This window comes from Nothobranchius furzeri, chromosome 8 (genome assembly GCF_043380555.1).
Source record: "Nothobranchius furzeri strain GRZ-AD chromosome 8, NfurGRZ-RIMD1, whole genome shotgun sequence".
NCBI lineage: Eukaryota > Metazoa > Chordata > Actinopteri > Cyprinodontiformes > Nothobranchiidae > Nothobranchius > Nothobranchius furzeri.
The window spans coordinates 62,459,575-62,603,753 of NC_091748.1; positions in this window are offsets into that span (position 1 = coordinate 62,459,575).

Here is a 144,179-nt window from a genome sequence, read left to right on the forward strand (position 1 = left end):
ATCACTTTCTCCCTGACGCCCGGAACACGCCAAACGTGGAAGCGCGTTGATGTGCTGTGGAACGACGTGTGCTTCTAATCGGTGCCTTTGTTAACCTACATTCTCGGTCACATTAGTTGCGAAGCGCCATGAAGTCTCGTGCAGTGCAGCAATCGTTTTGGAGTGAGCTCTAATTTTTTCGTGAGTCGTGAGTGCCAGTCAATTCTGGCAGGAAATCAAACCAAAACAGAAGAGGCAGTCCGGTGAAGTTAACAAAATAAAGACATTTCTCAAAATAAAACACTGCGATTGATGAATGTCATCATTTCTGTGTATCTAAACAGACTAGAGAGATGAAAATGAACAAAGACACACACACACACACACACACACACACACACACACACACACACACACACACACACACACACAGCAAGGGCACGGTAGTGGAGTTGTTTGGAAAACAGTAGGCGTGAGCAAAAGCGCTTGTTGAAAATTTTCACCTGATGTGAACAGTGGAGCAACGGGCAGTGCACAAATGTTGTGAGTGATCCACTTTGTGGCGCTTCGCAGCTGGTGTGTTCTGGGTGTTAGAGCACATATCTACTCCTTCACACGGTGTACCAAACACCAAAATAAACTAAACCTTAGATCTGTTTTTTTATTTTGATTTTTTTCACATTTCGAGTGAGAAGTAGCGGAAAGTTTGTTGTATAAAGTGTATTTAACAGGTGTGTCATAGAACGAGTGAAACCGATACTGGTCATTTCGTTGTTGCACAACGAAAGAGAAATAGTTGTAATGGCAAAAGGTGGAACATATATTTTACCATCTGTCCCTAGAAAAGCTCCCAACCTGAATTTTGGTTTAGTGGAGCTATAATTGTATCTTAAACACTAATTAACATACCGGGAATTAAATTGCTGTGGTAATATTTGTACAATGAGAACTTTCGTAGCAACACATCCATCTTTGGTTTCAATCTACTTGTCCAATCAAACAAAAGATAATTGAGTTAGGTGAAGAACTTTAAATATGGCTGGTCCAAATAGTTAGATGTCTAATTACCTTCAGATGGTTATTCTAATGTCTAACAATATCCTGCTGTGCCAGTTCGACGTGTTACCTCTAAACCACATCCACCACAGAGGAAACGCCTCTTCCCGATACTTTTAGAAGAATTCAAGGCTGACTGTAAAACTGCCACACAAACTCTGTCCTTGAGAAGTGAATTTTAATATTTTATTTTTCCTCCTGAGACAAAGCCAACAGGCAGGCCTGAACCGATTCAACCACAAATTAGTCCATAAAGAAGAGATCATTTCAGAATTACGAGAAATTAGGGTTACGGGCACGTTTTGCACAGGGACTTGGGAGAGCACAATCCTGTCCTCAACCTCTTCAAAATTAAAGAAGTCATCCAGACTTTTTCTTTCCATTGTTCTTTCATGCCCAAGAGGGCTGACTCCATTCATTGCATTTCACTCAGCAGATTCCATCCCATTTTCCCACAATCTCCCCGAGCCAACGCCCTCCAATCTCAACTCAAAGCAGAAAACAGCAGCTTGGTACATGATGTAAAAGTTCCGCTGGAAGCATAGGGGAAAGGGAGGATGACTGTAGACCTCACCTCTTCAGTTTGGTTCTCAGCACAGTAATGAAATTAAACAAAACATAGTAATTTGGGTCAAAATGTTGGTAAGAAACAAGCATCGAGTGCATAAAGCAGGATACTAGACTTTTATAAAAACACTGGGAAATTGTGCTGAACTATTAAACCCTGAAGTCTTCACACATGGCGTGCCAACTTAAAGTTAAATACAAAAAGAACTATGCTCTTTCATTGTTGGATTTTGTATTTTTAAAAATGTGATTGTTACATTATTTCACTTCCCTTCATGCCCTCTCTGGGAGCTCTCAACTTATTTTCCAAAATTAATGAAAATCAGATTCTTTCAGTTTTGCAGCTGCCTAATAAGTTAAACAGATACGTTGGGGTTTTCTTGGTTGGGATGGTTAACTTGCTAAATAAAGCAGAAATGATGAGGAAACATTTCAGCAGATCTAATGCATCAACCCTGAACTCAGAATTAACCCAGACCGGGTTGAAGAATGTGTTTTAAGTTATGTAGAAATATTTGCTGCGCAACTGGACTTTCAAGTCAGGTATTTAAACACATCCTGCACTTATTACATCTTAAAAATGAATTAACAGTACGAGAGGGAGTGCACAATAAAATACATGTCTGTTTATTAGTTGCAGTAAGCACCACCTTCATTTTGCCCATGCAGGATGACTCAGCAGAATATTTGCATAAACAGTTACAAATTATTCCTAAAACTGATTAAGTCTTATTTTATGTTCCTGTAACTACAGTGTTGCAATGCTTAATCATGTCAAGCAGAATGCATGCTCATATGATAATTACAGTGTAATTATTACAGTTATGTTCATCCTCAGAATAGAACTTTTAGATCATGTCTTTCATTGCAGAAGCTCATTAAGCTGCTGAAACAGCTGGTTGGGTTTTTTCACCCATTAACTTGCAGGTCAGCTGCTCAGGCCCATTTTAGTCATTATAGGTAGCCTAAGGGTGTTTCTCAATGTCAAGGAACCTTGCCTTGATGTCTTGGCCCCGCCCCAGTTGCCTAGGAGATACGTCATCAGGAGCCGCCAAGACGTGTTCCAGTCGTTCCAGTGTTCATGTTCTACCGAAGCATGTGTTCTCCGTTTGTTAGCCGTTTAGCTAGCTCAGCAAGGACACACGGGAGGTGTTGTGTAGCCTATCCTTGGCCAAAAATCACCCAGAATACAACGCAATATTTTCAAAATGACGGCGGATCAGAAGCCGGCAGCTACTTCAGGGACAATTTTCAAGTTTAAAAGTAAGTCAGCTAATTTAAAAAAAATTTTTTTACAGCAGTGTTTAAGGAGCAAATAAAGGCGGCGGGGGACTAGGGGTCTTAGGACACGTCTGTTGTCGCTTGGCATCCTGGGGCTGGAGGCTAGGAGGGAGATCCAGCCGTCCAGTTGGGGTCTGGGGTGGTGGGTTGCTGTGCTCAGTGTTGGGCGGGGGAGCCTGCTCATCAGCACCCCAGCAGAAAGGGTTGAACTCTGGGAACCGGTAATGGTTGTACCCCATGTGCAGCAGTACCGGGACCAGAGTGAATAGGGTGTGTATGGGGAGCATGAGTGGGTGTCCGGCATGCATTCTTGTAAGTCTTTGGTTGTATGTGCATGTGTGAGCATGAGGGAGAGAGTGTGTGACTGTGTTTGTGTATGACTGTATATGTCAGGTGGGGCCTTTGACTCCTCTCTTCTCCTGGGACTTCTTTTGATGATATAGATCTTTGTCTCCCCTCTCCCTGCCACACCTGGTGTGGAGTGCGGTGCCTTGGTCTGCCTGGGTCGTGGCTCCCGGGTCAGGGAGTTTAAGATTTTTGGCATCTGCCTGATCAATCCCGGTGGCTGCCTGGTGGGGTCTGGGTGCCTGGGCTCTGCTGGGTCCCCGGCGGGGGTGGTCGCCCCGGGTCCCGGGCTTGGCCGGCTAAGGGGTGGGAGGCTGCGGGTGGGTCTGTGGGCTTGCCGCCGATATCTCCCGGGACTCTGCCGGCTGCTGGTTGTGGCCCCCCGGGGCGATCCTCTGCGCCTCTCGAAGGGAGCGGGGGCTTTTCTGGTCACAGTCGCCCTGGGGTTCCTGTGCCCTGGGGCAGCTCCTGGATCTCTGGGACTTGGAGCTCCCTCCGTCTCCTACACATCTTTAGGGGGCAGATCTGTGGCCCCTCACACTCTCTGTTGGATGCTTCTATAGAGAAACCTTACATAAACAAGCGTGTGTACACACACAGGTGCACACATGGTGCTCTCATAAGTATGGACTTGGGCACGTTCCACGCATGTCTTAAGGCTATGGTGGGCACTTAATGCACTGTGATTTGTTATCGTGCGATTGTTCAGTTAAACAATGTTGATTTTATAATTCTCCATCAAGTTGACGCAGTGATAGCTTGATCTTGTTGTATTGTTGTGTCCCATTTTTTTTGCTTGGTTTTTTTTTCTCTTTCTGCAGGTCTAGAAGAGATCAGATCATATAAACGTAGAGGAGACATGGGCTGGGGCTTTATACTGCTGATGGTGTAACTGCATCCCGCCTTGTTGGATGGGTCACCAGTTGTCCCCAGTGCTAGAAAAGTCAATAGTAATCCCACATAATCAGTTTTCAATAATATGCTGGTTGTTGGAACTGTAGACTGCACAAAAAAAAAGACATAGTTGCTCACTCAGCATATACCCCGATTAAGTTTTGGAGAGTCAGGGGCCCATCCAATGTGGTGGTGAAAAGGTTCCCACCTCTCATAGCCACTAGCTGTTTGTTTCATAAAAATAATACACTCATAGTGATTACAAAAGTGAACTTTCTTCTTCTAAAGTAGACCCGGTTTTTATTCTGATCACTGTTGGGGTGTAGGACTACTTTCTTTTGAGTTCAATCAGAAAGTAATAAAGTGGCTCTCATGTGATCGTTTTAGACCAATGCCATGCTCGCATTTAGTAAACAGGAAGCCAACATAGCGGTGTATTCGGAGTCAGAAAATAGCAGCGATTATGATTTAACTACCTTAGAAACTCAAAAATTGGAGACCAAAAACTATTTTTATGGAAATGTGTTTGATGTTATATGTCAGGGGACAAGTTTCTGTTCAAATATATTTAAATTTAAAATGCTCTAGCGTTTTCAAGTCTGTGTGCATTTGAAAGTTCCCACGCTTCAGCAGCTCTTCTCACCATTTAAATTATCCATGTTTTGGCTGTTCCCATCAACTCTTGCTGCTGGCTCAAAACCGTATGGCGCCAGAAAACTACAATCAGCATTGCATTCTCTCAATGTAATTAACTGAAGGACCATTAAAGTTTCAGGAGTCACGTCAAGGTCGCATGCTCTCTGCTCCACAGGTAACAACATTCACTGTAATGTTTTCTTTAAAACTAGCGACATGGCGATGTAGTGTAAAACTACCCTGAAATGTCTGTGCTACCCCTGTCACAACGCGGAGTGTGAAGCGGAGGCGAGGATCCATATGCGGGTGAGGAAGGCAGGCAGGCAGACAAACCAGAACGAGTAAAAGTCTTTAATTTAGAACACATTCTGGACAATGAAACAATGAACCAACGAGAGACACAGAACTGAAGGGGGTTTAAATACAAGAGGGCTGGGAGCTTGGGTGATTGGAAAACGAGAGGCAGGTGGGAGCAATTAACAGAGACACATGACAGAACACACAGATTGCCACTTGAACAATAGACACTAATGCAAAAAAAAAAAAAAAAAACAATGACATACACATCATAAATGGTAGCAGCAAAAGAGTCAACCTTTTATTGATGTAACTAAGCTTTTTAAATCTTCTAAAGGTAATTTAAGGTTTCCAAGTAAAAATACATTTTCTCACAAACTAATAAAATCAGATTTTTTGCAGGACAAAGACATAACAAGCCAATTAATCTTGATTTATTCCCCAAACTTCATGGCTCGACCAGTTGAATGCATAGACAGGACACATGTCCCTGTAAAGGGTTTCTGTACACATAGTCCCACTTTCATCAAATGTTTGGGTACCATAAAGTTGTTAACAGTGTGAAAACAAACAAGAAATACGATAAACTTAAAAACATATAAAAGTTCATTTTGTTTTCCATTTATATGTATGTCTGTCTTTAAAAGCCGCACACACACATACACACACACACACACACACACACACACACACAACAGAATGATTATATGGCAGGAAAACAGTACGCAGCATTATCTTTCTATCACTAAGGGTGGCGACCCCCCACCAGTGGTTATACATGTGTAGAATCTAAGTGTTCTACCTGCCCACCAGCAAACTGGAAAATGGCTGCTTAAATTGCCTCAGTAAGATAGGAGCTAACACAAAGACTAGCTACACACATGTCAGGGATGATTGAAGTGGTAATAAACCATTATGCCCATTAGGGGAGTGTTTTTTGCTATTAACTGAACCAGGGATGGTGTTCTGTCTTGTCAGGGCCTTCAGTGCTCCCATATTGCTTGAATGGATTGGTAGAATGCAGGATCTGTAGAGTTAAAAATACACAAGGGGACGATTTTCTGTTTAGTTTTGAGGTGACTCGTCCATCTCTCCCACTGACATATGGCATTGAAGGAGAGGGGGACAGGATGCTTACAAACGCTGTTGAATATCTTGTGTGTGTTTGTCCTCCACCCTCTTTCAGTGGTGATCCGTCTCCTTTATGTCAAACTAAGTTAAGATGACTCCCAGGCCATGTTGACCCACAGTGTTGCTTCCCCACAGAGCGCACACACACAGTCACAAAAAAACCCAAAGCTCTGGATAAAGACAATCAAACAACTCCACCCTCGGTTGTCATTCTTATCTTAGCTTGAATTTTGACCTTAACTCCCCAATGGGAGCACACACACACACACACACACACACACACACACACACACACACACACACACACGCACGCACGCACGCACACACACACACACACACACACACACACACACACGCACGCACACAAAAGGTCTCAGGGTGGCCGCTGGATCCTTACTCCCCCTCAGACACCCATTCATTGCTTTATACTCACTCAATCGTTTTCCGATTTTTTTTTCTCATTCCTGCCCGTTTCTCATTGCTGATAGTTCCTTAAATCAGTAACACATGGTACAATACAAAGCTGTCTAAACATCTCAATTTATTTGTGACAATTTTCCTCGATAAAACAATTGACTTCTTGGTCAAGAACAGTTAAATAATGATTACACTGAATAAAAGGACTCGAGCTCAAGGAGAGCCAGTGGCATGCCTGCAGAGAGCAGTGGAATGACACATTTTTGTATCATTTTCGTCCACTCTGACTACATAATTGTCAAGCGCCTGGCCCTGCTCTGCCCTCAGCCTGTTACAGCAGACACATCACACTTTGGGGTGCAGTGGTGAATCTATGAACGACGATGTGCAAATGGCTCAACACTTGACCGCCTTGGGTAAATAGGTATATTTCTTGGACAGCAATTTTCGCATTGCCCGGGAGTATAAATGTATGACAAACAAAACAAAAAGGCATTATCATGTATCACAGCCTTCCAGATAGCTTTGGGCCAAAAATTAATCGTGTGACTTGACTGTTGATATGTTTAGGCCTCTGTCTGCTCTCAAGGGAATGGCTTCATCACTCAGTCCCTGTTTCAAGAGCCATTGGAATGAATCATTGTGTTGTTATTGTGCATCAGTGAATGTCAAGCGACTTCAGCGTGGGTCAGGGGGCCTTGTTGTTTATGGTTTTATCTAAGTATTTTTAACAGCCATTTAGGATGCACTTTGTCCTTAATGTTTAAAACACATAGCTTGAAAGAGCACATAGAGGCTCAATGATTAGAATCAAAAACGTGCTTTGTTTATAGTCAGGATGTATCAGCAGTTCAATAGCACTTATATTTACTTATATACTAATATTTGTCCACTAAATTGCCATCTCCATCTTAAAAGTAGCGATCAGGTTCATAGGTAAACCATTTTTTACTGTCACTCTGAGTTTAACATGCATGCTGAACATAAAAATAGTGTTCCACCGCTATCTCCTGCATTAGCTTCTGATAGAAAATAGATGAAAAAATGCTCAGTTCAGAAAATCCTGAAAAATATATGTCACATTGTCACTAAACGTTCATGGACTCACCCATCTCAGCTCGCAACTGGGAGGCTGGTGTTGGTTTGGCGTCTAGAAAATGGCAGAGAACGTCTCGGCTAGCAGAAGCTAACCATTAGCATTAGCAACTCCACCACACAGCAAAACTCCTTCAGGCATGAGTTGTTTATGGAGATAAAACTTCAATGTTGTAGAGCAAACAGTCAGTGCCATCAGCCAAACAGGTGAGATGTCAAAATATCAGGACATACGTCTCCAAAACCTGCCGTCTGAAGCTATTTTCTCCTCTGGCTGACTTCTTCGGCCTCAAACAGGTGCACTAGAGATTTTTTATTACTGCTTTATACTTATATTCTTACTAAAAACCACAGCAAATGTATTAAAAAATATAAGTAAAGTTGAACTTTAAATGCTATTACTTGTAGGGGTGAGATGTCCGAATACCAGGAAATAAAGTGTCCAAGTGTTCAGCTCAACTCCGATCTGGCTCACTTTTAGTTCCTGAAACAGGTGCGCTGAAGCTCCCCAACAGTAAATCAACAAATCAGTAGTAAATACTGAACTACAGAGCGACAAGAGGTTAAATAATAAAAGCCAGAAACACGCTTTAACTGTCTTTTTCATCAAAGTACCAAAAATTGATGATAGTACAATGTGGTGTAAATAAAATGTAGATGTAATTAATTGAGTATCTATACATTGAGAAGGTGCTGACTGATGTACTGCAGTACCCCCATCTCATCCCATTTCCAAGCCCACCCCCCAGCCCCTTGCTGTGATTGAAAAGCCAGACACAAAGTAGTTGATTCTCACAACTGCCTATCAGTCAGAAACTGAGAACACATGCTTGACAAAACATGTAGCCATTGTTGAGAAGAAAAATCAAAATATCCTCCTGACAATTCGTCAGCCAAGACAATCTTCTGTTACCTCTGTTGGCAGATTTTTTTCAAAAGTAGTTTGCGAAGACAACCTATAACAAAATATAAGAAATAATATAAAAATTCCACTTGCTCTCGAAACACAAACCCCCCATAAAAGACAGCATCTGCTCGTCTCAGTCGGCTACATATATTCTGTTCCAGTTCCAGTCGGCCAAGCCAGACAGGAGTGTAAAGTTATCTAGAGGAATGTAATGATCTCTTCACCTCTGAAGAACAAAGGCTCTTATCTTCCTGTGCCTTCTGCCGTTTCCTTTACCTCCAGGCTGTGCGGACACCAAGACAAAAAAATAAAAATGTGTGAATCACTGCCTCAATATGTCTCGTCTCCTTGTCTTTTTTCCTTCCTTCTGACTGTCGGTAGCATGGTGCTACAGCATGGATCTGCCTGTAACCAAGGCCAGAAATCTCACACTGTTCGTTTGCTTTCTTTTCTTTTTACCTCCCTCAGTTTTTTTTTCACTACACACACTTTTTTATCAGAAGTGCAACCTTTCACTTTCCTTAATACGTTCAATTATTTTTTTTATCTGCCTTATTTTTCTCTCCAGCCCTCCTCCCTGCCTGCCTCCTATCTTCCTTACAGTAATGGTTTAATTGGAGCCTTTTAAGGTAGTCGTGGTAGATGCAGAGGATGGTGGGGGGTGGGTTGGGGTACTGTGGCTGTCTGCTGCTGCTGAGTTGTCTGTTGAAGCGTGGTATGGCCAGCTAGAGATAAAGCATCTCTGTGTGTTTGTGTGAGACACAAGCAATTAGGGCCTTGCTGGAATACAGAGACGAAAAGGAAGGGCCAACGTCAGCTACGGTTCCACCACAGTGGATCTGGAGCAATGGCAGGATGCACAGAGAAGAGGTGAACGACAGAGAGAGATGACAAGTAGAAGGGGGGAAATATAGATGAAGACGGCTTGGAAGCAGAAGGCTGACAGCACAGAAGGGAAGATGAAAAATCTTCATTTACAAAAGGATTATTATTTTAATTTAAGCCTGTGAAGCTCAAAAAACAAATCCACTGTAAAAATAAAATAACTTTCGGCTTCCAAAGCTAAAAAAAATCGGGTCTAATGAGCCAGAATGTCTGCGTTTACCTTCGAATAAGAAACTAACTATTTTTGTGTGTCGTTGGTTCACAAAGTGCGTCAGATGTTTGCTTAGTGTGTAATATTCTTACTTGTTTACTATCAAATTATATGTATGTGTTTACACACTTTTCCTTTTTCATTATTATTTCTCACCAACATCCATTCCAAATATTCCTATTAGCTTGAAATTTTACATGTTATATACTGTGGTCCACGCTCCATAGTGATGTGCCATCTTGAAATACCATCATCGCTGTTTAGAGACATACAAGATATAATTATCTGCATTTTACGTTTGCGCTTTGACATGAAAGTTGTCCTCCTCCCTCTAAATGTTGTGAAGGGGTGGCATAAGGTTCCCCCATGGCAGCCTTGCTGGTTTGGAGAAATTCTGCTCCTTCTCCTTGGGTTGCTTGCCATGCTCTAACTACAAGTGATCCCTGGATTCAATGATGGACATTTGTAACTGTGCACGCACAGTTGCGAAGGAGAGGGAGACAAATGACGCAGCAGAGGCAATGTGGCAGAAGTGGCAACTCTGAAGCACGAAGACAGCTTCTGCAAATGACTGATCAGACCTGTTCGACACATATTCACAGGACACAGACAGAGGGCTCCCTACTCTCTGAGAGAGGCACTGACAACAGGAAGCAGAAAAAACTAACAAGTCTTGCAGATGGTTGAAAGCTGGTTTGTGGTGTTTTCATTTTGCCTTTCTCATGCATATGGGCTATTGTGGCTGCAATACCTACTATGTATGTGGCGCTGAGGAGTTAAATATTTTTACACACTTGTCACGGTCTGCCCTGATCATCCCTAAAAATCATGCATGCTACAGTTTGTTCCAGGCTTGTGTTACAGGTGGGCATGTCGGAGAGCCACTGCTGATCGTGATCTCCCTAATCAGAGGGCCAGGGGATTTAAGGAGTGGTGTGACACAACTCCAGCGCCGGTTGATACTCTCACCAAGGGTAGCCTCCAGCCTTGTCTTAAGATACTTATCTCGCTGTGATTATCCCTAAAGATCCTGTTGTTTGTTCTCAGATACTCCCACCATTGGATCACCTACCTTCGCCTGGAGTTGTCTCCACGTCACGTCGTTCAGAAACCCCTGGCCTCCACTCTCCACCGTCCGCCTGTCTCCAACCTTCCTCCTGGACTCCTACTACCATCATCTGCCTGTCTCTGGTTCCATAGACTCAGCTACTTCTTCGCTTCCAGACCTGACCCAGTCCACCCTCACCCGCTCCTGGTCTCTGACCGTAAGAACTATTTTAAAACAGCAGTTTACTCTTGGTTCTCTGGTTCCGGGTTTTGTTCTCACGTGTGTTTATTTCTCGTTTTAGATTCCGGTTCCTCCCTGTTCCCGTTTGGAGCAGCGTCCTTAGTTTTCCCTCACCGTTCTTAAAAAAAAATAAAAGATTTATATTATGTTTACTTACCTTTGTTCTCAGTGTGTGATTCTTCATGTCTTGGGTCAAACAGCTTACCCATAACATGACAGAATCAACCAGCCAAACGACTGTTCCCCTTGAAGAATTACTTCCGCCCGCGATTGCTAACGCCTTGGCTAAACATGAGGTTTCCAACCAGGCTGTGCTCAAACAGTTGTCCACCACCAATCAACGCCTATTCCAGCTCAACACCACTTTACGCCAGATGAACGATGAGCTAAACGCTACACCGCCGCCTACCACTACTTCTGTAGCTCCGTCCCCGCCGTCCCTTCCGATCCCGCAGCTTGGGGTTAGTTTCCAGGTTGCTGAATCCCCACAACCTGATACATTCTCCAGCAAATCAGGTAAATGTCGCAGTTTTTATGTTACTCTGCCAGTTAGCTTTTGCAAGATCACCTGATACGTTTGTTAATGATTCAGCCAAGATCTCATTTATTGTCAAATTTGCTCCGGGGCAGGGCTTTGCAATGGGCTGAGGCTAAGAGCCGCCATGATAGCTTCCTGCGAGGTCCTCTGTCAACAGTCCTATCCGAATTTAGACAGTTATTCGACCATACTGAGTCTCCTGCGGAGCTGGCTAAACAAATATGGAACCTACAGCAAGGTAAGCAGTCCATTGCAGACTTTGCCATAGAGTTTCGGACCTTAGCTACTTTTTCAACGCTTGACGAGGCCTCTCTCAAAGCCGCCTTTTAACTAGCATTCTGCCAGGAACCCGAGAACCTCGAGGCCCTCATCGTCCTAGCCACTAGTATCGAGAGACGTCTAAAAGAGAGACAGAAAACCACATTGTTCAGACCCCCACCTGCTACAGTCTTGCACTTTACAGGCCAACGTGCCCACCAAACGCCTCAGCCAAGCCCCCTTCCTTCAGGATTCAACAAACCTATGCAGATAGGAAGGACACAACTGACTCCGGAGGAGAAACAGAGATGCCGTTCCTCCGGTCTTTGCCTCTTTCGTGGTCAGTCAGGCCAGTTTGTCCAGACCTGCCCTGTTCGGCCAAAAGCCACGGCCCACCGATAGATCCGGGATTACTGGTGGGTTGAAACTCAAGTGCCAACAAGTCCCGGTGTTCCCTAACCTGTACTATTTGTTTTAACCAAAGGACCTTTTCTACGGATGCATTGTTGGACTCAGGGTGTGAGGAATATCTTGGACCAGACTATGGAGCAGCAGCTCAACATCCCCACATTTCCCCTCTCTTGGCCCATAAAAGCCTCTTCGCTCGAGGGGAGCTCCCTCACAACTATAACCCACCGCACAGCTCCAGTTAACCTGTTGGTATCTGGTAACCACCATGAGGTACTAAGTTTCTACATATTTCCTTCCCCGCAGTCCCCAGTTGTCTTAGGTCACAAATGGCTGGTCTCCCTTAATCCCCACATTGAGTGGAGGACAGGACTGGTCGCTGTATGGAGCCCATTTTGTCTGTCCCACTGCCTTCTCTCATCTTCTCAGACAACATCGGGTTTTAAAAATAACATAAAATACACTCGTTTTCACTCTATTACAACTCAAAGTGTTACCTTCATCACCTTTCAGTATTATTCCCTGACTGTTATCTAGACGCACAAATCCAGCTAAATGCAGATGCACAATTAGACTAATTATCCGTTTGGAATTAAAAAAAAGAACACGTCTGTCTGTTCTGAAAAGTTTCGGCCTTAGTTGTTTTGTCCACACCCAGGTTACCCGTTTCCCCTAGAGTGTTGAAAACATTGACAAGTGACAGCAGAGACAGCTTGACACACAATCTATGAGATGCGGTGCCACTTGTGAGTGAGCAGGATACCACTGACCGCATTTCATTCCTGCCTGTCGCTCCCTCTTTCCATCTCTCTCCATTGTCATCCCACACCCATTAGCATGTTAATTACTGTGTAATGATAGCAGCAACACGGTGATTGCAATGACCCATATTTAACTGACTCCTCCTTAGACCATGAGCTCATTCGGAATGGTTCACAACTATTTGTTTCTCCACAAATACAGTTTTAAAAGTGATGTTTCAATGCATACTGCATTTTTATTTATATTTTTTACTGCTGCAGAAGTGTCAGCAATCCTGTACTGTAAAGAATTGGTTTTGATTTGAGGTTGAGGAGAAGAAGAAGCACTCTAGTAAACTGAGTTTGATCAGTCAGATTTTTCTGTGCAGAACTTTGACTCGATCTCTGTGTGAAACATGACTTATAAATCAAATCAATACTACATTTGAGTGTGTTAAAATTTCAGTTCACTGCCTACATTTTTGACTTTCTTTAAATATGTATTTATGACCTCAGCATAATGCTGATTTTGAGTTTTATATTTAAACATTTGAAATGTAAGAATAAACAATCAGACACACTCAACAGTGAGTCCTAAATAATTCTCTCTTGTTCAATGGCTTTCAATTTGTATTTATTTTATATGTATTAGAGCTGCTTAACCAAGGAGATAAATAGTAACTGTCAAGAATTTGGTCAATATTAAAATCAGTAATTTGAATCTTGTGCACTTTAACACTTTATTGCTATTTTAGCTAACTTTTTTTTCAATGAAAAACACAAAACATTAAATATTTTCCATGTATTAAAAGCTAACTGGAATTTTGAGGGTTATTATTGCACCCTTATCAAGAGTAACATGTATTTTGGGCGCACTGATGGCTTTTGAGCCGTTTTTAAAGGTTGCATGAGGGTTAAAACGATCATTCAATAAGAAGGAAAACACCATGAAGAGTTAAGTTTTTAAGGCAGCCAAAGCTGCTGGTTTACTCCCATGAGATTAGAACTCACCATAGTTTAATTATAAGATGAAAATCATTTTATCATACTAAAATCAGGTTAACCTCCCCACAAAAGGGCAGAGGCCAACTTAGTTTGAGCATCATGCTTTTTTTTTTCATTCAGACATTTAAGCAAATGTAGATATCCACTTTATCAATCAGTTGCTTGTGGGGGAAGAAAAGCTTGGACAGACACTGCTGCTATAAAAGCAGAGAAGAGCTGCTACTGGGAGCCTGGATGTCAAAGTGCACCAAATGTGTTTTATTAAGTGCATCAGAAACAGAAGTGTGGTTATGTTCAATTAAAAGAAAAGTGTGTTTGATAAACAACAATCACTGCTGGTGTGTTTTGCCTTCATTCTGCCATCTTCACTTAGTGTTTTAAAATGTCGCTTCAGGAAGCTGGTGAGTTTAGCCTTTGAAAGGGTTTGAGAGGGTTGAACGGTTTAGAAAGCATGCCAAAATAAAAGCATGTTTTTAAAGTAGAATGTGGCAAAATAATTTTTTAATGTTTTGATCATTTCTAATCTTTAGAAACATGTTAAGAAGAAATGAAATATAAAATGTTCTAATACACATTTCTAGTATTTTATTGTCACATCCATATTACGTGTGTACATTTGTTAGATTTGAAGTGTTAAACTTTGCCAAGGTTCCATATTAACAAATGGGATTAGATATAAAAGAAGCTGCTGGAAGGTTTATGATTAAAACTTTGTGGTTTTTACTCCTTTTGATACTTGCACGTACAGCTATGTTTTGCCCCGAGTGTGTCTATGTGGTTACCTTTGTTATGTCTGACTGTGGGTTGTACGTCATGACTCAGCGGCTCCTAATTATTCTGCTTCTATTGCTGTGAAAAGCAAAATAAAAACATTTGTCTGCCTCCTTGCACAGAAATAGCTTGGAGAAATCCTTTAAAGGTCATCGCTCAAGTTAGCCAAAACACACACACCTCAGTTTGTCGTGAGAATAATTACTCCACTTGCTTCAGAAGGCTGCTACTTGTAAAAGTGGTGGAGCTGCAGATGTAGCTACACGTGTATTTCAGACACTGAGCCTTTGCTCTCACGCATGTTTGCATTGGAGAAAAAAAATGCAAATTTTCTTGGTTATTCATGCTGAAACACAGGCAGCATGGCGCCCAGTCTGCAGTACACAAACGCTCATTCATGCTTTCCCATTTCAAACATATGACTTCATCATCCCAATCTATTTTTGTCCCCCTCCAAAATGCTCTTTGATTGGAAAACTCTTGCTTATAAAATTGCTAAATATTTCTATCTTTGCTTTGCACTTCCCTAACTAGTGAAACATCATTGATGGTGGTGAATTTTAAGAAAAATTTGTCTTTTTTTTCAGGCTGGATTAAACGCCACTGAGATTGTAGAGAGCCTTTGATGAATCGCATGGAGTTGAGCAAAGAGCAGAAACCCAAAACAAGGAAAGAGTGTCATGAGAAGTTGTTCATCAATTTGTGAAGCAGACCTGAAGCGCAGATCTAATGACGCTGAATAAATGTTCTCTTCATCACGGTTGACTTTCCACCCTGTTGGGAAGAAACAGATCAAACTAAATCTGACTTCTATGTTTTCCTTCTGCCTAAAGGCTCAGTAAAAAAAAAAGCACAAAGGGATTGTCCAGACATGTTAATAAGATCTTCATAATGTAAATTTAAAACTATAGAAATATCTCTTTTGAGAGTTAAACCTGATCTGAAAAGAGCTTAGGATAATTAGAAAAGTAGCTCTGACCTGCTTAAGAAAGGGCAATGCTAATTTATGTTAACTTAGTTTAGCTGCACTCCCTTTACCCCCACATAACAGGATCGTTGGTCACGTATTCACCTTCCCCAGAAGTAAACATCTGCTAAGTCCCCCGTAACACATAGGATGCCATCTGTCGTGTTTTCTGTTTTCCCTCCCTTCGTTGGCCTCTCATCCTTTTCTACATTCTGGCGGAAAGTGACAGCTTTTGGTTAGAACAAACAGGTAAGAAGGTTTTTACAGGTCTTGCCAATGTCACAGTACCTAATCAAATAAAGGAGTTAGGTCCATTGTGCTATAGTGTTACTTGGTTTTTGACAATTGTTCCATCCTGTACGTGATTAGAGGACCTTTTCCTGTGGAACTGTGGAAAGACAAAGACATCTTATCTAGGTGTAACCAAAGATTTCCAAGAAGGCATCTGGCAACCTGGACACGGCATAGATGATCTGGAAATGACAAATGCCAATAATGCACGCCTCCTTCAGGTCTCTTGGCAGGAGTGGGAGAATTTGATACGTTCCTTCCTCAGTTTTCATCCCCCCCACCTTTTTTTTTTCCCTTGGCTTTGTCACCCCGTCTTCCTGCTTGTCTGTCTTTCCTGCTTTCTTGTTTGGTCATCAGTCCCTCCACAGACTGGAAGAGGGTGAGGATACAGGATACGGCTGTTTGTCAGCCAGCAGTGGACATGCCTGACAAAGTTCCCGAGTCAGACGAGGTGTCAAACTAAGAGCCACTCAGTCCAGGAAATGCAGGACAACTTGTAAGTCGGTCTGGTCTCTGAGGTACACAGCCCTTGTCTGATAGGAGCTCTCTTTCTGCTTTTCTCCTTGTTGTTTTGCTGACCTGAATAGAAAAAAGGTACTAAGTGAAAACTGGCACAAACTACTCTTAACAAAGTGTTTTTGTGTATTTCTTCTCCACCTAACACTACATGTGTGCGCATGAGGATGTTAAAGGTTGAGGCTGAGGGGACACTCAGGGCAAACAGAAGTAGATTTCCTCCCAGACCCCATCTCATCATCTGTTGTTGCTACTGTCAGGCAGATGGTGTCTCCTGATTCCTCATTTCACGGAAACACATGTGCCCCGGCAAACACACAAGTACACACACTCCTGCACGCTCAGTAGCAGACCATAGATCATTTAATTGCACGTCTTCGGCTTGTACAATAACATCCGCCAGAGTAATAGCTGCATGCAATCCCAGAACATTTCATCGAGGATATCAACCCGTACAGCAGGGCACGCTGGCCAGGTCTGCTCTCTTTTTGTTGTAAAGCTATCCCTGCATTATCCCTTCAACACCTGCTCTACTTTCAGTCAAAATAATATCCGATACAGTTGATTAAATCTAATTCAACTTCAAATAAGTTGCTTGCACCAGTGGTGGAAAGTTGCCTGCAAACCAGACAAAGACTTACGTGCAAAAATGATCCGTCTGGAAAAGGATGAATGTTTTTGGAGTTTTTATTATAAGACCGACTCATGTTTTATGTAGGAAATCATGCTCTCACATGAGAAAACTCTCTTTGCCTACTGGATGACTTGTAAAGCCTTTTTTGTGTTTATACATCTTCAACCAATTTTAACCACCAGCAAAAAGACTGCAATAAAGCTGTAAAATAAAAACACTCTTACTTTAAACCCTTGTTAAAAACAGGTAACATGTCCTTTTGTTAAATAATATTCACTTATTATCAAATGAAAAATATATCAAAATTGCAAAAGATCTTTTGAACCAACATCATTATTAATGTGAACCAATTTACAAATGGAGGTAGTGCTTACTCTTTATAAACCTAATAGGATTACCATGTTCTGAATGACAGAAAACGTTTACTTCAAGGTGCTTTAATTTGTCTTCTGGACATCAGACATACTACAAATGGATGTTTTTTTTTCCTAAATTCAATTTGTTGCTTGAAAGAGCAACAAAATAAATTTAAAAATATGTTATTTTAAAGTTTGGTGGCTTAACTTTTTTTCATTTTATTCATTTTTTATGTTATTTTTTTAATTTTTGATAAATGATAAATGACCCACACTTGTATAGGGCCTTTCAGTGTCAGAGGACTCCAAAGCGCTTTACACTACAGTGTATCATTCACCCATTCACACACACATTCACACACTGATGGTGATGAGCTACAGTGTAGTCGCAGCTGCTCTGGGGCCATTCTTTAAAATTATTTTCTTTTTTCAAGTATTACCCACAGCGAAAGGAGTCACTGGAGATAAATTAGAGAATTCAAACATTTATATTAACATTTTTCAAAATGCTACTTTCTGTAATAAAGCAGAAATCTGGAGTTTTTTCTAAGAGGGCAAATCTGGAGGCTAAATAATGTATTACACCTTAAAGTGACAGTGTGCATTTTTAATGGCGATAGGCAGCAGTAGACACCTAAATTGTTGCAAGTAAGCTGTATTTTTGTGTTGGAGTTGTGTTGGAGACCTTACCAACAGATACCCATAAGGGTCAAAAAGCCCTCGAGAGTGTAAGCTTCAACAAGATGACAAGTAGCCTGGCAAGCCAGACTAAATAAATGTATTATTTAGTTTGGCCATGCTCCATTGACGGCTCTCGGTTGTGGGGCGGGTTCTACCGTTGTCTTTCAAATGATCTCCGCATTCCACTGGACAAAGAATGTGACATACTCTTGTTTCACTCTGTTGCATCATCCCACCCACCAGGCATATAGAGTGCCCTGATTGGCCCACAAAGCGGATAAAGCTCTGTGATTTGTTCACTAAGCAGATAGAGCACTATGATTGGCCCACCATTATGGACCAATCACAGCTCTTTATGTGTTTGAAACCCCTCTAGAGAGCTGTGATTGGCTAGCCAGAGTCCTGATAGGAGCTGCTGAGGTTCCAATGGAGCGTGCCTAGACCAAACTTTGCAAAGTAAGAATTTGGTCTAGTTCACTAGGCTAGATGACAAGCACATCAGACTCCTTTCATCAGTGGCAATAAGTGAAGAGGTAAATGTGTAAAACAACAAAGTTTATGAATGGTGAAAGTTTTGTAACTGTTTATTACAAATCAGTAAATGTATTGTCCTCAAGGGCTCCCGTAGAAGGAAACATGGCACCTAATATGGCATCACCCTGACAGTTAGAATCGCTTCCATGTATTTTAGACCTGATTTTTATCGATTATATGTTACAAAGCTGCTTTTTTTTTCAAAACTGGGCATCATTTCATTCATTTTCAACAATATTTTGATGGATGTTTCCAGAGATAATTGATTAAAAACTACACATTGTCTCTTTAAGTCCCTCTTCATGTGACTGGAAGCAACACGTCTCATTCATAAAACAGCTCCTCAAACCGGCCAACAGAATGTTTTACAATCATCATTGTCACTGAATCATTCATAAATTAATAAATACATAGATAAATGAGTAAATCATAAATACATTTAAAAGATTTACTTGTCCATATAAATCAGTCAGTGATCTTCTGCAAATGTGTGTGCATGCTCTATGACTGACATCTGTATGTAAGCAGATGTCTAATGCTAATGGCTAGAGTAGCATTTAACTCAAATTGCATGGGTCTCTATGGGATGGGGGCATAAAATGCCATATTTGCTACAATAAATCACAGTACAGGGTAAGACTTGCTTTTACAGACTTATAAAAAAATAAAGTCACACATAATTCCTGAATTTCTTCTTTGAACTGTCTTTTACCATCTTGGATCTGGTGTGTGTCCTTTAGTGTGTGGCATTGTCTTCACACCTCACTAAGCCAGACTGAACACCGTGACATGTGTGTCTGCATATGTGAGAGTAAATCCTCGGACGCCCCGCGTGAGCCTAATCCTTTACAAGATCTCCATGTTTACCACTCCACGCCGGCTTGGACAACAAGGCTGACACACACGGAAGCAGCTCTTCATCACTGTTACTTATCACCGTGACTCAACAACTGTAACTGTTGAGTGATTACAAAGCAGCAATGTGGAGATGTCAACCCTGAACCGGGTCATTGTGTCATTGCTGTTTGCAGACCCACCCGTGTACAGCTGCTGCCTTTAGAGTACCTTGTCATCGATACCACGTCCTACGCAGAAGCACAAGCCTGATGGTATGAGTGATTTCCTCCCACTTGATTATTTACATGCATTTATTAAATCCGCAATGGCTTCCTGTCATTAATCATCAATAAAAGATGTTTTTTTCTTTCTTTATTTTGGCTTTATTTGCATGAAAGGGCTGTAAAATACTGACTGACAACAGCAGTTCCCTCAGCTGTGTGTCCTCAGATTGCTGTGTGGAAAAATTTGAGCACAGAAGGCAAACTCCAACTTGGACAGGCAGTTCCTGCACAAGAAGTCATACCAACTTATAAAACAGGAGCCTCAGTTTTAAATCTAATCAATCTGATTAAAAGATGAAAATGATAAAAATTTGATTAGAGCCAACAGGGTTATTGTTGATTTACAAACGGAAAACACCATGAAATATAAATAATCACAAAAGCCCCAGGCAGCCCTGACAGACAATTCCCATCTTACTCAAAATGAACTTGAACAGTTCAGTAAAATGTTTCTGGAAATGCTTTTTGTTTTGTTTTTTTCTGTCTGCCCAATAACTGGCGGAAGCGCTTCATTTACTAATACAGACTGTTGTTTTTTAACTTATTATTTATGATTTTTCTATGAAATCCATCTGTGTAACGTGTGGCTCAAGGCAAACAGAGCAAACGTTAACTCTGCTTGGAAAATGATTAGATGCATTGTGAAACACCTTTTACTCAGTGCCTCACAAAGACCTTCCTCTTCTGACATTTTCACCTTTTCAATAATAAAATTTTCAATCATTAAAGTTGGGTAATTCGATCGACATAACGGACGTAGAAACAGCCTTGGAACCCACATATAAGCTCCATGAACGTATTATTAAAGCAATGCGAGCTAGAAAACTGAATAAAACATGTTGATCAGCAGGATATTTCATGATTGCTTAAAGTGCTTAGATGAGACAGATCTCCAGTGCTCTAATTGTAAATAAAATAAATATTTGTTTGTTTATTTGTTTGTTTTAAAACCAGTGTCAATAGAGTTGTTAATTATTGCCAGCTCTGTGTTATGGTTTGTGGACTTAGGTTGCTAAAACATCTTATTGTATGGGTCTGAATAGAATAATGAAAGAGGAATAAAAACCATAGGTACAGTATACTGTGTGTGTGTGTGTGTGTGTGTGTGTGTGTGTGTGTGTGTGTGTGTGTGTGTGTGTGTGTGTGTGTGTGTGTGTGTGTGTGTAGGTGTCAGCCAAGCTGAAACCACGCAGCAGATGGACGTTTTGAATAAATAAAGGTTGTGCACAACATGATTACTCTCTCACTTTCTGCTTCCCTTCCTCTTTTCTCTGAGCGTGGCTACATGAAGGCCAAGTCATGAGCTGACTCGATGCTTTCAGGAGCCTTTTGTCTGACTTGGCAACGGAACAGATCCAATCACGTCTGAAGGTCAAGATGTTAGAAAGCTCTGAGTTGCATCCCGATTCTCTCTTTGCAAGCTGGAGAGAACAAATACATGGTTTATTAACCCTCTCAGGCGCAAAATAAGTTTTGATTAAAGGACGAACAACTACGTCCTTCAGGCGTACTTCTGAGTTAAAAAATGCTCATGAAATACGTATGTGGAGTAACCAGGTAGGTAGGTTTTAACGTTGCAAATCTGCAACGCCTGCCTCCAGAGGGTTAAAAAGAAAAACGGTCAAAGACGATGAAAAATTCATGCATGTTTCTTATGTTTTCCACAACAGCAAATATCCAAATGGAAAACAGCAGCTCAAGGAAACAGTAAACTGAATACATTATAATACTTCTTTCAATTACAAGCCATATACTCTTATTCAGATAGACGCTTGTAATGCACTTTTAAATCTCTGCTGTCCCTTGCAGACTGTATGATGCTTTATTTCTAGTATTCACTCCCTGGTGCTCTGATCTTCATTCTTACTGCATTCACCTTTAAATATCGTCTTCACTAATTTACAGAAAATGATTTACAAAAGGAAATTTAAATAATCTAGAAAAAAAGTAACAATTTTGAGTTATGAGAAATACATGTTTTTAATGCAAGTAGCTGTGGGCAACCAAATCTGTCTCAAGAAAAGGGCTTGAGTATTGTGTGTGTGTGTGTGTGTATGTGTGTGTGTGTGTGTGTGTGTGTGTGTGTGCACGCGCGTGCGTGCGTGTGTGTGTGTGTGTGTGTGTGTGTGTGTGTGTGTGTGTGTGTGTGTGTGTGTGTGTAAGGGGACCCTGCCTAGATTAACATTCCAGGGGGAATTTTAACACTCTGGGCGACAAATTTGCAACACCGTTCCCCCTCGTGCTCCTACTGTGTGCTAAGCCCAGGACCCGAGTTTAGAGGAGGTCATCTGGAAGGAGCAGAAGAAAATCCCGTCTTCCCTGGAAGCTGTCGGACTTCACCACAGAGAAGGCGCAGGGTGTGTGTGTGTGTGTGTGTGTGTGTGTGTGTGTGTGTGTGCATGTGTGTGTGTGTGTTTGAGGCAGAGCCTGTGTGTAGTGGGGAGGAATTAAGCAGCAGTGGGAAGAGGAGATATGTTTTTCGTTCTCGCTGTCCCACAAACTGAAACAAAGCCTTTTACCGGAGGTCTCCGCTGCCTGCCATTGTTTCTGATGCTGGCAGCAGAGCCGTGAGGAATTGACATAAGAATTTAAATTAATTCAGGCTTAGACAGTCATGTCCAGCATCTGATCCTCTAAGCACTGGAAATGTCTCCGTTTAAAAATATTGTTGTGTTGATTGTTTTGCAATAAATGTTAAAGGAATCTGTGCAAATAATGCAGTGATACAATGCATAAAATAGGTATATCTTGGCTGCTTTGGTCCCATGTTAAATGTGCATTCATTTACTATAAATTAGTATTCACAAGCTGTGTAACCAGGAAGAGTCTGGAGAGAATCAATGTACAGGTGCAACTCCAAAAATGTGAATACAGTGAAAAGTGTATTCGTTTCAGTAATTTAGCTCAGACTGAGAAACCATCTAAAGGCTCAGGAACCCTTTGCAGGTGTTTTGCATTCATTAGCTGATCAAACGGTGACAGTTTGACTCTAGAATATTGAACCTTTTCACGACATTGTAATTATCTGAGATTTTGAATGTGGGGTTTTCGTCAGCTGTAAACCATAATCATCACAGTTATAACAAATAAAGGCTTGAAATATCTGTTTTTGCATGGAATGAGTCTATCGCATATATGAGTTTCATTTTTTATGTGAAATTACCGAAATGAATGAAAAATTGAACTATATTTAAATTTTTTGAATTTCACCTATGACAGATTGAGCTCTCTGATGTTTTCTGCTGTGTTGTGGAGTTGCTAATGCTAATTGTAAACCAGGGTTAAAAACTTGAGTTAATATAAAAATGATTTTAAAAAGATCAATAATAAAATAATTTAGAAACAGAGTTTAGCTGAAGCACTATGCAGCCAATCCTTGGGTGGTCTGATCCACAATCAGCCAATCGCGTTTATAGTCCTGCCCTCCTGCAGGCTGCAGCACAGCATGAGAAGTGCTGAGGAGGAGACGGTATCAGACGTTACGGGAGTGAGATCCATGCTGCTGGTTGTTCAGCTCAGTTACCCGGAAAACTCAATAAAAGAGCTCTAAAACATTGAGAATAGGTAAAAGAAACACCCATTAAATCGCCATAGACACTGTATAAAGCTAAATAGTAACTCTGTGTTTTTAAAAACTGTAGAGACCTTCGGTTGGGAGCCTGTCGGAACCCGAAAATCCCTTCGGTTGCCTCGTGGAGTTGGTGAGTTAGCATGCTAGAGTTAGCAGTGCTGTGGACTAGTGGAACCGTTTGGAACCGGTTTAACATTAAAATAAAGGGTAGTTTAAAGCCGCTGAACTCAATTGTCACTGCCAGTGTTACGTCCTCTATTGGTGGAAAAGGAGAAGGACAAGGCGTAACACAGAGGCATGTGTTTCAGGTGTTAAAATGGTAAACAATGATTTTATTAAAGGATTTTAAAATGACAAAAAGCTCCAAATCTAAAAGTACATCACATTGTTAAAATGGCCAAGGGTTTTCATTCAAAACTTACATCTGAATGCTCCCAAACACATACACAACCTGTGGGAGGATCAGACATCTTGCTTTAGGCCAACTCCAACTGTAATCCATAGTTTGGATTGTCTCAACTCCCAAGTCTGTCATTTCTCTTTGGGTTTTAGTTGAACTTTTTAGTGTTTTTGACCTTAACATCTAATGTTCTGAAAGAGAACAGAAGAGAAGATAAAAAGATATAATGAAAAATATATATATATATAAACAATAGAAAGAAACAAGCAATTTGTGCAAATCCAATTAAATTTACCTTGGATCATTATTAGCACACACACACACACACACACACACACACACACACACACACACACACACACACACACACAGACACACACACACACACACACACACACACACACACACACACACACACACACACACACGTGAACACCTGTCCAAACATGGGCTGTGTCAGAGCGTTGTGTGCACAGAACATGACTGATGGGTTATTTAATACCAGACCTGGACAGTAGAGAACAAAGAGGCAAACTGAGACCAAGTTATAGTTCAAAAGTTTAAAACCTTTCATTTTATATCAATTTTCTTCCAGACCAACACTTTTGTTGTCACATACTCTATATTGTACTGTCTATAAAGTTGTACTGTCAATACTTGTATACATGTACAATAAACAAGTACATAAAACCCCTGTTTTGATACTGACATAATTTGCATAAAGCCATGATTTGCTTTTTTTCCTTTTTTTAATTTGAAAGAGAGGCATTTACGTTGATTTCTGCTCTTGCAGGATCCTGCACAACAATTTCATGCTTTAGGTAAAGAAGATGGCTGGTGAGCCAGCTGAACTCAGGCTACAAATACTTAGCTTCTCGTGGCTTTCAAGGGAAATGAGAAAATGGTGAGGACAAAAACATGTCAGGGAGGAAAAAATTTATTTCTTATATTAAAAGCCAAGCAGAAGCAGCAGAATTACAGAAGCGTACTCCGTGCGACGGCAAAGTGAAATGAGTTTGGGAGCAAATAAATAAAATGCGAGTTTTCCATATTACCTGTCAACAAGTCAACATCTTTGGCAGAGAATAAAGTGTAATTTTACAAACCAGCAACTAATTATGAAACAGAGTTGCTGGCTGGAGCTCGGCCACCTTTGATTGAGTCATCAATAACACTTTAGTTCTCGCCACCATTATTATCATCTTAGTAATTCATTCGCCTTGTTTCAGATCATTCATCAAGTGAGGGGAGATAAATAAAGGTTTCCAGGGACTAACGCTCTGTAAATGTGAGGCAATGATGGATAACTTCCAGTGGAAGTGAGACCTAACAACAGGGCCAGGCAAGCTGTGATGAAAATGGAATCGCTCATATTTAATTTATTTTTCTATTCACATCACAAGTGTCGTAGACCATTTATTTTATTAATGCAGATAGGAAAAGCCAGTGTAGCTGTTAGCAGTAAATGGAGACAGTGCTTTTATGATTATTGCCCTATACATGTTGTATATGTGCTGCTTTCTTCATATTGTTTTATTGTTTCTATTTTAATTAGCCCAAGCATGTTATCAGTGCTGTGATGTTTGATCTGCACAGACACTCTAAATACCTCTTGTCTGTATGGGAAACCTTGACATTTGGTATTTTCCAAAGGTCTCTCTACTTATCCACGTCAAAGAAATCTGCTAAAGTGACTTCTGGGCCATCCTAGTTTAGGCCTTTGCTTTAATTTTCTATCTGCTTCTTCCTGCAGGTAGGATGTTTAAAACTTAACAACCACCCAAATGTCAACCACTCCCCTGACTGGCAGATCCAGACTTCCTCTTAAATTGTCAGAACACGTAGGTAACAGAAAACCTGACACAAAATAAAGGTTAACTATGAGACTGTGATGTGACAGAGTCCAGGGCCAGAGTGGGCCCCGGGGAACCATATATCTGTGATAAACTCAGTCAAGACCTTTAGAAACAGCCTTGGACCTACATGTGTGAAGGCCGGTTTATGTTAAACCAGTTTCAGTCTGGTTTGTACTCGCTTCATGAGTGTTTGTTGGATTTGACTTCTAGATCTGAATCTAAATGGCTGCATTCCTTCCTCTGTTTACATGGGGATTGTGCGGCCTGTGTTCAAAAATTGTTTTGGGATGTTCATCTCTGTGGTGGTTTCAATGTGATAACCACCACTAATGATTTAAATATTGGTGTCTGCATGTAATTAAGTAGTAAAATTGCTGTTTCAGAGATACTAAGCCTTGTTATTGGTGGTGACTTTGCTAAATTTTGATGAATGACCAGATCTCAATGTGCTGCCAATGATTAAACCTTTTAAAGGGGGACATATTGTGCAAAACTCAAGCTTTTTTCAACCTTTTGCTCTGCCATGTGGCTCTCTACTGCCCCTATAAACACTCCTACTGTTAAAAAACCCTGTTCATCCATTTTCTGTCTGTGTTTGATTTTAGGGATTATGTGTCTAAAAAATGCTGTTTCAAAAAGTTCTCGTTTGTGATGTCACAAATTGGGAAATTAGCATAAAGGCATTTCTCACCAGGAGGAATGCTGTTACTGTTGGAGGAGTGGTGACTCTGCTCGGAACCCCTCCTAGACTTATCAGCCCGATTATGGGATGGGTGGGCGTGGCCAGCTCCAGCTTGTTTTCTTAAAGGTAAACTTCCCTGAAAAAACATTTTTAAATTATTATTTTTGATCATAATCAGTCACTCTGGGTTTAACATGCAGACTGAACATTAAAATAGTCTCCTACACCTATCTCCTGCTTTAGCTTCTGACAGAAAATAGACAGTGAAACTCTAGGATTTGAAAATCCTGACAGATGTCAAACTGTTACTTAACATTCATGGACTCTTCCATCTTAACTTAAGTTGGTTTTGTGTCAAGAAAACATCAAACAATGTCTAGTAGAAGCTAACCATTAGCAATAGCTACTCCACCACACAGCAGAACTTCTTTAGACTTGTGTTATTAGTGGAGGTAAAACATCAACGTTGCTGAGCAAGTGGAGTCAGATAAAGTGCCATGAAGTAGAGGCACATTGCTGTGAGCCAGTCAGAGGTGATCCTGTTGTCTTCAGCTCAACTCTGATCTGGCTCACTTCTAGTTCCTGAAACAGGTTCATTGGAGCTGTTTTCCCCAGAGTACAAATTACAACCCATTCATTCCTACTGAGACCACTGCAAATGTCTTAAAAAGATGAGTAAAGTTGACCTTTAGATGACAAAGCCCTGAAATGGCTCGTTCTGGTAAGTACTGAAACTGTCCAGAATAAAACTGCTGAAATTGTTTGTTGCAAGAGAGCTTCTATAGAAAAAACTTCATATAAATGTTTGTATCAAATATAGAACTTTTATATTTCAAGAAAAAGTACTAATTCTCCTTTAAAACATGAAACATGTCTTTTCTCTTTCCCAACACCAAGTTGCATGCCCTAGATTCAGATGCCATCCTTTTGCACCTCCACCTCTGTTTTTTTTTTAACTTTACTGACGACTGAAGTTGGTTCATTATGCACAGAACTGTTTAATTTAAAGTCATCCATATGGTCAGTCTAGAGCAAATTAAGCAGCCATGCGTTGTGAAATGAATGCAGAAAAAAGCTCGGAACATGACTCTCGCAGAAATAAGCAAGTAATGAAAGTGTCAGAGTTCTGCGAACTGGTTTACATCCTGACTTATTTTTAACCACAGAGGTCTGCCACAGCTCGCTGTGGCTCAGAGAGATTTTTTTGAGCTTATAATTCAGAATATTGATACAATTCCAAAGTCATTTGCTGTGTAATAAGAAAAGTCCCAGGCTGATAGTTTCTCAGTGAACGTATCTATGTGAAACGGTGTTGCGTCATCACACGGGCCTGGTGTTCTGCTATTTTGTGCCGTAACCACAATCTCACGACCTACATGTAGATCATTAAAACTATGAGGCTGCTGAATCTGATACTCCACTCAGTCCATTACTCCCTAACCTCCACACCATTAAGAGCAGTTATTCAAATATGTTTATAGCCATTTAAGAACTCTGAGACAACATGCTTTCTTCTAGCAAAAAGCACAAAGCCCTTAAGGAAGGGTCCAGACATGCATTGACCTCCTCAGAGTTTTATGCTGTAATAAAACATGTTTACATGCTTTCAGCTTGCCTGAACCTCAAGGGCACACGGGTGGGAAGGTTATCATAAAGCCACCATTTGTTGCAACCTTCAAAGGTTTTCTTTTTTCTTCCTTCTTTTATTTCTTTGCTTAAGGCGCTTCTGATTTATTACATTTTCACTCTCTTTGATTTCTCACCCTCATCTTCTGCTGAAGTAATTGTTTTCAGACAAGCTCAAAATGAGAGGACTGACGAGGCACCAGGAGTCGTTTGTTTTGACCTTTTCCAAAAATGCTTTGAAGGATTTACAGTCAAGATCGATACTCAGATTTGGATGAGGCTCAAACACCCCTTGACCTCTTTTGACTTCTTTAAAGAAAAAAGTATTCTTTTGCAAAACAAACACACCTTGACCTCTTTTGACTTCTTTAAAGAAAAAAAGTATTATTTTGCTAAACTTGGATTACAATATATCTTGTGCCTAGTTCAAATATAATCTTTGAGAGTTTACGTGACTTTTTTTGGCTCTTCTTTTTCTCTTATTGTTACCCTTATTCTCCTCTGTGCCTTGATGCACATCGTCGTCATTAATAAATGGTTGGCTTATTACTTTTTCATGCCTCTGTTTGAGTCTGGCATCCTGAAGGGAGCACAAAGGTTCCTGTGCATAGCTGGGCCCATCTGTACTGTGGTTTAATGATGGTTTTCATGCTAAATTAAGTTATAGTTCTTTGGCCGGCAAACAGGACAAGACCCACGTTCAAAATGGACAAAGACACATAAAAGCAGATAAATTAGTACTGTTAACTTTAATCATATTTATTGTAATACTTTAGCATTGCTTGAAATCCTTAGTCAACTTTATTCAATATCTTTAATACAGTTGCAGTGGTTTCTAATAGGAATGAAAGGCTTGTAAGTTGTTCTCTGGAAAGCTCCGGTGCACCTGTTTGAGGACGTAGAATTCTTCAAGGTGAAAGTGACAAAAGGAAAAATTTGGAGACTTATTTCCTGATATTTGGACATCTTGTCTCTGAGTGGCTAACAGCTAGGGGTGGGAATCGATACGTCTTTATCAATATCAATGGCATTGATGATTCTGTCTATCGATCCAATTCCTTATCAATTACCTTATCAATTCCAGAGAAGTTAAACAGGTGGCAAAAAACTAACTGCGCACAACTCCTGCAATGTAACTGTCAGTTCATTTATGATTAATAATCGGTTGTGCCTGTATCGGTTGGAAATGTCTTTTCAAATGTTCTCCTTTCTGCTCCCTGTGAAGGCAGAGTCATCTTCTTGGTTGTTGCAGTGTTGCTGTAGCTTTTGTAGAGTGGGAATAATCTCACCACAGATCGGACTTTAGTCGCTGGAGTCTGCTAGTAGTGGAGGTGTGTATTATAGGATAAATGAGGCTAACATGATAAACAGTGTTAGTTAATTAGCTACCTGCTGTATTAGCAGGAGAGGACGTGCAAATGTCACCGCTGCTGCTGCGTTGATATTCATAAGTCTGGAGCGGGTCAAAACACGTCAATAACTTAAAGTTTTAGCGTATTTTGTGCACAAAGGCTTTTGTTTATTCAGAATGCTTCCTCCCTTGATGAAATATCTACTTTGCAATTATTGCAAGTTACCCTGTTGTCATGCTTTCTTGTAAAAAGTAACCAAACTTTCGAGCGTGTGTGCCACTTAGATACCATGTTTCCTGCTTTCTTAAGCTGTGCAACGTGCGCGGTGACGTCATTAGCATCGACCGGAGTTGATAAAGGGAATCGTTTAGAAAAGTAGTGAACGGTTCCTATGAATTGAACCAATGGGAACCCGTTCTCAATAAGAACCGTTTTTTCGATTCCCAACCCTACTAACAGCAATATGTTTATGTATTTAGCAGACGCTTTTTATCCAAAGCGACTTACAATTTCAAACCTATTGGGCATGTTGTGATCTGTGGGGGAAACCGGAGTACCCGGAGGAAACCCACGCATGCATGGGGATAACACGCAACTCCACGCAGAAAGGCCGCAGCCGAGCCGAGTTTCCAACCTGCAACCTTCGTGCTGCGAGGCAACAGTGCTAACCACTGCGCCACCATGCAGCCCAATGTGACTCTGTTTGCTCTGCAACAGTGTTTCATTCCAACAATTCACACAAGCCTTTAGGAGTTCTGCTGTGTGGTGAAGTTGCTAATGCTAACGGTTAGCTTCTACTAGCCAAGACATTCTCTGCTGTTTCCTAAAAACTAAATGAACAACATCCTCCCCATCGTGATTCAACAAGGGTGAGTCTATGCATGTTGATTGACAGTGTGACATAGACTTGTCAGGCTTTGGCCATTTTTACACATCACACCATGCCGGCAAATCAGCGTAATACTATTGCAACAGTGTGTCTTATACATGGGCGTCGCACCTGGGGGGGATGTGGGGGATGCAACACCCACACTTTTCCAGCTGTTTTGCTCACCTCCACACCAGTCTGGTTTCTTTACGTCGCACTCACTCTGTTTGCCTCATCTCCTTCTTCCCCTCCCTCTTCTGACAGCCGATGTCGGGTTTCCAGGAGAGCAGGAGAGGGAGGGACGGAAGAGCTCGACTGAATTCATAATTTTACATCTTGACATTAGCTGTACAAAGTCTGAATTTGATAAAGTGAAGAACAACAATTTGCAGAGGTTTATATCAGGCGCGGTGCCAGGTTTTCATTTTTAGGTGGGCCGTGGTAATTTTGGACGGACCTTAATAAGCAGTGACTTAAGTGAAGCAGGCAGGACGCGCTAGAAAATTTCATTTAAAAAGACGTCATAAATGTGTTCCCCCGTCATTTTTATTTCTAAAATATGAAGTAAAAACTCCCAATTTAATTTTAATTCATTTGTCATTAATATTTAGTCTACACCCGTGCGTTAAGTGGACCATCTTCCAGTAAAAGCAAAGCATCCAGCCCACCTCTCCAAATGCGTAAAATGTGCATCACAGCCGCTAGTTAGGCGAGCCGCGCGCACCATCAGCTACATCAGCCCAGACAAGAGCAGAGCAACTAGAGACAGAATAGAGGATAATTCTGTCTGGATGTGGATGGAGATTACATTTTACAGCATCCTGATCATCGTTTAAATACGTAAACTATCACCTGTCTTCTAGTCCACGCTATCAGCATTATTTTAATTGGTGTGTGTGTGTGTGTGTGTGTGTGTGTGTGTGTGTGTGTGTGTGTGTGTGTGTGTGTGTGTGTGTTTTCCACTTCAAACACTGGTCTAACCAACCAGACCAGCGTGTCCAGTAACACATTAATGTTACAATTAAACAGTTTCACTTCATGTAGGCTAGGAACATTTCACCTACCGTGGCCCGACCGCTTCTGCTCCACATAAACTTTGTGTGTGATCAAATGTCTCTACAGGTGCTTCCTGAGCTGAAGAGGCTATTCTGCCTCAGACTGGATGCGTCATGCGTCTCCATATTAGAGACGGGAACAAGCGCTATTCAGCCAAAGTTTCATAATCAGCGAACATTTTTCCAAGTGACATCCCTCAGAGAGACCGGGTTTCCAGACCGCTTCAGTGGGAGGAAATCTTATCGCATGCGTCGTGGTTCTGCGCTGCGCTGCGAACCCCTCTACAGATCTTCAGCTCACTGTCCACCGTGTTCGCTCCGAGCCGCGCTGAGCACAGTGTCCAGTATAAAGCTCTGACGTTCTGATGGGAATCATTTCTTGATTTATTTAGTTACCTCCGCGATGTGCGTTAACGATTAAAATGTCAGCTCATCTGTGTGTGCGTCAGTGTGCGTCGGGGTAATTCTTTCAAAACAACCAGCATCCTTGAGTTTATCCGTCAAAATAAACAGTCAAATGGAAATATCTGTAACCTGCCATTTAACTGTTTTGCCTTCTTGTGAAGATTGTTGCAAAGAGAAACAATTAAACTTGATTAACCCCAGAGCCATGCACACTGCACTGTACTGACTGTAAAATGAGGGGGAAACGATTTAATCGGATCCTTTTCTTTTCAACATGGTTTAATGTAAAGTTTCATTCAGTACAAACTTTAGTTACACCAATCTAACGAGGCAGAGCCTGGATTTGTATTCTGAACAGTTTAAACATGTTTAAAACTGAGACATGTGTGACGCATCTAAAATTCACACCTGCTCCGCTATTATGTAAATTAAACTAACAAGATGAATAACATCAAATTATTTTAGGCACAGACAACAACCCCCACACTTTTGAAAAGCTTGCAACGCGCCTGGTCTTATATTTGCCATTCTGGCATGGCAATGCGTAAATGTTGCGGCATTCATTTTGCCTTGCTTGGTAGTTAATTTGCAGTAACTGTCTGTTGTTACAAATGGCAGCCTGACCTCTCCAGCACCAGGAGCCGGCTCTGCCCTGCAGCACCAACCTGCAGCACCAACCTCTCCTCTCCTCCTCCCTGCTGAAGGCTGCTGAGTGGGAACAGCTGATCTCACGCCACCTGATTAACAAACCTGGATAAAAAGGAGAGTCTGCCAACAGTCGAGGAGAAAACAGGGAAGACATCCGAGTGACTGGCAGACAACAGATTTGGGTTTTGCTGTTGATCTTTAAGCTTTGATTAAGATAGAAACCGGTATTTGGACTTGAGTAAATGCTTTTGATTGTTAACCTTGTTTACTCGTGGATCCTTGGGTGATCCTTTAAAGATGCTCAGTTCCCTGTTGTTCTCCAGACCCTTAAGGTTTGATAAAAAAGAAAACGAACTACGTTTGGTTAAGTTTAAACCCTTTACCTTTTTGTTTACCAGCAATTGTTAACTGCAGCTGTTGATGACATTTTTCGTTGTGTGTTTTTTCTTCTTGAGTTAACTTGAAACTGCTGAAAGCTCTGCTCGTAGTAAAAATAGCCAGTGGTTACATTTTTCTTTTAAAAAGGTGTTTTTTTTTTAATTTAATTTAACTCTGCCCACTCGAGGCTGTTCGAAATAAAAATATAGTTATAGAATCTATTTTTCCTTGTGTTGATTAAAGAAAGTGCCTGATAAGATGCCCTTCATACTGAGGATTATCCTCAGTATCCTTTGTTAAAAAACTTGTAAGTTTTGGCACTTTGGTAATTTTAATTTAAGTAATTTTGGTTAATAATAGATGTCACTTAAAACGTGCTCCTTTGGTTAGTCATTTTGAGTGAGATGCCTTGGTTACCCTTTTAAACAACATAAATAAAATACTTTAATTACAACAACAAAATTTCCTGCAATATTTCTTATGTCAACCCTCCTTCACACACACCATCATCAGTCGGGGTTGTAACATAAGTGGGGGCTCGTCCGGGATTTATTTAATAATAGACAGTGAAGGAAAAATAATCCATTGTTTGGAAGATATTAAATTGTGTTTTGTTTGTTTTAAAGGCCACATAACAGCCATTGGCGTTGTTCGAGGTGCGGACATTCGTTCAAGCCCCATCCTGTGAGGCACTGAGAAGCTGCCGGAAAGCCGACCTGCTGGAGGTGGCCGTCCACTTCGGTATAGTTGTCCCCAAACAAATAAACAAGGAGGAATTTAAAGAATTAGTGACTGATTACCTGGTAGCCCAGTGAGTGCTCTCTTCTCCTTTGGAAACAGGTCCAGATGCTCCTCTGGAGATCGGCGGGGATGGCCCAGACCCCCCTAAAACGGTGATTGTGCCTTGATGCAAGAGAGGGAAGTGTCATGATCACGTAAGGATTTACTGCCGAGCTCCGGCTGGCAACTAAATTGAAAATGAAAGTAAACACAGGCCGAAGTTTTGCTTTTGTAATCAGAATCAGCTGAGGCGGCAAACTGGAGCAACGCAGCACTCCTGGAGCTTTTCTCTCTTTAAGTTGGATGTCAGACCACCAGAAACTGCACAGGGACTGTTGAGGACAGACACCTTTAGGAACGGCTTTTTTAAAAAAAACTTAATGAGCACGGCTTTGATCGCAGTTAAAAGCAGATTATGTCTTGAATTCACAGAAGTTTGTGGCAGTGCAGAGACCACCCCCATACCCCCTTTATGTCACCATCGCCTAATTTTTTTGTAAAAAGGACATGATTGCGCCACATTATGATCACATTCTCACCAATTATAAATGACCGAAGACTCCATGATGCCGCAACGGCGTTGTGACAAATTGATGGCATTGGTTTGTAAAAAAATGGCTTTTTATGAACTGGGGCTTTTCCATCTATTTTCTATTGATGGATAATGAAAGAAACAGGGGTAGAAGACTATTTTCACGTTCATATAGTTTCTCAGTAAATCTGCTCGTGAAACAAGCATTGGGCTTTTCTGTAGCAACAGCTTTCAGCTGCAGATATTTCATTTTGGAGATCAAAGATCAGTGTCAGAGCACAGGATGAACCAAGTTAACTATTGTGGTGCACAAAGCAGGGATGCAGGTCAATGCAGTCAAGCGTACCGACCACACAGATGCTCCTATCTGCAGAAAGAAGACTGGTGGGGATTAGTGGGTTAGTTGGTTGGTTAGTCAGTTTTAGTTTTCAAGTAAAAGTTCATCTAACAAAATTCTGTCAAACCGCTTTACCTTTTCCAAGTTGTTCCAGCCACTTATGTATGTACAGCTCTAACAGAACAGTTATCTTGACATGACTTGTCATATGTTGGTGGAAATCAAAGCTCTAAGCCTGACTGCTTTCAGAGATGCATTGGTATGACACGTTTTAATTTGCTTTGCTATCAGAAGGGAGGTTGTAGGACATGCTTCCACTAGAAAACCCTTGAGGTGCATCCATCTTCACAAAGTACCTGACATTCTGACTTCAGACAGTTAAACAGAAACTGACAACCACGAAAAGTGCTTCTTTTTTCTAAAAAGGCTCGTACTGAAGTGAAGTGAAGCTTCAGATTTACTAGCTTCTCTGCATTCCAGTCTTCACCTGCAGTCATAATTGAGAAGAGGTTGCGTGTGGAGGTAGCTTCTTTGTTATAGAAAAGGCCAACAAAGGTGATTTAGGATTGGTGCCTTGAGGGTTTCACCTGCAGGATTTCCAAACATCCTAATGATGAGAGAAACCGAATCAAACCCAGGAAATGTTAAATCGTATGCATATGATCCGGGTTGGAGGACAGAACGGTGCCCGTGTTTAACATAGCCCTCTGCTGTGCACATGGACGTAATTTTCACTTTAGAGGTGGGGGGACACAGGGGGGGGATCTTTACACTATGCTCTCATGGGAAACAGGCTTCAACACAAACGGTTGTTTTCCGCTTGGTCCTAGAGCTCAACCTGTGTCAATTTAATATAGCGTAATATTGTTTTTGGATGGTAAAGAGTGCAGGGGTCAAAACTTGACCCCTCCCCGAAATTACATCCATGGCTGTGCACGTGATACACAGACGTATACATATAACATTTTTCTCATATTTCTGAGGTGAGAGTTTTACAAAATATTATCAATGACATAGTCAACTTCTCGCATTGTGCTAATGATGATGCTACCTTGATACAATTAAAAAAAAGGCCCTTTTCTGATAAAACTGTGGAAATGTATGTTGCTAACTGAAATGGCTATGCAAACAGGGAAGAAGTATGAATTTCTGATATTTTCTGGCTAGTGGCAGTTTATTATTATTACTTTTAAAATGTTCAATCTTTTGTTTCTGGGTACAAATTTATAGGTCATTGGTGGGAACAAAACTTACCCAAATACTACCAAAACCATTAGGGTGTGTTCTGATGGCAATTAAGGATGTTACATCCTCTTTCCCTACAGTAGAATAATGCAAAAAAGAGAGGCACTCCAATCTGCTTGGATCAGCTCAGTGGCTTAGCGGTAGAGTGTCCGCCCTGGGACTAAATGTCCCGGTAGGGTCATACCAAAGACGTTAAAAATGGGACCCAATGCCTCCCTGCTTGACACTCAGCTTTAAGGGGTTGGACTGGGCGTTAAACCACCAAATAGTTCTCGAGCACAGCCACTGCTGCAGGTACCCCACCCCCTTCCCGGGCTGCTCCCTCAGGAGACGAAACTCGCATGTATTCAAAAAGAAGGAGAGTTAATGTATACTCATGCAAGGCAATGCCACCTTCTACATATTTTGAGCCATCTACCTTTCCTCTCTCTTTTCTTTGAGCCCAAATCATTCTTTCCCTGCACACCTTGTGTCCTCACTGGTTGATGGATGCGTCTCCCCTCGCAGAGCGTCTGAGTTTGGACCCTCTTAAATTACCCCAAGCTGTAGAGAGACGAATATAGAAGAATGCAAAAACAGCATTGGATCTTGTTTTGTTTAAGCTAATGGTTACCTCACTAACCCTGCTACAGCCTGATGTCCCCCTTCCTGAACCCTCATCCCACCCTTCCTTCGTCCATCCATCTATCCAGGCTTTACATGGGACAGAAAGAGGGGGGATTATTGATGGTAAATCTGCGGACCCTTGTTACTTCCACACACACTCACCGATTTCCCCAAAGGCTCCAAATCTTTTTTTTTTAATCTTTCTCCTTTTTTCTTCCTCTCCTTCAGCTTTCACTTGAATAATGTTGTGCCTAAGCCAGAATGAGGTCAGGAAAGTAACAGCAAGACATATCGCGCAGTTAAGGTTGTCTGCAAATGGCCCGTCAGTAATCAAAGGCCATGCATTAGGTGATGCAACATCATGTTTGGGCACATATTCTTTACAGGAGAGATGGTGCTATTTATCATCTTATGAGCGCTTTTGCTTTTAATGCAACAATTAATCGTTTTAGGTGTGGGTCCAAACGAGACAACATACACAAAAGGCATTAGTCGACCCTGAAAGGGCTCCAGACTGTTTTGTTAGTTTTTATTTTGGAAGACCTTGAGTTTGTCCATTTCTTTTGAGGCATTTTCATGCTAATCCGTTTCTGTTTGGAGAAAAAAGAAACTCAAAAGCACTTACTCCCCCAGGTTGTGGCTACATCTATTGTGGTGCCACATCAGGGCCCAACTTGACAAATTGTTGTTCATTCAGTTTAAGTGCTGAAGAGCACATTCAGGGACTGTTTGACCTCCTCTGCTGTCACATCAGGAATACAACTTGTCATCAAAGTTTGTTGCAGTCCGGCGGGCAGCAGTTAACCTTTGACCTTTCACCTCTGCTGCCCCTCTGTTAAGTGGCTGTTCTTAGCCTCAGAGACTGATGGCATTTATTTTTTTCTTATTTTGTGAGTCATTTTAAACATTTGGGTTTATTAGTGTGATCACGTTATATTGGAGATTAATTAACAGGGATGCACTAGTGTTTACTAATGGAACCAGTGAACTAAGCTCTGCTCTGACCCCCATCAGTCTGCTCAGTCTCTTTTATGGCTCCCCCAATTTAAATATTTACAGACAACAATCACGGGGCTTCCTGTTTGTCCAGTTGCTGCTTTATCTCTTTTTGTGTCATTTCAAAAGCCACTTAGAGCCAACCAGTTTCCTCAGCTGCCCTAACACTTTTCATAAAATTACAAAAGAAAAAACACATTTTTACACTTATTTGAATTAGCTTTTTTCAAGTAAGGAAAAAAAACTAAAGTCTTTGACTCTGATGGAAGCTGATCAGAGTTACTGATTTTCCAGATGAAGGAGAAATTAAAACATGCTTTTAGATATTAATAAGCGTGACATGCCAATACCAGCCAAGCAGGCTGAGGCAGCCAGAGAGACAGATAACCTCTAATTCTACTTTATTGCACTAAGCAACTTGAACAAATCAATACCTTTCATTTGAAGGCATTTCCCTGTGGATTTATCAGCTAGCACTGAGGAATGTTTTTACCATTGTGTGAGACTGTTTTACTTTATTGGCCCATTCATCTAAACAGATGCAGAAAAGCAGATTGTCAACATGCATCTGTCTGAAAAGATTTGCAAGGTTTATTCATACCACCTTTTATCAAAGGCTCCAGTAAGTAAAGTAGTTTAATTGCATTCTGATGAAATTTGGTTGAACAATATGTTGAAGGCTGCAGTGAAACTTCTGACCCTTGAACAGATGCACGATACTGAGCAGACTTTGTTTTATACTCATGTTTTTCTCAAGTTCATTTTACTTTAAAGCCTTTTTTTATTTTCTATGTGCATCAGTTACCTTAATTTATTTTCTTGTATAACTGTAAAACCTAGAGGGTTGTTTTGTTCTTGGCAAGACCCTTAAGACCTATTTTGTGCCTTAAAGTACCAATGTGTAGATTTTACCATTAATCTCTGGAAATATCCATTAAAATGTTGTTAAAAATTTATGAAATGATGCCCAGTTGTTGGAAAATATTGGTGAATTTGTAACATACAACCATAAATATTGGGTCTAAAATACGTGGGAGCAGGTCTAAGTCTCTGGGTCCATATTAGACGCAGTGTTTCCTTCTACGGGAGCCTGTGAGGCAAAATGCATTTATTGTAACAAATGGTTACAAAATATTCGCCATTCATAAACATTGTTGTTTTACACATTTACCTCTGCACTCATTGTAGTGAGGAAAGGGAGTCTGCAGTGTTTGTCATTTTTCTGGAGGTTGTGCTCCCAGGTGTTTTTTATCCCAATGGCCTTCTGTTGGTAAGGTCTTACTCAAACACTATACCGCTTGCTTGCATTGAGGTATCTACTGCCCCCTATAGGGAGCCTGAGTCACTCCCATCTACTACTGGCCCATGGGTCCCCAGAAGAAAGAGAAAAATGGATGCAAGTAAATGGGGCTAAAAACACCATTTTCTAATCCAGCTGGTTATGTGACATGGATTTCACATATGATGTGTAAAAATATGTCCAGGATTACAAATGCCCATCACCAAAGGGACGTCATCAAACCAGAAAAAACAGAGGAAGAATGGCGGTATGTTGAGCAAACTTCAAATCCGTCCCTCAGGAGGAAAATCCACCATAAATCTGGCCATGTGGTACATAGCAGCTACGTTAATGGAGAGGAGATTCTGTGGCGATGTCGTTTGCATCATAGGCAACATACCGACTGATTTGTAGTCATAGTAATTCCAAACTTCTACAAGCTGATAAATCTCAAAGTGGGTTGCGTGGTTGAAATACACACTATTACTTTCCATTTAAAATGATTAAAAATAGCTCTTTTAGCCCCGTTGACTTGCATTGATAAATGATAAATGACCTGCACTTGTATAGTACCTCTCAGAGTAAGGACTCCAAAGCGCTTTACACTACAGTGTATCATTCATCCACTCACACACATTCACACACTGATGGTGATGAGCTACCATAGGGCGCACTGATAGAGGCATTCCTTTGTTTGTTCTTCCGGGGACCCATGAGCCGACCGGAAATAGAGGAGGCTTAGGTTCCCTATCGCCAGGAGGAATACACATGTCACTTTAACCTCTCATGTACACCGAGTTCATAACAGGCATGGTCCAGTTATTGTATGGCTTTTGGACAGAAAGCAATTTACACCAAATGTGGATCATGTGCAGAGCGTCTCAGGAAATTTGATCCCCTAAGAACACCAAATTTTGGAGGTTAATGCAAGTTCACTTTATTTATTAGGACCACCTTTAGTTTCCACTGAAGTGGTGACTAATCTTCATGGGGTCTGATTAATAAACTGTACAGCACCATTATTGACATGATATATGGCATTTTGCAAACGGAAATCACACACTTCAGTTACATAGGAAAGCCGAATGTATTAAACGTATAGGTTCTCAACCAAATATTAAACCTATGTGTCATGGTCTGCGTCTCCCCTCGTGTGTCTCCTTGTGTTCTCCATCCCTCTCTAGGTTCTCCTTTTGTGTCTACTAGCGCCCTCACGTGTCCTTGTTCTGCCCCTTCCCTCATGTGTCTCCTTGTGTTCTCCATCCGTCTCTAGGTTGTCCTGTTGTGTATCCTAGTGCCCTCTTGTGTCATTGTCTACGTCTTCCTCATGTGTTCACAGAGCTGCAGCCCATCTAGTTTTCCTTCCCCCCTAGTTATCTCCCTCCAGGTCCTGTGCTCTCCGTGGTCCTCCTTAGTCACACCCCTGTAGTCTCTCTTTCTGTGTTCCCAGATCTGCAGTCCTTCTAGGTTTCCTTCCCCCCCCCCCCCCCCCCCCCCAGGTATTTCCCTCCAGGTCCTGTGCTCCCCGTGGTCCTCCTTATTCACGCCCCTGTAGTGTCTCTTTCTGTAGTGTTTTTCTTTAGTTTCAGCTGTTCACTTATTAGTCTCTTTTGGTGTGTTTCTCTCCCCAGATTATTTGTTAATTAATTAGCTTTTAGTGTGATTCTTTCCCCATATTGTTAGTTAGTTATTTGGCTCTTCTTGTTTTTAGGTTCTGTCTTAGGCCCTGTCCACACGTAGCCGGGGATCTGCCAAAACATAGATATTTTTCTACATTTTGGCCTGTCATCCACACGAAAACGGAGTTTTTTCACATGAAAACGGATCTTTTTAAAAACTCTGGCCAAAGTGAAGATCTGCGTTTTCTCCGTTTTGGGTGTCTGCGTGTGGACAGACAAAGCGGAAGTACTGCTCCTTGCAGAAGACCACAGACAAAGGATGAGGTTAAGAACGGGGGAAGTACTGCCGCCTACAGGTCTGGCATGTCCTTAACAACGTATTTATCCGGGTACGTGTGGACAGAGTTTTTTTTTAAACGAGGTGGTGTGGATGCAAGTTTTTGGAGGGGCGGATATTCGTTTTTTGAAAAACCCGGCTACGTGTGGACTAGGCCTTAGATAATGTTATTTTTCTTCCTCCTCAACTCACTGCCTTTTCCCTGATTAGTAATTGAGTTCACCTGTTCTCTCTCTCCCAAAACACCAGCAGTTCATCTCCCTCTCATCCTCCCAGTGTATGTAGCCCTGTCTGTGTCTCTATATGTTTGTCGGTCCATTGTTTTTCTGTCAGTCTCATCTCGTTTTGAATCTCTAGTGTTTCTAGTGTTTCTTGAGTCTCTAGTGTTTTTGGATCTCCAGTTCCGCATTTGGATATTTTTGTTTTTTGGCTCCCAGCCCTTTGGATTTATTTTTGTTTTGTTCATCCTAAATAAAAGAATTTTCTTTATCTCCACTCCTGCCTCGTGTCATCCTGAGTTCTGCATTTTGGGTCCTAACCTCCTCCTGGCTCGTATCGCGACACTATGCTGTAATAGTTTTACTGCTTTAAGGTTATTAAACGACTGGTAATACAGCAATGTTTAAAACATACTAATGTCAATACGTTGTTATCTCTGTCATTTTTACTAATTTTATATTCAGCAATTTTTGTTTTGGTTGGGTTAAAAAGTGAAATGCTGCTTAAAAAATGTTTTTATCCCCTTCTAGTCAATTACTATTGGATATAATCAATTAAAAATATTATCAGAATATTCTGAATTGTGATGACACAAAAATGAACATGCTGCTGTAGATTACTTGCAGTAAAGAAAAAAATAACTAAGTTCATTGTAATTTACTCCTGTGGGTTTGTAGTGGCTTTCTATTTGCCTGTATAGTTACAATTATTGACACAAAATATAGGATGAAGCATTTATTGCGAAATATTCTAAAATTCTAAGTTTTAGCTTGCTTTGCTGCAATTATGAGCGTAAGCATCAATTATGATGCATTACAGTATTTTTATCATGCTTTAAGCCAAAGAGCTAATGTGGTGTGTTAGTTCCACTGCTGTCTTCAGATTGCACTTAATACTGGATTTGATTTAAGTGGTACTTTACACATGTTTTTAATATTTTTGCAGTTGTCTCTAGTAGGAATGAATGACTTGTAAGTCGTTCTTGGGGAGAAAAATATTCTGGTGCACCTGTTTCAGGAACTAGAATTGAGCCAGATGAACACAGCAGGATTAGGAGTCTTACTTCCTGATAAATACATCTCACCTCTCATTGGATAACAGCAAAGCAACTCTACCACTGACCCTGCGCTGCGATATTGATGTTGTATCTCCACAAAAACACAAACCTGAAGGAGTTCTGCCATGTGGTGGAGTTACTAATGCTAACAGTTAGCTTCTGTTAGCCACATTGTTTTCTGTTGGTTCCTGCAAGCTAAACCAACAACAGCCTTCCCCGTCGTTATTAAAGATGGGTGAGTCCTTGAATGTTCAGTGACAGGGTGACGTAGATCTGTCAGGCTTTTCAAATCCCAGTGTTTCTCTATTTTCTATCAGAAGCTAACACAGAAGATAGGTGTAGGAGAATATTTTCATGTTCAGCCTGCATAAAAAAACTCAGAGTGACCCATTTAAATCATAAATAATCATTAAAAAAATGTTTTTGTGAAGTTGACCTCAAAAAAATAAGAAAACCAAACCAATAGCATACGTACATTTAGAAGATTTGCATCTTGCTGTTTAAAGCATCGTCAGTGTTTGATTAAATCTCTATTTTCTGTAAAAGGTGAAATGTTTCTGATGTTGTGGGGGTGAGTCTGTTTATTGTGTTGCTATCATGTTAGTTTGTGTCAGTTTGAAAACTTATTGGGTTTTATGAAAACTCTGCAGGGTGAGCACCTCGCTGTCTGAATATAACGAGACAGCACCGTAGCTCACCTGTCCAGCTGCCAGCGAGGAGTCAACCTGCGGCTGCTGAATGCTGCAGTCCTGCTTCTGACATCCACACAGGAACCTGCACAGAAAGATGCAAGCAGGGAGGCTAAAAACCAACACGATGTAGTAAAGCTTCTCTGACTAGAACAACCTATGCAATCTGAAAGTGCAAGTGCAAAGATTTGTCTCCCTTCAAAGTTTCTTTTTCTGATTTAATTAATTTCTGAATTTATTAATTTGCATCAGTGCATCTTTTTGTGATTAAAAAGGGGTTAGTCACAGAAAATGCTGCATTTAAATTAATCTTTTTCCTTTTTCTACCTTCTGTGTGTTGAAAATCCTTGCTGGGAACATCCATTTTGTGTTATTTGCAGAGGTGTTGACTTGAGTCACATGACTTGGACTTGAGTGAGACTCGAGTCATTATTTTAATGACTTCTGACTTGACCCTCAGCACAAAAGTGGCATGACATGGACAAAAATCAAAAATCATTCTTCATTCTGGGTTTGATCTTGTTCTGCTAAATGCAGCAGCACTTTGTTTAGAATCAGTTTCAGTTGCACTTTCTGCTTGTTTGAGCAAATAAATGAAGCTTTAAGAAGCTTTATTTCTGGAACTTATTTGTTATCATTGTCATTAAATTAAAGTTGGACAGATGACTTGATTATGACTTGAAAATTCAAAGTTAAGGACTTGGACTTGACTTGGACTTGACTCAAGACTTGACTGGAAAGACTTGTGACATACTTGTGACTTGCAAAGCAGTGACTTGATCACACCTCTGGTTATTTGTTTCTTTGAGCTGAACTTTGTTCGCAGTTTGATGCATCGATTTCTATGAAATGTGATAAGCTGCCAAATCGTATTGCTTTGGATTTCAATTATTAAATAACATTTAACTCCTCTTGAAATATTGAAGAGGTGGAGACAACTCCTGCGATCAAATTCACAACACAGTTTCACCCACTCAACCTACTGCGAAAAACATATTTACAAGTAAACTGTTTTGTGTTTATCTCATTTAATCCTCATCAAATAAGTTACTACTGAGATCAGATAACCGTTGAATTGTTTCAACGAAATGCACTAAGAGCGCCTGCCTCTCCACTAGAAATGGTTGGCCTTAAGGCCTTGGGGGAGTGCGACTGGTGTAAAAGGCTGACAACACAGGTCCCTGTGGAGCTAAATGCTAAAATGCCACAGTGCTAGTCCATTTAGCACAATGGGCCGTTGGTTCTTTGCACTGTTAATGGTGTTCACAGCACAACCCTCTTAATCCAACCCTTCCCTCACACAACTCAGGCACTTCTCTGCTGCTCACAGCCCATAGCCCAGCTGGGGACGAGGGGATGCAGCAGGGATGGAGTCTCACAGTCAATTACCAGTTGGAGGCAATCCCTCCAGAGCTTAGCAAGCGTGTTTGTGAAATCAAACCTGCTCTGATATTTTTTCATCAAGATGCAACCTGTCAGAAAAAGGATGGCATTTTCTTCTTCTTTGGTTTATATTTTATGTTTTAATGATCTCAGAGGAGGAGGATCATGGACCTCCCCCCCACCCCCGAAATGTTAAAGCTGACTTCAGTGTGGTGAAGTGTCACAAGCTTGATGGTAAAGTTTATCCCAGCATTGGGAAAAGGTCACTTTGAATGAAACTGCGCAGCCAAAAAAGAAAAAAAGAGGTAGCATTATTGAAATTTGTTTTGCATGGCTGGACTCTGAAACGACACAGCCTTTGTGTTTGTGCAGGAATGTGGCATTCTGGCCACGTGCCGGGCACTTTTCACCCAGACTGGATTTTTCAGCACAGTTTATTTGCTATTTAGCTTTTGGCGGAAAGCGGCACAGATGCAGTGCAACTCGATGCAAAACAAACAGTGACAGTCATCTGATCCGCACCTTTATGGACCTTGGGTTGTGGATGTAAAGTGAAATGCTATTTATCTGTTTCCTAACTTTTAGAAAAATAAAAAAAATAAATAAAAGAAATACATGTTTCTTTGGTTTATCTGTCATCAACATGTCTTTTGAGCTCCATGACAGACATGTCAAAAATAAGATTTCATCATATTTCCTTGAAAGTGTGGTTGGGTTTTATTAGGTGAACCAATTGCAGTTTCAATCATTTTACCAGTGTAAATGTAAGTTCTGCCTCCTGTTTGCATTCACATGTCATTCAGTTATTTAGCAAACAGTTATAAATCTAAAAAAAAATCACACTAATACTGACATTCTCCTCAGCTCCCCTGCTGAGATGCAAACGTCAAACTTCCATGCTTCCATATCATTAGACAGTCTTCTGCTTTTTGTCATAGGAAAGCATTTTTGACATCATTCTGAAGTTTTCTCCTGTGTGTCTGCAGCTGGCCAATTAAAACTGAGTCACATTTTTTGTGAAAATGTAAATAAATCCAGCTTCTCAGTCAGGGGGGTCAAAGCCTTCTCCATGTTGCATGTTCAGAAACAATCTGTTTCATGTTTTTCCAGCTCAACATTTGCTGTAATTAATTTTGATCCATTTGAATCTTGAATGCACATAACCAAACAAAGACAAAGATCCCCAGTTATCAAATGTTATCAAACCCAGTCTTGTGCCATCTTCCACAATAAAAACCAAAGGGCATAAATGCTAAAAATAGCCTCCAAGCAAATAAACCTCATAAAATGCTGCAGGCTTTTTATTGTATTTGAACACTGAATTTATAAATAATTCACAGATTATTAAAAACAAAAGCGTGTTTCAGATTTTCAGTGAGCAAATGATTGCCTAATAAAGGTCTGAATGAGTTGTTCTGTGTTTTGGGATGCCAGTTGTCTCCACGGTGCATGCAGAAATAACTCCTGATGCCGACATATCTGGTAATTTGTATCTGACATTTAGCTCATTCCCCAAATAATTAGCTGTCCCGAAGCTATCCTTCTCAAAAATGTTGATTTAATCCATCATATTTGAGTTATTTACATTTACACAATATAGCATGCTGGGTAAAATTGAGGTGAGACGTCAATCTCTTAGAGCACATTATGGCATTTTATTGGATTACCTGATACAACAAAGACTGACGGCTGGAGGGATGAAGGCCATGCTTTCCATGGAAGATGAGTTTAGAGCACGCATAAATCACGCCTCATTTGGATAATGCATGGCATGCTGCAGATACTTTTCTACTCCAAACATCATGTGTTGTTAAAAAATCTCTTTTTTGATTCAATTTCAGCTTGTTAGACGTAAAGCAATAAAGCAAAAGGACACGATACACATTTTCTTCCTCCTTTTGCAAAGACTTAATTTCTTTTCTAATAAATGTTTTCTATTACGATAAACCGTAAACAAAAGTTTAAGCATCACGAGGCAGTGAGCCGACGGTGCGTCTGCTGCCAAGGAAAGTGTTCATTTTCACAAGCGTTAGAGAAGCATAAACACAGGGGCTTGAACGTGGGAGAGGCTGTTTTGGTGCCAGGTTCTGCCAGGCTTTGAAGGCTGCATAAACCAGACAACCAGACAAGGTATTTCCTTTCAGCCAGGAAGGATTCACCCTATTTCTTGTCAACAGGGCACTTTAAGTTTAGAAGCATGGCAAAAAAAAAAAAAAAAAACTGTCATCGGAACTCAGGCTGACTAATCGTTGACAAACCTCTTCCCAAAGACAACAGCAAAAGAAAACGATGAGGCTCTAGTTGCAAAAATAAATCATCTGTGAGTGACGCTGAAACTAGTCCTGACACGCGATTGAGATTTTATCTACACGCTCTAAAAATAAAAATAAAACCATAGCGAATTGCTGCTATCGTCAGGGCCGGATGTAAGAACAGACGTGAGGCACAGATGCGTTGTTAGGGTTTTGTTTTCGTGGCATTCCTCACTTTGATGCCACTTTTCGGATGCAGGTGTTGTCTCAGTCAAACATGACTAACCAGCAGAGAAACTCTGTCACCTAATCATTTATCCACAACCCCTCCTTACTCATCACTCTTGGGCCTAAGGCTTCCTGGCTTAATCAATCACCTGTGAGGAGATGTTTAGGAGGGGGAGTGTGAGACAGGCAAAGCTGTGGGGTGGATGTCAGGGACAGGTGGCCAGGGTCAGTCTCTCTCACCTTGGCAGCTTCTCTCCAAGTTCCTCCTGACAGGCTAACACGCATCCACCCACCTGCACAAGAGGGGCTGAAGACACACACACACACACACACACACACACACACACACACACACACACACACACACACACACACACACACACACACACACAAGGTGCCTCCTTTACACACACACATACAGAAGTAAACTCACAAACATGAGAAATCAGAGAGAAGCCTACTCCTAAGGGAACGGTAAACTGTGCTAGCTCATGTTAGTTCATCAGTTTAGATCACAAACCCAACGAGCTCTCCGGACTGCCTTGACATGCATTTTTCTCAAAGTCAAAGTGTTATTAGGGACAAGATGGCCTCTTGTGTGTGAATGAATCTCCATATCACAAAAGGGAAATCAATAGCTGTAGCCAGTAATGCAGAAGATGAAGTTAAATGCAGCGACACACCTAATTCTTTCTAATTGACTGTCTGTTTTGCCGGGGGAGGGGGGTGGTTGTCGATCACAATGGGCCAGTGGCGTGATCGACACATCCAGACAACACCAGTCATGTTAGAAATTTTAGAAAATAGAGCTCCCACCCTCATCACACGTTCTCACACAGAAATGTCTCTGGCAACAAAAAATACAAAATAATAATGTTCCTGTACTCTCACAGGCACGCACACATACCAAACACACCCTCTTAATGCGAATCTGTCTACAAACAAGGGGGCGACTATCTCGAGGCAAAGCTATAGTCACAAGAAGCAATAGTATAAAAAACTTGTAAAAACAAGAAAACAATACGTTTGTGCAATATAATAAGCTGTAGTGTACCGACAGAGTAGGAGCTGTTTTCTAGGCATTGGCACAAACCCACAGTCGCTGCGATGCAACCTGAAACAGTCAGTAAACTGAAGAACAAAAACATTGTATTTGGCAGACATCACTTATTGATTAGGCTATGTCTCTTCACACAAAAACAGGAGGACTGTTTAGCTGACTCAGCTATTAATCTAAAAGCAGCTCCAGCAAAACACCCAATCTCTAATAGCTAGACATGACAGGACAACTAATCACTACAAGCATGTGTGTGTGTGTTAACCCCATAGTGTTAAGTCTATCCTGTTTGTACGACCCCCTACCTTTTTAACAGGATTAGTACTTTCCTCAAAGAGCTGCCATGTGGAAATGACTTCTATCCTCTGATGATGATCTAAGTCAGTGGTTCCCAAACTTATTTAGCTGCGCACCCCCTTCTATGTCCCGACCATGTCGACGCCCCCCCCCCCCCCCCCCCAGCCCCCACATCGGGGCATGGATCTCTCTCTCTCTCTCTCTCTCTCTCTCTCTCTCTCTCTCTCTCTCTCTCTCTCTCTCTCTCTCTCTCTCTCTCTCTCTCTCTATATATATATATATATATATATATATATATATATATATATCAGATGTCAAGCTAAACAGAGAGGGTTAAAAAAGATTCCCATCACTTTCATTTTTTAAATAGTAATTAATAAGCATTCGATACCATTACAATTTCCTTTGATTTCATTTTGAATAAATATTCTCCTCCTTGAACCGTCACCTTATCGTGGTGGAGGAGTTTGAGTGCCCTAATGATAGGAGCTATGTTGTCTGGGGCACTTAGTGCCCCTGGTAGGGTCTCCCATGACAAATTGGTCTTAGGTGAAGCGTGAGACAAAGAACGGTTCGAAGGATCTTTCATGGCGGTTAAAATGAAGAGTCGGAGTACCCGGCCCGGAGGGTTACCGGGGTCCCACCCTGGAGCCAGGCCTGGGGTTGGGGCCCGTGAGCGAGCGCCTGGTGGCCGGGCTTTCGCCCATGGGGCCCGGCCGGGCCCAGCCCGAACCGGATACATGGGCTCGTCCAACTGTGGACCCACCACCCGCAGGAGGAACATGAAGGGTCCGGTGCAATGCGAATCGGGTGGCAGACCAAGGCGGGAGCCTTGGCGGTCCAATCCCCGGACAAGAAAACTTGGGACATGGAACGTCACCTCGCTGGCGGGGAAGGAGCCGGAGCTTGTGGCAGAGGTTGAGCGGTACCGGCTAGATATAGTCGGACTCACCTCGACACATTGCATTGGCTCTGGAACCCGAGACCTGGAGAGGGGTTGGACACTCTACTTTGCTGGAGTTGCTCCGGGTGAGAGGCGGAGGGCTGGGGTTGGCTTTTTGTTAGCCCCGAGACTCTCTGCCTGTGTGTTGGGGTTTACCCCGGGGGACAAGAGGGTAGCTTCCTTGCGCCTTCGGGTCGGGGAACGGGTCCTGACTGTTGTTTGTGCTTATGGGCCAAATATCAGTTCAGAGTACCCACCCTTTTTGGAGTCCCTGGGACGAGTGCTAGATAGTGCTCCATCAGGGGACTCCATTGTCCTGCTGGGGGACTTCAATGCTCACGTGGGCAATGACAGCTTGACCTGGAGGGGTGTGATTGGGAGGAACGGCCCACCTAATCTGAACTCGAGCGGTGTTTTGTTATTGGACTTCTGTGCAAGCCGCAGTTTGGCCATAACGAACACCATGTTCGAACATAAGGATGCCCACAGGTACACTTGGTACCAGGGCAGCCTAGGTCACAGGTCGATGATAGATTTTGTAGTCGTATCATCTGACCTGCGGCCGTATGTTTTGGACACCCGAGTGAAGAGAGGGGCGGAGCTGTCAACTGATCACCACCTGGTGGTGAGTTGGATCAGATGGCAAGGGAACATGCCGCGTAGACCTGGCAGACCCAAACGCATAGTGAGGGTCTGCTGGGAACGCCTGGCAGAAGAACCTGTCAAGACGGTCTTCAACTCCCACCTCCGGCAGAGCTTTGACCACGTCCCGAGAGCAGTGGGGGACATTGAGTCCGAGTGGGCCTTGTTCCACTCTGCGATTGTCGAGGCGGCTGTTGCTAGCTGTGGCCGTAAGGTGGCCGGTGCCAGTCGTGGTGGCAACCCCCGTACCCGCTGGTGGACACCAGAGGTTCGGGGAGCCGTCAGGCTGAAGAAGGAGGCCTACAGGGCGTGGCTGGTCTGTGGGTCTCCGGAGGCAGCAGACAGGTACCGGATAGCCAAGCGGGGTGCAGCAGTGGCAGTTGCCGAGGCAAAATCTCGGGCGTGGGAGGAGTTTGGTGAGGCCATGGAGAAAGACTATCGATCGGCTCCAAAGAGGTTCTGGCAAACTGTCCGGCGCCTCAGGAGAGGAAGGCAGCAACTCGCTCACACTGTTTACAGTGGGGATGGGGAGCTGCTGACGTCAACTGAGGCTATAGTCGGACGGTGGAAGGAATACTTTGAGGAGCTCCTCAATCCCACCAATGCGCATTCCGAGGAGGAACCAGAGCTGGGAGGCCTGGGGATGGACTGTCCGATCTCGGGGGCAGAAGTTGCTGAGGTAGTCAAACAACTACACAGCGGTGGAGCCCCGGGGGCGGATGAGGTTCGTCCTGGGTATCTCAAGGCTATGGATGTTGTAGGGCTGTCATGGTTGACACGTCTCTACAACATTGCGTGGTCATCGGGGGCAGTTCCTAGGGAGTGGCAGACCGGGGTGGTGGTCCCCATCTTTAAGAAGGGTGACCTGAGGGTGTGTTCCAACTATAGGGGGATCACACTCCTCAGCCTCCCTGGAAAGGTCTACTCCAAGGTACTGGAGAGGAGGGTCCGATCGATAGTTGACTCTCAGATAGAGGAGGAGCAATGTGGTTTTCGTCCTGGCCGTGGAACTGTGGACCAGCTCTATACCCTTGCAAGGGTGATGGAGGGGGCATGGGAGTTTGCCCAACCAATCCACATGTGTTTTGTGGATTTGGAGAAGGCTTATGACCGTGTCCCCAGGGGCACCCTGTGGGGGACGCTCCAGGAGTATGGGGTGGGTGGCTTTCTGTTAAGGGCCATTCAGTCCCTTTACCAGAGGAGCGTGAGTTTGGTCCGCATAGCCGGTAGTAAGTCGGACCTGTTCCCAGTGAGGGTTGGACTCCGCCAGGGCTGCCCTTTGTCACCGGTTCTGTTCATCACTTTTATGGACAGAATTTCTAGACGCAGCCGTGGTGTGGAGTGTGTCGAGTTTGGTGGCAGGAGAATCTCGTCTCTGCTTTTTGCGGATGATGTGGTCCTCCTAGCTTCATCCAGCTCTGACCTTCAGCTCTTGCTGGGTAAGTTCGCGGCCGAATGTGAAGCGGCTGGGATGAGGATCAGCACCTCCAAATCTGAGACCATGGTTCTCGACCGGAAAAGGGTGGCTTGCCACCTCCGGGTCGGGGGAGAGGTCCTACCTCAAGTGGAGGAGTTTAAGTATCTCGGGGTCTTGTTCACGAGTGAGGGTAGGAGGGATCGGGAGATCGACAGGCGGATTGGTTCGGCGTCTGCAGTGATGCGGACGCTGAGCCGATCTGTCATGGGGAAGAGGGAGCTGAGCCAGAAAGCCAGGCTCTCGATTTACCGGTCGATCTACGTCCCAATCCTCACCTATGGTCATGAGCTTTGGGTAATGACCGAAAGAACGAGATCGCGGATACAAGCGGCCGAAATGAGTTTCCTCCGTAGGGTGGCCGGACTCAGCCTTAGAGATAGGGTGAGGAGCTCGGACATTCGGGAGGGACTCGGAGTAGAACCGCTGCTCCTCCGGATCGAAAGGAGCCAGTTGAGGTGGTTTGGGCAAGTGGTCAGGATGCCTCCTGGACGCCTCCCCCGGGGAGGTGTTTCGGGCATGTCCTGCCGGCAGAAGGTCCCCGGGTCGACCCAGGACACGTTGGAGAGGTTACATCTCCAATCTGGTCCGGGAACGCCTTGGGGTCCTGCCGGAGGAGCTGGTGGACAAGGCCGGGGAGAGGACGGCCTGGAGCTCCCTAGTTGGGATGCTGCCCCCGCGACCCGGACCCGGATAAGCGGAGGAAGACGAGACGAGATAAATATTTAGAGTGCCCAGGTAGCACATCAACAATGCAATTTAACGGTTTTCTTAAAGTAGGAACGTTTAACCTGTGCGGCCAGAGCGCTCTCCTTCCTTCTGCTCTGCGTAAACCTGAGCTGATCACCTACTTGTGCATAATCAAATGTCTGTAGGGGACAAGATATAGCCATGATGTTCACTTTTGCCTCAGACCGACTTATTGCTGTTTTATGGTGTGGCTGAATCTGCGATCCGCTGCCACGCGGACTGGAATAACAAATGCTGCAGTGGACTTGTGGTCAGGTTCGGAGTCACTGGCTGTAGCGGACCCGACTCATCCCAGAAGCTAATATCTTAATTTGACCTTGAATGAAAAATAACCTCTTAAAAGTTTTTATCACGGTGGAGGCAGCGTTCATTTCTGCCTTCAGTCTGACAGCGGGCCGGAGTTAAAGCAGCGTGTGCGCTTATTGAATCTGTGAGTGTGTGCGCGCGCGGCACAGCCGCTCAGATCACCGCGTCTCGCGCTATTTAAACCAATGTTGTAAAATTACTTCTGCCCAGCCCAGATGTGCTCACATGTGCACCCGTGAGCCGTGGTTCAGCCGGAACGCGTCTGATCTCTGACAGACGCACTCTGAACTTCAGATCGTCAGCGCGCTGTTAATAGCCTGAATGGGAAGAACACCTGCATGAGACAGGGTGTTAATTACAATCTGCCAGAATGACTCACCTCCTTCAGATTCCTCCAACACCGTTAAAAATGATCAAATACGGAACATATCAGCGGGCGCAGGCCAGAGCCCTGAAGCTCGGCGCATTGTTATTATGAAGCTAGGGCACATGTGGAGGACACACGCGCGCGCGACGGAACATATCGGCGTGCACAGGCCAGAGTGCTGAAGCTCGGCGCATTGTTATTATGAAGCTAGGGCACATGTGGAGGACATGCGCGCGCGCAAAAATATACTTGTTTTCAATTACATTTATTGTGCCCACTTACATTTTCTTTGGTCCACCCACAAATGAGTTTCTACGCTAATGGTGACATATGACAGACTTCTCTGAGCTCCGCAGCCATTACACTTTTCACCTCGCGCACCCCCTAGCGGCAGCTCGCGCACCCCCGGGGGTGCGCGCACCACACTTTGGGAATCCCTGATCTAAGTACTTCAGGCAGCAACCTGTTATCTTCCTTTAGATTCCAGTTGTACCGTATAAATCAGTGATTCCCAATGTCGCGGTTGAGACCCCACTGTGACCCCACAAGGGGTCTTGAGAAATAGAAATGAAATTGAAAAACAACTGCAAAAGTTTTACTTTATTTCTATAACTGTAATTTAAACTCAACTAAATGATCATAAATGGATGTAAGTGATCATGAGCTGAAGCGGTTTTCTTTATGTCCTGAATTATTCAGCTTTGTAAGCATGTTTGTTAAAGTTGAAGTCCCATCATCACACACTGGTGAAATGACATCTCTGCATTTGACCCATCCCTGTGGGGAGAGGTGAGCTGCAGCTGTGGCTGCTCTCTGGAACTATTTCATGGTTTGTATTGTTGAATCAGACATATCCGGAGGATGCATGTGATCCCATTCCCTTTTGTGGGTTTGAAACTGAAAAGTTTTGGGACCACTGCTTTAGAAAAACCATTTAAACTTAAATTAAATGATATAAAGTAAAAATGAGGACAAAAATACTGCCTTTCTTTGTAATGAGGTACAGTAAAGTACAAAGAAACCCTTAATTGATTCTTACGTGTGTTCAGAGCTTGACTGATGTCCTACCGGGGACGCATCCGGAAAATTTTTGATAGGGGTGGCCAGATGGGGCCAAACAATTTTTGTGGTACCACACCAAATTGGTCCTTGTGGTAACTCTGGGAGAGCTCAGCCTGTGGTGATGTATTGCATTGCTGTTTTATTTGTTTTTATTTAAAAAAATCAGTACATATCCAAAACATTGAACTTAAATTTTACAAACACAAACATTTCAGAAAGAAAATATTTCTGGCATTTCCTGGGGGGGGGGGGGGGGGGGGGGGGCACTCCTGGCCACCCCTTGAGGGCACCCTTGTGTCATAATTTTCATAGCATTTTTACTAAAAGTTACTAAAATGTAATAATAATTTAAAGATAAACAATAATGCATCACATGGCTGCTAGAACACATGTAAAGGGTTGGAATGTGTTTGCTTTTTTTTCTATTTGGGTTTCTGGGAGGATTGGCGCCATGCTACATGACTTGGTGGTGAATTTTGAAGAACATCAGTTGTACTTTTATCGTTATGTGTTATGTTCGTTGTTCAGTTTTATCAGCTCACATTTGAAAAATAAGTTTGAATCACAATGCGACTTTTATCTGCTTAGATACAGAGGTTAATTGGAGGGGACCTAAAAACATGAATTCAACCCAGATTAGCAAAGTGGAGATGCCTCAGTATTGCATGACCTGAAAAACCTAAGCAGGTTAGAACTGCACAGTTAGCACATGCAATAATAATGCAATGGTGTTTAGCACATCAATTATTGATCCAATTAGGAGCTACCCTCATTAAAGCAAAGCCTAGACTATATCCTAGAATGGAAAGGGTAATTAGATGTTACACACTATACACAACATTATATAATATAATGCTGCATACCAGAAGCTTAAATATTCTAATGAATGATAAAAGTTCACCCTCAAACTGCTTCTAATAACATTTGAATTCTGCAAGCATTTCTGTCAGCATTTTCTGACCTTATTTCTCAATGATCATAGCATTTTTGTGTCATTTTGCCCTTGAGGTGAAGCAATATTTTCAAAGCATTTTTTATTGCTCCAGCAGATCTTGCCTCTTTAAGGAGGCTGATTATTGCAATAAAAGAAGGGAAACAGACTGAATGAAAAGGCAGAAAAAGAAAAATAAATTTGCTCGGACTTATGGCCTTAGAAGAGTTCCTTGTTTCAGTGCTGCTTAAAAATAATGAGCAGCAAACCAGATGCATAATTTACAGAGTAGTTAGGGCATGCAAAAGCATGTCACTGGTTATTTCTATTTTTTATTTAGTGTGTAGGAATGGGCATTGGAGAGGATCTCACACATCTGCTTTAACTTGAACAAAATTACACTTTTCATTTTTAACTTTTATTGTTGTGGTACTGAAGGGAAAAAAAGAGTAAAAGCAAGCATGATCATATGTGACAGCCAACACACAGCTGATTGATCACTCACAATCTTAGCATGTGGCTTGTGATGAAGGAGAGAGACGAGAAGCAGACCTATGAGCCTTTAGTTCAGAGCAACCAACATGGGTCTATATTCAGTTCCCATGCACTACTCTTCAGAGAAATAACCCCCACGTCTTCCTGCTCCAACCCACAGCCCCCCGAGGCCAAGCGGGGAACAGCTGCTGTTGTAACTATTTAGATTTTCATCTGTTTTCTAACCAGGAGAGAAAAGCTGGTTGAGCACATAACAGCCATAGAGAGTCCCAATTCCCCATTAAACTGAGATCAAATGCAGTTTTTCTTTATTTTTTACTTTACAATTACAATACCTCAGCATAATAAAGTAACCCTGAGGAGTTTCCTGCTGCTCAGCCCTACTGGTTGAAAGTGGAATTACAACTGTCGTATCCAGCCCTGCTGTAGCTAGCGATAACAACGAGCAAGTGCAAACATGAACAAGGTCTTATCAAAGTAAACCAAAAGGTAAAAAGATCCACACTGTTGAACAAAAAATGTTTTACAAAAAAGTCTAGTAACAAAGCCAGGTCACCATCAGTCCGTGATTTTGTAGCCTCCTTTAGCTCCCTCAAACTAGTGTAGGCTGCGTCGATGTTCGCTCTGTCTTTGCTTTGCCTTCAAAGACATTTCTCTCTAACTTTTACTTACAGGCTCCAGGCTGATTAGTGAACTGAAAATGCTAACTGCTAGCATAACAGCTAACAGCCGTAAAGCAGGTAAAGAACGCCCCCTATAGGACACCTACCCGTTCCACAAAATTGTTAGGTACTGTATCTGGCCAGCAGGGGTCTGCTGAGTGTTGTCAAATATGGAACTGGTCAAGTTCCTAACTCAATGTCATTGAGATCACTATTAAAGCTCTAGCTTAAAGTCTAATAAACAATTTAGTGTTACTCTAATAAAATAAAAATTCTAGAGCTGCAAGGTGCTTTGCTTTGTCTTTAAAATTTGCTTGATTGATTAAAAATAGCTGAAATTGTCCAGTAAGCACCGTATCCATTAGCTTCAGAGAAAATGGCAGATGTGCTCAATTTATCAAAAAGACAGGTGAGAGGTGGGAGACCAGAGAACCCAACTGGGCCTCCCGTGTCTCCCAGTAGGATTTGTCTGCATGTCACACAGCAGAAGACAGAAAAGAAGAGGTGAGAGGGAACTTGGATTTAGTAACATAAGGTGTTTTTTTTCTATAAAAACAAAATACACTAAGTAAACGTCCTCCACTCACTCAGGAAATCCATGTCTGAGAATCAAATTCAGTGAATTAATTTAACTTCCTCAAGAAGGAAACTTTAATTGAACTGCAGTTTTAATAATTGTATTATGATAAAAAAAATACTATATTTGTCACATTAGTCAGCAAAACCAATAAAAAACTATTTTTGAACATGTATAAATGAAGATTATGTGTAGAAACTAACACAACAGTCACTCATTAAAAACTAAATAAAACGTTTTTGGCTTTAATTTAATTTTCTTTATCCCGCACCAACTTGCTGCTGACATGACATTTCTACGTGATCATGCACAGATCTGTTCCCAGCGAGACACGCCACTTCCGATAGACTTGGATCTGTCTGCTTCATCATATCCTGCAGCAAGGATTAACACTCTCAAACTGAAGCTGTCAAAATCTATTTGAGTCCAAGTTATAAGCATTAGCAATTTACGTTTAAATTTAGACATCCAACTAATCCAGCAATGTTTAAATATTTCAAGCAGTGATCTATAATTGTCGTATTCTTTTCATTTGGATAATTTTACCAAAAGCTTCACAATTTTTTTTAAATGATGGTTTTGTCTCAAACTGACTCATTAAGTTTACAACAAAGTCTCATTTATAATGCATCCACTGCATTAGCAACTCCAAGTTTTCACCATGAAAATCTAATTTGCTCTAATAGTTTTATTTTGTGATGGCTGATTGTCAGTTTGTGCTCACCATCCAACAAAAAGTCATCATAGTTTAACGTCGAGTTCATTTTCAAACTCTAACTTTTACAGTCAAAGCAACCGACAAACCATTTTCAAAGCCGGTTTTCAAGGGCAGATTTAAACCCTTCAAATTATTTTTAATGATCCACGAAAAAGAAAACTTTATGGAGATATGTGACCTAGTGATGATACTGTTAATCATCTGTTCCCATCACTTTATGTGCATGTTAAAGGTTGCCCAACACCACTTATACATTCTAATTACAGGGCGCACCAGCAATTATCCTTGTTTTCATATTTTTTGCCCTCCTACACTCAGAAGAGCTGTCAAGGTTTCTCAGCGTCATCCCGCTGGATGGGTATGCCACATTTTTTTGTTGGTGTTGGCAACACTCCCAGTAGTTGGGAGTTGCGTAAAAGGGAGATTGACAGTTTTCAACAAAGATAAAGGTTGTTCTATGTATTTGTTCAGCCAGTCATATCCAATAACTGGTATCAGGAAACCCAAGAGTGGCACAACAAATTCACAATACTGGGCCTGAGCTGCTTATAAAAGTAATATTATTACATTTCTATGATGTTTTTACTCTCTCTCTTTAATAATATTGTTCGACTCCATGTCATGTCCTCACCGCTACAATTGGGAATTTCATCACCACCAATTTTAATCAAGACGTTTTATAACCAAGAATGCACAGGATTTAGATTTTTGTCTTTTTAACCAACCCCATTTACCACAATTGAGACATTAGACTGTTTTGTGAGTACTTCATTGTAAAAGTCCTTTATATTGTGCCTTTAAACCCTGTATATGATGGGTTTTGAAGCGGAGTTGGATCAGGTTCATGAAATCTTTTTATTAACTCCTGGATGACAACATGATTTGTGACCCGACTGTTGACTGTTAAGATCACCCATCCGATTCTGAGAAGCTTTGCAGAACACGAGTCATCCCACGAGGCAAACGCAATGTGGGAGCCTTGCATTCTGATCAGGTTCAGGTTTGCTGGCAAGACAGCAGATCCAGCTCAGCCCTTCTCTAATCACTAGCCTTACTCATACAGTAGTATAAATATGAGATGGTACCATGTTTAGCATTTTCCCACCACGTTGCATTGTGGACTGTATGAGGTTTTCACGTCATTAATCAAAGACGCCGTAAACATGGAAGTCCTCCAGAGAGACATTAAAGAGTCATTAAGAGAACTTTAAACCAATCCAAATACATATGGAGAAACAATTATAAACATCTCACAGTGGGATGATTTATTTGACCTTTCAGAATGCTTAATAAAGCTGCCGCACACAAAGAACTGTAGGGAGGTCAGGTATTATGTAGACCTGTTACTGTGCACTAAGAAGTTCTGTTCTTCATCTTTGACATCTGGTGTGTTGTCAGAACTCAACTGCATCCTGAGAGTAGGTCAGACTGTGTGCAGAGAAATGGTGCAGACCAGCTAACACTTGTCCTCCAAGATATTTGGAATATTTCCCTGATTGAAGCCATTATACCTCACCTCCACTTTCAGTCTAGATAATTAACCAGCATCATCTTTCAGTGACCACATTAGTGAGTTTGGAACCGATAATTAGGATGTGCATTTATAACAGTCAGCATTATTATTTCACTTTAAGCAGCAATTATCGTGACAGACACATTACAAAATGCCCCAGGTGTGTAGAAAAAGGCTGGTCAGTTTATCACTTGACAGCAGTGCATGGGGCATTGTTGAAAGGTGTTTTGATCTTCTAGCTTTCTGAACATGAACTGTGCATGAACTGCCTACTGGTTGTGCAGCGCACCAGGCTAAAGACCAGGGGTGTCAAACTCAAACTCACACGGGGCCGAAATGAAACTCTGGGACGGAGTCGGGGGCCAAACTTAATATTTTTTGAAAAAGTGACGGCAAATTTGCACATTTTCTTTATCAACATATATGCAGTTTTGAACCTTTAAATTTGGAAACAAACTTATTTCTGCATTAACACTGAATGTGGAATAACCAAATGACACACGAGCAAGTCAGTTTTAAATAAAAGGCATCAGTGGTATTCATTACTTGTGGTATAATCAGCATTTTTAAAATCTATTCAGGATTTATGTTTTCTTGTTTATTCATTTTTCTTATGTTTTATTCACCTTTTTTTCTCCTGTAATAAGTGTCATCGCTGTGGTGACATCTAGCTTTCCCCACTGAGGAACAATAAAGGGATTTTCTATAGAGCTCCGGGAGTTGACGTCACTTCTCCCGGCATGCAACAGTTCAAATCGAAACGGCGCCATATTGGCATGCAGAAACTCAATCAAACGGGAACTATGGTAGATTCCTGTTGTGCCCCAGGATGCAGAACAGACGCGGACGACATAAGGAATGAGCCATCTACAGGATTCCCCAAGATCCGGAACGCCGCAAACGTTGGATCATTGTAATAAAACACGCTAGTGACCGGGCGAAAATGAAACTGTGGGATCCCGAGAGTAAAGGTTTTCGCTTATGCAGCGACCACTTCATATCAGGTACTTAAACCAACGTTTCCTCAACTGTGTATGGTATTTATTTTAAATGCTTTTATTACGATTCTTAGTGGGCTTCCTAAACTTATTTTGGCGTGGCTTTTTCTGTCTTATTACTCACAGCAGCAAGTAAACATCACGTAAAACGTTGCCTCGTGAGTTCTGCGTGCTGCCGTTTCCGTGTTTTATGATCACAGCAATTAACCGGCTAAGCTGTATTTAATTTTTAAGCAATGGTTGATCAATTGTCAGATCACACATAAAAAGCACTTTGGATTGCTATTATCTGTCTCACCGAGACTACTTACGTGTAAATCTGTTATTTGTCCGTCCATCCATCCATTTTCATCCGCGTATCCGGAGTCGGGTTGCGGGGGCAGTAGCGTGACTTCCCTCTCCCCAGCCACCGGAGCCAGCTCCTCCGGGTAAATCCCAAGGGGTTCCCCGGTTAGGTCCGGTGTTGTGCCAGTAAGAAGCCCGCTCCGACAGCTTCTGGCGTCGGAGCGGGCAGTAGAGTCGAGAGTCCCAGACCTCTCCCCAGCTCCTCCGGCCGGGGGAATCCCAAGGGGTTCCCCCGGCCAGGTCCGGTGTTGTGCCGGTAAGAAGCCCGCTCCGACAGCTTCTGGCGTTTTTAAAAAGTATCCCAGGGGCACGGTAAGGGTCGGAGATGTTTAGTCTATTTAATTTCTGACTATATAAAACGATTTCTTCTGTTTTAAAGTGTGAAGTAAACTCCGACGAAGTAAAATCCAAGCGGATCCCGTTCATGTTCATGGTTACATCCGTGTTTGTTTACCTTTTTTGCATGCCAAAATGGCGTCCACTAACTGAGAGTCACGTGGGGTCCGGAGCTCTATTCTATTCATCTATCTGCAGTCTTTCCACTTCCTGTTTTACTGTAGGTTAAATCTTTTCTCATGGGCCAACAACAAAATAAAAATATCATTTTATCTTAAATGAAAATGCAACATCTCACCTGTTAGCTTTCATGTTTTGGAACAGAAAAAGAGCATAAAACCAACATATTTAAAGCTCAGTTTGCTCCACTGGTTTACTGTGATGCTCACCTGTTCCAGCCAGATACCTGCATCATGGGGTTGATCTGAGCTGAGGAGGAGACTCCTGTTGTTTTGTTCATCTTCATCATAATAATGACAACATTAGATGACAACAGGTGCTCACATAGGTTTGTGCTGATGAACATGTCTGAGCAGCTTGACCACGCCGTTGTGTGTCGTGGAGGAAACACAACGACAGCAACCACAGAGCCGTGCTGGTTTGAGCGTGTCGCTGCTCGCTGGAGTTATATAAGGTCTGTCTGGAAGTTAGTTGGAAACCTTTCTCTTTCAGTCGTGAACACATTACTGAGCAGCTAGAATCTCCGTTTCTGGGCTTCAGCGTCAGAAAATAGCTGCGTGAACTCGGCGCTGAGTGAGAGGGGTGTAGTTTGTCCGAGACAGCGGAGCTGCACACACACCGGCAGCAGGCACTGGAAAAAACACAAAGGAGGGGGCGCGTCGCCTCCGCGCTGACGCCGCAAAGCATCATGGGAGTTGAAGTCTTTGCGGTAAAATCGGCCAGCGGGCCAGTTTTAATATATTTTTGATATTTATCTCGCGGGCCACATAAAAATGCTCTGCGGGCCGCGTCTGGCCTGCGGGCCTTGAGTCTGACATATGTGCTAAAGATCAAAGAACTCTCCTATTCAAATAACCCCACCCTGTGAGAATTCTAACGGAGCCAATCAGCGCTGAGTAGCATACGTCACACACCATAACTCTGAGTTTCTCATAAACATGGTGACTGATGAGGAGTTTGCTGCGGCTCTTTCCTCTGTTCTAAATGACTTGGAAATGTCTTTAAATCCCCAAGTAGAAGCACTAAAAGCCTTTCTTCTAAAGAAAGATATTTGCGCTATCACCAGACGCCATTTTTGACTACAGCTAAAAAAACTACAGTGTCGCGGATGTCACAAACAGTGACACTCAGTTTCTCATAAACAATGAAGACAGCGGCGGAGTCCGCTGTGGCTCTTTCCTCTGTTCAAAATGACTTGAATGGCACCACAATGAGTAAAAGCGCTAAAAGCATTTCTTCTAAAATAAAAGATGTTTATGCCGTTGCTAGACGCCTTTTTTGACTACAGCTAAAAAACTACAGCATCATGCGGTACAGTCAGCATTTCCGTCTTTTTTCTGATTGGTTATTTTTGAGCTGGCTAGTCCCGCGCCTCATGTGCACCTCTGCCTGTTAGTTACCAGACTCATTCTCTGTGCAGAATTAAACAGAGGACGAGTCTGGCAGGCCAGGCTAGTCATTTGCTGCTGTGACCCCCAGACTCTGGAACTCTCTCCCCCTGAACCTGAGATCAGTGGACTCAGTGGTCTCCTTTAAAAAGCAGCTGAAAACTCACCTGTACAAGCTGGTTTTGAATGACTTTCATCACCACCCTTTCCTTTTTCTGCTCTTTTTACCAATTCTGTCTTTCCTGGGATCCACAGATTTCCCTATTTCCTATTTATTTTCTGTTTTCCTTTCCTTACATTTTTTAATCACAATTTTTAATATAACCGGATAGCCAAGCGGGGTGCAGCAGTGGCAGTTGCCAAGGCAAAATCTCGGGCGTGGAAGGAGTTTGGTGAGGCCATGGAGAAAGACTATCGATCGGCTCCAAAGAGGTTCTGGCAAACTGTCCGGCGCCTCAGGAGAGGAAGGCAGCAACTCGCTCACACTGTTTACAGTGGGGATGGGGAGCTGCTGACGTCAACTGAGGCTATAGTCGGACGGTGGAAGGAATACTTTGAGGAGCTCCTCAATCCCACCAATGCGCATTCCGAGGAGGAACCAGAGCTGGGAGGCCTGGGGATGGACTGTCCGATCTCAGGGGCAGAAGTTGCTGAGGTAGTCAAACAACTACACAGCGGCGGAGCCCCGGGGGCGGATGAGGTTCGTCCTGGCTATCTTAAGGCTATGGATGTTGTAGGGCTGTCATGGTTGACACGTCTCTGCAACATTGCGTGGTCATCGGGGGCAGTTCCTAGGGAGTGGCAGACCGGGGTGGTGGTCCCCATCTTTAAGAAGGGTGACCTGAGGGTGTGTTCCAACTATAGGGGGATCACACTCCTCAGCCCCCCTGGAAAGGTCTACGCCAAGGTACTGGAGAGGAGGGTCCGATCGATAGTTGAATCTCAGATAGAGGAGGAGCAATGTGGTTTTCGTCCTGGCCGTGGAACTGTGGACCAGCTCTATACCCTTGCAAGGGTGATGGAGGGGGCATGGGAGTTTGCCCAACCAATCCACATGTGCTTTGTGGATTTGGAGAAGGCTTATGACCGTGTCCCCAGGGGCACCCTGTGGGGGACGCTCCAGGAGTATGGGGTGGGTGGCTTTCTGTTAAGGGCCATTCAGTCCCTTTACCAGAGGAGCGTGAGTTTGGTCCGCATAGCCGGTAGTAAGTCGGACCTGTTCCCAGTGAGGGTTGGACTCCGCCAGGGCTGCCCTTTGTCACCGGTTCTGTTCATCACTTTTATGGACAGAATTTCTAGACGCAGCCGTGGTGTGGAGTGTGTCGAGTTTGGTGGCAGGAGAATCTCGTCTCTGCTTTTTGCGGATGATGTGGTCCTCCTAGCTTCATCCAGCTCTGACCTTCAGCTCTTGCTGGGTAGGTTCGCGGCCGAATGTGAAGCGGCTGGGATGAGGATCAGCACCTCCAAATCTGAGACCATGGTTCTCGACCGGAAAAGGGTGGCTTGCCACCTCCGGGTCGGGGGAGAGGTCCTACCTCAAGTGGAGGAGTTTAAGTATCTCTGGGTCTTGTTCACGAGTGAGGGTAGGAGGGATCGGGAGATCGACAGGCGGATTGGTTCGGCGTCTGCAGTGATGCGGACGCTGAGCCGATCTGTCGTGGGGAAGAGGGAGCTGAGCCAGAAAGCCAGGCTCTCGATTTACCGGTCGATCTACGTCCCAATCCTCACCTATGGTCATGAGCTTTGGGTAATGACCGAAAGAACGAGATCGCGGATACAAGCGGCCGAAATGAGTTTCCTCCGTAGGGTGGCCGGGCTCAGCCTTAGAGATAGGGTGAGGAGCTCGGACATTCGGGAGGGACTCGGAGTAGAACCGCTGCTCCTCCGGATCGAAAGGAGCCAGTTGAGGTGGTTTGGGCATCTGGTCAGGATGCCTCCTGGACGCCTCCCCGGGGAGGTGTTTCGGGCATGTCCTGCCGGCAGAAGGCCCCCGGGTCGACCCAGGACACGTTGGAGAGGTTACATCTCCAATCTGGTCCGTGAACGCCTTGGGGTCCTGCCGGAGGAGCTGGTGGACAAGGCCGGGGAGAGGACGGCCTGGAGCTCCCTAGTTGGGATGCTGCCCCCGCGACCCGGACCCGGATAAGCGGAGGAAGACGACGACGACGACGACGACGAATTTTTAATAAAAATGTAAATGTAAATAAAATATATTTCTATATTTTAAACCTTTTTTATTTTTGTTCTTGTGATTTTGTCTTGAGAAGCGCTAAAAGATCAGTTTCTTTCTTTCATACATCCCTACTTCCAAAGCTTTCACCCTTTGTAGCCTGGAACATGAATAATCGGATTTTATTTTCAGTAGATCTATCTATTTCAAGGGTAATGTAAATTAAACAACTGCATTATTATTGAAAACATTTTATTTGGTAAATATAATTATGCAACAGTATTACCAAAAGGTAGTTAGGTGTATTTATGTCCTACCGTTCTCAGGTCTTCCACAAAGAGAAAGTGGATTTGTTTGAGGAATGTGCTAATCCTGTTAAAGAAGTGGAGGTTTTAGAAACTTAAGTGTATCCCATAACTGTATGTTCGGCTTTGAAGTGCACATCAGGTAAAAGTCATCCTATGTATTTAGGATGTGATATTTCATACATATCCTTTTACAAAATAAGACTTTCATGTTGTAGTTTGTTCGGTTTAGTTCTCTAATGTCTGGTAGTGGGGATAATTAAGGAGATGTGCAGATTTTCTCATCTCTTTCTTCAAATGTATGAATTCTTGCTCCAGCTAAACATTTAGAACACTTGAGACCTCAGTGAGAGCGGATACAGGCCTATGTATGTTGTCTTCCTGAGTGCTGGACACAAGAATAAAAAAAAAACATATTTCTCGTAAAATAGCTCCATGATTCTAGTTCTGTTGCATATGAAGTTGTTTTGTCATTCCTTGGTTAAAAACTAGAGATGTTTGACACACATATTCAATACCGATGTAGTCTAACCCTTGTCCCCCCAAAAAAAAGAAAATAAAAACTAACTCTTCTATCGATCTCACAAAATATGACAACTGCTTTCATTTAAGTTAGACCAGTTGTGCCAAACAAACAAAAAGATGATCAAAATCTTCCTCAGATCAGTCATATGTGTGTGAGTGAGGTATAGCTGAAGAGTTTTCTGTTTGTGTGCATGGTTGTAAAAGTTGTGTCATTAAAAGAATAAAAGCCGATACTGATAATTTCAAGTATCAATAATAATATCAGACGTGGAAAACAGCTTCAAAGCACAACTTAGACATCTTCAAATTCTACAACAAATAAGAATTTGTGTTAATTTGTCTCACACAAACGTTATTAAACTAAATACATTTAAACTGCACATTGTTCAAATCATGGTCTGAGAAATAAAACCTTGTCTTTGTGTCCTAAACTCAAACTAACAATAAATATGTGAGCATGAGTTCTCCTCTCCATGTTCATCAGCACTGTAAGTTTCCCTTGTGCACTGCAGGCATGATCTCTAGCACAGCCAGCCTTCTGCTGTGTCTGCTCTCACAAAACCAAAGACTCCCACACAGGCATTCCTATGCACACACACAGCATTCTTCAGTTGGACAATAAAACAAACAGCATGACATGATTGATAACTGTACTGTAAAACTTGTTAACTGTCAACAACTTCAACAGTATGAAGCACATTTTACCACAAATGAAAGTCAGCATCATGCTCCAGACAGTGGAAACTTCATAATGAAAGGTCTTGATTCATCATGTCAGCGCCACGTTCATTGACACATTTGACTGATCTAAATTTAAAGGGATACTTTGCGACTTTTTCATATTTTAAATCATTCTCTTGAGCAAGTATGTGCTAAAATTATTTTTACAGCAGGGGTACTTAAGTCTGGTGGTGGAGGGTCGGTATCAGCACATTTTAGTTTAAACCTTGTTTCCACACACCTGATTTCAGTCAGCAGGTGATTAACAGGCTTCTGCAGAGCCTGATCAACTGCTGCACAGGTGATTCAACCACTGAATCTAGTGTGGTGGAGCAAAGAAACCACTAAAACACTGAATATCAGCCCTCCAGGACCGGAATTGAATACCCCTGCTTTACAGGGGTAATGAAAGGCCACCCAGCCTCTATCGCACCCTGTGGCCAGAATATTCAACTTGCAACTTCAAAGTTGCCGGACCGGTCTGCTGGGACTTAGAAAAGAATGACATACCTGGTGCTGCAGTCTGCTTTCACCACATTTCCTGCATGTTTTAGAACATGAACACAGCTGATTTGTTTAATTTAGTGATGCATCACTCCTTTTATGGCAGTTTCCCAGCTGGGCAAGCACAGACCAGGCTGGGCTCCCGCACTGGTAGCAGTTGTTCAAATGCACTTCTCAGGAACGGGGAAGTCTCCGATCATGTGGGCGGAGAAAAGGGCACATTGGGAAAGTCCGTGGTTTCTCCCTTAAACAAAGGCAGCCATGTGTGTGTGTGTGTGTGTGTGTGTGTGTGTGTGTGTGTGCGCGCGCTCCTCACAGCAGTAAGAAAGACACTAAAAACTGCTACATTCAGAGGTGACGTTTACGTCTCAGCATCCAGAATGATAATGAATTGTGCATGCGGGAAACCCCCGCTGTTCGATTCTATCCACCAATCGGAGGCTCCCCCTAATGGTAGGTGTATATTTGAGTTAGCCAATCAGTCGTAGGTGCCTGTTGGCTTCGACCAACCCTGAGCAGACCACCAAAGGGTAAGGGCCAAAAAAATGCCCAGCAGGATAGGGAAAAGTACCATGCCACCCAGGTATGAAAACAATATATGCAATGCGGGCCGGACCGAGAGGTACCAGACGTGACGCCTCTATTAGGAAGGCTGAGGAGACATTTCAGCTGTTAGATTAATGTGTTAAAAAGATGAATGCACAGCAAGGAGATTGGTTTTGCTTTTGGTTCTACAAACTGATGCTAGGGGGCACTAAAACAAGCCAGAACTGCCTAGGCCCACTTCAACGTGGGTTTTCTTTCCAGAAAATGATTAAGACCATGTTTTACTACAAGAACGGTCACAAAACCCCTTTCTTCTGTCATGTTTTCTTTGTGGCTTCACTAAATACCACACCAGCTTTTGCAAATGTAATAAATGTTATTTGTAGCACCTTCTTAGGGTTCTACAACCCCCCAAGGCGCTTCACAACACAATCAGTCATTCACCCATCCACAGTTGCACTGGGGCACACTGACAGAGGCAAGGCCTGCTGAACAGAAATCTCGGTCCCTCCGATCACCATCAGCAGGCAAGGGGGACCCTTGTGCCCAGGGACACAACAGCAGCAATCTCTGGTCTGAGCCGGGATTGAACCTGCAACATTTCGATTACTGGACAACCTACTCTACCTCCTGAGCTACTGCTGTCCCTGTAGTAATAGCACAACTCTTTAGCCCTTTGACAAAATGGGATTTTGTGCCCATTTGGGGGAACAAAAAAAAAATCATAAAATGAAAGGCTTTTTGAGCCCCCCACCCCCCATGTCTTACTAGAGCCCCGTGCTTGAGTTAGCTTCATTACAAAGGACCCATTGAGTCTCAGATCTAAGAGCAGAAAAGTCTCTAAAAATGTCAAAAATCCCAAATAGCTGTCAGTCATCACAACAATATCAGGTCAGTAAAGCAGTGCTGAACTCATGCTAAATGCATACTTTGTGGTTTCTGCTAGAACAGCGAACAATAACAATTCTTGGTGTGGTGATGTTTTTGTTGGGTGTAGCATTACCTGGGTAATAATGTTTTTGCTATTGTTTCAATCCCATACTATTACTGAAGCATCAAGCATGTTTTCCCGTCTGTAATTGTGTTTTACCTCCTGGACTTCATCTTGATCTAGGATTTCGGAGGAACTTGTCACACCCAGTTGAACCTGCCACATCTCATTTTTTTTCCCTTTATTCTTGCTATGCGTGTTTGTTTGATTCTACAAGAAACTCTGTGATACAGGACCAAAACACATGATAAACAATGCAAACTTATTTTTCCATCTATAGGAGGATTTCCCAGTGACAGTAAATTCCTGATGTGCATTGTCATTTTCATATTCATACGTTTTACTTTAAGTCTTTGTATCTGCAACTCAGAGAAGCCACAAATAGGACAAGAATTTAGTTGCTTCCATGGTGCCTGTACTAAATCAATCCTGCCAACGCTATCTGATGGTCTGATGTGAATAACAGCAGGACAATCATCTCTAATCGATTTATCCACCTCAAGCATGCATTCATCCATCTGTCTGCTACCCACTTTTGCTTCTACTGCTTTTTGGGTTCTGTCTGTTTAATCAACAAACTTTCCTTTGTGGTTAAATAGATGGAAGCAGCTCCGTCTGTGCTCCATCTCTAAACACTTGTACCCACGCCAGCTTCCTTCAAGGCCGTAAATGGCACCAGCTCACAGATACATTGTCTGAAATCTGCCACTGGAGTTGGGATGCCAGCTTTAAGCATGTCAGGCCTTTGGGTATTGGGATTGGGTTTCCCTAGACCCTCATGTCAAAGGATTAGCTCACACTCTGATCATCGGGAATGCAGAACTGTTCCTCCTCTTTTCTCCAATGCCACTGCTGCTGCTCACATTCCTTTGTACAAATTTCATGCCTGGTGAAAGTTTGCTAATACATGGCAGCAGTCTTACTATATTCCCTGTTCCACTTCCTTTGATTTCTCCCCACCTCCTTCACCCTTTCCACTCCCTCCCAAGTCTGCCTCCTCTGTCTTTCTCCATCACTTCCTCCACTCTTCTTCAACTGTGTGCTGATGAGCTTGAGAACAGATTTTTTTCTCTACTTTTTTTTCTGAGGAAGGAAGAGGGATTATGCTAAGCCCTAACTCAGACCGACCAGTCTTATCTTGCCTGTAGCAGCTCCATGCACTAGAGAAAAACAGGCTGGAAGCGAGCAAAGCTACAGGCCAGGAGGTGGGCGGGGGATGCCAAAGATGAGCATACTACTAATAGAGAACATGTTCAAGTTTTACAAAACTGCTGGCTAATTTGTCTGTCTTAAGCATTTTTCCCCCAATATCCACGTGAGACAGCCCCTTGTCAAACTCAAATGGCTGCAGCTACACACAAACAAGAACATTATCTTGATTTATCTCTTATTTTTTTGAACTATGCAAATTGCCTTGGTCACATTTTAGATTTTGTCTTGAATTGGAAGATGATGTAGCCCTAAACCATGGTGATCCATTGTTCCAGACATAGCTGCAGTCCTACTTTGGGCTGAATCTTAAATAATGGCTGCATAATTTTCAATTACAGTGACTGCTGTTGGGTTTCTGCCCTCATGAGAAAATTACTACGCAGTATTTTCTCCAAAGGACTGTGCCATCTACGCCTTGAATGAATGAATGATCAATTTATTCAGTCATCTTAAGATAATGTGTACAATAACATGTCATACAAATAGATACAAATACCATTTCTCACTAACATATGCATTCATTTGGATATGGTGTCTATTTGGTATCTCATGACTGAATAGGTTTAGGCAGAAGCAACAGCTTATATAAATGCCTAACCTACTTACAAAACAATTTTTCAATTTCCCGCAATGAACCAACAGCCCAAATAAAAATAAAACACAAATCCATCCATCAACATCAAATTAATACTCTTCAGAAATATGTTTACTGATAAGTTTTTTATGAACTGAAAGAGAAGTTGCTAATTTTAATTCTATTTTAGCCTCATTCCAAAATTTTACTCCCATTACAGTGATACATCTCCTTTTCATGTCCTTTTTAGCTTTTTGTAGAACAAGCAGACATACACCTCTTAAATCATATTTACTTTCCCTCGTTGCAAAAAACATTAGTATATTTTCTGGCAGAGCCGTTAATTTTACTCTAAACATAAATTGCATTATTTTGTAATAGTATAGATCTTCTAATTTCATAATCTGTGATTTTGAAAACAATGGGTCAGTATGAGCATAATAATTGCTCTTGTTCATAACTCGAATAGATTTATTTTGTATAGTTTTTATTTCATGTATATGTGTTTTAAAAGTTGAACCCCACATTTCTATACAATATGCCATGTATGGTTGTATTAGTGAACAATATATTAGACGTAAGGCCTTATGGTTTAGTATGTCCTTCAGTTTATATAATAGACCCAAATATATGGCCATTTTTCCTTTTATATAATTTAAATGATGCTTCCAGGATAAGTTAGAGTGAATCACAACACCAAGAAATTTTATTTCAGACACTCTTTCAATTTCAGTATCTGAAATTGTTCATTTAAAGTCCCCATTTTTTACCTTCTTATTTCCAAAGATCATAAATTTAGTTTTTTTATATTCAGTGATAGTTTATTTACATCAAACCAAGATTTGAGGATATTTAACTCTTTTTCAGCCTTCTTTAAAAGCCTTCTTTTACATCTTTACCTGAACAAACTAAATTTGTATCATCTGCAAACATAAATTTGAAAAAATCTGTCACATTACATATGTCATTTATATATAAAGTAAATAATATAGGACCTATTACTGACCCTTGTGGAACTCCACAACTTATTTCTCTAAATCCAGACTTTACATCTTTAATTTTTACATACTTTTGTCTGTCTTTTAAGTAACTCTCTATCCAGGACTTCGCTATACCTTGTAGGCCATAATTTTCCTCTGCTGCCCGCAGATAAATGGAGAAGGAAGTGACACGGCACCATCTGCGTCAGCCTGAGGAAGTCTGCAGCAGCAGGCGAAACGTAGCGAAAAAACAGGTAACGAAACCGTGTGTGTTTTAAAAAAGAATGATAGCATGGAATTAGACTGTTTAGATATTTTATTTGCCTTTATGATTTATCTGTTGTGTTTATCTCTTGAGGTTTGTGAAGCGATTTGAAGTGTTTGATCAAGTTTACCGTGAACGTTGCTCACACCGCCAAATACGCGTCTGATCAGGGGTCTACGCCCACTGATTATACGTGTTTGGGAAGTCAGGCTAAATTCCACACACACCTAGTTTCGATCCTTTGTTCAACCAAACAAAGGATCCGCCATTTTGTTTTTCAAAACTCCCTCCAGTCTGGTAATCAGCCTATCTCTGTCTGATTACATCATCAAGCAACCCCACTATTGCTTGATTACATCACCATCTCACCCCACCGGTCTGATTAGATTGTTACTTCTCATTATCATTCCATTGTTTCCTTGCTTGTCGTTTGTTTGATAAAATCAGTTGGTTAACATGTTGATTGGTTAGCGCCTTGGAGGAGCTGAGGTGGTTATATTAGTTAATAAATGTTATTGCCAGTTAAGTTTTGTCTCAAGTGAATTTGTCTGTGTTGGATAGAATATGACTGCTGCTCGTTAAAATAATTTTACAAACTTTAGACAGATTGATAGAGGTTTGGATTCATTTTCCCCCTGTTAAAAGGGGTGGTGCCCTGAGGCATATCCTCAGATATCCTAATTAAGTAATAAATTTGTAAATATTTCCATATTTACGAATTTTATTGATGAATCCAAAGGGTAAGTAAAACTTACAAACTATTTGTTGGCTAATAACCACAACACTGTAATTAACGTCCCATCTACTGATTTAGTTCCTGAATGAAATTGTCCCTCTACCCTGGTAATAAGACAACGGACCATGCCACAGTAAGAAACAAGGCCCTACTGTAAGGTGGTTCCATGGCCTATTCACCTGGCCTAATTATCATAACTCAAAGGGGGAGGAGCTTTCCTTCTGGGAAAATCTTTGCTTTTGGAAGACTGCTGCAAACTCTGATTCCCTTCATAATGCAAACACCGGTGAAGTTTAGTCAGAATTCCAGGAAGCAAGTATAATTTCCTAGGAAGATGGTACAGTGTAGATAGCATTTGCAAGGTTGTACTCAAATCAAATGAATGAAACAAAAACTAAGATTATACCAAGACCTGAGTTGGGGGGTGGATAGCATCACTCTTTATCATTTGATATCTGGCGTAATTAAATTGGAGGCCATCAAAATGCTTTGCTAAGTTTTGCAAAGTGTTTTCATGTGGAGCAACAGTGTTAACAGGAAGGTAGCCTCAAGAAAGACATCCATACATAAGCAAAAAAGATAACTGATCCTCAAACAGCCCAGAGACACCACAGACCCATGCCTAATGCAACTAATTTGTGTTAATTTCCTCTTTCACTCAATAACACCACTGATGCTTAAAGTGAATGAAGATATATCAAAATGTTGCTTTAATTTTGTAGTTTTGGTGATTTTGTCTTACCATACCAGTTTATTTCTATAGCACATTTAAAATACAGCTTGGGCGCTGCCCAGAGTGCTGCACAAGCAGGTTCAATTAAAACCGAATAAAGGCAGAAACAATGAGGATTAAAAAATACTGAACAGTAACAACAGACAAAAACAATAAGAACAATAAAAAACTCATTAAAACAATAAAAAGAGTCACTGTCTAAAAAGCCAAGTCGTAAAAGTGAATCTTTAAACGAGATTTTAAAACAGCAGAAGAGGGAGCCTGCCGAACTGTAATGGGAAGTGAGTTCCACAGCTTCGTGGCAGCATCGACAAATGCTCATTCACCCCTAGATTTGTAGCACATCTGGGGAGTGCAGAGCAGCAGGAGATCAGCTGACCTCACTGAGTGCGTAGGCAGATAAGGGGTGAGCAGGTCGGGCAGATAAGGTGGTGCCAGGTCATGAAGCGCTTTAAAAACAAAAGTCAATAACTTAAACTGTACACGGAAGGTGACAGGGAACCAATGGAGACATTCCAGGAGAGGAGTGATATGACCATATCGGTTCGTGTTAGTCAGTAACCTAGCAGCAGCGTTCTGGACGACCTGCAGCCGGTTCAGGGCAGACACGAGTGCATTTGTAGGCATAGATGACTGATTCCAGGTGTCTCCGCTTCAGGATTAGTCTTAAACCTGAAACTTTGAAAGTTAGTTCTTATAAAAAGATTGATCTCAGAATAAAAACAACATTTTTTAGGGTTTAAAAATACCTTTATTTTTTATTGTCCAGTTGTAGCTGCTGCTTTGTTAGACTTCCAGAACAGAACGTTTTACAGTACGTCTTTTATGTCTTATCGTTTAAAATTTTTGTTATACCTGTGGACATAGCAGTGTAAGTCACAATATTGGGCTGACCTTAGTGGCCCCGGGGTTATTAGAAGGGCAGTGTGAAGTATCAGAGGGGGGAGCTAAAGGGCCACAAAGCCTCTTTCTTCACTCTTCCTCCAGATCCTATCACTCCATTCCTTGGCTGCGGAGATGAAAGCCTAGCCTGTAATTGGAGAGTCAGGAGCAAGTGGAAGTAATGAGAAAGTAAAAAAAAAGGGAATGGGGTAAAGAGTGCTTGAGGAGTAGGATGAAGAGAGCGAGAGAGAGAGAGAGAGAGAGAGAGAGAGAGAGAGAGAGAGAGAGAGAGAGAGAGAGAGAGAGAGAGAGAGAGGCAGAGGCAGAGAGGAAAAGTCTTTGATTTCCTCAAATTAAATGAAGAAAAATAGCCCAGCCCTGCTCGTCTATAATGCCTGGACTCTGAGTGACAGCGTGGCAACGTGAGGTTCCAAGCTGTAATAACTTGCCTTTGTAAAGCGATCTCAACGCTTTGTCTTCCTTTTTGCTGAGGCCTAGGTTCAGGGACCAGCCCTGACTTATTACGACTTGCTTTTGTCCTTCAGAAGCTGTGGGAGACTTGACTTTCCCACCTGTCTGTCATCAGAACAAGGATCCCATACTGGGACTGTTTCTCCAGCATGGAAATGATGGAATGACAGCAAGAACAAGCCAAAGCATGCAGACGGCTGTAACATGCAATCAGAAAGTCTCACAATGAAAATCTAGTTGGGTCTGCCTATTTTTTATTATGTAAATGTTCCCTCCATCAATTTAACAAATATTGGGCTATTTTTAGACGTATTGCCAGAGTGAGATAACACCTTTTCTTGTAAATGCAAAACACAAAAGCACATAAACATGATTATTGTGAAAAGAAGGTTATATCTGTGAGTTAGGAGCACATATTCACTAAATTCCTCACACATTTTTCACCCACTCAAGCACCTTTGGAGTATTTTCACAGGACAGATATTTTGAAGTGAACCCCCAAAACAAAACAATATCTGTGAATAATTAGTGTTACTTATGAGATTTGAGAAGTGTTACTTTTTCTTTTTCTTTTTGGTCAGCCAAAAAGGGGATTATTTTGCCTTGAAGATTTACTCTCATCTTCCTCTGGGGTTTTTCGGGCGTTTCTCTACAAAGGGGAATGTCTTCCATTATGCAGTTGGAATTTGAAAGGATGAACCTGGATGCTTATCGTGGGTTCAAATCTGAAAGGCTGAGGTCTCCTTCACCCTGTCTTCATAATGCAGCACAATAAAAGAGATGCTGACCCCGGTCAAAGTGGTACACCTGGCCGTAACAAGAGTTTTATCGCTGACAGGTAAGGACTCGGAGCGAAAAAAGGGACAGTCTTAATTCTGCTTTTTAAGAGGGGTTTCATAAAAGTAGTAAAGTAGTCTTCATCTTCAATCAGACAGAATTTCTGAGGGCCCTGGGGGATTTAGTGGCCCGTGTTTGTGTGAAGAAAATTAAAAGAAAATAAATTACTACTGACATCATCTGACAAACTAACTGAAATCAGATGACAAAATGTGATACATCTGCTTGGTCTGTGAGACCAGTGCAGATCTGACTGCATCAACATTTTTAGTGCACTCTTAAGTGTTGGAATCTTCTCTACCAACAGTGACGCTTCCACGACACTTGACATTTTTAACAAATAGGTCAGAAACACATTTCTTTTCCCTCCAGTTTAACTCTTTCCATCACAGCTTTCTTTGAATCTTGAAAATCTTTAAAGGTGTGGAAAACTTGTTTAATCAACACATTTGCAGTGCTCTCTGGTAAGAATGACTGCCTTGCAAACTGCATTTGGGACAAAAAACAAAAAAGCCAATAAATGCTTGGATCAGCAGTGGCAAATCTGCTGCAGAAGAGAGTGGCATAACTCGGCAGGATTTGGAGTCTTATTTTGTGATATCTGGACATCTTGCCTTGGATAACAGCAGTGAGACACTGAATTGCAACGTGGATGTTTCATCTCCACAAATAAGCCTGGAGGAGTACTGTTGTGTGGTGGTGTTGCTAATGCTAATGGTTAGCTTTTAATGGTCGGGATGTTCTCTGCTGTGTCATGAACACTAAAACAACTTTCCCTATTGTGAGCCAAGATGGAGGAGTTCATGAATGTTAAGTGACAGTGTGACACAGATCTGTTTCACCAACTATTTTCTATCAGAAGCTAATGCAACAGATAGGTGTAGGAGTCAATTGTCATGTTCAGCCAGCATTAAAAACTCAGAGTGGCCAATTATAATCAGGAGTAGTAACAAAAAAAAAGGTTTTTCAGAGTTTCACGCCGTTATGTAGGGAAGAGGATTAGGGCCACTGAAAAAATAAATAAATAAAAGAGAATTCTGACTTTAATCTCTGAATTCTGATTTTAATAACATTGAGAAGAAAACTAAGAAATCTGAGATTAAAGTCAAAATTATCTTTCTTTTCAAATTTTTTTTCTTTTTAGTGGCCCTAATCTTCTTCCATATTTAAGAAAACAGGAGTTTGCTGAAAGAAATAAAAGTCTTGAAAGTTTTTCTTCTTTGTCCACTATTATTGATCCTTCAAACCTAAAGAATTATTGAGAGGCAAACATTAACTTTTCAAACTACAAAGGATCAAATGTGAGAACAATGTTGTTTCAATAAACGTAGACCTACAGAATATTAGTTTTTGGCTCCTAAAATATTCTTAGCTCTCTCTGAATGAGTTTTGTCAACCAACTAACCTGTCATGTTGTGATGGTGGAGATGATGGACCATGTGTGGTGGAGCTGACCAGGAGGCAGGAATGCAGGCACGGATAAAGTAAAAATGGGTTTAATGACAGGATACGGCAGGACCGAGAACAACACGACAAACAACAATGATCTGACAAAGACTGGCACAAGGAGGGAGGTATAAATACACAGGGAAATCAGGAACACATTGGCAGGTTAACGAAGGGCAGGTGAGAACAATAAGGGCTAATCAGGGCAGGAGAGAGACACAGTCAGGAAGGCAGGGGCAACCCCAAAAAACTCACATTTATATGAGCTCAAACCACCAATAATCTGACAACGCCAAAGATTTTCTAAAAGTAATTGGTTCAACAGGTTACTTTACCCCAAACCTGCTTTTATGTTCTAAACATTGTGTGAGACGGATATTGATTAGATTGTTTCACTCCTGCACATTTCCTCTAAGTATTTCATTTAGTTGATCAGCTTTTTGTTATTTTAATAAAGATTGATTGATTGATTGATTGATTGATGATTGATTGATTGATTGATTGGTTTTCTCACAAACACTACTCCCCTTAGTCCAGCCTGTTGTTGTATTATTCTGAACACATGAACTGACTAATGCAGCCCACACAAGTGCACAGAAACATTTAAAATTGGCCCTTGACTTGACTTTGAAAGTGACATTACAAAATAAGAAAAGAAACTATTGCAACCAGCCTGACTGAAACAGACTGTTTTCCGCCTGGCCACATCTTCTCATTTCCACCATCTGTACAGTCTATCGAGTTAACATAAAGATGTAATTATCTCTAAACTGAAATATAGTTCAAGTAAGGGAATGGCAATAGTACAGCGACCCTTACAAGAAGAAAAAAGAAGGAAAACTTAAAGCAGCTCAGAGCCTTGACAGGTGTTTTCTCCGGGGCCCGTTGGAAATGAACATGAAAATGAATGTTTGAAATGCATTCTGCAGGGAAGAGGAGGAGAGGAAAGCAGGAATAGAGTGCGTTTGAGCAGTGGAAGTAATTATTCTGCAAGTCCTCTACCTGTGACAAGAGGCTTAGGTGGGTGAGGGTGTTTTGCAGGAAGTCAGTGAGGGATGGGGAGGCATCGGGTGGGTGTTCACCTTTACCCAGTGGGCTCAAAACCTCTTTGGCCGTTTCCTCCAACTTGTTAGTATAACTGGATTAGCCTTTTAATTACCTCCTGTTCATTTCCTCCTAAGTGATGCTGGAAGCTTCTTTTTTATTTTAGTTCATCAAACTGACCTCTGGGCTGTTTGCTCAATTGCACTTATATTTTGCAGTTTCACTTCACAAAAATAGAAACTAAACAAAGTTAAACCCTGCAGAACAAATGGTATAGAAGACATTTTGGAGTGGAGATTTTCCCCGATGCATCAACAGTTACCACAGACTGTGAAGTCTGCAATCTTATGGCCAAGTCAGGTGCAGATCCAATTGTTATGCAACCCCTCACTTCTTTTAACCAGTTCAGCAACCTTGGTCTCTCCTTACGTGCATGGGTGCACTTGAGCTGAATAAGATGGAAAGCGCGGTGAGAAAGTGAAGGGTAAGGTGAAAACAGAAAACACTGCTGAGCATTTGCTGGCTGAAGCAGAAATTCAGTTAAGAGGTGCATTTATTTTCCTGAAGTGTCTCCAATCAATAATGCTGGGTCAATTCGTGTTCATAAAATGATATCTCTGAGTAAAAAGAGCAGTGACAGTATTAGATAGCTGCAGAGACTTTAGGGTCAAACAGATAACTGTGGATTGAACTCCTGGCCTATGACTGGCGCTCCAAACAGTCTCATTCAATTATAGATTTAGACTCCAGTTTCAGTCCGAAACACAGAGGGAAAAGGGTCGCCTTCCACTGAACCTGAATTACACACTTATGTGACAGCTTGTGATGGCAGTTTTCTGTTCCGCTTAGATTTCAAAAGTATGCTGACAGGAAAAAAGTCCTCAAATGAGGACATACTTTTACAATTAAATGTTCTCCTATAAATTTAATCAAGAGTCATGTGAAAAATCTCTTCACAAAGATGCAAATCAAGAGTGTGTTTTTCTTGGAAATGCTGGTACTTACTGTAAGTCAAATGGATTCCTTTTACAGAAACTGTTACCAGTACGGACTTAATTATCTTTCTTTCCAGTCTCCACTCCATAATTTTTCTACTATGCGCCCGATTCCCGATTTTTCACTGAGTAGAGCTGCAAATGACGTCAAGATGCCATTTTCAGCCAATTACATTACGGGACGATTGCCTCTGATATATGGGCTATTCAAAACAATCACTGGCACTAACGGGGATCATTGGACACAGGCCATTATCCTCTCATGGAAAATAAATACAAATAATCACAGGCAGGTCTGGAATAGGTTTGGTGAATTTAGACTGGGGCCAATTATCAGTTGTTTTTAAATGGTGATGATCATCTTCAGTCACTTGTATGAAATCAGCTTGAAACATTACTTCTTCATTTCATTTTCTATTTGATTGATGATTGTGCGTGTTTACAGGGCGGGAAAATTGTTTTTCTGTACTTATTTATTTTAATTCCATATTCTAATGGGAAAAATGTGGCAGATGCAATCAACACACACACACACACACACACACACACACACACACACACACACACACACACACACACACACACACACACACACACACACACACACACACACACACCAGTTTTCAGTGTTTAGTTTACGAATTAAAAGCCTAAAACAATCCATTTCAAAAAGGTCAAGGTCAAGTTTCTTTCTTTACCACGTTTACAACAGCAAACGCTGCTCAGTGCTTTTTAATTTAGGACAATAAAATATGATGAAAACATGCAATAAAATCATATAAATGATAAAAATGGCTTAATATTTCAAGTGACATAACTAAATAACACTAAATTGATAAGAACGAAAGAATATACAGATAGAATGCTGATAAAAGCAAGTTGATGGAAGTAAGCCTTCAGCATTGTTAAACAGCAAACCCACTACAGAAAATGTTCTGTCCCCTTGGGTTGTTAGCTTCGTCCTATCCATAAAGCCAGCTGAGCTATTGTTTTTCAAGCTGGATTATGAGGGTTTGGAACTCCGCCATCTTGTCTTTGGGTGCAGGTCTGGGGCCCCTCACACTCACTACTGGACACTCCTATAGAAAAACCTTACATAAACAAGCGTATGTACACACACCTGGGGCTCACATGGTGCTCTCACAAGGATGGGCATTTTCAACACATCACCTGTGTGGTGGCTGTGGTTTGCACTAAATGCACTGTGAGTTATTACCGTGTGTTTCTCAGCAAGAATTGTTACTTTTATTTATCCTCGTGTTGTTGGTGCGGTGATATATTGGTCTTGTATTTTTGTGTGTCTCCTTTGCTCTCTCTCTCTCTCTCTCTCTCTTTTTTTTTTTTTTTAATTATTTTTTAACCGTGTCCTGTCTGGCTGTGAAGCAAGCAGAATTGATGTCTGAATGCTGGTGACAAGCCTTACAGATTTATTCTCAGGTGGAGCATCAAAGTGCTTGCTTTTAATGTCACGCCTGATACTTAAAACTTTATTGTTATTGTTGTTGAATGCTTTGCAATTCCGACCAGACACGGAGACAGAGGTGAAAGGTAAAGGAAAAGAAAAGGTGGGGAGAGAGAGAGGGGGGGGGGGTGGGGGGTTCCACAAAAATAAACAAAAATGAACAAGAGTCTGCTTCTAGACCTGCAGAAAAAGAGACAAAAAAAACAAAGGGACTTAAAAAAAGGGACACAACAACAATACAACAAGATCTACCTATCACTGCGTCAACTTGATGAAAAGAATATATATATATATATATATATATATATATATATATATATATATATATATATATATATATAATCAACAATGCTTAACTGAAGAATCACGATAATAAATCACAATGCACTAAGTGCCCACCATAGTCTTAAGACCTGTTTAACGTGCCCAAGCCCATACTTTTGAGAGCACCATGTGAGCACCTGTGTGTGTACACGCGCTTGTTTATGTAAGGATTCTCTATAGGAGCGTCCAACAGAGAGTGTGAGGGACCACTTATCCGCCCCCCAAAGATGCGCAGGAGACGGGGGGAGCTCCAAGTCCCAGAGATCCAGGCGCTGCCCCAGAACGCAGGAACCCCAAGGAGACTGCAACCAGGAAGGCCCCCGCCCCCCTCGAGAGGCACAGAGGATCGCCCCGGGGGGCCACAACCAGCAGCCGGCAGAGTCCCTGGAGACATCAGCGGCAAGCCCACAGGCCCGCCCGCAGCCTCCCACCCCCTAGCCGGCCGAGCCCGGGACCCAGCGACCCGGGACCCAGGGGTGACCACCCCCGCCGGGGACCCAGCAGAGCCCAGGGACCCAGACCCCACCAGGCAGCCACCGGGATCTAACAGGCAGATGCCAAAATCTTAAACCCCCAGACCCGGTTGCCAAGAACACTCAGGCAGACCAAGGCACAAGCCCCCACACCAGGTGTGGCAGGGGGAGGGGGGACAGAGATCTATATTATCAAGAGAAGTTCCAGGAGAGGGGAGGACCCAAAGGCCCCACCTGACATATACAGTCATACACAAACACAGTCACACGCTCCCTCCCTCATGCTCACACATGCACATACAACCCAAGACTTACAAAAATGCACGCCGGACACCCACTCATGCTCCCCATACACACCCTATTCACTCTGGTCCCGGTACTGCTGCACATTGGGTACAACCATCACCGGTAACCAGAGTTTGACGCTTTCTGCTGGGGTGCTGATGAGCAGGCTCCCCGCCCAACGCTGAGCACAGCAACCCACCACCCCAGACCCCAACCAGACGGCCAGATCTCCCTCCTAGCCTCCAGCCCCAGGAAGCCTAGCAACAATAGAGGTGGCTAAGACCCCTAGTCTCCCTCCGCCTGCTCCAATATAGTGTTGTGTGATCATGAGGTGTATTCCATGGCTGTGGTGAGTGGGCAGTGCGGGCATCATCCAGCATATGCCAGCTGATGCCACTGCACCACCCCACTTACACCCTCAGCCATCAGTGTCTAAGTGCGGTTTAAAATTGGAAGTGGGCACCGGCACTCGGGAGGAGGCTGAAATATCCCCCTGCCAAATGCCATTGAATGTGCTCACTCCCAAGGCCCTAAGTGTGTGTTTGTGTGGAATGTCGTCAGTGGAAGTGTATAAGGTGCAAATAAAATTGGGGGGCAGGTTTCCACAGGCATGCGGAAATGGGGTCCATACCCGCACTCCCTGACTTGCCTACCCCCCAAGGTCCTATGTGTATGTTTGTGTGATGATGTGAGGGAGCAGGAGGAGAGTAATATGCTGGGATGGGGAGGAATGGCTGGTTGGGCTTAGCCCTCCAGGGAGCCAGCTCCCCTACTGGCCCCAATAGGCACCTCTGTTGTCAAACTGCCACCCAGGGCATGGAGACCCCAGCCCATCCTGCCAGGGCCCAAAGCAGCAGCATTACAGAGCCTCACGGAGTCCGAGGGCACCAATCCAGCCCCATCCCAGCAGAATATCTATGCCCACCCCTGCATTTGCACAACTTCCAGAATATTTAAGACATGGGACATCCAGGTAAGGTTTGGAGGTGAGCATGCGAGGAGAGGTGAGCATGCGCATGCGCTGACGGCCCCATCACCGGACACACGGCGGCGTCTTGAAGCAGATGGCAGCTTGTTAATCAACTTCCACAAACAATTAAGACAGATTTTCGCCGAATTTACTCACTGACAACGCAAAAAAATTAATAAATCTGGTAAATATAACACACTCAATCTGGAGGTAAGTGGAGAAAATCTGGAAAATTTGCAAACATATATTGACGAGGTTTTTGAGTTTTTTGTCATGGGACCGAAGAAAGCAGCAGCAGCTGAGGCGGAAACGCCGTTGACCAAGAGGAGCCGTCCCCGGGACTCGCCCGAGGCCTCATCTCCCCACAAGGATGTTTTAGATCTACTACAGTCCATAGATAAATGGCTTCTGGGATTTGAGGGACGACTCCACCTGCTTGAGGTGCTTCACAAGGAGTTCCAGGACCTCCGAACATCTCTGGAGTTTAGCCAGGAGCAGGTGGAACGTCTCGCGGCTGAGAACGTGTCTCTGCGGGAATCGGTTTCCTCCTTAACTGCAGGATTAGATCGGATCTCCCAGGACAATAAAGCTCTAAAGGAGACGGTTCTGGATCTCCAATCACGCAGCATGAGAGATAACCTGGTGTTCGCAGGCCTCCCAGAGCAGACCGGAGGAGAAGCGGAGGATTGTGAACAAACCATCAAGAACTTTCTCCACACTCACATGAAGGTACCGGAGGAAACGGTGAGGAACATCACCTTTCATCGGGTACATCGCCTTGGAGCCAGGAGAACAGACAGCAGAAGACCTCGTCCCATCGTGGCTAAATTTGAGCACTTTAAGCAGAAAGATCTTGTTAAAAGCCGCAGGAGAGAGCTTAAAGGTAAAGATTACAGCGTAAACGATCAGTTTCCTAAGGAAATTCTGGATCGCCGCCGAATTCTCTTCCCGCTGCGCAAGAAGTTTATCCAAGATGGGAAGCGGGCTGTGATCTCCGTGGATAAACTGTTTGTTGACGGTAAGATCTACAAAGAACGAGGAGTAACAGACTGGCTTTATTAGACGAACTTCAGGTACAACTTTATTGTTATTAAAAGCACTCACTTGAACATGTCAGGATTAATAGCTGCTAGATCCGTTTAGAAATGTTCACCTATTCCCTCACCACCTCACAACCACAACACTTTTTCTTTTCTTTCTTCTTTTTTTCTCTTTTAAACCTTTATCATTCCTTTCTTTCCCTTTTTTATCTGCTTCTGGATTTTTACATCTGCATGGCACAATTTTTTTCCCTTTGTACACTGCAGCACACAACTTGCGCGCGCGCACACACACACACACACACACACACACACACACACACACACACACACGCACGCACACAAATACACGCACGCACACACACGCACACACACACACACACACACACACACACACACACAGACTCCATACGCAGTCACACACACACACACACACACACACACACACACACACACAGACTCCATACGCAGTCACACACACACACACACACACACACACACACACACACACACACACACACACACACACAGAGACTCCATACGCAGACGCACACACATAGATTCCATACGCAGTCACACAGATAAGTAGCCTAAGGCGTTTCATTGCACAATCAAAACACTGTTGGGCTTGTCTTGTTGTTGTTGTTGTTATTATTATTATTATTATTATTATTATTACTACTATTGTTTTTTATTATATATTTTACGTTATCATCATCAGCATTAATATTTTTATATTAAAGTTGTTTTTTTATTATTGTTTTTTTACTACTATTATTATTATATTTAATGTTGCAAATGATAATAATGATTATAACAACACCCTTATTATTATTATTTACTATAAGATTAATATATGCGTTTAATTACTTATCTTATCTCATACACATGAAGGCGTCATATTATAGCTACTCACACACACATCTATGGGTGCACTAAGGTTTGTCTCATGGAACGTACATGGGGCTGGCACTAGAGAGAAGAAATTAAAAATATTTGATCAGCTACAGAGAGTGCAAGCAGACGTAATATTGTTACAAGAGTCTCATAGATCTGCCACATCTGCAGATGAACTTAAAACACCTGAGTTTCCCAGCATGTTCTCTGCCTGCTATAACTCTAGGCAAAGAGGTGTAGCTATTTTAATACACAAAAACATAAATTTCACAGTATTGGACACAGTTTCTGATCCAGAGGGTAGATTTATAATGTTAAAAATATCTATACAGAACCAACGCTTATGTATCGTCAGCATATACTGTCCAAATATTGATGACCCTCCATTCTTTCATAATTTTTTCTCTGTACTCTCTGAACACTTGGACTGTCCACTTATACTTGGAGGTGATTTTAATTTTTGGATGAATTCCTTAACAGACTGGCTCAGTACAGCTGGGACTCAACGCAATTGGCAATCCACTAACATAGTTAAACAGTACATGAGTGATTATGGGCTTTGTGATGCATGGCGATCTCTTCATCCTAACCGTAGAGAATATACTTTTTTTTTCGCACGTCCATCACTCTCATTCACGTTTGGATTATTTTCTAGTCAGCAGCTCATTGTTGGCTGACATTTCAGACACTGAGATACACCCCATAGCTGTCAGCGACCATGCTCCGGTTTCTTTAACTCTGGTAAATAAAAAGACAATCCCACCAAGCAAAAACTGGAGGTTTAATACATCACTGCTTAAAGATGAAGGTTTTATAGAATTTTTTAAAAAGGAGTGGGCTTTATATTTAGAACATAATGACCTGCCTGGAACATCAGCATATATTCTTTGGGAGGCAGGAAAGGCAGTGATGAGAGGTAAAATAATCTCTTTCTCATCACATAAGAAAAAACGGAAAACAAACGTATTCAGGAGTTAGAAGAAATCATCAAGTCTTTAGAGGCGTCCACAGAAGAAGAGTCAATGAGCAAATTACGTAAAGCTAAATTAGAACTTCATGGAATTATTGACAAAAAGACCCAATTTTTAGCACAAAGACTACGAATAGAAAACTTTGAACATAGTAATAAATCAGGTAAATTCTTAGCTAGCCAATTAAAAATAAATAAAGAGAAAACTACCATATCTGCTGTTAAAGACTCAACCGGGAATATAGTATATGATCCTGAAAGAATAAACAACACCTTCAGAGACTTTTACCAAACTTTGTACTCACCACAGATAAACCCATCAGATAATGAGATCAATGAGTTCCTTGACAGGATAACACTTCCTAAATTATCAGACAGCCAAGTTACAGTCCTGGACTCGCCACTAACATCAGCGGAGCTCCAGGAAGCCCTTAAATCCATGACTAATAGGAAAGCTCCAGGTCCAGACGGGTTCCCAGTAGAATTCTACAAAGAATTCTGGATCATTCTGGCTCCAACATTTTTCAGAATGGTGAGGGAAATCGAAGAGAGCGGCAGATTACAGCCAAACATGAATTCAGCCAATATTAGTCTCTTGTTAAAACCAGGCAAAGACCCGGCATTTCCTACCAGCTATCGCCCAATTTCTCTTATTAATGTTGATCTCAAAATAATTTGTAAAGCCCTGGCCAAAAGATTAGAGAAGGTAACCCCCTTCATAATACACCCTGACCAAACTGGTTTCATTAAGGGTAGACAATCACTCACAAATTCACGCAGATTACTTAATTTGATAGATTTCTCTTACAGTAGAAACATAGAAACTAGTATATTATCTCTAGATGCAGAAAAAGCTTTTGATAGAGTTAACTGGAAGTTCTTATTTGCAACTTTACATAAATTTGGTTTTGGGAACTTCTTCATAAACTGGCTACAAACATTATACAGTTCACCAACAGCACGTGTCAGGACGAACGACCAAATATCAGCTAGCTTCTGTCTTCAGAGGGGGACCAGGCAGGGATGCCCACTCTCCCCCTCACTATTTGCTATCTTTATTGAACCACTAGCAGCAGCAATTAGGCAAACAACAGATATTAAAGGGATAAAGTGTAAGAAAATAGAACATGAGATCAGTCTTTATGCAGATGATGTTTTACTCTTTCTCCAGAATTCTCAATCCTCTCTCTCCCAAGCAATAGAACTGACAAACTCTTTTTCCAGAGTTTCAGATTACTCTATAAACTGGTTAAAATCCACAGTTCTACCAATTAATTTCTCATTTGTCAATTTGCTTAATACACAATTGGAGTCAGGGAATATCACATACCTGGGAATTAATATCTCTCCCAAGTTAGCAGATCTAACCAAACTAAATTACATCCCACTTTTAAGGAAAGTGGAAGATGATCTTGCAAAATGGAAATGCTTACCAATATCACTCATGGGGAGAGTTGCTACAATTAAAATGATGGTCTTACCTAGAATAAATTACTTATTCTCAATGATCCCAAACAAACCTCCAGCTGACTGGTTTAAATCTCTGGACTCCTCAATTACAAAATTCCTTTGGCAGGATAAACCTCCACGAATTAGCTTAAAAACGCTTCAGAAGACCAAAGACAGAGGAGGACTGGATTTACCCAACTTTTATTATTATTTCTTAGCCAACAGGCTGCAATATATACCAAGATGGTTGCAAGATAACCCATTAGACGAGTCCTGGTTAGATATAGAACAGACACTTTGCAATTCGATAGAGCTTTCAGACTTGCCATTTATTAGCTCAAGCATAAGAAAACATGTAAGCTTCAAAAGTATTAGTATCAGCACTTCTCTGACAGCATGGTGGGAGTATCTTAAAATGACAGAGTCTTCACTAGTACCATGCAGACGCACACCTATCTGGAACAATCCTGACATTTTGCAAAACAACAAAATGATGAACCTTCTGGACTGGAAAAATAAAGGAATCCTATACCTGGAACACATATATGAAGGATTGGACTTCATCCCATTTAATCAAATAGTCTACCAATTTGGAATGGATAAGAATAGCTTTTTAGAATATCACCAAATTAAATCTGTAGTCAAACAAAAATTTAAGCTCAATAAAATAGAATTACAAACACCGCCAAGGGTATTAGACTTTCATAATCTCAAACCCCCCAAACTACTGTCTAAAGTATATAAGACACTGTCCAAAATAGACGATAAAATTGCAATCCCCATTGAAAAATGGGAGGTGGATCTATCAGTTAGCTTTGACCAGGACTTCTGGTCCCAAACTTGTTTAAAAACTTTTAAAATGATCAGACACCCCAATTTACAATTAATTCAGTACAAAATTCTACACAGAGTACACTATACAAGTCATCGGATGTTCAGGATGGGGTTTGTGTCATCTGACACCTGTACACACTGCACAAACAACATTCCTGACAATTACATTCATGCACTGTGGTCCTGTCCATCTGTCCAGGAATTTTGGGGTAGAGTATGTGAGGATCTGTCAAAATGTCTGAAATGTCATATCCCAACTTCCCCCTCTCTTTGTGTACTGGGGAAGCTGGACGATGTCCCGATTGCAACATCTTTGGTTCACGTGGTTCTGACTGCCATATGCATCGCTAAGAAAACTATCCTCTTGAATTGGAAAAATAGAGAAAGTCTCTGCATTAACCAGTATAGAAATCTTTTGTTAGATCATATTGCACTTGATATAGCCTCTGCTTCCACTTCAGATGAATCTCTCTGGGCTCCTTTGATCGGTTCCATCACATAGCGAGGGTGGGGGGCCGTTGATGTTGTCCTGCGGGATGGTGTGGGTGGGGGGGTGGGGGTCTGAGTTTGGAGTATCCGGATGTTCCCTGGAGGTGGGTTCACTGGGGGTGTCTGGGACTGGGGGGCCGTTGCCCCCCTCTGGAGGTGCTTGGGTCGCCTCGGGGGGTGGACTGCTGGCGGTTGTGAGTGGGGCCCCTTGGGGATCGTGGCGGCGGCCATGGTTCACTGCCTGGCGGCTGCAATGCCCCTGGGCGGGTCTGGGTGGGGGCCTGGGGGCTCGGGGTTTGGGGGTGGCCGGCCCCGTGTGGGGATCTGGGCGGGGCCTTGGGGGTCGGGTCCTGACATGTATGCTGCCGGGAAGAAGGCAGGGACACCCAGCAGTGCCTGGCCCGGGTTCGGGGGCCTCAGGTAGACCTTGGCTCCTCTGCCGTTCCATCACAGGGGAGGGGGAGGTCCAGGAGGGGGAGGACCCAACCTTACCTGGATGTCCCATGTCTTATATATTCTGGAAGTTGTGCAAATGCAGGGGTGGGCATAGATATTCTGCTGGGGTGGGGCTGGGTTGGTGCCCTCGGACTCCGTGAGGCTCTGTAATGCTGCTGCTTTGGGCCCTGGCAGGATGGGCTGGGGTCTCCTGCCCTGGGTGGTAGTTTGACAACAGAGGTGCCTATTGGGGCCCGTAGGGGAACTGGCTCCCTCTCTCTCTCTCAATGCAGGTCTAGAAGTAGAGTCTTGTTCATCATCTTTTGTTTATTTTTGTGATCCCCCTTCCCCCACCTCTTCTTTCTCTCTCCCCCTTTCTCCTACACTGCTGTCTCCATGTCCGTTATTCATGCCCAGTATTTAAAACAACTGAAAATATTTCTAATAAAGTTTTGGTATCAGGAGTGGCATTATAGCAGAAGCTACAACACTCCACCTGTGAGAGTAAAACTGCAAGGCTTGTCCTCGGCATTCAGACATCAATTCTGATTGATTCAAAGCTGGACAGAACAGGGTAAAAAAAAATTAAAAAGTGGTTGTTAAGGAAATTTTATATTTCATTACTTTAGTCCTATTTACAAATCTATTTACTGAATGTCCTGAAAGCATTCACACACACACACACACACACACACACACACACACACACACACACACACACACACACACACACACACACACACACACACACACACACACACACATTCTTTTCCTCCCATACACACACACACACTCACTCTCTCTCACACATGATCCACTCCCATTCCTTTCTTATCTCTTTGTATAAATAGACTCTGTGACCAGATGTTCGGGGCATTTGCCCTGCGGACTTGCCACAAATCATGATTTGGTTGTACGTCTGCCTCATTGTCTCCTTTTCTCTTTGACTCCAGGAAATGGGTTTATTGATAAACATATGATAAAATCCCTAACAGTGGTGTCATAAAAAAGTAACAAGGTAAGTAAAAACCCCACACCTGTCGACACAAGAGGAGCAGCAGCTCTACTTAGAGCCCCTCCTAGATATCCAATCTTATCAAAGTCTACAGCAGCCCATCAACAGATGGGTGGTCGTGGTCAACTCCAGCTTGATTTCCTAAAGTGACAGAGTCCTGAAATTGCTCGTTTTGGAAGGTACTGAAACTGCCAGGAATAAAACTGTTGAGATTTCTTTATGTGACAGAGATTTTGAACATGTTTGCATCAACCATAGAACTTTTAGAACTCAGAGAAAAAGTCATGATGTGTCCCCTTTAAGGACAATTTAAGACAATAACTAAATAAATACATGAATATAATGTTTAGAACCTTCTGGGGGTAAACATGCCATACCATTTTAATTAAAATACCGTTTTATTCCCTTTTGTGGCTTTGTCCAAATGTGCAGCTCATTACAAACTCAAAGTTGAGATGACTCCAACAGCTTCCTGACACTCCCAAGGTCAAAAGCACATTGTGTTGCTGAGGTGACAGAACCATAGAAAATGGATGTGACTGAATGTCCTGAAACAACGAATTAAAGACAGACTGGTTTGAAACTCAAATCAACACCAAAGCAAAACCGTCCTGTTAGTCAGATGGGAAACTCGAAAGTAACACATCAAACAGGGCAAACATGCTGCAGATAGAACAACAGATTTGCTTCTTCTCTTTCAAATCCTTTTGTTTTTGACATCTTGGAAGGTTTAAAGAGTAAATATGTCATCTAAGGTTGTCCCTCTTAACAGAGAGAAACCTGACCTGTGTATATGACGAGTGCTAACATACCTCTGTACTTCCTGAGTGATATTCTGTTTGTACACGGGTGTTTATGCTGCATGGCCAAATAACTGAGCATCGGCCTAACTGCGACAAAGTGTCTGCTGTAAAGTGTGTGAGCTTGTTTAACAAGACTTCAGAGACAGAAAGGTTGTTTGACGTATGCGAATATTTGTCGGTGTTGCACACATCTGGAGATACTCGTTTCCTCTGACAAGTGTGTGGATAAAGTGGGTTGCAGCGATTGTGCAAGTACTGGAAATATGGTTCATGTCTGTGAATTCTCAGCAAGCTTGAGAACTGACAGTTTTTTTTATCTTGTTTATTGATTTAAAAATGGCAACACTCCATCTGTATGGTGTTGGTTGTCATTGTGTGTTTATTTGATGATATGGGAGGATGATCAGTTTGTTGATAGTTCAATATCGGCCTTTAGTTTAAGAGAAAAGCAAATAAATAATGAAATTAGAGCATTTGAGAATGTGCTTTTTTTTTTACTAGTGATGGACCGATGTGACATTTTTGGGCTGAAACCGATATCCAATATTATTATCACTGTTATGGCCGATAACCAATATTTGTGGGTAGCAATATACTGACATTAATACTTCTAAAATATGCAGATTTTGTATAAAATACAAATTATTAAAGCTGAATTTGTGTTATTGTGTACACACAACCCACATATTTACAGTTCTGAGATGATTAAATTCACTGTTCACATGGCTAAACAATTACACATCACCCTCCTCACCCTCTGAAACCGGCAAACAAATGGAGACAAGATGGAAAAAATATCGGTTGATAATATTAATCGGTTGACCGTTTTTTTTTACTGGACCGATACCGATATGTTAAAAAATGACTAACATCGGCCGATACCGATATTGATGCCGATATATTGTTCATCCCTATTTTTTGCATTTGTTTGGCTAGAAAATACAGTTAATTGATAAAGTTTAGACATTGCACCTTGTCACCTGTGGTCTCAAAAAGTCCCAAAAATTTCATTTTTAAAATTCAGGTTCATTGAACGACATATAGTACTTTTTCTTCTTGAAATATGATCAGTCACTCTGAGTTTAACATAAATGCTGAACATGAAAAAGTCTTCAACCCCCATCGCTTGCCTCAGCCACCAAAGGAAAATAGATGGGGAAACTTTTGGGTCAGAAAGAGCCACGCAGATCTACATTACACTGTAAAATTAGCATTAGTGGACTCATCCATCTTGGCTTATGGCCACACTAGTTTGTTCATTTGCGTGCTGCGAGGAGAGAGCAGACCATGTCTCGGCTAATAGAAGCTAAACATTCAGAACACAATCAGGCTTTAATTATTTGTGGATTTAACACATTAAAACTGGCATTTTTACCCAAGAAAAATGAGCGAACAGAGTAAGCAGAAGCGCTATGCTGCCATTCAGAATCAAGATGATTGGACATCATCAATATTAATGAGTAAGATGCCAAATCCTGTCCCTTTTCCACCCCCACTCCTCCAGCTACTTTCTACTTCCTGACACAGGAGCACCAGAGAGCAGTGAATAACTCACAAGGCATTTATTCACACTAGAGACCTCAGTAAATTTATTGAAATAAGTGTATGACATACTTTTTGGAGTCCTTGGACAGGGTGCTGGAGAGCACTCCTTCTGGTGACGCCGTCGTTCCCCTGGACATCAATGCTCACGTGGGTAATGACAGTGAGACCTGGATAGGTGTGGTTAGGAGGAAAGTCAACGTTTTTGTTTGGCATTGATTCAATAACAATAAAGATTTTGATTCAGACTCTGATGATGAAAATGAACTTGAGTATAAAGGTACACAATAATGGATTGAGATGATGACTAATAAAAAGTGTACCTCGTAGCTAATGCTGAACTAATGGTTAGGTAAAGGAAATTTTCTTCTGGAACAAATTTTGCCATGTGCTCTTCACATACCGATGGCAAATACATTAAATGTTTTGTCAAAAAAAAAAATATATATATAACCTCTGAAATGCACAATCCAGCACTGGCTCTCTACCATTATGATTGGCTCTGAACCCATCCAACAAACTGGATGTGATTCAGCCTTCAGCACAAACACCCTCAGCAGGGGCTCACAAAGCGAGTGTGAGGAGGTTCAGTTCAGAGTGAGTTCTGGTAACCGACTCTGACCTTAGCAGCTCAGCTAAGCTGTGTGACTGCTCCTGTGTGTCTCAAGCAGTGTTGTACCATCTTCTTAGCCTTACCAGCCATGCCAGTGCTTCTTTATGGGAACCAAAGGGCCAGGTAACGCTTCCATTTGAATAACCCCACCCCCTGAGAATTCTAACCAAACCAATCAGCGCTGAGCAGCGTGCGTCCCTCACCACGATGCTCAGTTTCTCATAGACAGTGAAGATGGCGTCTGAAGTGGAGTTTGCTGCGTCTCTTTCCTCTGTTCTAAATGACTTGGACACGTTTTTAAACCACAACAAGTAGAAGCGCTAAAAGTGTTTCTCCTAAAGAAACATGTTTGCGCTGTTGCCAGATGCCATCTTTGACTAGAAGCTGAAATACTACATCGTCACACAATACAGTTAGCAGTTACACCGATTTTCTGACTGGTTATTTTTGAGCTGGCTAGTCCCACCCCTCATGGTGCTCTCTGCCTCTGAGTAACCAGACTCGTCCTCTGTGTAGAATTGACAGAGGGCGGGTCTGGCAGGACTGGCTACCATTGTCTGCCGCCATCATATTGTGTGACTCTATGGGGGCGCCTGAAGAAAATGGTTAGACCTTTTAAACTGTAGCTTGCTTTTAACGGCTTTTTTCAAGAATGCAGATCACATATTTAATAGTGAATGCAATAGTGAACATAATGAACCCATGACAATGATAAGTTGTCATTCACTGCCAGCCGTTTACTGATCAGTGAAGCCCTTCGCTGCCAGGGTTTTTCAGCATTTTCACTGTTTTTTAAGAGTCACAGAACGTTGCGCTCTATGATGATGTCAACGCCAAAACTAAGAGGAGACTCGCCTCTTACATCAGGAAGAATCCACGCATTTCGAGCGTTATCCGTTCTTTCATAATCCGTTGTCGAATTGTGATCAGCAGAAGCTTTTCTGGTTTGCACCTCCCTTTTTTTACAGCAGCGGCCCAAAACAATCTCCTAACACATGGATTTTCTGCTTCCTGATCACGTGGCGTGTGACGTACGCAGATGAAGATCGACTTTCGAGCTGGGATGTTTGTTCTCACCTTGCGGGGGCTTGTTCCAACGCCCACACAGTAAAAATATGCAAATGGCCATTTTAGTCATCAATGGCAATTAATGGGTTAATTTGAAAGAGTTTTCTAACCTTTTCGGTTAGTATTGTCTCAATACATTTTCACAAAATTATATTTGACTTTGTTTAGACAATCTTAGTGACAGTGTTAATGGTTCTGGCAAAAATCTACAAATTACTTAAATGTATCAGGGTAAAAAAAGGTGATTTGAGAAATGTATCCTGAAAACAAAACCACCTCTCAGTTAGGCTTATGCAGCCTTAGTGAGCACATGTTCCAGTTGTCTCAGAAATAGACAGCTCTTTTCATTAAAAAAGGTTCCTTAATGAACCTCATGACACCCGCTGAAATCTCTAAACTGCCTTGAACTTCACAAAAGACCATTCCTCCTGTGCCAGCAATTCCACGCTGTGTTGCACAGACTGAGGGAGAGAGAAGAAAGAAATCAGGTGCAGCTACTGTTGAAAGGAAAAAAAATGTGGGCAGCGGAAGACAGCATAGTAAAAGAACGATGGAAGAAAGTGTGAGAGATGCAGTGAAGGCATGTAAAAAAAGGAAAGGAAGCTGTATAAAGGAGGAGAGAATGACAGGAACTGGGAGAAAAAGGAGAAGGTTGGTTTATTCTTGTTTCCCCACTCCTTGTCTCCCAAGAACAACACAAGCTCTGGTCCAGGCCAGAGCGAGGATGCTCTTAATCCTGCACCGCTCGTTTCTGCCATGGCCAACTCCACTGATTCACAGAGCTGGCTCAGACACACACATGGACTTGCAGTGAATGTTCACACATGAAAAAGACATTCACAAGATGCAACACACTTGAACTCCTACACACCTATGGAGCAAAACACACAGTCAAACTAAGACGTTTCAGACGTTCTCCAACTTTAACTTGAAAAGGAGAAAAGGACTGAATAAGTTTGCTGGCAGGTACAGTCACACATGGACACAGATGTTAGCATAGAGAATTTTTGGTAAAGATTGGCTGTCTTTCACCAAGCTAGATCGGTTAGCTTTAGTACAGAAAGTGACCCGAAACAAAGGTAAAAACAAAAAAGTCACTAACTTTTAATTTTACACTAATTAAACACATCCAGACTCACAAACAGACGCATAACATGAATGTCAGACTTTACAAGAGCATGTGCAGAAAGTTTAAAGGGTGTGCAGTTGCCAGGTAGGATGTTCAAAAACAGCCAGGTGTGTGAATTAAAACCCATCAAACTTTATTAGGCTGAGTGGTTCAACAGCACTCATTAAATCTGATTGGGTATCACAACTCTGGCAACGGGGAAGAATAACTACTTCCTCCAGACATAAACTGCCACTGACCATTCAATTGTAATTACATCAACCATTTTTGCAGATTAGCAGACAAGCTGACCCCAGCGTGGCGCACAGCCACGACAGAGCCAAGGGGAGTTACAAGGCAGGTGTTAGAACTCCCTCTCTGCACCCTCCACCCACACACTCTGCCTGGGCGGCTGGCTTACAGCTGCAGCAGTAGCACGCTGCGCATTAATTCATTAACAACACATGGCAGAGAGGCCCCCGGTTCCCCTAGAAGCTAATAGTGATGTGTGGTGACGGCGTGCTGTCATCTCTCACACACTCAACACTTAGTGTGTGTGCATGTAAACAAAAGCATGTGTGGAGAAAAAAAACGTATCGAGTCTCGTTGCATTCTAGGATTTATAACGTGCCAGTCGATGGTGATCCTGCTGGTGCACATTGTGCCTACAGAACATGTTGCTGCTCATAAATCACACACAGACACATTATGTCCCTAACCTTTCAAATGCAATTAGAGCTGGTGCAATTAAACATAAGTGCTGTTTGCTCAAGTGTTTCTCTCACTCATTTATTTATTTTCTGGAACCATCTTTCATGTTTTTGAACTTGTTAAAATGTAAACTCAATGACAAAAATACCTTTATCAGAACTGTTAAAGCTTCCATTACTGTTACCTCATCACCATGTTAAATGTCATATTTCATTTGGGTGTAAGGTACTAATTGTTAAATAGGCCTATCAGCTTGTAGGACGTAGATGGGCTTCGTACCTCAGTCTGAAAAGATTTCTGTTCACTACCTCGTTCTTCTTTCAACACCCCTCTGAGCTCATGTCTGGCTCATCTTCTCTGACCAATTTAGGGTCCAGCCAGGAATGTGAGACATGGTCAAATTGGCAGACATACAAGCTAGGTGGGTCTGCCTGTAATTGCCGCCCTGACAGGTGATGGGTGTTTCTAAACTGCATTTCTTTTTCTTTAACTTGCTTAAAGTTTTGAGTAACTTTGGTGTACTGAGACCAGTTATGAATTAATAAATAAATCCAGTTTTTTATTCGAGGTTTGATTTAAGTGGATGTTATGCTTAATAAGTACATATATATATACATAAGTATATATATATATATATATATATATATATATATATATATATATATATATATATATCCCTTTGATGCATGAATTATGAAATCTTCAACCATGTTTTTTTAAACAATTTTTTTCATTCATCTTTAGGTGTGAATGAAACAAATTTCAACAAATATTTTTTGTAACATTTTGTTACTTTACAAATAATTTATTACATGTTCATCTCAGTGGACAGCGTGCATTCTGAGCATGAAATATGTTGGCTTGACTTGCTGAAGTCCAAATGGAGGGGCTCACATGCAATAAAGTCTTCAACAGCTGTGCTTAATAGCAAAAATAAATAGATAACAATTTTGTGTACCTGTCCACTGTAGTGACCATTATGCATCAAAGGGATTTATATATATATATATATATATATATATATATATATGAATTTATTTTTTCTTTGTCTCTCCTCGTTAATTAAATTGAGTCTCCCCAGTCTCTTCAATCATTTCTATTGATTAAATAATAACCTGGCGTTTCTGACTATGGAGCTGCCAATGATCAGAGTCGGCTTGTCAGTGGGTGCGTCACTGACACTAGTAAATTAAAGTAATGTAATGGAAATATTACAATCATTCTGAAGGCCATCTCACACAGGCAACCGCAGCTTATACAGAACATTTTGTAAACAGGAACGCTCATCTCTTCATTGAGTATCAAACTTTTTCTGAATACGGAACGTTCTGGTCTGAATTTAAATTGATATTCCACCTTCATGTAGAATTTTATCTGTCATTATATTTCCCTGAGTTTGATAAGTCAGAAAAAAAACCCTGCCCTGTCATTCCCCTCATCTGGCAGCAGCCAGTTTGCTTTGGTTACACATGAAAACACTAAGTAAATGGGAACAACTAGCATTTATCTGGTTATATTCCCTTACATTGTTTTATGCTAAACTAGCGCAAACTGGCTGCTGCCAGATGGGAAGAATGACAGGGCAGGTTAGAAAATGTTTTTTTTCCTAACTTGTCAAACTCAGGGGAATATGACAAAAGAAAAAAAAAATCTAAATAAAGGTGGAATATCCATTTAACATTTATAGTTCTACCAGTGATGGGCAACTCTGCAAATTACAGAACTTTACACTAATATTCTTTAAGGAACAAGTTCAGCATTGAGGCTGGGATATACTCAAACTGGTGGAAATAAACAGTTTACCCCAATTTTCAGTGCATCAAGGTGTTTAAATGACAACAAAGAATAAATAAAATCAACCATACAATAAGGCCTATTACTAAGTGGCCTTATCAACAGCACATGCAAGTTCAAATAATGTCCATATCTAAGTAGTTGCTGGACAGGATATTGTCGAATTCTGAACGGAATTCTGGGTAAGAACTGTATGTGCGTGGTACATCAAGTGTAGCTCCACAGGTGTGAGCAACAGGCCTTCTGTTGAGGCCAGTTTCTGCATTAAAGCTAACCATAATTTTCTCAACACAAATAACTGAGGAACCTGTGCAGAAACGCAGGATTTTCTCAGCTTTGGCTTGATCAGCATTTTTTACATAACATTGGAGGTGGCAAAGGTTGCTTGTTCTCTCTGAGACGGCACCACCTTTGTTGTTTTAAGCAGTTGCATCATCTTTTGCTTGTGGGCTTCTTTAACTCATACAGATTTAACACACTGTCCTTAATTTCAGCTTTACATGTGACATGGGAGTGGAGAAGCAATCAACTATGTACTTCAGCTCTTGGAGAATGGCTTTGTGGCTCATCATTCTATGGCAGACTTCATGCCATTATGTGTAGGTAAGGAATGAGAACCCATCCGTGTGAAAAGGTCCATCAAGTCCTCTTGATCACTTTCTTCCAATGTGCCCTGGAGAGCCTTCTCAACAGCTGATTTTTCGATAGGAGGCAGGTAGTTGAGAAACTATGACATTAAGGTCTTTGTATAAACATTGTCAATTCCATTGATGCATGCTAAAATGAAAGCCAGGGAAAGCTTCACTGGCATTACACCATGATCGAAAAATCCTTTTACCCAAATGCGTCCAACCGCTTGCCATTCAGGATCAGAGAAATCTGGCCTCAGCCTTGGAACTCGCTCCATTTCCCCCTCACGCTGTTCAAGAACTTGCTCCCAGAAGGCTGTGTACATCTCCCTAGACACACCAGCATCATCACCAACTTTTTCGTTTACAAAATCCATCTTTAAAGTCACATTCATGACGCTGCTGTTGGCAAATACAGCCAAAAGATCATCAACAACCTTTATCCTGCAAATTGAAGCACGCCGCATGGTCTGTGGATTTCCTGCGATGCTGGACGGTGTTGTTGAGGAAATCTGGCTGCTTGAATCCGATGGCAAATTCAGCTCACTGTCCAGCCCGAAGAACAAAACAAATAAAATACAGAGCGAGTGACTAATGAGTAAAGCAGAGGCCAAAGTATCCTAGGCCTTAGCATGTTTGTGCCAAGGTTGACGTAGCTTTGAGTCCTATGTTTCACTTAAAAAGGAAACTCAAGCATATTTTTATATGGTGTCACAAACCCCCTCGTCAAACTGCTTTCTATTCAAAATGTGTGATCTCTTACCACAATACAAGATAACCTTGAGAACATCAAAGTTAAAATGGTGGGTCTTACCTGAGCAGTTTGCACTGCCTCCTCATGTCTGAATAGCTGCCCATCTAGTCCAGTTAGGCCATCGCCTGAAGGTACTGGAAGCTGTATAACCTGCGTAGGGGCTCCACTCACCTCAGCAATCTGAAAAATATAATACATCCCAGAAGACACATTAAACCATAAATCTATGATGTCATTGCTGACTTTTTTATAGGTCTTTCTAAATGACTCTTCTTCAGTGTAACTTATAGAAAAAAAAATCAGAAATTCTCCAGATACCATGTAAAAACTCACTTAGGTTTTGAGAAATGAAAAAAAAACTCCTACATTTTAGACACAGAACATTATGATAAATTCATAAATCAGAGTTACAATTTCTGCATAATCCCAGGAATTAGATCAAAAGGCCCTAACTGAATTCCACTTTCACGAAAGATAATTATTCGTTTTTAGTACAAGTTGATCATGACACACCAGCAAATATTTGAATTGAAAGTTCAAGAAAAATATTTTCAAACAGAAATTCTGAATACATTAATTCATTCATACCTGTATGACATCATCTCTCTCAACATGGTTAAAATTTACAACTGCCACACCATCGGAATCCCACACAAGTGTATCGGCCTCTTCAAACAGGGGCTCCGGTAAACTAAGCTCACTTCTGTTTTGTCTTTGTTTATGTTTATGTATTTAGCAGACGCTTTTGTCCAAAGCAACTTACAAGCGATAATCGGCATGTTGCCCTTGAGGCTAACAACAACAATAACAACAACTTGACATCAGTCATGAAGAGGAGGGAACAAAGGAGTGGACGGTAGAGAGGGGGGACGGGTTCTAGTTAAGAAGATGTTCTTTGAAGAGCAGGGCCTTCAGGAGTTTCTTGAACTTTGAACAAAACTTTGTCCAATGTTACTATTTGTAATGTTTGTTGGGGTTGACTGAAAGGGATGTGGTGGACCTGGACTTTGTGCTGTCTCCGTCTCAAGTATTGCCCTTCTCTTTTTTGATCTTGTTTGCATCTTAAAACACATCAAAGACGGTAGGTTTTAATGTAGTGTCCAGTAATATTAGAACATATTCCACATTTATTATAACATGCTGTGTAAGATTACATATTAAAACACAGTATATTAAATGTTATAATCCCTATTGACATATGAGTTTGACTTTTCTTTATTTTATCAGTGCCTGGTGCTTTTACACCCATGACAAAAAGACATGCAGCACAGTGAAAATGAAGGTAAATTAATGTGGTGTTCCTCAAAACTTTAGATATTTAAAATATATCATCCAACAACTCAAAAAGACTGAATGGAGAAGTTGTGACCTGTGCATTCCCCACACAATAAAATAATGAACATTACCCGAGTGTTTTTCATGCCAAAAATAAAGCTGGAACATCATTTCAGACATTGCACTGTAATGAGTGATTTCAAACAGTGCATGTTTAGTTCACCTCCATTGTGTTCACTGTGCAACACACACTAGCCTCGAGAAATTAACAGGCACTGATAATTAAATGGAATTTGCCTACGGTACTCATATGACTATGGGGATTACAGAAATAGGCTAATTTAACAAAATGCTGAACTATCCCTTAAGAATGACGCACATCTCGGCAATCATTTTTAGATTGTCCTGTATCTTGTCTCAGTCTCTGCATTGGCAGAAAAACGTACATTAATGATATAATTGTGAGAAAGGTGTGTACCACAGTCATACAACAATAATGCAACACATAAAGCCTTGTTAGTACACATGTAATCCCAAATGAAATGTGTATAGAGATGCAACATAAACAGACAAACACATCACAGGATTGCAGGTATATGTAGAAAGACAGCCATAATAAAGTTATTGACTGAAGAGTAATATTTTTAGCAAATAATTTACATCAGTCCTTGTTAGTATTCAATTCAGTTCAATTCAATTCAAAGATTATTAATCCCAGAGATAAATTAGAGTTTCAGTACACACAATTCTGAGATCAGACATACATACATAGGCAAAAACACATGACAAGAATTGGTGAGTGTGGTCATTCGCAACCCTGAGTCGTGCTACCTTAATAGAGATCAGAGGGTTGATTGGTTCAAGTGGAGGAAAAAAGGCACTTCAGAGTTACCCTCCACAGGGAGGGCAGCTTTGCTATGCAAAAAAAACCTCAGACAGAGATTCAACAGACTTCAGACATCACACAACGTAAGTGTCCAGTAGGTGGGGTGGTGGGTTTGGGACTCTCCACACATCAGTTCCTGCAGCCACGATAAGCATCGCACGTCACCTCAGTCTGGACAGGGGAAGGAGGTTGTTGAGTTTTGGAGGGCACAGTGACTCCTGGAACGATTCGGCGGCCTTCGCAGCCCGCAGTCCCGCCCAGGCTGGGATAGGAGACAGAGTTGCCATAGCAATGGCAGCATTCCACATTTCTTCTGAGGGGCGAGTATTCATTGCAGTCTTACAGGCTCAAGGGCACCAGATTCAGATTAGAAATTGTTTTGGGGCCAGACAGAGATAATTTCCTCTCTGTCTTAAAAGTTCCGTTGGTCCTCAACCTCTCAAAATCCCAATAATGGCGTAAATTAATCCATCCCAATTCGTGCTGATTTGTGCACACGCTCCTTGCTGGCATCCATCTTTTGTGCCAACGCATGAATCTCAGCCAAAGTTCCAAGCTTACGATTCATCTCGACAATTATGTGAGTCTGTGAATTCACAGCGCGGTGTAATCCATCCCTGAGCTCGGGGAGACTGTCAGTATTCCTCAACAGCTCATTAATTTTCCGGTCAGCCAGGAAGCCTCCTAGGCCAAAGAGCAGGAAACCGGACACCAACACCACGAATATCCAGACGTCTTCAGAATCCTCTACAGACAGTTGAGATAAGCAGATCAGGTTCCACTGTTTCCAGCAGTCCATGATATGACCATCTGGGTCTGTCCCAGAGGGGAACCCGGGAGCCCCTTCCCCCGTTCTCATTGTTGAAAAAATTTTATCAATCACGTTGAGAGACCAGCTGACCAGGTCCATTTTTAATGATTTCCAGTTTCCAGAAAAAACGCAGAAGCAGCCGTGCACCCAAAGACAGACAAAGAGCCTTGGCGATAAGATAAGGAGGAGAGGAGGAAAAAAAGTGTCTGCACTCTCCAAGAGCTGGAGAGTGCAACTTGTCACAAATGTATTTCAATATACCTGGGTGCCTCCATCACTATCAGATGAATTTGAAAGATCCTGCAAATCTGTGATGGAATCATCTGAGTGAGATCCATCTTCTTCATCTTCAAGAAGCCCCTTTTCCTCAGATGAGTGATCTGTTGAAGCTCCCCCTTTTGTACAAATGTAAAATCTGAGCAGCTTCAGTTCAGTTTGTTCATACATTTGGCCAATAGTGCTATCCAAGGGAATCTTGTTCTTTTTAAAATCACTGATGCCAAATGTGAAGTTTTCAGCTGGTCCTTTTGTTGAGCGCCCATCAGGGAAAAATAGCTCCTTTCCTAATTCCATGGTCTGAGCAACAGTTGTTGTTTTTGCCAATGTTGCATGTCTTGTGCCTCCACCACTATTGGTCCGTACTTGACTGTATCCATTACTGCCAAAATGAAGCCATCCAATTTCAACTTTCCTTGAAGTCTTCTCTGCTGCCATATATATATTTTTTGTCTGGCCATGGTACTTTGGGGTTCATCTGGTGTACCACTCACTGATCCTCTTGTCTTGGACTTCATCTTGTGTGCCCCATGGATGTAATTTTTTTTTTTTTTGGGGGGGGGGGGGGGGGGGGGGGGGACATGTCCCCCCCACTTTTTCCAAAACCAAGTTTTGACCCCTGCACTTTTTACCATCCAAAAACAATATTACGCTATATTAAATTGACTCTGGTTGAGCTCTAAGACAAAGCCGAAAACAGCCGTTTGTGTTGAAAACTGTTTCCCATTAGAGCATACTGTAAAGACCCCCCACCCACCCACCCCCACCCCCCCCCCGTGTCCCCCCCACTTCTAAAGTGAAAATTACGTCCATGTGTGCCCCTATTTTACACTTTAATCTCTGTAATAGTCTCTTTATTGGTGCTTTGACACTGTTTGTTCACAGAAAGATAGGACAGCTACTCGGTCACTATATGACGTTATGTATTTTGACATTTGCTCATCAGTCATGATGCGCAATACTACCTTGTCAACCTGCAGAGAGAGAGAGAGAGAGAGAGAGAGAGAGAGAGAGAGAGAGAGAGAGAGAGAGAGAGAGAGAGAGAGAGAGAGAGAGAGAGAGAGAGAGAGAGATAATAGTGTCAATGCAGTGTGTTTCAGTGGTAACCTGCATCTGTAAACAGATGGGCTCTTAGAGTAACTACGGTACAAGTTTCCACATATTACAAGACAGAATGCTAGCTTTCTGCACATAAATCCCATTTTGTCTATTTCTAGGAATAAGAAATCTGGTTTAGCCCTGCAATGGACACATTTATTTATTCAGATGCATTAACTTACCGGTACTGACTATTGTGACAGATTCCCTTTTAACAGTTTTAAAAGCCCCTTCCATGAAACAATTTTGACTGGCAATCTGACGCATGTGAACTTTTATTCATTAAATAATTCCAATACTCACTGATCTGCAGTTAATGTACAAATTATTTTGGCAGATGAGAATTCCAAGATTCAGCATCATAAAAAAATAAAAATACATACAAACATAAAAAAAACAGTATGCATCCAGGTAATCTCAACCTGAACAAAGCCAAAGGCTAACCTCAGGCTCCAGCCATGTGCTGCCTGACCTATATAATTAAAACTCTACCTATAACCAAGCATCTTATGGGCAGGCATGGAATAATCTAGGAATTAATGAAACCAACTTTTTTGTATCAAAATCAATACAGCATTTAAATGACATTGATTCTTGTGATTAATCATTTCAAATAAATATTTAATTTGCTGACTTAAAAATAAATTCTATAAAATTTTGAAAAGGCTTCTTGAATCATGTTATGTTTAAAAAAAAAGTCATTAATGCTAACTAAGCAAGAGTGTAGCGATCATATCCAATAACTGTTTAATCTGCTGTTTAAGAATATAATCTGCAAATGGATAATGGCTAATGTTAGGTTTCTTTGACCACTGGCAAGAAGAGCTGCTTTACCCACTGTATGCAAAGCTCAGTAGGAAAACCATAGCTTCTTAAGCCACCTGTACGTGTAGGCTTTATTAATTTCTCTATTGTTATACTATAAACATAGACTGGCTAATCTGATAATGTGATACTCTGTCGTTAAATTGGTAACGACGATACAGTTCTTATCAGTTTGCTGAGAATAGTCCGTGTGCACAACCAGCCATAGCGTCCACAGTTACCATGGCAACCACTTTTGCTTGTTGTTCAGATTTAATCGTACCATGCCATCACTGGTATTAGGCTATCAAAAGGACACGTAGTAAATCTACCATCTTGGTTTGAATGTAGTAAATTCCGTCCATTGATTTTCTTTAGCATTTATCAGTAAGCAGTAGGGCTGCATCCAAACTCCCTTTATCTAGCAGAGGTCACCGACGATTTCATACACTGTGATGTGTTAATGATGAGTGTGATTATGGCAGGGTTCATCCGTTCATAGAGATGTAACTAGATGTTGATGCTTCCCCTGTGTTTTATCAACTTTTGTTGGGAGCCTGTGAAGTCAAGTAATTAAGTAGTCTCCGATTAATTAGGCAACAATAAATTTCTGTTCTTCCCTGTAACATCACAACAACGTCTTGAAATTCCCCAAGTAAAACGCCTAATAAGGAAAATGACATAATGAATAGTTGCAATTTACAATGGGAGTATCGGCATGAAATTTCAGGGCAACACAGATTTCAATTGCTTTCTTCCCTATTAATATTCATTGCATTTTCATAAAAGAGTCTAATTAGCAGTTTTCTTTCTTTTAAATAAGGCTGCACACAACTCTCACAAACATGAACACACACACATGCACACACACACACACACACACACACACACACACACACACAAATACAATTACATTTACTCTACGATAAAGAGCTAAATCTTTGTATATACTGTTGTGTAGTGGTGTGTACTCACATTTTTCCTTCTTACCAAAATAAACTCTGAAGACCACAGCTGAGTGGAATGACATTACTTGCAGACGCTGTAGATCATCTTAGTGGTTAGGCCTGGAGTAAACTTGAAGGCCATACTTTTTTCTAAGCCTATGATTATTTCCACAAAGGTCACTTGGTTTTACAACAAAACTAAAAAAAAAAAACAAATAAACCTTCAATTTATATTACAACCCATCTCTCCTCCAGGACAAGCTGTCCCTGGTGAATGTGCCCGACCCCATCTGCAGTTGGATCACCGACTTCCTGAGAGATAGGAGACACCACATGAGGATGGGAAGAGATGTCTCAGACATTTGGACCATTAACATCAGCACAACCCAAGGCACAACCCAAGGCTGCCCCCCCCCCCCCCCCCCCAAATTAGCCCAACTACTGTCTCCAGCCTGTGGAGTTGCTCAGATTTGCAGATAACATTACTCTCATTGATCTCATCTCAGACAGAGACGGGTCTGCCTAAAAGAAGGGAGGAAAAATGCCCTGGTGCAGCAACAACAACCTAGAGCTGAATACCGGAAGGCAGTGGAGATGATCGTGGACTTCAGGTCGTGTCAGCACCACTGCCCCCCATGACCTTTACGGACACCCCCATCTCAACCATGGACTCTTTGCGCTTTGTTGGGACCACCATCTCCTATGACCTAAAGTGGGAGATGTCCATCAGCTCCCTCAAAAAGGCTGAGCGGAGGATGTTCTTCCTGCTGCCGCTGATAAGAAACATGATGATGGTCCAGTTCTCCACAACCACTGAGTCCATCACTGTGTGGTGTGCTGCAGCCACTGCGAGGGATAAACACAGACTGCAGTGTGTTGTGCATTCAGCAAAAAAGGTGATTGGCTGTAACCTTCCATCAATCCACATTGTGCACACCTCTAGGTCTCTGAGTCATACAGGTGGAGTCACAGCTGATCTCTGTCATCCTGGTCATTGACTGTTTAAACCACTCCCTTCAGGCACGAGGTTTAGGTCCATTCAAACCAGAACCTCACATCACAAAAATAACCATTCCACCAAATAACCGTTATTACCATACAGATCTGCAATAGCAACTTTATGTTTCTTATTTTTAATATTCATAATCTTTAGATGCATCTTCATTTTCACTTCTTCACTTGTACGTTTGCACCAATCCACCAAAGCTAATTATCAGTAACATGAGACTCTCGCTGGGCAATAAAACATGATTTTGATTGTTTTACATTTGACTTCAGGTTTTTAGAACCTTACAGGAGATCCATTTGAAAGGGTTACTCAGCTCTTTTCACAATTTTTTTCTTTCATTGCAAGATTCAGTTAAAATAGATGACAAACTATTACTAGCGCTGTGATGCAATGGTGATCATTCCTGGATGCATCACACCCCTCCTCCATGTGGTGATAGCACAGCCACCCCTGTGTCTCTGAATGCGTCACCTAATGGCCACAGAAAGTGAGTGGCTAAATTAGAGCATGGCCTCAAGGCAGAGTTTCATTTTTGATCCCAAAATGTGATACAGTCCAATTAAGAAAAGCACATGAGAGTAATAAAAAGCACGAGTGGTATTATTTTAAGATTCAATGAAACAGAAGTTGTACTCAACAGTGTGAATGCGATTGAGATAATTCCAACAATCAAATAAAACACTGTTGCAGGTGGAAAGTGTTTAAAACACATGATTTATATTTACTGTAATAAAAACTTTGACCCATGATCATCGATCATAATTCAATTCAAGTGCATTTATATAGCGCCAAATTATGACAAGAGTCATCCCAAGGCACTTCACATAATAAACATTCCAATACAGGTCAGTTCATTAAGCCACCAGAAAAAAGTTTCCTATATAAGGAACCCAGCAAATTGCATCTGACTGGTGTCAGTGACTTTACAGCAATCCTCATGAGGTAGTTAGTGTAAATATGACATACTTCAACACCCCCTGGTTCATCTCTTTTCGGTTGCTTATCCAGCGTCAGGTCGCAAGGGCAGTAGCCTAAGCACAGAAGCCCAGACTTCCCTCTCCCGTGCCACTTGGGCCAACTCATATAGTCCCTCCAGCATGTCCTGGGTCTTCCTTTAGGTCTTTTCCCAGTTGGATGTGCCTGTAGAACCTCACCATGGAGGTGTCCAGGAGCCATCCTGACCAGATGCCTGAGCCACCTCAACTGGCTTCACTCAATGTGGAGGAGCAGCGGATTTACTCGTTAAGCACGCGAGAGTAATCCAGCGCGTAATGAGGTGTCTATGTATACATGTCTGTGAGCTAGCCACGTTACTAATAAAAAACATAGTTTGTGGTAAACAATAATAATAACAATAATAATAATAATAGTAGTAAGTATTCTGGTATAAATATATATAGTAATTTCCTGAACAGCATGCCTGTTGCGTTCTCGACAGGAGATGTTAAAATGCGAAGGAGGGGGGTAACATAAGAAATGTGACAGTGAAATTTAAAATGGTTTTATTTGTAATAAAAGGTTCTAAAAACAAGCAAACAGATGGCTAGAATTATAAAGATAATGCAAAACTATCAAAAAAACTGAAAAAGGTTAACATCACAAGACGAATTATCAACATTTAAACCCCTGGTTAAAACTTATTGTAAAAGTTTTACTGAAACGAAGGTGTTTAAAAACCGGAGTCAATAAAATTGCAACAAGCAAAGTTAACCTTTAACACAAACATCACAAGATCCCACTGGATCATCCAAAAGCTCATCACTAAGAGTTAAAACTGTAAAGTTAAAACTCATCCAAACGAAGGGGTTAAACCAAACCAAGGAAATTCAAACCATCTCTTCCATCGATCATAATGGGCAATGTGAGATCACTGGCCAACAAGATGGATGAACTCCAAGCCCTTTCAAGGACTCAGCCAGAGTATCGGCAGTGCAGTGTTATGTGTTTCAGTGAGACGTGGCTGCAGGACCATATCCCCGATTCCAGCGTCTCTCTGCCAGGATTCCTGACTGTACGAGCAGACAGAGATCTGAAGAGGAGCGGGAAAAGAAAAGGAGGTGGAGTGGCAGTGTTCTGATTTTATTGAAACACTTGTTCTGAAATAGTTCCTTTACTATTGTGATCAAAAATATTTGATCTCAGTTCTGAGGTTGCTCTGTAAATAGTTTTCAAATAAACAATACACATAGCAACTTCTGATCATTCCATATCAATTTCAGACTTAAAATAATACATTGATGTAAACCACACCCACTTCCGGTTAAACCACGCCCACTTCCGGGTTATGCCACGCCTATTCCGAGTACAGATACAGATAATTTAGTTGGTTTAACAGATACAGATACAGATAGTGGTGTACTCGCTCATCCCTAATGCTTTCATGGAAATAAAATTAAATTGACATCAAGTAAAATACTTGGCATGGTACTGCATGTTTACACTTTGCACTAGTCTTTATGTTCATCTGATCCTTGCAATATCTTCTCAACCGTTTATTTAGCATCATGATCACGAGTTTCAGCCCAAAGGCTGCCTCATAAAGCTTTGTGGGTGAAACCTAGTTTTCTCTCATATCACTTACCTTCAGAACATCTTGTAGGGTGTCAATTTTTCACAGGTCTAGTCATTTTAAATGTTGTACTTGTACAAGGACAATAAAGATGTTCTATTCTAGTCAGTTCTTTATTTTATGACCCAGTAAAAAAATAACTGGTATTTTTATTTAACTGTTTCTTCTAGGATTAAGCTTGTAAAAATCTGGATATAATAATAATAATAATAATGCTGTTTTTCATTCTCACTTCAGTAAAATTAGATTATAATTGCAGAAAGCTTTTAAACTAGTACATAGGAAACTAATATCTGATACTACACAAAAGGACACTGATAATAATATCAAAAACACTCAAACTCAGGGCTAGGGCTTTATAATTATTCTATCACCCATCCCCAGAGGCTTCACTGTCTATACATTCAGCATCAGAAAAGCAATTTCTGAGCTGTTCGTTGCCCCCAAAAATATCATAACCACATATACCCTTTTGGATTAGAAATGAAAGTGGGTGCAGTGAAGCATTTCAGGGGTAGAAAGCCTTTGACTGGGCAAAACTCCCAGCCTGGATCTCCCAAAACCCGCTGGCCATGAAAGATGCCGGCTGCCTTTATAAATGTCCTTGCTGAGCTGACAGGGCTTGACATGAGGTTGGCTGCCAACCACAACTCAACCTACTCTGCTTTGTTTGCAGAGAACCTCTAACCCCGCTTTGAGCCAATATGGCCGACAAATAAAAGAAGTCAGATGCCTAAGCAGGAAGAACCATTGGGTCATTGAACTTGGCCCTCCCTGCTCCATCCTGCGATATCAACAGGCGGAGATCAATGAGGGCAGCCAAGATCCTAGGTGACAGGCAGTTGGGACAATGTCCCAGTGGTGAGTTCATAAAAGAAGATGGGTTGTTTTGTGATTGCTGCATACCCCAGGACATGAATGTAATTAGAACACAGCTGAAAGTTCGTGACTTTCTACTTTAAAGTGTCAGTGGACTTTGAAAAGGCCTAATGTACCATTGAGGGAAAGAGTAACTGGTGCCCCGTGCTCCCCTCTTGCCCCTCCCATCAGGGACACCAGCAGCTTTGCACAAGGCTTTGTTTGGCTGTCAGAACGCTGGTTGAGAAGAAAAAAAAAAACATGTTATGTACACATTCTGTGGGTTCTTTGTTTTTTTAATTTATTCTTTTATGCACGTTTTACTTTGGTTCATCCTTTGAACGATGAAATGCGCTATTGAAAGAAACTTGATGATGATGATGTTGCTGAGGAATTCTAAATAGGTTATTTAATAGAACATTATCTGTGATGTGGTTTTCAAGAACCATATTTTATGCAGACCTATTTTTCTGTAGACCCATTTACTTAATAAACTGTCAACCAAGGTAAATCTTTTCTTTAACCCTTTCTGACTCAATGGCTAAACTCGATTGTGCATCGTTCTTATTAATAAATGTGTGAACCATATGAGTCTGAGTCAGCTGGCACCCATCAATGTAAACAATGCACATTTATATTTTTGGATATTTCCCTGTCCTCACCACAGACGGTTGCTCGACCATGCCAGACAAGATGCTTGGTTCTTCTTCATCTGTAGAGCAACAGCTTTTTTCCTGTGCTGCCGATCCATCTGGACTGCAGAAATAGGCAGGGCTGTTTGGGTTTTAACTTCCTGGAGTTACAGCTCAGCAAGTGGTTGTTTAATTTTATTCACTTGAGAACCATATTGTCACTGAAGGAAATGAAGACTAGCTTTGCCACACAGCCCCACGTGTGTTGTTAAGCCACTCTGGTTCCTACAGTGTTTAGTTTGACCCTCGATCCCCAGCTGTGAATACACACGATTCTTTTTCAGGGGTATAAGCTCTTTGATTTACGTGTAGCTGGGTCTCTTCATGTGTGTATTTTCACCTTCCAACTTTTCCTGGGGCTATATTGAATTATGTCTCTGTCAGGTCCCAAAGCCCCCTATATTTCCTCTACTGTGCAGCAGCTCTAGATTCAGTATCAAATTCTACTCCTGCTGGCATTTTGTGCATCCCTGTGGCCCCTAAGATCTTTATCCCCAGCATCCTCGCCACAAGCCCTAGACAGTGTTGTGTTCATGAGTTGGGTTATTTATTTCATACACACTGAACTACAAAGATCTAGAATCCAAACTACATTAACCACTTTTTAAAAAAAACTGCAAGGGGTTAAATTTTCTCACTAAAGAATTTCATCTTCAAGTTCTGTTTATGATTAGAATGTCCAGTTAGGCCAATAAAGGCACATATTTTGTGCAGCTGTTAAAGTTTTTTAATGTTGTTTTGCATATTTTGATTGATTTGACTGGTGAATGAAGGCAGACAGAGAATCTGGAGATATTCATTTCTTGACATGCTCTGTGAACCCCTGTCTGGCGATTGAATGGTAAAGTAGCGGGTAAAAAGGTTTGATTGCTCCATTTTCTTAAATGAGGCAATTAGAAAGGCCGGCTGAATGGAGATCAGACTCAGTTTCATTGTGCCACAAGGAAAGAGTGAGACAGAAAGAATCAGGGAGAGTGAAAAGGCAGTTTGCATCTCCATTGATTCCTTTAGCCCAGACACATCAAGAGCTCCAGTGAAAATTGATCAGAGCAGGGAACCATCTTTGATATCGACAAAGATAATCTAGTAGACCCCTCAACAGCCAAAGTGCTCAGTATCGAGAGAAAAGGGAAAAAAAGTTAAGAGTTTCCAAGACACTCTGGCTGGCAATGTAGTCGTATATCCCAGTGAGGTTACAGTCTGGCAAGAAGGAAGGGTTTTAGAGCCGACTATGCAACTTTGGGTGGTTTAGTTTCATTGTGAATTCGATCTCCAAATTACTGCAGAAAATGTAATAAATCCTATATGTGCTAAACAGGAACAATTACGATGTTGGAAAAAAAAATCTTTCTATTGCCCACACCAATAAGACAGTTGATGAGACGTGTAGCTCACATTATTGCTGCTAATTAATTCAGAAACTATTTTTTAACGTGTTTGGAATTTCAAGTTGGTTGTCAGTAGCAGATATGATAATCATTTATGTTATGCAGTTTTTGAAAGAAATGTTTTAAAATGGTGTAATAAATGTTTGACGAAAACCCAACTGTGTTGAGACTTTGTTGTGGTTTTGATTGTGAACTTGCCCTCAAAGCAAGTGTTAACTAAGACACATTTTACTTGTTGATTCTGAAATATGATCACTCGGAGTTTCACATGCAGGCTAAACCTGTAATGGTTTTCTACCCCTATTGCATTAGATACTGATAGAAAATAGACTGGGAAACTACCAGATTAGAAAAGCCATCTTGCTCTGAAAATTTGCATTCATGAACTCATTAATGGACAATGCAGTGTAAAGAGCTTTGGAGTCCTCTGACTCTGAAAGCTGCTAAACAACTGTGGTTCATTTATCATTTATAACTCAAACATCTTGGCTCACAACTGGGAAGGCTGTTATTGATGTTGCATCCAGGAGAGCGCATCTTGGTATGTTGAAGCTAACCATTAGCATAAGCAATATTACAACATGGCAAAAGTCCTTCAGGCTTATGCAGTGTTTCCAACTGCCTTTGACAGAAAGTAGTTGAAAGTCACCCAGATGTTGCCAGATGTAAGCAACATGCAAATGTAATAATGGACTTTAGGTTTTCAAATGCATGGTTTCTCCATCATGCATACACATACAAACTTTATTGCTGGACTTCATTTTGAACTAGACACTGATTTAATCGTTTTAAACATACTTTCCTATTAAAAGTTCCACCTAAAGCCAACATAAGGTTGCGAAATGCTTCCATGCTGATTCTTTAAAAAATTATTTTTGCTCAACAAAATCCGCCACATGGTATAAATCCTTACACTTTGACACTGCATTATGCAAGAAATAAGGCAGTCTGTATTTCAACTCAGCTGAAAAAAAGGCTGCTAGCTTATTTTACGAAGGCAGAAAAAATATTGGCGTTGCTTTTGGGAATATGTGATGTTTTATACGTGCCAATGAAAAGAAGCTATTATAGTCACAAGGTGCAAAGAATTTATAAATGCGTATGGTTATTTTGGAATCTTAGTGTGACTCATGTGCTACTTTCAGAAGCGATGTGTTTTAACAGTTCTGTTTATCTCACCAGTCCACATTCTGCAAGACTTACACCACTGGATTTTGACACAGGACTGGAGGCAAATCACTCAAGCCCATTCCCTCAGATTTGACTGTTTAAAATGTATTGCTCCAAACATGAATGATAAATGACCCACACTTGTATAGCGCCTCTCAGAGTAAGGACTCCAAAGTACTTTACACTACAGTGTATCGTTCATCCATTCACACACACACACATTCACACACAGTCTGTCTGTGCATGTCGTCCTGTTTACTCATTAAACACATAAATCATGACATCTTTATTTCACAGATCATTCACTTGATTATTATTGATCAACATATGTTTTGCTTAATTTTTAATCACAAATAAAGTACTTTGATTAAGTAAAAGCGTTCTTCTTCCTTCTTCTGGAATGTAAACAGTCTGAGGATCAGACGACCTTGGCGTTTTCTACACGGGTGTAAATGTGTACAGGGGCAGCGTTTAGGAGCTGAAAATCATAACTTCATAACGTTACAGTGATGAGCTACATTGTAGCCACAGCTGCCCTAGGGCACACTGACAATAATACAATGGTTAGGCAGCTGAAACATTCAACACAAGAGTATCAAGAAAATCTATAACAGCAAAAAATAACTGGTTTCCCTCAAATAACTGATAAAAATTGTTCTCTCCCAACATTTGTAGAAACATCGTTAGCATGAAACATTATATTTGTTTGTATTTTAATGCAATAACATTGGATGGAAATTTTTATTGTAGTTCCGTCAGTTCGATTAACTTTCAATTTTACAGCCAACAACTTATTCTTCTCATCTCTAAAGGTGTGAAACACTTGTTTAATTAATACATTTTCAGTGGTCTTTTGTAGGAATTAATGCATACTCAGGGGAAAGAAAACACCACTTTCAGGAAGTAGAAATGAGCCACATCAAAGAGTCTTCTGGGAGTCTATGGTCTTTTCTGAAGTTATTTTCTAGGAAGTGGACAGTGAGGTGTCGAGTGCGTGGTACACAAGTGTGCAAATGATTGCCAAATTGGAAAAGAGAGCATTGCGTGATTGACCGCTGGGAAATGCCGGGATGCTGGTTGCTGTGCTACTTTTTTTATCGAAATCTTTATTAACAACTTTCAAACAACTAAATACATTTTTTGAAATACATTTACATTCATTGCTGCTTTGTCTAAAATATTCAGAGCATCAATTAATCATCCTAAAATTAACTACTTTCATTTGAAAACACATTTTCTCGGCTTCTGACCAAGTCCTCCAAACACACCCACATCACCCCGCTTCTCCTCCAGCTTCATTGACTGCCAGTCAACTTCAGGGTTCATTTCAAGATCCTGGTTCTGGTCTTTAGGGCCTTACATGGACAAGCACCATCTTACATTGGTGATCTTCTTAGTCCCTACACCCCCAGCAGGTCCCTGAGGTCAGTGACCAAAGCCTACTGGTTGTGCAGTGCACCAGGCTAAAGACCAAAGGTGACAGATCATTTGCTGCTGTGGGCTCCAGACTCTGGAACTCTCTCCCCCTGAGCCTGAGATCAGTGGACTCAGTGGTCTCCTTCAAAAAGCAGCTCAAAACTCACCTCTTCAAGCTGGCTTTGGTGTGATCTTTGTCAAACTCTGCTCTTTTTCCACCTTTTCTGGGATCCATTGATTTCCCTCTTTCCTGCTCATTTTCTCCCTCCCTTTCCTTACATTTTTTCTCATTTTAAACATGTTTTTAATCACTTTTGAAATATTTTTTTATACTTAGTTTTTTTTGTGAAGTGCCTCGTGATTTTTGTCTTGAGAGGCGCTATGTAAAAGATTGTTTTCTTTCTTTCTTTCTTTCTTTCTTTCTTTCTTTCTTTCTTTCAAGTACGCAGTGATGCAGACTTGGGCAAAGTGCAGATCAAGGAGGGAAAAGGGTCAACTTTGCACTTGAGAATCGGGACGCCCTAAGCACTCGCACCCCTGACCGGGGTCGCACAATTGAAGGGCGAAAGTGCGAAAGTGAGAGTACTGGGATTGGGCCAGAGGAGGGTTTCAGATAACAGGATTTGTACTCTTATTTCTTGTGTAGCGTGATGAAGGCTCTCTGATTTGTGCCAAAGGTCGCATTTGCCCAGCTGGGTCAAGCTGGGTCAAACAGTACTTTTTGAATCCACAGATTAACCCAAGGAGCCACGATGTCTGCTCGAGATCATAACACAATATCTGCTGTTCCGTCCCAAGAAGGACACTTCAAGCCACGATAATAATAATAATTAGATAATATTTAATAAACTCATTGATTTTATTGCTGTTTAATATAATCATCATAACAAGATCACTTTGCTCATTATAAAGGTATTTTAATAACATGAAATGGATTATTATGCTTTGGGTAATAATAATTAGTATTATTATAATGATTAAAGATGTGTTCAGCAAAGACGACCTTCACCTTATTCAGCTAACACAGAGTTCAGATAAACAATAACTGCATCACATGTTTTTGACGCATGTTCAAGCTTTCTTCCGGAGAGAGTGGGAGGGGTTCTGAGAGCTCTGGTAAAACTAACCATCACATACCTCAAGTCCAGTTCTTGAACCAACACCAGGAGGAAAGGGAATGCCCGTCCCTAAGCCTCCACCTGCTGTTTGGTCACGCCGACCAGAATAGCTAAGAATAAACAAAGACTCTACCAGAGTCATTGATTTCTGAAGTTAAGTTAAAGACGAGAACGTTCATCTGCCAAACGCTTCGTAAGCCGTGCACCCAGGACATCTCTAGACCGGACGATCGGACACTTTCGTCTCCTCTACCAGCTGAAGTGTCATCTTGGATGAAACCCATCCTCCTGATGTCCGGATCCAAAAGGGAGCCCTGTATGGGTGAGGTAGAACACGACAGATGACGTTTGATGCTGTTTCTCTCAAAATAACTCAGTTATCCGCAAAACATCATTTTCACCCAGAACGCTTTCATTCTCTCTGAAAGAAACCTTCTGAGAACTTCATTCACGTATCCAAAATTCATCATTCTCATTTTTAGCTCCTTTCAGTCACAGGTTTGTTTTTAAACAAGTAATATAGAAACTGTTAAACATTGTCATTAAAATTGCCATCCATGAGTTGTCATTTTATAATTGTTGTTTCAAATCTCTCGTTTAAAAATTGTTAGTAATAAATTTCTTCATTTTAAAACTTACCTCATTATTGAAACAAACACAGAAAAGGGTTGCATTTCCATTTATCGAATGAAAAGAATCTGACTGAATCTTCTGTTTAATAAATAAACTTTTGCAATTAATTTAAGTATCTTAAATTAAGTATTAATCCATAGATTAATCCTAGACCAAGCTTGTTGGTGTATAATCTTCTATCGCTTATATTAATATTTTATATTGATATACGATAGAAGCTTCATATATTAACTAGTTTGTGTCATCCTAGTTTTAGCATTGAGTAGCACAGTGTTAGAACTGTGTGTGCGAGGTTTTTACCCCATTACACTTGATATTTGAACATCTCTTCTATGATTGGCTAACAGCAATGCAACTCTACCAATGACTTTGTTTGCTTTGCAACGTTGATTTTTTTATCTCCACAAAACACACAAGCTTAGAGGAGTTCTACTGTGTGGTGGAGCTTCTACTAGCCTAGACATTTCTTCCATTCCTTTCAAATCCTAGAGTTTCACCGACTGTTTTCTATCAGAAGCTAATGCAGGAGATAGGTGTAGGAGACTATTTTCATGTTCAGGCTGCATGAAAGACTCAAAGTGACACAATATAATCAGAAATAATAATTGAAATTAGTGTTTTCATCATTCATCACCTTTAAAAATAAATATTATAGAATAAAATACAGTTTTAGACAATTTAACTTTTAAGCCCCACAATCCTGGCATTTAAAAAACTGAAATCAAGGAAACTTCTTTTACTAAACTTAAGGATCAACTCAAAGCTGCAGAGGGCACCAGAAGTCATACAACCCAGTGAGGGGAAGTTGCTGAAGTGAATCCAGTATGCCTCGACTGCAGATGGCCCAATTAGGAGATGATGAAAAGCTCTGGGGAGGAGGGCCTATTCCATGTCTTTGTATCTGGTCGGATTTTCACTTGGATATCCGAACACCTGGTATCCAATTTTACATAAAAATAAAAGCAGCGTATCTCCAGGGACAGTGAAACAGTGTTGGCAAACACAACTTTGTCAGGCATTCTGGAATAAAAATTAAAGCTGATATACAATATCCAATCAGGTCTGGGAAGTCAATTGAATCTGGGGAGACTTTCCAGTCTGTATTGAGGATATGTTAGTCTTTTCCTGAGTAATAAATTTGAGGCAAATTGGAGGACTGAATAGCCAAGGTTCTTGAGGGTACTGACAAAATGTCTGACTCATAAAGACCCATGAAAGAAGTTTGACAATGTTAATAGTTGGATGTGCTGCACTGGGAATGGTGCTTGGTTCCCTTTTCCCTGCTCTTGTCCATTTTTTTTTCCTTACTTTTGACAGCTGTGGGGTTCTTTTCTCTTCTATGTGGGTTTCTCTTTCTGTGTAGGCAGACTAATACCTGATCCCTGGGGACGCTCTTGGAAATGGTGTATCCTTTTCTATACTTCCCTTAACAGGTACAGCATGTGCACATTTAAAACATGGGATTAACTCATAGCCTTTAAATGTCATCAAAGGAATGCAAAATAAAGTCATTTTATAATAATTTCACTGTTAATTATCCAACTTTTGGCCATATTACAACATTTTAAGTTTCTTATTGTACCCAGACCTGCATTTTACAAGCCATCTGATACCTTCAGATGGTACTTTTATTATTTAGGTAGACACCGACATTGTGAGTAAATAGTTTCCAGACATATGTTAACAGATACAGTCAGTTATGCTGCAACATAACATTTCTCAAATCTGAACGTTCTCACTAAACCGGTCGTTTAGCACACACTGAAATCCTAAAAACAGGTATTCTGTGTTTTACATTTTGATGAACAAACCAGACGAAGCCTGTATTTTCATGTGATTTATTTATGGTTTAAGAACTTAGGTTGATAATTTATCTTACTAAAATATCTCTAGGAAAAAGGAAACCCCATTATGAAGGCTAATGAATGTGCTGTGGCCGTGCTCTTATAGTTAAATCATTTTCTGTTTGTCTTTGAAGTTACTAAAAAGGACAAGGAGGGTAAAGAAAATGTACTTTTGTTTTCCTCTGGACAAGCATTCATTAGCTAGTCAAATTTCTATTTCAATAAACCTCGAGTCCTAAGTGAGAACAACGTTTGGGGGCAGAGTCATGCTGATAGACAAATACATAAACGTTGAACACGTATACTAGTGAAATATCTTTTATCTGAAGTTGTTTGAAATCTATTTGACTCCTTGATGGAATTAAGGCTTGTATGTCAAAAAATAAAAATGTTAGAGTTTTAGTCCTGCTGACTGTGCCATGAAAATAAAAGCATGAGATGGTTTTGAAAAAAGAATTTATATGGTTTCTTTGACATTCAAGTTCATGTGCATCCCTTCCAAAGAGCAGCACAGCTGAACACAGTGGATCTAAAAAGTGCTCGTTCAGAAACATAAAATCTAATAATCTAATTATTGTTCATATATTGTGGATTGCTTTGCCAACATATTGCAAGGACAACTCTAACAAATTCAGTTGTCAGTTTTATCAACAGGGCACTAAAATATGAATAATTAAAGTTGCCATGACTAGACTCGAGAAAGGCTGCGCAAAGGTTTGATTGCAAAATGTTGCCCATTTGTCAGTTTCTACCGTAAATCCTAAATGAAATTCACACTGAAATGCCGATGAGCATAGTTGCATTGACAATCTGACCTAATAACTATTTTTTGGGTTCCTTTTTTTATGTTTGATTATCTTCACACCTTTTAGTATACTTGTGCATTAAAGGGATACTATGTAATTTATTTCATAGTTTTAAATCATTTTCTTGAGCCAGTATGTGCTTAAATGACTCTTTACAAGGTTATTGAAATGTCACTCAGACCCCCACCTCCCTCTGTGGTAAGAATATTGCACTTGCAACTTCAGAGTGCCTCTCCGGTTCCTGTTGGACTGCAGTCATGCTTCCAGCACATTTCCTGTATGTTTTAGGTCGTGAACACAACTGATTTGTTTGGTTTAGTGATGAACCACTTCTGTAGAAACTAATGAAAGCTGAGGAGACTATTCAGCCATTAAGCTCCATTAAGATGAACGCACAGTGAGGAGATACATTTAACTTCTGCTTGGACTAACGGCCAGTGGGGGGGGGGGGGGGGGGGGGGGCTAAAAGCAAGCCAAACCGCAAAGAATCCCTTTAATGACCTGTGTCTGGTTGTTTGTATTTATTTATTTTTAGCTGACGCTGTTATCCAAAGCAACGTACAATTTTTAACCTTTAGGGCATGTTGTGATTTGTGGGGGAAACAGGAGTACCTGGAGAAAATCCACACATGCATGGAGAGAACATGCAACTCCACGCAGAAAGGCTGCAGCTGGGTTTCGAACCTGCAACCTTCTTGCTGCAAGGCAACAGTGCTAACAACTGTGCCACCCTGCAGCCCTTTGTGTTTGTATCATCTTAAAGAAAGAAAGAAAGAAAGAAAGAAAGAAAGAAAGAAAGAAAGAAAGAAAGAAAACAATCTTTCCAGATAAAAATGACAAGATGCATAAAAAAACAATTATTAAAAAAATAAAGATTAAAAAATATGTTTAAAATGAGAAAAATATATAAAACTGATTAAATGAAAAATGTAAAAAAAAGAGAAAATGAACAGGAAAGAGGATCCCGAGAAAGGCCAAATAGAAAGAGCAGAATAAGGAGAGAGTGATGAAGAATGTCAAAAGCCAGCTTGAACAGGTGAGTTTTCAGCTGCTTTTTGAGAACACAACTTCTCAACCTTTCTCAATTTTGTTGTGTTCTCCATTAATGTATTTTATTAGATTTTTTGTCTTATTGTAGTAATGCTTTCTGCTCTTCCCACAAATGGCCCTGGTTTGCTGATTACATCACCTGCATTGTGTCAGCTGTTATTCTCTCTAGTATAAAAACTCCCTCTCTACCTTTTATTCACTGCCACACCATTGTGTGTATTTAAGTTTACATCAGTAAGCATTACCTTCAGGCACTTAGCCTGTTTGGTCCTTGGATTTTCTGCCATAGCAGCATCTTTGTTTTCAGTTATTAAATAAAGTCCCAGAGTTTCTCATTTGCTTGTCTCTTGGCCGTAAGCCTGTATTTGTGTCCTCCATCCACCTCAATCAAGTTAAAACTTGAATCTCACTGAATTGGAACAATAAGAACGATGCTACTGTATCTGTCAGTGGTCACATTGTTTTGGTTGATCAATATATGGATGCTCATATGGAAGAGCAAAAGCAGGACGGAGGAGCCAACCAACATAATGAGCCAACAAAGACAAAGCATGGAAGCAGTCTTGCAACATCTAACCCTTGTGTCTCATTCATATTCACAGTGATCTGTCCATGAGCAGCAGAATGTCTTTGGGAACAAATCTATTCAATACCCAGACGAAATAAAAATGTGAGGCCCAGACAGTGTATGAGTTTCCACTAGCATCACAAATCTCAAATGCTTTCAACATATAAATCAGGGGTAAACAGAAATTTCTCCTAGGGTCAAAGATTTTCTAAGCAGTTTGTTGGTCAGTTTTTGCTTGTTAAGGTTTCTGATCTATGTTATTTATTTAAATTTCAATTCATTATTTTCCAAATCAATTTGAAAAATAGAAAACTGTTGCTGATTTACTTTGATACAAAGATGAATATTATCAACCTCAAATTGGTAAAATTACTCCAGTAAGATTGCATTTTCCTTAAAAAAAGGAGTCCAAGTATCGATAAATCATGTGTAATGTTGAGATGGTGCAAGACGCTTCATCTGCAGTTTTGCAGTCATTGCTCCAGTATGTTGTGATGAAAAAACATCTAAGATGAATAAAACCTACAGTATATTGGTCTGCCTACATTCAGATCATCATCTGTGATCATCTTATTTGGAATATGACCACAAGATGACGTGCCAGGTTACTGAAATGAGCTTCTTCCAGAGGATGGTTGGATTCAGCCTTCGAGACTGGACGAGTAGCACCATCAGTCAGGGGAAGCTCTGATTAGAGGAACTGCTCTTCCACATGAAAATGGGTCATTTGATGTAGTTTGAGCATCTGATTAGTAAACCTGATGGTGCTCTCTAACTGGAGACCAAGGAGATCCTACTTGTAGCAGACCCAGAACACAGTGGCCGTTTCTCAATACCCAAGTACGCCAGTACGTTCTTGTGCACTTGCCAAGTATGCTCTTGGCAAGTACACAAGAAAGTGTGTTCTACAGAGTTTGGGAGGACGGGGAAGACACTTGGGACATAACTGTACTTCTTTACGTCATGGCAACAAGTATTGTTTCATTCTAAGGCTAAAAAACAACCTGAAATAAAAATAAGTCTAGTTTGTTCCTTAAATAACAAAATAATTATTTCATTATATGTGTATAATATTTGGTCTACTTTTTTATCAAAAGTTATAAAATACCCACATTTCCTGCTGTTAAATTAAGAAAAACACATTTATTTTTCACCAAGGCAACACTACTTTTATTTTCCTCATGGGTTAGCTAATTAGCATTTTTTGTGTATCGTGAAAGGTCAGAAAATTAAACACACAGTTAATTTTAACGGTTGCACACAAATAAATGCAATAACAAAAATTATATTATATTCATGTTTTTATTTAAACCTAATTAGTTGTATGCTTGATTAAATAACACTACAGTTATGAGGTTTCTCCTCTGCAATTTTCCATTTGGAGTATAGAGTTTGTGATGCAATGCATTATGGGATACCTTTCTGTGCTAAGTCTGCAGAAGGTTGCATTAATGCATCCTTGATGCAATGGGCGGAGCAAGAACACATCTGGGATTTTTGAGAGTACTTACCAGGAAGCATAGTACTTGAGCAACTGTTGATGATGTTTCACAACTACGTGAGTACACAAGTAGGTATATTGAGAAATAGCCATTTGGGATCCCCCAGAAGGAGCTTGAGCATTTCCTCCTAGGATGGATGAATGGGTAAATTCACTTGTATAGTGCCTTTCAGAGTCGGAGGACTCCAAAGCGCTTTACACTACACTGTAAGGATATAGGGATGTATAAGAATGATGCCTGGAAAAAAAAATCACACGAGTCAGACTAACCTTTTCACTCAAAATAAATAATTTGATCTAATGTTTTAATATTTCTGTCAACAAGGAGGCTAGCTAGCAACACTCATTCATGTCTCAGTCTTTTCAGACTCTCAAACAATCTTGATCTGATGCTGCTGTTGTGAAACAAAGAAAACATTCTTTTATATTTATATATCGCCACTCAAGATAAAAATCACGAGGCGCTTCACAAAAGCAAAAATCTGAAAAAAATAAAAGATATTTGAAAAGATTATTTAAAAAATGTTTAAAATGACAAAAAATAGTGATGAAATAAAGGAACAAAGTATATACATACATATATATATATATATATATATATATATATATATATACATATATATATATATATATATGTATATATATATATGTGTGTGTGTGTGTGTGTGTGTGTGTGTGTTTATACTTTTTTCATGACTTCTTTAAATTTTGTAGTACTCCCAACTGTCTTTGAACAAAAAAAAAAAAACATGTCTCATATATTTTTGCCAAGCTTGAAAATGATAAGTTGCAATAATTATTTTCAAAGCCTTTTAAGAAATCTTGGGATTATTTTTCTTAGTTTATTTTTATGAGATTTAGAAAAGCAGTATTCATAGGTTGCATGGAAATTTCAAAGAAAGCATAATATTGTGTTCTCATCTTTTCTCTTTTATTCTATTTTTAGAGTGTGTGCTAGGTAATGATTTCATCTCCTGTGGCATAACAGAATTGATTTGTTAAAGAACATTTAGGAGAACAGTTCTAAACCAATTAACATTTCGCATTGCAAATGCGAATGGACCTGTACAAACATGTCAATTGGGCATCTACTTTTGAAGTATCGGTTACTTTAACCACTTGTTGTTGGCTGATCAGCAACACACATCTAATTGTAACTGGTATGTTCAGAGATGTAATCAGTGGGTCCTAAATGGGACTCTGTTGGGTAACGAGAGAGATGTTGGTGCAGCAGTGCACGGCCTGATCTACAACCCTGATAGTCCACATTCCTAACTTCTCCTGTATCACGAGTTCAGCCAAAACATTAGTCACTTACCGCAGAAAACATACACAAAGATGATGACTTTTCACCATTATACAAGACAAAAAGTTCAAGGAGGAAAATCAGAAATAAAACTCAGAACAACTCCATTACAACTACCTACAATAATGTGGAAATTGTACTGAACAGATTACCCCAATCTCACCTAACAGACTTAATTTGTGAATTTGGTGAATCACACAGTGGAAGGAATTTTTTAGTTTTTGGTTTAAGCAGCAAAAGTACATTATGTTCATTTTATTTTAATTTATGTTTAAAATTACATAAATCATACTAGCATCAACATTCATCAAAATTGTATTTTACCAGTCATTTTCATTCTAAGTGTGTCAGCTATCTTTTAGCAGTTGTTCACTGATCAGTGCACCCACTAAACAGATTGTGTCTTAACTTAATCCAGTTTAGGCAACAGAGATTTTTGGTTTATTCCGTGAAAATTCCTAGGCCCTCTTTCATCAAACGTTCATAGAAATATTCCTATATTCCTTCATATGAATGAAATTTAGAATGTTTGAAAAAATGGTCAAAATCCTGATTTATGAAATATGTGGTGGCCTTTCACTGTCATTTGCATACATAAACATCCTCAACCATATTTGGTCATGCTCCCCCGGAAGAAAACGTTGGACATTTCATATTTGAAAGCATAAGTCTGGTGCATTTGGAGGAAAAAAGCTACAGGCTGGTAAGAACATATAATTAAGTACCTATACTTGTTCATGGTATTATAATGATATATTAATGATATATTATAGTTAACAATGTTTTCCCTTCCTTTCTTTAATCTATTTTGAACACTGACTACAGCGAAATCCTCTGATGCATTCATGCTGCTGAGTACCAGAACTGTACTGATGTCACTATTACCAAAAGAACCAATCAGCTGGCAGAGCTCGCTTTTGAACGTGTGAGCGTGTAGAACTTGCAAAACTACATGACTCAACTTTAGGAACAAAGTAGAATCCAGTTGCTGTTATTTATTTGTTGTTGGTGTTTATAGAAACTAAATAAATCTGCAAGGCTTTAGGGCCAAGGCAGAGTTTTATACCTCAGACCCGCTGTAGAGCCAGACCTGTCAATAATAATATCATTCTTTACACCAATCAGAATATTCTGTAATATTCACAGAATTAGAAATGAAATGATATCAATTAAATAATTCCGCCCACCGTCTCCGTTAGACAGGAGCTGCTCATCACATCATCTCTCAATGTGACACCAGAGCTCGGTTCCGTCTGCGCTCATTAGTGCGACTAGATTCTACAACGTTTTCATAAATCTACACACAACTTAGATCTGTGGCTCGTAGACAACCAAAACCAGCTCGCGGGAGCAAGCTTGTAAGGAGCGCTATTGCCACTTAGGTGGTGCGGAGCGGTGGGGAAACGTGTTTCAACAATGGAACTGACCGGAATAGTGACATAACACCGGTGCAGAAAGGTGCGGGGTTTCAATTACAAACAGAAGAGAGAGGGGGAGAGAGCAAACACAGCGAGAGAAACACAGAGAGACCGGACTTATAGTAACGTTTTTGAGCTAAACTGTGGGAAAAGTGTGGGTGTTTCCCCCCACGGATGTGACGCCCATGGGGACAGAGGAGAGACCTCTGTCGGGAAAAAAAAAAGATTCAACATAAAACTTCATTTAAAAAACGTGGAATAACAGACTGAATGCTCCACTGTTGTCATTTACAGTTTACATTTGAGGAGTTGTCTGATGATCGGATTTGTGCGGTTTTTCCGTCACTCCACAAACGGTTCCAAATCACAGCATAGCTCCAGAAGGATCTCCTTCGGGGAGGTCAGTGTGCTCATGGAGGTCGATTCCCCTCTGGAGTGCACGCTCCGCCAAATCCTCCAATAACAAGATCAGCCATTATACAATATCAGATTCCTTTTGTTCACATGTGTCTTTTATTGGTTTTAGCAAAAAAATTAAATATGCTTTTCTACTGAAAAATATATGTATTGAGTAAAATAATTTGTGGATGAGGAACATGTGTGGATGACAAAGACATGCTGTACTGCGGTTCCACCGTTCCACCACCAGATGCTGTATGGTGTGAGGTTTTGTTATATTTAAGACCATTTCCGTGCACAAGTACAAAATTTACACAGTGTGTAAATTAGTTCCTGTGCACGAAATATGCACAAATCTGTGCGTCAGTACGATTGATAGATGAAGGCCCTGTTGAGAAAATCTAAACAGTTTGGTCAGGTCCAAGAAACCCCTCAGAGTTTACTACACACCATTTATCAATCCAGAATGTTCAGAAAAATACAGAATTATTCAGAAATGTTGATATTTTCTATTTCTTTTATTGAATTACCTGCCATTGATGACTAAAGTCGTCATTTGCATCCTTTTACAGTGTGGGCGTCGGAACAAGCCCTCGCACCTTGAAAACAAACATCCCAGCTCTAAAGCTGATCTTCATCCGCGTATGTCATACGTCACATGACCAGCAAGCAGAAAATTCATGTGCTAGGAAATGGTTTTGGGCCGCTGCTGTAAAAGAAGTGAGGCGCAAACCGGAAAAGCCTCTGCCGATCACAATTCCACAAAGATTATGAACGAATGGATAATGCTCGAAACGCGCTAATTCTTCCTGATGTAAGAGGTGTCTCCTCTTTGTTTTGGTAGTTTTGGCATTGACATCATCATAGAGTGCAACGTTCTGTGTCTGATCAAATAAACAGCGAAAACGCTGAAAAATGCAGGCAGCGAAGGGCTTTTCTGATCAGGAAATGGCTGGCAGTGAATGAGTTTAACTTTGGGGACGTTTAAGCAAAATAAAAAGCTAGTTACTTCAAACAAGAGATGACCATGCTTTTATTCTCTAATCCAAACATTAAAATGTGGAAACATTCTCTAACTCATTGCTGGTGGCAGTGTGTGTTTGTTCACCGGGGCATTTTGCAAATATTTGACACTTGGCAGGTTGTGACATTGGACCTAGATGTCAGGAAGTGAAATCCATGAAATAGACGAGTTTATGGCCGATAGCCAGTTTACTTTGTGCTTATGAAAGCGGTTAGAATAATGTTTTTAATTAAAAAGCCTTTTATTCCTGCAGCCCAGTCAGTGTACATGTTTGAAAGCTGGGGCGATGGTGCACTGAGCTTGGAACTGTTCATCTTTAGCACCAGGGTATGGTGTCGCCACCACAGCAGGAAGGGGAGACGTTTTCATGTCCATCTGAACCGTGTCGATAGTTATCTCCAACGTTGTGTCAATTCTAGAGTCCAGATGGCATCAAACCGAGATGTCAACACTCATATTCCTCATTCCAGGGTTCTGGCTCAGCCTCCAAAGCAGACAGCAGAACTAACTGACCAAGCCAGCAACCAGCCAGGACAGAGAGCGCAAAATAATGGATAGAATCCACTTCCAGCTTCCCTCCTGAGTCTCCATCTCTATCATCGATCAACAAAATGAATCCACACTATAGGGTGCCTGAGCTGAATTTATGGCCCGTTCGGGTGTCTTGTATTTGGTAAACTTTATATTTGGTGAACTTAAATAAAGTAAAGTATGAAATGTAAGTATGAAGTACGAAAACAAAGTATGAAATTTGACCCACTTCCACATGCTCGATATATATATGTTTAAGAGACAGAAGACTATTTCCCTTTGCTTCATTTTTGGGGCCAGTAGTAGATGTGTGTAAAGCAATGTGCAAAAAAAAAAGGACTATGCTGTGTGAATTAATGAAATCAGAGGCAGCAAACTCTTCCAGCAGCTAGAGGATACTTGATGAAGAGGAAAGCCGGCTCATCCAGGGAAGGCTTTTAACCCCCTGACTTCTCTGCAACAAAGTAATTTGTTTAATGAGACCTTTCCTTTCCTTTCCTTTTTATTACGGTCACCCAACTTAAGATGAGTACAAGCCTCTAACACACAATTAGATTAGGAGCTAGAGGGGCTCAAAAATCTTCCTCGTGCATTATTTTACACTATCAAGCCTAATAGATTTATTAAAGAGCTGGTGTTGCATCCACCCTGGTAGAGTTGTCAAGGCAATTTTCTTGGTTATGTTTGCAATGTTAAAATGATAACTTCGAAGGTCATCCCTCTCCGTTTCATGCAGGATGTTTATGCTGCGATAAACTGAGGTTATTGTGATAATAAATTGGCCAGACAATCTCACTTTAAAGTTTCTGTGTGGAGCATTTGGCAATAACTCATATGATTAAAGCTGCAGTAGCAAATTTAAAAAACTAATCCGTTTAAAATATTTTTTTTACATCTTAACAACATTGTAACATAGTACAGCTATAAATATGTTATGTAGATTAAAATAATAAAGTGGTTCTCTCACATTTGTCTACAAAACCTTTGCTAATATCACGAGTCAGACCAAAAGCTACTATTGGATCATCTGGTCTTTGGTCTCGCCAAACCGCCACACTTCCCTGTGTCCTCCATTCATCACATAGCCTCCATTTTTTGTATGACCTTCTTCACCACTCTCTCTTTATTCTGCTCTCCCCACCTATTCCACCTTCCTCAGGATCCACTGATTTCCCTGTTTCCTGTTCACTCTCTCTGTTTCTTAACATTTTTTATCACAATTGTCCATTTTTGCTCACTTTAAATATATTTTAAACATTTTCTAAATGCTTTTTTTATATTTTTACATTTTTTGCTTTTGTGAAGCGTCATGTGAGTTTTATCTTGAGAGGCGCTATAGAAATGATACTTTCTTCTTCTTCTTCTTCTTCTTCTTCTTCTTCACACACTGGCGTAGGTAGCAACAGAACACCACTGGTGTAAGAGGTTCTCACCTCAGTAATATCAGAGAAGGAGAAACAGCCAGCTGCTACCACTTTAGGACAAACTACCAGAGTCCCAAAAAGAAAAACACTATTGGAAGTCACTGACAACAAAATATGTTTAGACATTAAAAAGGGTGACTGGTGTTTAACACAATCTCAATTACTCTGGCAACACTAGGGTGACCATATTTTCAGTTCCAACAAAGAGGCCAGGAGATCTGTGCCTACCGATGACGTCACACTAGGGCTGGGCGATATGGCCTAAAATCAATATCACGATATATTGAGGATTTCAACTAGATAACGATTAATGGACGATAACTACAGGTGTGCGCAGAAACAAAAGTTGTCCACTAGATGGGGCTGTCACATGTAGTACGTTGAGTCACATTTTTACGTGACTCAAGGTGATGCAGCTTCTTAAAGGAACATGAATGTTGCCAACCTACACACATTTTCATTTTGTATTATCAAATTTATGACATGGGGAAAATTATCTCGATAAGAGTCAGAAATTTCGATAACGATACATTTTTAATTTTTTTGCCCAGCCCTACGTCACACTATGGCAAAACCACACAAACCACGTTGGGACCCATTTTTTTCCCCCAGGTGAAGAGCTAAAATTAATATCAGATTTTGCAAACAAAATGCTGTTCAGTTTTGCCTTGGCCCTCAAAATGCCTTGAAACGGCCCTGTGTGTGTGACTGAGTTTTGAAGGTGATCTGAATTCTATCAAATGTTTAAATATTACATGTGTATAACTTATTGTTTTATAAAACGTGCAGTGGAGATAAATCTACCTACATTTTACTTTCAAACACAATGCTTTGTTTTCTTGTTTTTATGTGACTATTTTCCTGTCCTGTCTTCTCTCATCTTCCTGCATCTCCTCTAAATTCTCCAGAAAAACTGCTACTGCAACAATGAAAAAACACAACATAAGCACACCAACAAAACCATACACAACAGTTAGAAACAGACTAGTACACCCAAAAGACAAGATATCAGCTGGACATAAATGTGGAGTCGTTTACCAAATTCCATGCAAACTCTGCAATAAAACATACATAGGAGAAACCAGACACCAACTCAACACACGAACAATAGAACATAGAAAGGAGTGACAGAAAGAAACAAGTCGAAGACACACAAGGGCAGCAAAACAAGAAGCAGAAAGTACAATAAAGAAGTCAGCCGTAACAGATCACTGCACAAGAGAAAACCATATAATGGACTGGGACAACACAAGGATCATAAACACCGAACAACAAAAATATTAAAGATGGATAAAGAAAGCTATAGAGATAAGAAGACGTTGATGTCGGACCATGAACAGAAACGATGGAGTTTACTCATCGGATCGGGCATGGGACAGCATCATCGAAGAGGGGAGAGCGGGCAGCAGAGGGCGACAACATCCTCTGCTGCCCGCGGATAAACGGAGTAGGAAGTGACGCCACCATCAGCGTCAGCTCTGAGGAAGTTTGCAACCATACCATACCATACCAATTTTATTTATATAGCACATTTAAACACGGCATGAGAGCCGACCAAAGTGCTGAACAAAACACACAATAAAAACAATCAAAAATAAAAACTAAATCCATTAAAATCAAGTAATCCAACCCTAAAAGGAAAGGTAGAAAGGGAATAAGTTAGACAGAATTAAAAGCCAGAGAATAAAAGTGAGTTTTTAAACGAGACTTAAAAAGGGAAAGAGAGGAAGAGAGTCTGATCGGGAGGGGCAAGTGGTTCCAGAGCTTCGGTGCACAAACTGAAAAGGCGCGCTCCCCGCGGGACTTACAGCGAGAGCTAGGGACATGTAGGAGGTGTTGGTCAGCTGATCGGAGGGATCTTGTAGGGACATATGGGTGAATGAGCTCAGACAAGTAGCCAGGTGCTAAGTTATTTAGGGATTTAAACACAAAAACCAGGATCTTAAACTCTATCCGGAGATGGATGGGGAGCCAATGAAGATTTGCTAAAACCGGTGTGATGTGTTCCCGCTGCCTGGTGCCAGTCAAGAAGCGAGCTGCTGCGTTCTGCACTAGCTGAAGTCGAGCGAGAGTGGAGGAGGAGATACCGTATAGCACTGAGTTAGAGTAGTCGAGACGGGAAGTAATAAATGCATGGACAACTGAATGAAGATGATGCCTTTTTAAAATGGGCTTAACTTTAGAGAGACGCCTCAGGTGGTAATAACAGGTCTTAACTACCTGGTTGACATGAATGTCCATTTTTAGTTTAGCGTCCATCACAACCCCTAAGTTTGTGACACGGTTTTTCAACCCACTTGTGATAAATGGAAGGGTCAGTTGGGGACTTTGAGAAGTACCAGGGCTGAAAATGATGGCCTCTGTCTTAGCGTCGTTCAGCAAAAGAAAGTTTTCTGACAGCCAGCTCTTCACATCATTACAGCATTCAACAAGGGGCAGTAAGGAGTCATTAGGCTTCACAGAGGCATATAATTGGCAATCGTCTGCATAAAAATGGTAATCAATGTGGTGTTTTTTAAAAATGTCACCCAGGGGCAAAATATATAAATTAAATAAAAGGGGTCCAAGAATAGAGCCCTGAGGAACACCACAAGTCAACCGCAAACAAAACAGTCAGCAAGGTAAAGAGAAACCTTATCTGTGTTTTAAAAAAGAACCAAAAATGGAACTGGACGACAAACACAGCAAGAACGTACAAAAGATAAGCATAGTCATTCTAGAATTGTCAATTACAATGGTCGTTTTTCAGTATGCATACTTGTCCAAACTTGTGTACTCACGTCATCAACAATGCCCCTAGGACTGTTCCGATCCTACGTATGCACAATGGCATAAGTTCCCAGATGTGTTCTTGCTCCACCCATTGTATACAGGATACATGGGACAGCAAAGTTTCCCACAATGCATTGTGTCGCAAACCGTTAAACTCTGAACATAAGAGGAGAAAGCTAATGACTGTAATTCCATGCTGTCGTTCTTTTTTTTAAAACACAGAAACATGGAGTTTACACGTTGGATCGTGCATGGGACTGCATCGTTGGAGAGGGGAGAGCGGGCAGCAGAGGGCGACAACGTCTTCTGCTGCCCGCGGATAAACGGAGAAGGAAGTGACGCCACCATCAGCGTGAGCCTGAGGAAGTCTGCAGCCGCAGACGAAACGTAGCAACAAAACAGGTAATGAAACCTTTTCTGTGTTTTAAAAAAAAAGAACGACAGCATGGAATTAGAACCACGACACAGCAAGAACACACCAAAGATGTTTAATGACTGTAATGTTTTGTATCAGAAATATAAATAAAATTATCTAAAGTTTTCTGTTTTTGTAAATAGTTGTGTGTAAACTGTAAATTTTGCTGTGTGTGTTTGGGTTTTACTCTTCACGATCCTTCTAAGTGCTAATTAGCTAACCCACTATCAAAATAAAAGCACCATAGGTCTGTTTTGATGAAAAATAAACTTGTTTTATTCATTAAAGAGTGGGAAATGCTGGTATTTTATTAGTTTTGATCAAAAGGGGACCAAAATATAATACAAATAATATGTTTTTGTTCTTATTTTCTTATTTAAGGAACAAACTAGACTTTTGTTTTTATGTCAGGTTGTTTTTTAACTGTAGCAAGAAGCAGCGCATGTTGCCACGACACAGCGGAGTACGGTTCTGTTCCAAATGCTGTCCTTGTCCTCTCGTACTCGATAGAACAGACTTTCTGGTGTTCTTGCCAAGAACATTCATGTCTAGTACACAAGAACGTACTAGCGTCATTTACTATTGAGAAACGGCCAATGACATAGGCCTACTTGGAATTCTAGAAGGAAGATTATTTAAAAAAAAACTTATATATATATATATATATATATATATATATATAGATAGATAGATAGATAGATAGATAGATAGATAGATGATAGATAGATAGATAGATAGATAGATAGATAGATTGATAGATTGATAGATAGATAGATAGATAGATAGATAGATAGATAGATAGATAGATAGATAGATATGTAGCACCCAACTCAAGTAGCTCTGGATTAACCCTCGGTTAAAATGGTGATAGTACTATGAGCGGGGCCCTGGGTACATTAACTAATCTTATTGGTAAACAGGAGAAACAATGACTAACCAGTTTTAACCTTTTTCCCTTAAAACCTTATGTTGACGGTGCCTCCACTTAGTGAAAATAATATGAATTCTGTTTAATCTTCACCAAGAATAATGAATTTATCTAACATGTTAAACCTCCCTTTTACATTTTTATTAACCCTTATCACTTATAAACTCTGTAACTAATAATGACACAGCACAAACTTTAAATCCAAGATGTGAAATTTAGTCAAACAAAATATGATTTAAAATAAAAAATACAATATTCCAAAGTTTTGAAATGTTTCCTTACAATCCAATGGAAGGTTTTTCCCTCTTTACAATTCACAGTCAAGATTCAGAAAACAACACTTTTATCCAAAATATTCCCTTTTAAGTTCAGTTCAATTTTGTTGTAACCTTTGTGAGCTCATTCACTGAAACCGTTGCAGGCCTGATCGTTGCTTGGGCTCGTTGGGCCAGAAAACACACAAATGGCCGCTTCACTTGATAACCAGTAGAAAACAAAACGCACGTGCTCAGGTCTACTCACGAATCCTTTGGGCTAAGTGCAAGGCAAGCAGACGGGCAGTCTTGGTTGGTGACCATGCGGCCTCCACTCGGCAAGGTGGTCGGAATTAGCGGCATACCCGGGCTGCTGAGTACACTGGAACAACCACACAGAACTCCTATCCACAGCAGAAGAGTCCAGAGAATTCCTCTCAGTCCATCATCACAGGGTAAAACAGTCCATAACAGGAACGTAGACTCTGCATCCACGGCTATTATTTCACTATTCTTCCATTAGCTCTGGTACACAACCTCCTACCGCAACGTGCTGCTCCCGACTCTCACTAACTTAGCTGTTTTTTTTTTCTTTCGCCTCACTTAGCTCCTGCCTCCCTTACGTCTGATTGGACAGTATGTTTACATCAACCAATGGGATAAAAGAAAATACAAGATTGACAACCCAAAATGAACTTGTAAAACAACTTAAAACAATACAAAGTTTTCCTTGTTTCACATTAGATAAACCTTTAGTTTCATTGTCACTTATAACTCCATGAACACTCAAATTATGACTGACTTCTATTTATTGTGATTTTAAACACAGTTTTAACCATATGAACTCCTTGTTTTTTCAAATATATGAAATATTTACAATAAAGGCTTTACACAATATTTATATCCTTTTAACCTGTAGGGTCTAGAATAGATATTTGAGACCAGGCTACACCCTCCCCGTCTAAAACATTTAGATGTCCTCATCTAATGCAGGATTTTAGACTTTGGCTCAGAGTAGTACCTTGGGTATTTAGAGTGTTTTCCATTATGGTTTTTATCTCTGGTGCTACTGAGGTTCAACTGTATGACCATGCCTTGGTGTACAATAGTCAAAGGCTCCTCAGACTGCTTTCCAGGTTTGTCATAGGTCAAGCGGATTACTGGTTTCACCTCTCGCTTTGACTTTCGAGTTTTAGTTCTTATGGTAGTCTCCAACTCCTCTTCTGTGTCTGCCGCCATATCACTAGTATCTCCTCCCACATTTGATGGCTGGCATTCCTCTTCATGGGAACTTTCAGAAGGTCCTTCCTCCAATTCCGGCTCACTTTCAGATGAGGGGGAATTATTAGATAGAAGAGGTTCTGTGTTAGGTCTATCGGGTCTGACTTCATGTCTCTGAACATGGTCACTGTTAATGGTGGGGTACTTGTAGACATACTCGTTCTCAGATTCGGAGTCTGGCAAGACATCAGATAATCGATCTTCTTGGTCCCGTATCAGACGCCTGTTGGCATGACGGCTTCTGGTAACTGGTGTTCTTACTCTTTCAGGTGGGACTGAGTTGATTCTGACAAGATAACCGATAGGTAGCAGATGGTCTCTGTGTAGAGTTTTGACACCTCCAGATCCTTGTTCCGGTTTTACCTTGTACACAGGTAGATTCGGCAGTTGTGCGATGACAATGTAAGGTATTGACTTCCATCGGTCTTGCAGTTTGTGTTTACCAGTAAGGCCAACATTTCTTATCAGGACTCTGTCTCCTTCTTGTAACGGTTGGTCTCTTACTCTTTGGTCATTACGTGACTTGTTCCTCAAATGGTTCTTTGTTGCACTCTCGGTAGCTAGATGGTATGCTTGTTCTAGTTCTTTCCTCATCTTGTTGACGTACTGCAGGTGAGTCATCACTGCGTCATCTTCAAGAACAGCACCAAAGCAAATGTCAATGGGTAATCTGGCATTACGTCCAAACATTAAATAGTATGGCGAATATCCAGTAGACTCATTTTTTGAGCAGTTATATGCATGTACTAACTGGCTAATGTGCTGACTCCAGTTTTGTTTCTGTACATTTTCAAGAGTTCCAAGCATTGAAAGCAAGGTTCTGTTGAACCGTTCTGGCTGAGGATCTCCTTGTGGATGATATAGTGAAGTACGTGATTTTCGGATACCTAGCATAGACAAGAGCTCTTTGATAAGGCGGCTTTCAAAGTCTCTACCTTGATCTGAGTGTATCCGGGCAGGTAATCTGTAATGCACAAAGTACTTCTCCCATAATACTTTTGCAACTGTGACTGACTTTTGGTCTTTTGTAGGGAATGCTTGGGCGTACCTTGTGTAATGATCGGTCACTACTAGTACATTAGCAACTCCTTTGCTATCTGGTTCAATCTGAAGAAAGTCAATACAGACTAGATCTAAAGGACCTTTGCTAGTGATTTGACAGAGTGGAGACGACCGTTGTGGGAGAGTTTTGCGAGAGACACAACGTCCACACGTTTTGATGTACTGGTCCACATCAGCATTCATGCGTGGCCAATAGAAACGGTCTTTGAGGAGTTCTGTTGTCTTCTCAACTCCTAGATGTCCACATTCATCATGTAGTGATCTCATTACACTTGTTCTGTATCGCTCTGGTAAAACCAGTTGTTTGTGAACTGTGCCATTGGCCAGTTTTCTCTGTCGATACAGTATTTTGTCTCTCAGTTCAAGTTTCCTGCTCTCACGATTTAACAAAGACATATCAGGAGGTGAATGTTTGGATGTGATAAGTTGCTTTCCAGTTTGGATGGCTTATTTGACTGGTCCAATGACTGGGTCCAGATCTTGAGCAACTTGTAAGTCTGTAGGAGTCAAGTGATCTTCCAAAGCTGCTTTTAGGCTTACTGGAAGGACGTAAGCTTCTGGAATCACGGATGTAGGAACTCCCAGTTGGTCTACTAGCCTGACAGGGGACTTAGTAGCTTCATAGATGGCTTCCTTTTTACAGATTGCTTTTATGGCTGACTGTGGGACATCTGTCCATTCAGTGTCATTGGTGTGTTGTCGGGACAATAGATCTGCATCTATGTTGTGACGACCAGGACGATATTGGATGTTGAAATCGTACGTGGCTAAAGCTGCAAGCCAACGATGTCCAACAGCATTTAGCTTTGCAGTGGTCAACACGTAGGTTAGGGGGTTGTTATCGGTTCTAACCGTGAACTTAGCTCCATAAAGGTAGTCATGAAATGTATCCACGACCGCCCACTTTAGTGCTAAGAACTCCAGTTGATGGACCGGATAGTTTCGTTCTGAGTCACTGATCCTTCGGCTAGCAAAAGCAACAGGCTTAAGGCCCTCAGGGTACTCTTGATTGAGCACAGCACCTAAACCGTTCAGGCTAGCATCCACATGTAGGACATAAGGTTTGGTGGAATCTGCAAATGCCAAAACAGGGGCATTGGTCAGACATTCAATGATTTTTTTGAATGCGACTTGACAGGAGTGGTCCCATCGCTCTTTGAATGGCTCAGAAGGTTTGAGGTAGGTTTTGGTTGGGTCTTTGGTTTGAGCTCCCTTGTTTTTCTGAGTAGGTGGATAACCTTTGGTAAGCTCAGTTAATGGGCGGACTATGCTGGAATAATTTGCAATAAATCTGCGATAATACCCACAGAAACCAAGGAATGAGCGAAGGGTTTTTAGATCTGTTGGCTCCGGCCAGTTCCTGACAACCTCTACTTTTTCGGGATCGGTGGCTATCCCATCTTTTGAGACAATATGACCAACATTTTTGACTTGGGACTGACAGAACTGACATTTGTCAAGCGACAATTTCAGACCAAACTCCTCAAGGCGATCTAAGACTTTTAGGAGACGTTGCTCATGCTCTTCGAGTGTTCTACCAAAGACGATTATGTCGTCAAGGTACACTAGGACTTGGATAAGGTGCATATCACCCACGGCCTTTTCCATGAGCCGCTGAAAAGTGGCTGGGGCTCCTGTGATGCCTTGTGGCATTCGTTCAAATTGATAGAACCCCAGGGGGCAGATAAATGCAGTCTTTTCCTTATCTTGCTCAGACATGGCAATTTGGTAGTACCCACTCCTAAGATCGAGGACTGAGAACCATTTGCTGCCCGTAAGACAATCTAAGGCGTCATCAATACGAGGGATGGTATACTGGTCGGGGATCGTACGGCTGTTTAAAGTTCTTTAGTCGATGCAGATTCTGATGGAGCCATTTTTTTTTCGCACTACAACAATAGGTGATGCAAAGCGGCTTCGAGACTCTTTGATAATGCCTGCCGCTAACAACTGCTGTAGGTGTTGTCGTACATCATCAATATCTGCCGGAGCTAAGCGGCGTGAGCGCTCTCTAAAGGGGGTAGAGTTGCTAAGCCGGATTTTATGTTCTACGTCTTTAGCCAATCCCACATCCCATTCATCAAGAGAGAAAACATTACGCCTCTGCGCTAGCTTTTGCTGTAGTCTTTTCTTCCACTCTGTTGGAGCAGGAGAGTCACCAAAATCAAAGAGTTCGGGAGCTACGGTACTAGCTTCAGACTCTAACACTTTAGGATCAGTGACTACGTCTACTGCATGCATCTCGGCAATGACTGTGCCGACTTGGATAGAGGTAGGTTTCTCTGACTCATTCTGTAATAGCACGATGAAACTGTTCTCATCCATGTCACTTTCACGGAGAACACCTGGCTGGACCAACACTGCGGATGGGAGTTGGGGTATGGCAGGTGCCTCAACCAAAACAACATCTTGGGGTTTAGTTCTTTTCTGCTCTACTTTACAGGTGGCATAACAATTTTTCCCTGGAGCAATGGTAAGTGGCCCTGGACCTTGCCATTTCACTTGCCCTATGGGATCGTCGCCTCCACTGGACCTTAAGGACTGAGTTTGGATTTTATCATAAACTGCCTGTATCCTCATGGAGCTGACCTTGTTCTCATTACCGCTATCTCTGCACAACTGAAATAGGCGGCTGAACAGAAAAGCGTTGGTACCAACCACTACAGGAGTTTCATGACCTTGCGGGGGCTCTGGACAAACAAGAGCGAGGACGTTAAGAGGACCCTTGACACCTGCTACATCCTCAGGGAACTCTATCTCTACTACTACATACCCATGGTAATGGTAGGACTCAGCTGATAGGCCCCAGATGGCTAGATTGGAAATGGGCTGTATAGGGACTGTTGGTATATTGGCTCTATACCAATCCTCAAAGATAATGGTCACTGATGATCCTGAATCCATAAGACCATGGCATGAGATGTTATTGACCTTAATAGGAGCTATGGATGATGGACCAATAAGACCTTCCGGTATGTTGGCAATTTGAGTTGGAACGTTGGTAGTATTAACTCGAGCAACACACTGATCTTGAGCGTCGGTACTTTGACTTTGTCCATTTGGGCTTCCATGCACTTGATGAATAAGCTTTTTGATTACCTTTTGAGCATTTTCCGGAGCTGTACATTTGTTTGCAAAATGGCCATTTTCTCCACATCTGTGGCAGAAATTATCTGACTCTTTACTACTCTTTGGCTTAAAGGTAGATGACTTTGGACTGAAGTCCGCTTTGAACTTAGAATAGTGTCCTCTCTCTTTTGCATAATGTTGTGGCGTTACCGACATGACACTTAACTGTGTTTTCAGCTCTTTGACTTCTTTTCTTAACTGTTGCACTTCGCTGCTTGTGTCTGGTTTCTCTTTTTTCTTTTCTCTGGACATCTTTTTGTGGCTTGACTCTGTAGAATGAGACTGCTTACTGAGCTCTTTCAGCTTTTCTTTTAGCACTTGAATTTCGGACTGAAACTCATGTTGCTGACAATCTCTGGAGTCTGTTTCGCTTGCTACTTGCACTGCATGCACGTGCCATCTCTGTGCTGGTTTTTTCAGTTTTTGTCTTGCAGCTTCACGCTCCTCTTCTTCTCGAACTTCTTTCAGTAGACTTAAAAATGTCGGGGGATCACTTCGCTTACCTCTAAGACCTAACTGAAGCAGCATAAAGTCTGATTCAGTGGCACCTTTAATGAGTTGCTCAAGCCTTGCTCGGTTGGCTTCATCTACTTGTAGGCCTCCTTTTTGCACGACTTTGTTCAGTAATCTTTCCAGTCTCAGCAAGAAGTTAGACAAGCACTCCCCTTGTCTTTGATGCATAGCTCTGAATGTGAGATACAGTTCCTCACCGGATTCTGCGGTACCAAAGGTACTTTCCAATGCCTGTATGTAGTCCACATGGTTTGCCAGGGGATTAGACATGCGCACTGCTTGAATGATCTCCAGTGCTGGCCCTTTGAGACTCTCAATAATTCTTCGGCGTTTCTCCTTATCTGAGCACTCATACTCATCAGTCATGAACTTTACTTGTTCTAGCCAGCTATCCAAGTTGTCTTCACCAGGTGGAGTAGGGTAGACTCCTGAGAAGATTCTAAAGCGACGGTATAAATTGCTTTCGTTTGGCTTGGACTGCAACACATCACCTACCACCCGAATGATTGACTCAGGGCTGCTGTTCCATGGAGTTCTAGGATCACATAGTCTTTTAACATCCTCCAATGTTTTCCCTTCATCACGTAGAAATCTGTCCAACTTCTCTGTGAATAGGTCGGAGTTTGTTTCTTGCTCTGCAACAACTATTGTCCATTTACTTCCATCCTTAAAGTAAATCAACTCTGGCAGGGACTTTGGTAGGATCGACTGCTTCACGGCATTCACATAACATGGTCAGGGTTTGATTATTGGCATCAAACATTTTTCCTCTTACTCTTACCTTGCCCAAGGTTTTTACTTGTTCGAGTGTTTCTTCTACTGTGGATAGGTCCTCCTCTTCAGGCACTCCGACAACTAGAATGGCATGTGCCTGATCGAGCCCTTCACCTCTGCACCAATTTGCAAGATTCGGTTGTGAGTCATTACTTTTAGTGGCCATAGTTTAACAAGTTACGTTGTAGGGGGAAGAAAAGAGATTAATTGAAGTTGCTTTTTAGGACCAGTGTTACTCTTAGTTACTTTAAGGTTACAGCAGATTTAGTGGTAACTTAAAATGTAGATAAAACAACAACAATCCCAGCGGTGCCTCCAAATGTGTAGCACCCAACTCAAGTAGCTCTGGATTAACCCTCGGTTAAAATGGTGATAGTACTATGAGCGGGGCCCTGGGTACATTAACTAATCTTATTGGTAAACAGGAGAAACAATGACTAACCAGTTTTAACCTTTTTCCCTTAAAACCTTATGTTGACGGTGCCTCCACTTAGTGAAAATAATATGAATTCTGTTTAATCTTCACCAAGAATAATGAATTTATCTAACATGTTAAACCTCCCTTTTACATTTTTATTAACCCTTATCATTTATAAACTCTGTAACTAATAATGACACAGCACAAACTTTAAATCCAAGATGTGAAATTTAGTCAAACAAAATATGATTTAAAATAAAAAATACAATATTCCAAAGTTTTGAAATGTTTCCTTACAATCCAATGGAAGGTTTTTCCCTCTTTACAATTCACAATCAAGATTCAGAAAACAACACTTTTATCCAAAATATTCCCTTTTAAGTTCAGTTCAATTTTGTTGTAACCTTTGTGAGCTCATTCACTGAAACCGTTGCAGGCCTGATCGTTGCTTGGGCTCGTTGGGCCAGAAAACACACAAATGGCCGCTTCACTTGATAACCAGTAGAAAACAAAACGCACGTGCTCAGGTCTACTCACGAATCCTTTGGGCTAAGTGCAAGGCAAGCAGACGGGCAGTCTTGGTTGGTGACCATGCGGCCTCCACTCGGCAAGGTGGTCGGAATTAGTGGCATACCCGGGCTGCTGAGTACACTGGAACAACCACACAGAACTCCTATCCACAGCAGAAGAGTCCAGAGAATTCCTCTCGGTCCATCATCACAGGGTAAAACAGTCCATAACAGGAACGTAGACTCTGCATCCACGGCTATTATTTCACTATTCTTCCATTAGCTCTGGTACACAACCTCCTACCGCAACGTGCTGCTCCCGACTCTCACTAACTTAGCTGTTTTTTTTTTCTTTCGCCTCACTTAGCTCCCGCCTCCCTTACGTCTGATTGGACAGTATGTTTACATCAACCAATGGGATAAAAGAAAATACAAGATTGACAACCCAAAATGAACTTGTAAAACAACTTAAAACAATACAAAGTTTTCCTTGTTTCACATTAGATAAACCTTTAGTTTCATTGTCACTTATAACTCCATGAACACTCAAATTATGACTGACTTCTATTTATTGTGATTTTAAACACAGTTTTAACCATTTGAACTCCTTGTTTTTTCAAATATATGAAATATTTACAATAAAGGCTTTACAGAATATTTATATCCTTTTAACCTGTAGGGTCTAGAATAGATATTTGAGACCAGGCTACAGATAGATAGATAGATAGATAGATAGATAGATAGATAGATAGATAGATAGATAGATAGATAGATAGATAGATAGATAGATAGATAGATAGATAGATAGATAGATAGATAGATAGATAGATAGATAGATAGATAGATAGATAGATAGATAGATAGATAGATAGATAGATAGATTGATTGATTGATTGATTGATTGATTGATTGATTGATAGATAGATAGATAGATAGATAGATAGATAGATAGATAGATAGATAGATAGATAGATAGATAGATAGATAGATAGATAGATAGATGGATAGATAGCACTTTTCGATGAAAATTACGAGGTGCTTCAAAAGCACAATAAAAGTAGTGAGTACATTATGACATTTTGCTATTGATGGTACTAAATGCTTCCCCATTACGGTGTACGTTTTTGGCCATCCTCGGGTCTCAGGAACCAGAGAAATCAGTGTTTATAAATGCAGTAGAAACTCACATGGCAGCACAAAAGAATGCAAAAGGTAAGTTTTGCGTAAGATGTCCCTTTGATATAGCATAACTGTATATATATTTGTATATATATATTTTTTTCAAACATTATAATAACTGTAAAACTATGTATCTTAGATCTTTTGCTCTGTTTGTCAGCTAGAGGTGCGCATTCACAAACAACAGGCATTTTCAACTGTAAATACAGAAGTGATAAGAATATCTTAAAGTGCGACACATTTGTCAGCCACTACTAGATGGTGCCATCGTATAAATAAATCCTCCAGATAGTAGCTTTCAATATAACATCATGAAATAATCCTTCAAGTCATTAATATGAGAAAATACATCTTTCCTCATCCCAAATCTATTCCAAAACGTTGTGGATCACAGAGTGGTTTGGGTCAAAATCTTGAATCAATCAAGCAATCAATCAATCAATCAAAGCTTTATTTATAAAGCGCCTTCCGCAACCCTGTCAGGAAGCCCAAAGCGCTGAACATGGTTCAGTTGAAGGTAAATATATTGAATAAATAAAAAATAAAAGCAATTCAAATCACAAAATACGTGAAACATTCTGGTACAGGACAAATGTGTAAAACAATGGATTGAGTGAACCAATGAAAACTGTGAAATAAAATCAACATAAAAGAGTCCCAAAATCAAACATGTTCTGGAAACGCCAAACGGAGGAGGTGTGTTTTTAGGCGACTCTTAAAGGCTGGCAGAGATGGGGACAGCCTAACTGAGGGTGGCACTTGACTCAGCACACTGATGTTATCAGTTTTTTACCAGATTCAGAGGGTTGGTAACCTTCCTAGGATGGAGCCAACCTCTCCTCTGTTGACCACGGGGACAGATACAAGCATCCCTGTGGCCCGCAGCATGATTAGATAGTTACAGAAGGCAAGAAAGAGTAAGTCTTCTCAGATCAGATTCCATCTTTTGATATCACATGCAAACCAAGCAGGTGTCTTCAATTTATCAGCCTCCATTCTGACTCAGTATCACAGCATCAATGGTCATGAAAACACTGAAAAGCACACCAAGAAAAAAAATCAAAGAATATCTTCAAAGAGAAGGGAAGTAAAAGCCTATCGTGTCTGCGCAACAGCTGCTCTTCAGAGCCAGCAGAGAGTTGATGTATAGATCTCAGCCTCCTGTCATCAGATCTTCAATGTAAACAGATTGTAAAGAGCCGAGAGGATCGGTGCTTTGACGGAGAACAGTTTCATGCAAGAAGGTGCAAAGACTATGTGAACTGTGAAATTCAAGTCAAGACTGATCCTTTGTTATTCACTTGTGTTTTAACTTTGATTGTTATCATTTTTCAAAGTCTGAATGTCTCAGATCTGTTAAAATCAACAAAATGTGGGCTGATGCAAGAGATTTGTGTGGGTATCTTTAAGGCTTGCTCGGTTCATGGATTGGGTTATATCTGATAAGACACGGGCTGCTTGGTTAGCTTACATTTATTTAGCAAAGTCTAAATGGCTTGATCTTAGAAAATAGAAATGAGGAACACAGTAAGGCTGTATATGCATATTTGTATACAGTCCCATGTTACATCAAGTAATACAACAGTGTTTTCTTTTTCTTTTTACTTCTGTTACTTTACAAACATTCAACTACTTGCAGCCTCTCCGCTAGAAATTAAGAAGAGCTACACCCAGCATCATCCAATGTTATTTCTTGGTGGTAAAAGTTGGGTCATTGTGCGTGTGTGTGTGTGTGTGTGTGTGTGTGTGTGTGTGTGTGTGTGTGTGTGTGTGTGTGTGTGTGTTTGTGTGTGTGTGTGTCACAGGGGCAACTGATGACAAACGATGGCAAATTGGAGTGAAGGCTTCCCGCAGCGTGTTCACTATGCCAACAGAGATCAGAAACAGGGAAGCATGTGAAAAAACATGGCTGTCAAAAACACATGGACACACAGTCTGCTAAATTTAGCAGCCAAGTTTGTTAAAAGGCGTGCAAGTTGCAACGGCTGAGGTGGAGAATAACAGAAGTTCCAAAGAAATGCTTTTTCTAGATCATCATTCCACTTTTTGAAGTGATTGATTTTGTTTTAATCTACCAAAGGACATAGACCATCACCACAATCTCTAACCTGGCAACTACAGTGGTGATCAAAATCCATGATATCTGCAAAAACACCTTTCTTCATGAACCCAGAGAGGAGAAATAATATGGCAGACAGGTTTTTTAAGCAGCTAAATCATTCAGTGTGACCCAAATCCACTTCTCTCCTTTGGAAAAGATGCCAACATCAAAGTTGAACGTACACATCACCACGGATGTGTCAGAGCACAATGCCTTGCCTTCATTTGTCATATGCATTCTTTCTCTAATCGGATTATTCTCTGATGGCCTCCTCCCCCACACTGAATTCATGCCAGTGAACTCTGTCTCTGCAAGATCCCAGAACAGGAGGTAATTTAAATACATTAAAGTAGGCAATGAGCCCATTTATTTTGGTATTGTTTTCTTAATAGCCTCAAAGCTTGAGTTCGATTCTCCTCTGGATCTGTTAGATTGGTCTAATTAACACATTTATGGGATTATCAACAATAAAATAATCTTTGGAACTTGGGCTAAAGCCGACGAAAAAATAAAGACAAAACATGATCTATTTTATTTTGAGCAAACTTTCACGTGATTCATTTTACCTCCATGTAACGGTGTGGGTTTTTGGAAGGGAGGGAGGATACTATACTTTTATTCTAAAGACCATTTATTAAAGTCATTCTAATGACTAGTAGCCTCTGTTTCACAATGGAGATAAATCTATTTATTTATGGAAGAAACTGAATCAATAGCAAATGCTGCATTTGGTGTTGAAGCAATTCTTCCCTTTGAGACCCAAATTCAATACTCGCTTTTAGCTTCTCTGTTGGTCCTTCTTTAACAGCTTAATGAAAGTTGGCGTTTCAAAGGCATTAATTGAGATGGTCGGCAAACGTCCTTGAATGTGGCAGCCTTTTCTTAGCTGAGGGGGGAGACAAAAAAAGGAAAATCTATAGCACAATTTAGTGTTCAGCACTTCACCTCTTTGAGTGGCAGGCAGGAACAAGTCTAGACTTTGCTTTAGCTATTTAGAAAATAAAAGCACCAGTTGCCTGATGAATTAAAGCAAGGATGATGAAAATGCCTTCTCTTTAATTTTTTTATCATCATTACAATTTTAGTAAAACAAAAATATTTTTGGACAATCAGAACTGGTGGTTTGAAGCAGAATATTTTTATATCGTTATTTATATAATGGAGCCATCTTAAATAATTACTGCATCGTTACAATGCCGTTACTGTTACTCGGCCTGTAAAGTTGTGCATGACTACAGTGTGGTTGATTGAAGAGCAGTGTTATCAAGCCTAATTTATACTTCTCCGTCTGCGTCGGGACGGAGACATGCAAGGCCATTATCCATCCTTGCGAGCCTGCTGGAGAGCCCTCGAAAGGACAGACAGAGTTCAGTTTTCTTTTCTAAACATCTGCCTGGCGAGACGGAGAACGCAAACTTGTGATTGGTCAGGATGCTGCTGTCATCATTGCACTCTCAAAAACATAACGAGAGCCGAGGATATCTAGCAGCAGAAACGGAGCAGCTGGAAGAATACCACACAGAAAAACTCTGAAAATATGAATTTTTATTTTATTCATTGACCCGTGGCTGGAGGAGTGAAAAGATGTGAAGTAAGCATTTAATTCGAAGATGGAAATGATGGGAAACGTGGGTTTAGAGGTGGCGAACACATGAAGAGGTGGAGGAGAATGAGAGACAAATTTGCCCGTGTTAAAAAGTATCTTAAATACAAAAACACAATATAAACACAATAGTAAATGCATTAGCATGGACTGGATACATGACAGGATACCACAGAACTACGCCCTCTGCTGTCCTGACGGGAATTGCTTTGCAACACTCCCCAGGAGACGGAGAAGTCAGACAGCAAAATGTCTCCGTCCGTCAGCATGTGCCTCTCCCTCGTAGAGCAGATGAAGTATAAAATAGGCTTCAGTCTTTCTCATGGCCACATGAATGGAATGGCTCTTTTAGCACCATCACACTAACATCGGCTCTTCTGGCCACATCGGCTTAACATGGTAGAACCTGTAAGTGATGGTGGGGATGAATCTGCAAAAGAGGAGAAAATAAAAATAAACAGTAGTTCAGAAAGGTTAGGAAACGAGTGAAAGCAGGACAGGGAAGGAGTGTGTAAATACGGCAAGTTGTTTTAACATTTAATCAACAATCAGCCCTGTCTGCAATTCCTTGTTTTATAGCAGTAAGTTAATTTATACTAGTCCAAATTCCAAATGAAGACAACAGCTATGTTGTTAGTAGTAGAAACAATAATTAAGGATATCCATAATAACAACTGCACTACAGTAGGAATTATGTTTGAGATATATCAGAATCCCTGAAAACCTAAAGTGGCCTTTTTAACATTTATTAGTCAGAATGGATGTGTGTCCATATGTATACTATCGTTCCTAATAGCAATTAACATTCCAGATATTTGTAGCGTCATGAATGGCCTCTAATTTGTGACAAAGGTCACACTTTCCCAGCTGGGCCGAGCTGTAACTTTGCCTCACAGATTACTCGCCAGGAACTGTGATGTCTGCTGAAACACCATCTTTATCTGCTGCTGTTCCGTCCCAAGATGAAGGACACTTCAAGATTTCAAAATAATAATTTTGAATAATAAAACTCTTTGACTTTATTACTGTTTATTACAAGCATCATAAAATAATCATCATGTTCAGTATAAATGTATTTTAATTACTGAAATGACTTATTATGCTTTGTGTAATAATAACTATTATTGTTATGATAATCAGTAATGTGTGTTCAGTAAACCAGAAGGTCGCTTGCACTTTAACCACCTCATGCAGAGGGTGAATCCAGGGTAAAGTTTAACCACCTCACATGTCTTTACTCATAACGTCAAGCTTTCTGACGCTGAGAGGGCATGTTCTGAGGTTTTGTTAAAACCAAATGTCCCGCAGCTGAAAGCCGGTTCTTGAACCAAGCAGATGCTCTCATGGCGACGAGAGTCATACCAGAGGACGAGGGTCGGCCGCCTGAAGCCTCACTAAAAATGTTCTGTCACGCAGATAGAATTGCTCTGAATAAATGTCTGTAACCAGCTGATGCAAAACTCCTTCAGAGTAATTGATTTTGAAACGCAACTAGTTTCATCAGTCGTGTGACCCACGGAGACATCTCAGGACCGATTTGGTCGCACTAAGGTCCTTCTTCCAACCTTG